Raw genomic sequence first — 144,179 nt, 5'->3', positions numbered from 1 at the left:
ACACTGCATTTTCAACACTCTCAGAAGCTGCAATTCTGTTGCTGCCTTACCAAAACACCAAGGGTCGTCTGATGCCATATAGCATGGTCCAAGGCTGTTTACCGTGTCGTACCTGTACTTAATCTTGCTGCCACATGTATCTGACCACCATTGATCACCATGTTGTGTAATTATAATGATATAATCCTGGGCATATTTACTGTATAAGACACAAGGCTCCAATCGCGCATAAGGAATTCAGTAAACACATTGTGGGTTCATTTATTAAAACCAGGCAGATGAGAACAGTTATACATCGGTATAAAGCTTAAAGACATCAGAGCTGTGTGTGTGCGCTCTGCTCAAAGCAAAAGTGAAAGTAAGGCTGGATCACATGACATATTTCCCTTCTGTTGATGTCATAGAGCTATCCCTTAAAGGCATATTACAAAGAACAAAGAAAAATACAGCACAGGAACAGGCCCTTCGGCCCTCCAAGCCTGCGCCGATCATATTGCCTGTCAAACTAAAACATTTTGCACTTCCGGGGTCCATATCCCTCTATTCCCATCCTATTCATGTATTTGTCAAGTTGCCTCTTAAACACCGCTATCGTACCTGCTTCCACCACCTCCTCTGGCAGCGAATTCCAGACACTCACTACCCTCTGCGTAAAAACCTTGCCCCGCACATCTTCTCTAAAGTTTTCTCCTCTCACCTCAAATCTATGTCCCCTAGTAATTGACTCTTCCACCCTGGGAAAAAGCTTCTGACTATCTACTCTGTCCATGCCACTCATAATTTTGTAAACTTCTATCATGTCGCCCCTCAATCTCCGTCGCTCTAGTGGGAACAATCCGAGTTTCTCCAACCTCTCTTCATAGCTAATAACCTCCAGACCAGGCAGCATCCTGGTAAACCTCCTCTGCACCCTCTCCAACGCCTCCATATCCTTCTGGTAATGTGGCGACCAGAATTGCACGCAATATTCCAAGTGTGACCTAACCAAGGTTCTATGCATTGCAATGAAATATAGACACAATAATTCGTTGGTTTCAACATTCAACCGTATTTTTTTTCAAAAAATGGAAGTTGCATTAAGGTGAGGATTCTACGGCTGAATTTCCTTGTGGGATCCTTCTGCTTAACCTATCTGCTTCTCTGCTGTAACTTTGACAGAACAGCCATGAAAATCCCCCAAAACATGTAAAAGCTATAGTTACAGCAAACAAGGAGGAATACCACCTCCATCACACCTTGTCTCCATAGCGTTCAGAAGTTACTGATCATGGATCTTTAGGAGTGGCCTGGCAGGCTATTCCTACTGGCTATGTATAAACAGACAATAATGAAACAGAGGGGGAGAGATACAGATGCAGGATCAGTTGGGTCTATAATTTGGAAGTTAGAGGGCAAGCTTTGGCAAGGCACATAAGGATAATGTAGATAACTGTTAATTCGTTTTAATCAAGTAAGTTGTGATATGGGAATGCATAGAGTGATGAATATTTGTGTATTAGTATGCAAAGACAGGTTATAATGTTTTAATTGAGTCTGATTATAATTGTTGGATTGTATGTTGACTTGATAGTTTGTAAAGCACCTTTAAAACTCTTATCTGGTTTTGTCTTATTGAACATATTCTCCGTTTGCCCTGGAGAAGACTGGATGAGCACATGGGGACAAGTTAGAACAGCACAGATATCCAATTCATTAATATACTAACACATGTCCAATTCATTAACACAGTGGTCATTATTTTCCACTGGCTCCAGCTTTGGTTATTCTACTGTATAATTATTTGGTACGTTGGGTACTAATCTTACCATAAGGCCCTCATATTGTTTACAGAAGTGACCAGCACTGTCGTACTTGAAAAAATATCAAGATACAACTTTAATCTTGTAACAAGCAACAACCTTGTACATTGCAATAATCCTTGATTGACGTTGCCATGATTAGTATAAAGGTTCAGGTCAAATTGCATTCCCAAGTCATAGCCTCCATTGGCAAAGAAAAGGAAAATATTCTTCTGCATGAACCTTTCAATATATAATAAAATATATTTACTGTCTCAGAACCTGGGCAGTGACTTCTAACAGCTTATTCACTTTGACGATACCAAAATCAATGCTGCCCATCATACAGTGTCCCTGTAACATTAATCCTCTTTCTGAGGGCGTTGTATTGTCACATGTTTCCCTAACACCTCCTAACAACTCTGTGAAAATAAACTTAGAGCATCTCAACCATTTATCATAATTTAATATTTTCAATAAATAAAATGTAGCTCCCAAAGAATAGCAGATTTTCAGGAGTGAGTTACAGGCTGGAATTTAATCAAGGTATTTGGGGGGTTTAATATATGCTTATATGGAAATAACAGAAACCCAGGAGTGAGTAACGGTCTGTTAATGGGTTAATACTTTCACTGAAATGGCGAACAAAGAACAAGCGCATTCAACATTAGATTCCGGCTTATGAGTCATTCCTGGCAGTAGTGCCAGTTGTGGCTCAATTGATGGCCCTTTTGCCTCCGAATGAGGAGGTTTTGGGTTCAAGTCTCACACTAAAGACTTCAATTCAACAATTTAGGTTGACACTCATATGCAATACAGAGGGAGTGCTGCACTGTCAGAGGTGCCAACTTTCAGATGAGACATTATACTGGACTCCCACCTTTTCTGTGACATAGAAGACCCATGGAACTATTCAAGGAAGAGCTGAGGACTTCTCCCCTCTGTCCGGGCCAATATTTATCCCTCAATCATTGTCACAAAAGCACTTATCTGATCATTATCATATTGCCTGCTTGTTGGAGATTGGTGTGTGCAAATTGGCTGCAGTGTTGCCTAATTCAGTGATCTGCAAACTTTTTTTAGTTGAGGGAGCCTGTTCCAAATTGATAAGTAATTATGGACCCTCATCTAATTAATAATACAATATAATACTCATAATATGAAAGTGTTTCATGTAAAGGGTGTTTTAATAATGCTATTTAAGAAAACAAGTATTTACTTATAGATATCAGTGAGATGGCTGTTCCTGCTACTCACTGAAGAGTCTGTCTATCCTTAACATTGGCCCAGGGTGAACAGGAGCCCACACATCGAGAGCAGAACATGAAGAAAGTATTAGCAGAGCAGGGGGAGAGTAGGAGCAATGGGGAAGCAAACTATAATAAAAGAAGAAGCCCGGAGAGCGCATGTACCGGGAGAGAGCAGGAACTCAGAGAGAGCAGCAGCATGGAGAGAGCAGGAGCACAGGGAGTACAGGAGCATGGGAATAGTAGGGGCATAGAGGGAGAAGGAGCACAGAGGGAGCAGGAACATGAGGAGAGTAGGGGCACAGGAAGAACAGGAGCATGGAGAGAGCTGGAGCACAGAGAGAGAAGGAGCACAGAGAGAGAGAAGGAGCATGGAGCGAGCAGGAGCTTGGAACGAGCAGGATCACAGGGCTTGCAGGAACCCAGAGAGCGCAGCAGCAAGAATAGAGCAGGAGCACCCAGAGAGCAGGAACACCAAGAAAGCAGCAGCACCGAGAGAGCAGGTGCACATAGGGAGCAATAGCAAGGGGAGAGCAGGGACCTGAGGAGAGCAGGAAATTAGGTAGAACAGCAGCGCGGAGGGAGAAGGAGCATGGAGAGAGCAAGAGCATGGATAGAGCAGGAGCAGGGAGAAAGCAGGAGCACAGAGAAAGCTGGAGCATGGGGAAGAACAGAGGCACACAGAGAGCAATAGGAAGGGGAGAGCAGGATGACAGTGGGTGCAGGGGCACGGAAAGAGCAGGGAGAGAGCAACAGCACAGAGAGAACAGGATGACAATGAGACCAGCAGCATGGAGAGGGCAGGAGCACGGAGAGACCAGGACCATGGAGAGAATAGGAGCACGGAGGGAGCAGGAGCACGCAGAGAGCAGAAAGACAGAGATAGCAGGAGCATTGAGAGAACAGGTACATGGGGAAAGGCAGGAGCATGGAGAGAGCAGGAGCATGGAAAGAGCAGGAGCCATGAGGCAGCAGGGGCACAGGGGGTGCAGGAGCACGGAGAGGGAAGGAGCACAAAGAGAGCAGGAGCACAGAGAGAACAGGTGCACAGGGATTGCAGGAGCAAGGGGACAGTAGGAGCATGGAGAGAACAATAGCAAGGGAAGAGTAGGAGCACGGGTAGAGGGCAGGGGCATGAAGAGAGCTGGAGCATGGGAAGAGCAGGAGCCATGAGAGAGCAGGGCCATGGGGAGTGCAGGAACACGTGGAGAGAAGGGACACGGGGAGAGAGCAGGAGCATGGAGAGAGAACGAGCAATGAAAGAGCAAGGTCACAGAGAGAGCAGGTGTGCGGTGTGAGCAGGAGCACAGAGAGAGCGGGAGCACAGAAAAAGCAGGTGCAAGGGAGTGCAGGAGCTTGGGGACAGCAGGAGGATGGGGAGAGCAATAGCAAGGGGAGAGCAGGAGCAAGGAGAGTGCAGGAGCACGGGGAGAGAGCGGGAGCACAGAGAGAGCAGGGGCATGGGGAGAGCAGGAGTCATGAGAGAGCAGGGGCATGGGGAGTGCAGGAGCATGTAGAAAGAAGGGGCATGGGGAGAGAGCAGGAACATGGAGACAGCCCATTTTACAACCAATGATGTACTTTTGAATTACGGTCACTGACGTGATGAAGGAATTACGTGAGGAATTTCTATGGTAAAAGAGCAGGGAGAGTGTGATTAATTGGATAGCACTTTCAAAGTGCTGACACAGGCATGATGAACTGAATGGCCTCCTCTATCATATCAGTCTGTGATTCCAAGACCCATATTTGTGTCATTAACTTAGGGATGCACAAGTCTCACACATCCAGGTGCAACCCGAAACCATGATTTATGTTATCACACTAAAGCCTGAGGCTGGGATATTCTATTAAAAATGGATCATGTCAGCCCCTGACCTTACTAAACACTGACAGTTTGATTTTTAAGTTGGAAGCTGACATCAGTTGCGCAGCTGCTAGCAAAATACAAAAACAGCTTCCCACCTTGATTAGAAAACCAGCCTCTGAATATGTGACTGCCATTAATTTAGCCATCACTCATTTACATTTTCATATTTTAATTAATCCCTGTGAACCTTATATTTGTCATGGGTTTTAACTCAGCTCCCAGATCACTGCAGCTCCCTCTTATAGACAATCTCCAATTACCAAGAAGGTTGTATCAATGACATTGATCAAAGAATAATGACCCTCAAGGTAAAGAGAATGAAATGCACAGCAGGCAACTACGTTTGATGGTTACTCATACTTCTCTCTATTTAATTACATAGGAACATAGGAATAGGAGGCCATTCAGCCCCTCGAGCCTGTTCCGATATTCGATTAGATTATGGCTGATCTGTATCTTAACTCCATCTACCCATCTTGGTGCCAGAACCCTTACTACCCGTGCCAAACAAAAATCTATCACCCTCAGTTTTGAAATTTTCAACTGACCGGCAGCTTTTTGGGGAGAGGGTGCCAGGTTTTCACTACCCTTTGTGTGAAGAAGTTCTAACTTTAGGTTTGTGCCCCAACGCTCTCAACTCTCCCACAGGAGAAAATAGTTTATTTCTATCAACTCTATCATTAAGTGTAGGTAGAAAGATTTAAACGAGAGATGTTTTGTAGTTTCATGGCTGTAGACTCAATGGCAAATAATGCAGAGAAATGGGAAGAATAACATAAACAATTTCTGGTGTAGTTTACTGCCCATCCTTTCCCTCGGGTGCAGAGAGATATGTTGGTTCTGTTAACAGGATTCAAGCCTGTTGGTGAAACCGAAACCAAAATACAGAGCTTTTCTTTATTGAGAGAGTTTATTGACTTGTTCAGTCTCACAGCTCGCTTCCCACAAACCCAGTGCCCCAGTTATCCCCTATTTATATGTGCTCAAAGACAATTAATAACCATCACCTATTTCTCTTAACCTTAACAATGTAATTTACATGAAAACACCAAAATCATATAATTGGTAAAACATTAATTAATAGGATCCACAGCTGCTAGTAAACCCTTCAATACCTTAGCCAAATTGATATCCTCAAATGCAGAAACCCAGTGTGACTCAGCAAGATTGTTCAACATGGGGGGTCATCACCTTTAGGGCTGATACTGTCATCAATTGCTCATGTACAATGCAATGAAAGAAAGGGCTTTTATTTATATGGTCCCTTTCACCGCCTCAGGACATCCTCCAAGTACCTGTACAGCCAGTGAGGTACTTTTTAAAGTGTTGTCACCATTGTAATGTAGGAAATGCAGCAGGCAATTTGTGCACAGCAAGATCCCACGAAACAGCAATGTGATAAATAACCAGATTAGCTGTCTTAGGTTTTGGCTGAGGAATACATATCGACTGGAACATCAGGGAGAACACCCCTGCTTTCTTCAAATAGTGCCAAGGATCTTCTTTTACATCACTCTGAGAGGGCCTTGGTTTGAGGTCTTAACTTAAAGATAGCACCTCTAAAGATGCAGTGTTATTACATTTAATGCAATAAAGCTTAACATACCATGTGCCTTCCTAATTTCTTGCTGTACCTGGATGTTAACTTTCTTGAATAGAGGAGTCAAGGCAAGACTTTTACAATGAGAGCAAAAATGGTGATTTCCGAAAACAGACAGTGGCCAGAAAGTTATCGCTGGATTAGACACCCAACACTCCAGAGTATGGCTTGAACCTACAACCTTCTAACTCAGCAAAAAGAGGGCTAGTATTGTGCCAGAGAAGGAGGCACCCTGCTTGGCTGCATATATCTCTGGTCTAGTAAGCTGAGGCTAGTTGTACCACTGTACCACCTCCTCATCACAAATGGAACCACATGTTTGGTTTTATAGAATCATAGAATGGTTACAGTACAGAAAGAGACTATTTGGCCCATCATGTCTATGTCAGATTTCTGAAGGAGCAAGTGTCACTCCCTGCTTTCTCCTTGTAACCCTGCATGTTCTCCCTCTTCAGATAATAATCAAATTCCCTTTTGAAAGCCTCGATTGAACCCGCCTCCCCCACACTCTCAGGTAGTGCATTCCAGAACCTAACAACTTGCTGTGTAAAAATGTCTTTCCTTGTATCGCCATTACTTTTTTTTGCCAATTGCCTTAAATCTGTGTCCTCTGGTTCTCAATCCTTCCACCAATGGGAACGTTTTCTCCCTATTTACACAGTCCAGACACCTCATGATTTTGAATACCTCTGTCAAGTATCCTCTCAACCTTCTTTTCTCCAAGGAGAATAGTCCCAGCTTCTCCAATCCTTCTATGTAACTGAAGTTCCTCATTCTTAGAACCATTCTCATAAATCTTTTCTGCACCCTCTCTAATGCCTTTCCAGAACTGGACATAATACCCTAGTTGAGGCCAGAAAAGTGTTTTATACAGATTTAACATAACCTCCATGCTCTTGTGCTCTATGCCCCTATTAATAAAGTTTAGGATACTGTATGCATTATTAACCGCTCTCTCAACCTGTCCTGCCACCTTCAATAATTTATGCACAAATACACCCAGGTCCCTCTGCTCCTGTGCCCACTTTAGAATTGTACCCTCTATTTTATATGGTCTCCCTTCATTCTTCCTATCAAAATGAATTACTTCACAATTCTCTGTATTCAAATGAACCTGCCACCTGTTCGTCCATTCCACTAACCTGTCTATGTCCTTTTGAAGTTCTAGACCATTCTCCTCACGGTTCACAATATTTCCAAGTTTCATATTGTCTTCAAATTTTGAAAGTGTTCCCTGTACACCAAAAAATAGGTCATTAATATATATCAGGAAGAGCAAGGGTCCCAACATTGACCCCTGGAGAACTCCACTACAAACCTTTATCCAGTCCGAAAAACATCCTTTAACCACTACTCTCAGTTTTGTCACCTAGACAATTTCATATCCAGGTTGCTACTGTTGCTTTTATTCCATGAGCTCTAACTTTGCTCACAAGTCACTTATTAAATGCTTTTGGAAGTCCATGTACACCACATCAACAGTATTTATCCTCATCAATTGTCTCTGCTTTCTCATTAAAAAAAAAACTCAAGCAAGTTAATTGAACATGATTTTCCTATAACAAATCCATGCTGGCTTTTCTTAATAAATCCACATTTGTCCAAGTGGCTGTTAACTTTGGCCTGAATTATTAGCCAGGATTTTCCTATTGGCGAGTTGGAGGCGGGGCCTGCTCGCCGACGGGAAAATGACACGGGATGACGTCAGGAGGAACTCCTGACATCATCCCGGTCCCTTTAAATTTTCAGGAAGGCAGGGGGACAGCGAAATCAGCCACCCCAGCGGGCTCCTGACAATACATGAAACCTCATCCACTGGCGGGATGAGGTTTCATGTTCCTTTTTAAAAACTTTACTAAATGTAATGTGATATTTATTAACATGTCCCATCTCCTGTGATGTTGTGGCATAGCACTTCCTGTTGAGCAGGCCGCTAGACAGGCCTTAATTGGCCCGCCCACTCAAAATGGCGGCAGACCCCGTTTCGGCGGCGAGGGTCGGCTGTCCGCCTTCCGCCGAGCCGGTGGGGCCCACACGTCCACCAAGGGCTTTTCTCACCACCGAGGTTAAATTGATTGGCCTTTGGTTGCTGGTCTTATCTTTACACCCTTTTCTGAACAAGAGTGCAAAACCTGCAACTCTCCAGTCCTCTGGCACCATTCCTGGGTCTAAGAAAGATTGGAAAACTTGCTTCCCTTAGTATCCTGGATACATTTTATCCAGTCCTGCTGCTTTATCAACTTTAAGTACAGGTAGCCCATCCACTACCTCACCCTTTTCTATTCCAAACTCCTTAAATCTCTGAATTAGCTCCTTTTCCACCATGACCTGGGTAGCATATTCTTCCTTGGTAAAGACAGATGCAAAGTATTCATTTAAGAGTTAAGCCGTGCTCCCTGCCTCCATGAGTAAATCTCCTTTTTGATCCCTAATCAGCCCGACTCCTCTTACTACCACCCTTTTACTATTTATATGCCTATGGAAGACTTTTTGGTTCCTTTTTATGTTAGCTGGCAGTCTCTTCTCATTCTCTCTCTCTTTGCTTCCCTTATTTGCTATTTCAATTCCTCTCTCTGTTGTAATATGGTGCACAGTGATATCTCAACAATGAGAACTTGAGATTTGTATACTTAAACATGAACCATTTATTGTTAACCCTTAAATAACTACAGGTCCAAGGTATGGTTATGCATGGAGCTGTTGTCTCCATGCAGGCTGCTTCCAGAGTATTCTCTCTAGACGGTTCTCTCAGCCCATTCTCATGCAACTCCATGCGTCATACCATAGGCAGGGCTCCAATCCCACATTAACCCTTGCTGTGCTGAGCATCTCTACATTACAATGGCGTGCAGGCACATAGAACATCATACAACATCCCCCTTTCTTCTCCAAAGAAAATTTTCTCTTCCAATGGAGTTTAACTCTTTGTAATACAATCTTTGCTTGCTAATCCTGCTCCCCAGCTCAAGTCTCTGACATTATAAATTCAGATGGTCTTGAGGCTTAACAGTTCTCCCACATCTCAGTCTGTCACATTTGAAGGAATGGTAGTAGTGCTCTCTGTTTCTGGAACTGAGCTGTGTCCATTTGATTCACTTCTTGCACTCCTTCGAGTTGTGTTTCTCTTTATTAACAACTCATCTGCTTTTTTCCTGTTCCTTCTGAGGGGACTCATTCATTCCTAGAGTGGACTCAAAGTTTCTTGTTCCATGGTATCCGCCATGTTCTTGCTGAACACTGGTGTTTCACAAATGCAACCTTTATTTTCACTTGTCCTTTGTTTTTCTAGTCGCAGTAGAACTTTGTCCTCGTCTTTCATTTTGGTTTCACTGTTAGCCAGGTCAGTCTCTGGTGAAGTTTTAACTTCTTTCAGTTCTATAATCATGCTACTCAAGGCTTCATTATCCGCTCACAGCTTGGAAAGTTCTATGGGTTTTCCTTTCAATGCCTCCTCTTTTCCATTCAACTGCTTCTTTAGCTCCTCATTTGTTTCTTGTATCTAATGGTTTCCTCCTGGAACATTGAACATTGCTGAGCCTTCTTCTCTGCCAACTGGTTCTTCAGTTTGTTCAGAGTGACATTACATTAATTTCGCTGCTCTTCATAATTTTCCAGAAGAACAAACTTTGTCCTGAGGGATTCTTGTAGTGTATGAAGGTTTTTCAACAGGTTTTCTTTTCCTTTGCGAAGCTCGCTTGTTTTACCTTGAGCTTTCCTATAATTCAGTAGAGTCTCCTCGAGTTTTTACTGCTGTTCTTCCACTCTGCTGTTTAAGACAGTCTTCATTTTGTCATGTAGCTGAATGATTACGTGTTCCTTTTGCATTTGATCTTGAAGGACAATCAACTATTCTTTCAACTGTCTGTTTTCTTGTTGACCTTTTGTCAACTTACTTTGGGCTTCAGTGCATCATTTTGTTGCTACTGATAAATCTAACAAAGCTTTTTCTGAAGTAATATTCAACATCCTTTTGAGCTCCTCCTGTTTTTCCAAGGATTCTTTCAGGTTTGCAATTTCTTTGCATGTCTTTTCTACCTTCTGTTTTGCTGGGCTGTACATCTGGTTGAATTTTCACAACTCCTGCTTCGATTTGCCAGCTGTGAAATTAAGGACCATTATTTCCTCCTGGTACCTTTATGTCATCTCTGAAATTTGTTTATTCAGATCTCGAAATGCTTGGTTCATTGAAGACTTCAGTTTATTGTGCATTTTCAAAGGTATATACTCAGCTTGAATCTTGAATTTCAAATCTTCCAGCTCAGCTCTGATACAAATATTTCCCTGTAGAACAGCTTCATTTACTTTTTGCACATTTAGCTTACTTTGAGTTACCTCAGATAGCTTTCCTTCATGCATAGCCATCTGCTCACTCTGCACTGCCTCCCTCGTTCTGGGCATTTTGGCTCCCTCTCTCTGGGATTTTGCTGTCAGCCTCACTCTGGGGTCTTTTGTTGCCTTCTCTCTGGGTTCTCTTGTTGCCCTCAACAGAGTTGCCCTCTCTCTCTAGGATCTCTGGTTGCCCTCGGCAGAGTTGCACTCTCCCTGGAGTCTCTTGTTGCCCTTGATGGAGTTGCCCTCTCTCTGGGGTCTCTTCCAATTTTCTGTCCATGGCTGTTTTCTTTTCATGTAGTTACACTTTAACTTGCATTGCCTCTTTAAGAATGTGAATGCAGTAACCTTTTTTTTACACTCAGGCTGTTGCCAGCTGTTGACTTTCTTTGTTGCAAGTTTACTGCACCTTTGTGCTTTTTGCAGGCTCTCCAGCAATGGTGGCTGCTTTTGTTTTTGAACTTCTAAACTTTCAAGGTGGGAGTATTGCTTTTCTCTGTGATTCCTTCCTTTTTTTCCTCTTATTTGGAGCTATGGCAGGCTCGTGGTCTGATCAGCGCCTTTTTTTTAAAACTTAAAATAAAAGCACTTTTCTCCCCTGCACTGCCTGCCCTTTGTTTCTTCTTTCAGGTAACTTCCTTCTTTTTCAGCAGCTTCTTCTTTACTCTGCAGTGTTTCTTCTTAAACTTAGGACTCTGCCAGCTGATTTTTATTTTACTTTTTTTTACTGCAGCTGTCATTCAGTTTCTGTATGGAAATGCTGGGCTGCGGTCCTTCCACCTATTCTATAATATAAGTCAGCTTCTTTTTTATAATTTGTGCTCACCAGCTTGTGAACTAGCCAATATTCTTCACACTGCGTCACTCAGGGTCTTGAATTTTTTGTATTTTTGCTCACCTGGCTCTGTAATCTGACTAGGCTTTTTTCCCCCCTTTTTTACTCTGCGTCACTCGGGGTCTCGTAATAAACTTCTAAGTCTGTAGCGAAGCTTCTTCAACTGTTTATTCAATTTTTTTTCTTAGGTAGACTTCTCTCCAGTTCGGCTTTGGCTGTTTTTAGTGGTTCATGTCTTCAGATACTGTTTTGGGTTCATCATTTAAAATGCTGCCACCTTTCTTATAACAATGGATCACCATGTCAGATTGGGGCACTATTTCTGATGTGATATCTTGTAGAAGTGACCACTGTTGCCAACCATGTTGTACTATGCTGATATGGCTGATATCCCACTGCTGCCAACCATGTAGTAATATGGTGTGCAGTGGTATCTCAATGATGAGATCGTGAGACTTGTATATTTAAACATGAGCCTTTTATTGTTAACCCTAAACTATTTACAGATCCAAGGTATGGTCATGCGTGGAGCTATTGTCTCCATGCAGGCTGCTTCCATAGTGTTCTCTCTAGACAGTTCTCTCAGTCAATTACCATGTGACTCTATATATCATACTGTGGGTAGTGCTACTCTCCAGTCCCACATTAACCCTTGCTCTGCTGAGCACCTTTACATTACAATGGCCTGCAGGCACATTCAACATCATACAACACTCTAAACCTTCTATATTCAGCCTGGTTCTTGGTCGTATTATTCACCTGACATCTGTCTTAACCACATTTTTCCTTCTTTATCCTAAATTCTATCTCTTTTGTCATTAGAGGGCTCTGGATTCATTTGCCCTATCTCTCCTTTAAAAGTATCCCATTGTTCAGTTACAGTCTTGCCTGCCAACCTTTAATTCCAATTTATCTGGGTCAGATCCATTCTTATCCCATTGAAGTTGGCTTTCCCCCAGTTAATCATTCTTACCCTGGATTGTTCCTTCCCCTTTTTCATAGCGAACCTAAACATTGTAAAAAAAAACTTAAAATGCTTTAACTTTGATAGCTGGATGAAGCGGCAAGGAACAGATCATGATTGGATTGTCTCTTCGGATGGTGAGAAATCTAAAACAGTCAAACGAGCGCTCACCAGGCTCACATATCTCAGTCTCAGGATAGTTTGATCTTAACGATGCCAGAATTCAACAGAATGCACTGTTAATCAGCAGAACATCCATTATCAAATCAACAGTCCCAATAATCACAGTCGCCGCATCAGTATAAAAAGAGAGAGTCTTTATGGGCTTCAGTTCACCGAGAGACAGAAGTCAGTGCCTCAAAAGGTCCTAATGGAAACATTATGTGCAGCACCAGAATGCATTTGTAAACCTCAAGTTCAATCATAATTTTTTTTTGCGTGCACCAGTTACATTATTGCACTTGTCCAGGCAACCTGCCAGAGACGGTTTTAATTTACTCCTGTTTGCAGAGACAACAGTAAATAAGCTGTCATGGCAGGTTATTGATTGAAACAAATTGTGTGGGAGGAATCCATAGGACAATGAAAAAGCTGTTAGGGACTCCAATGTAGCCACTAATGAGGACTTCTGTCAATCAATTATTTATTTTCCTTTACCTCAATCATGAAGAAAAATTCAAAATACTTCGGAATGGAGAGTTATGATTTATTTATTGTGGTTTTCTTTGATTGGGTTGGAAGATTGATAATTATATTGTAGGTCACCGTCAAAGTTACCTATAAAAAGTTAAAGTAAATGAAAGAAACTTCTGGCCAAGAAGCTGAATTGAGCTGGCCATGTCTGTAGGTTTGCCCACAACTTTTTTATTCATTCACAGGTTTCACTGGCTGGGCCAGCATTTATTGCCCATCCCTAGTTGCGCTTGAGAAGGTGGTGGTGAGCTGCCTTCTTGAACCACTGCAGTCCCTCTGTTGGCAACAGCTCCAAGGGTACAGGAATACCTCTGGTAGCTCAGCCAAGTGTCTGTTCTCCATGTCTGATTCTCTGTAATGAGTGTCCCTCCACTCCCTCCCCTCTCCCCCTCACCTTCATCCCCTTCCCAGCCTTCAAAGCAGAGTCTATTTTCTACTCCTGTTTTTTATCCCCTAGTTAACCAAGGAAACTGAACTGGACCAGCCATTTAAATACTGTGACTACTAGAGCAAGTCAGAGGCTGGGAATTCTGTGGAGAGTAACTCACCTTCTGACTCCCCAAAGCTTGTCCGCCATCTATAAGGCACAAGTCAGGAGTGTGATGGAATACTCTCCAATTGCCTGGATGAATGCAGCTCCAATAACGCTCAAGAAGCTCAACGCCATCCAGGACAAAACAGCCTGTTCAAATGGCATCCCCTCCACTACCTTCAACATTCACTCCCTCCACCACCAGCACACAGTGGCAGCAGTGTGTACCATCCAGAGGATGCACTGCAGCAACTCACCAAGACACCTTTGGCAGCACCTTCCAAACCCATGACCTCTACCAACTAGAAGGACAAGGGCAACATGTGCATGGGAACACCATCACTTGCAAGTTTCCCTCTAAGCCACACATCATCCCGATTTGGAACTCTTACTGTTTCTTCACTGTCGCTGGGTCAAAATTCTGGAACTCCCTCCGCAACAGCACTGTGGGTGTATCTATACCACATGGACTGCAGCAGTTCAAGAAGGCAACTCACCACCACCTCCTCAAGGGAAATTAGGGATGGGCAATAAATGCTGGCTTAGTCAGCGAAGTCCACATCCCATGAATTAATAACTTTTGAAATCTTGGAGTTTTGTGGATCCCTGGAGGTTTTGAATGGGATCTTCTTAATGCTGTTGCCCCTTTGGTGGGTAAATCATCAATCGGCAGCCAATATGTAGCTGAATATTGAATGGAGGCAGAGATTTAAACTTTATACCTGGCCTCATGAACATGCCCATATTTGGATACAGGATTGACCACTGATTATTTATTGAAGCATGGGGGTCATCACAAGCTGGCCCAATCTTGTCCTCACCCAACATCGAAGTATGATTAGGAAGAGTCATGAAGGGGAGGTATGACAAATCTACTAGAGTCTTTAGAGGGTAGAAACAGGGGAGGCTAGTGGATGGGGCAGATATGGATTTTCAGAAGGCATTTACTCAGGTTCCATAGGGGATGTTGTTACGTAAGGTAAGGGTTCATGGGAATGGGGATTATATATTAGCCTGGATTTAAGATTGGTTAATGAAGAGAAAATAGAGTAGAAATAAATGGGTCATTTTAGGGATGACAGAGTGTAAATAGTGGAGTGTCAGAAGGGTCAGTGCCACAGCTATTTACAAACCATATGTTAAAGATGCTACATAAATATAAGTTTTTGTTAAATCAAAGATAAAGGGACCAAGTGTAATATATCCAAGTTTGCTGACATTTGCAAAGCTAGGTGGGAAAGTAAGCTGTGAGGAGCAGTTAAGTGATTGAGAAAGAAGGTGGGGATGTGTGAAATTATCCACAATAGCATGCAGAACTTTTTTTTTAAAGATGAGGGATTAGTAAGTGTTGGTACTCAGAGGGATCGAGGTGCCCTCATACATGAATCATAGAAAGCTAACATGCAAGTATATATATTTTTTTATTCATTCATAGGATGTGGTCTTCACTAGTTGTTGCTAGCATTTATTGCCCATTCCTAGTTGCCCTTGAGAAGGTGGTGGTGAGTTGCCTTCTCGAACCGCCGCAGTCCATGCGGTGTAGGGAGTTCCAGGATTTCGGCCCAGCGACAGTGAAGGAACGGTGATAAATTTCCAAGTCAGGATGGTGAGTGACTTGGAGGGGAACTTCCAGGTGGTGGTGTTCCAATCTATTGGCTGCCCTTGTCCTTCTAGATGGTAGCAGTTGTGGGTTTGGAAGGTGCTGTCAAAGGAGTCTTGGTGAATTCATGCAGTGCATTTTGTAGATGGTACACACTGCTGCTACTGTGCATCGGTGGTGGAGGGTGTGAATGTTTGTGGATGTGGTGCCAATCAAGCGGGCTGCTTTGTCCTGGATGGTGTCAAGCTTCTTGAGTGTTGTGGGAGCTGCACTCATCCAGGCAAGTGGGGAGTATTCCATCACACTCCTGACTTGTGCCTTGTAGATGATGAACAGGCTTTGGGGAGTCAGGAGGTGAGTTACTCATCGCATGATTCCTAGCCTCTGATCATCTCTTGTAGCCATAGTATTTATATGGCTAGTCCAGTTCAGCTTCTGGTCAATGGTAACACCAAGAATGTTGATAGCGGGGAATTTAGTGATGGTAATGCCATTGAACATCAGGGGCCGATGGCTGGATTCTCTCTTGTTGGAGATGGTCATTGCCTGACATTCGTGTGGTGTGAATGTTGCTTTCCACTTGTCAGCCCAAGCCTGGATATTGTCCAGGTCTTTCTACATTTGGGCATGGACTGCTTCAGTATCTGAGGAGTTGTGAATGGTGCTGAACATTGTGCAATCATCAGCGAACATCCCCACTTCTGACCTTATGGCAGAAGGAAGGTCATTGATGAAGCAGCTGAAGATGATTGGGCCAGGGACACTACCCTGAGGAACTCCTGCAGTGATGCCCTGGAGCTGAGATGATTGACCTCCAACAACTACAACCGTCTTCTTTTGTGCTAGATATGACTCCAATTAGTGGAGAGCTTTCCCTCTGATTCCCATTGACTCCAGTTTTGCTAGGGCTCCTTGATGCCACACTCGGTCAAATGCGGCCTTGATGTCAAGGGCAGTCATTCTCACCTCACCTCACCTCACCTCAGGAGTTGAGCTTTTTAGTCCATGTTTGAACTAAGGCTATAATGAGGTCAGGAGCTGAGTGGCCCTGGCGGAACCCAAACTGGGTGTCAGTGAGCAGGTTATTGCTAAGCAAGTGCCGCTTTATAGCACTGCTGATGACCCCTTCCATTACTTTACTAATGATCGAGAGTAGACTAATGGGCAGTAATTGACATCTGTCGTGGACAGATGCATCTGCGGTAGGCAGGTTGGTGAGGATGAGGTCAAGTATGTTTTTCCCTCTGGTTGATTCCCTCACCACCTGCCACAGACCTAGTCTAGCAGCTATGTCATTCAGGGCTCGGCTAGCTCGGTCAGTAATGGTGCTACCGAGCCACGCTTGGTGATGGACATTGAAGTCCCCCACCCAGACTATATTCCATGCCCTTGCCACCCTCAGTGCTTCCTCCAAGTGCTGTTCAACATGGAGGAGCATTGACTCATCAGCTGAGGGAAGGTGGTACATGGTAATCAGCAGGAGATTTCCTTGCCCATGTTTGACCTGACGCTATGAGACATCATGGGGTCCAGAATTGATGTTGAGGACTCTCAGGGCACTTCCATCCCGAATGTATACCACTGTGCTGCCACCTCTGCTGGGCCTGTCCTGCCAGTGGGAGAGGACATACCCAGTGATGGTGATGGTCATGTCTGGGACATTATCTGTAAGGTATGATTCCGTGAGGATGACTATGTCAGGCTGTTGCTTAACTAGTCTGTGAGTCAGCTCTCCTAATTTTGGCACAAGCCCCCAGATGTCAGTAAGGAGGACTTTGAAGGGTCGACAGAGCTGAGATTGCCGTTGTTTCCAGTGCCTAGGTCGATGCCGGGTGGTCCGTCCAGTTTCATTCCTTTTTTGTGACTTTGCAGCAGTTTGATACAACCGACTGGCTTGCTAGGCCATTCCAGAGGGCATTTAAGAGTCAACCACATTGCTGTGGGTCTGGAGTCACATGTAGATCAGATCAGGTAGGGATAACAGTTCCTTCCCTAAAGGACATTAGTGAATCAGGATGAGTTTTTACAACAATCGACAATGGTTTCATGGTCATCATTAGATTTTTTATTCCAGATTTTTATTGAATTCAAATTCCACTATCTGCCGTGGTAGGATTCGAATCCTGGTCCCCAGAGCATTATTCTGGGCCTCTGGAGTACTAGTCCAGCGACAATATATCTGCAAATAAAAAACTTGCACTTATATATTGCCTTTCATGATCTCAGGAAATCTCAAAGTGATTTAAAGACAATGAAGTACTCTTGAAGTTAGTCACTGTTGTAATGTAGTAAGAGCAGCAGCCAACTGGCACACAGCAAGATCCAACATACAGAAAGGTGACAATAACCATTTAACCTCTTGTTCTGTAATGTTAGTAGACAGATAAATATTCACCAGGACACCAGGACGAGCTCCCCTATCCTTATTCAAAATAATGCAGAGGAGGTCAATGTGAAGTTTAATCTTCTTCAGTTCTCTGCCCCGAAGGCAGGTCTGACCCACTGCGCCACAGCCCCAACTGCAGGTCAGGCAATGAGGCAGGTCCCAAATTCACCGCAACAGGGACCCGTGCTGTTGGTACCAATCTGATCCACACTTGCTGCCCAGCCAACTGGCCCCCCCAAGGAATCCGAGTTGCTGTGGCAACGTGTGCTTTTACCTGCATTTTGTAGCCCGGGGCTATGAATAGTGGTAGCGGAGGCTCCAGTTATCTTTCCACCACAAGGCTGACCAGGAATCTCTCCCATTCTTACTGCCTGCCTTTGGCTTGTGTTGGAAGAATTTGCAGGTCGATGGTCCAGCTGTTTGGCTGCGTTATGAATGCACCTTCTGTGTCCATCAAGCCCTGAGATGGGACCCAGGGCTTTTGGCTCAGAGGCAGGGACACTACCCACTGCACCATGAGACCTGCGCTCAAAATTTAACAGAGGTGCTCAAAATTATGGAGCATTTTGCTAGAGTGGATAGGGAGAAACTGTTTCCACTGGCAGAAGGGTCAGTAACCAGAGGTTGTAGAGTCAAGATGATGGCAAAAGAACCAGAGGGGAGAGGAGAGTCTTTTTGCTCAGAGTGTTGTTTGGATCTGGAATGGCCGATGGAAGCAGGTTCAATATGAACTTTCAAATGGAAATTAGATAAATATTTGAAAAGGTAACATTTGCATTGAAATGAGGAAAGAGCAGAGGATGGTGCGAGGAATTGGATAGCTTTTTCAAAGAGCGAGCACAGGTACGATGGGCCAAGTGGCCTCCCTTTGGCGCTGTATGATTCTCTCACCAGGTTTACTCCAGCAAAATGTGCCATCTTTCTCAGAAGGAGATTCTCACTCTTCCCTGTCAGAGATAAGTGATAGGATCAACAGCACATTCTGGCTGTAAAGAAAAGCAGGATTTTTATGTGCGATATCTTCATTTCATTCCTCAGTGCAAGTTACTCATGTGCAACAAAGGATCTCTATCCAAGGCTTTAACCTGCAATTTTTTTTAACTGAGGGTGAAGGACTGTATGGACCTTTCCAGCCAATTCTGTTTTAGTTTCAGACTTTCAGCTTCTCTCTTTCCATCCCTGAAATCATGCATATTTATCAGACTGGCTTTACTTCCCTGAAGTATCTTCTATTATTTAGCAACTGCGGTAGTTGTCATAAAATAAAATAATAAAAATTACTAGCAATCGCTCAAACCAGTTCGACTGATCCAGTGCCAAATGAATGATTGCTTAATACACTGGGTGGTGGGGGTGGGGGGGGTGGGGGGGGGGGGGTTCAATGTCTAGACTGGGAATTACAGTATACTTATTAAAAAAAGAATATCATACAGCCCCATAATAGTAACTTATTAACATTTCTTTGAACTTTATTATGACAACGTTTTTTTATTCTTTGTAATGTCCTCCTGCTAAATTGGTTAATTCCGCACATCATCCCTTATGCTGGAAGATAGAGTATTTCAATAACTTTTCTCAAGTGAAAGGTGATGCCTGGGTGTTTCAAAGGGCTGCAAAGAATGATGATGAGCATCGACTAGGGAAAAACAAGAAGAAGATTGAAATTGGAAGAATAGTCAAAGAGATAGAATTTTAGGCTGCATTTGAAGGAAGGGAAGGAGGTGACAAATTTGCCCAATCTTGAGAATTAGCAGGGAGAACAGGGCTCTATTGGCTGATAGATCAGCCTCCAACAGGAGAAGATCAGTAAATCCAGACTTGGAGGGCAGCTGACATAGCTGAAGAAAATCACTCAGACCTCCGACACTGCCTAAGGGCACCTCACAAAAACTTCATGTTCCTGTGTTTCATCAAGGCGTGAAATTGAAGTTTGTGTTTCCTTTTGTTCTTCATGACCTGCACAACGAAGTATCAATGCAATGCACAAGAATGTCTCAATGAGAAATTTACAGATAGTATGCATTGTAGAACATTCTTTTTGACTCCAGAAAAGAGGAGTGACCTGGTGGAGGTCTTTGTAAGACTATGAAATGGTTTGATAGGCTAGATGTAGAGAAAATGATTGCACTTGTGGCGAGACCAGAACTAGGGGCCCTAAATGAAAGATAGTTACTGACAGATCCAATAGGGAATTCAGGAGTAATTTCTTTACTCAGAGAGCAGTGAGGTGAAGAACTCTCTGCCACAGGGAGCAGTTGAGGTGAATAGTATAGATGCACTTTAGAGAAGAGAGAAGTTTCATTTATATAGCATCCTTTGCCTCAGGATGTCCCAAAGCACTTTACAGCTAATGAATTACTTTTGAAGTGTGGTTACTCGCACAATGTAGGAAAAGCAGCAGCCAATTTGTGCACAGTAAGTTCCCACAAACATGCTGCATAAGTTCCCACTCCCAGGGCAGATACAGCATGGGTTAGATACAGAGTTAAGCTCTCTCTACACTTTTACATTACGGATTCCCTGAGCAGGTACAGCACAGGTCAGATAGAGAGTAAATGTCACAGAGTCAGGAGGTTATAGGTTCAAGTCCCATTTCATAGCACAAAATCAAGGCTAGCACTCCAAAGCAGTTTTGGAAGAATGCTGCACTATCAGGAGTGTTGACTTTTAGATTAGATACTAAACCGAGTTTCTGTCTACTCTCTCAGGTGAATACAAAAAATCCCATGGCACAATTATGAAGAAGGAATGGGGTGTTAATGGGCAGGCCAATATTTATCCCCTCAACCAACATCACTATGGATGACCTCCACAGGGTTAAAGTTGCTCCGTGGGCACAGTCAACACATCTGACAGTGCAGCAACCTTCCAAAACTCCTCTGGAGTGCTAGCCTGGATTTTGTGCTTTCTGCCTCTTCCACTGAAGTCCTTCTACTCTATCTTATACTTTAGAGCTACTGACATTACCCTGAAAATTCTTTAATTACTCTAGTTAGACTGGTATTGATAGAGATCATATTATCAATATCTGGTTCCTAATATTCTTTAACTACTTTGAAGTAATTGCCTGCAGTTAAATCAGTCAATGATTAGGTTTGAGTGGTGTTAACAGGACAAGGCGAGGTAAAATATTCTCTCATCAAGCCCTAATGATTCTAGTTAGTGGCTCTGATTGACAGTTGGTTGGATGGAGAGGGAAACTGGGTTATTCCCCTGAATGTACCATCGGTGGATTAGCTAATAATTCTGACTCATCTTAAACTGTTGAAGAGAAAACATTATTCCCTCTAGAAGGTGCACTTGAAACAAATTAGTGACTCAGATTCATTAGAAGCTGTAAGGGAAGGACAGCAGCTTGCCAATACTTAATGTGGTTAGTAGCCCTGACAGTCCCAATGAATATTAAAGGAGCTTTGACATCTGGTGAAGGTCTCCCACAACCATTTGTAGGTTTTAAGCAAATGGTGTGTGTAATGAGGTGATAGCCTTGCGACGTGCAAAAATGTCACAAAGACAAATTTACAGATGGCGAGCGTTGCAGAACATTTTTTTATTATTATGGAAAAGAGAGGGGATGACATGATGGAGGGTCTTTTAATATTATGGAAGGGTTCGCTAGGTTAGATGTAGAGATGATAGTTCCACCTGTGCGTCAGACATGATCTAGGGGGGGTAAAGATATAAGGCAGTCACCAAAAAATTCAACAGGGGGAATTCAGCAGTGTCTTCTTTAGCATGGTGAGAATGTGGAACTTGCTACCACAGGGAGTATTGAAGTGAATAGCATAGATACATTTTAGAAAAGAGTTTGAATTTATATAGCATCCTTCGCCTTTGGATGTCCCAAAGTGCTTTACAGCCAATTAATTACTTTTGAAGTATACTGACTCTCACAATGTAGGAAAAATAGCAGCCAATTTGTGCACAGCATTTCCCACAACCAGTAATGAGGTAAATGACAGGACAATCTTTCTATTGATGTTGATTGAGAGATAAATATTGACCAGAACTCTGCTTTAAAGCAATTCTGTGGGATTTTTGTTGAAGGGGTTGTTAGAGGTACATGAGTAAAGAAGGGGCTTTACTTGGGTTCTGAATTGTACCATATCTGCCCTGTGTGTGTCCGATAGGTCAACGTAGAGGGACCTTTATTTTGTTCTAACACCAGGCTTGTCCGGGAATGTTTTACAGAATTGTGTAGAAAGAACTAATGCAGGTTCTTCCTCTGACACAATTAAAGAGGAGGAGGTTTGAAATTGCTAAATTCAATCTATAAAATGCTGGGAAACAGGAGCTGAATTAAATAAACTGATAAGGGGGACAAACCGAAGTTATGGATAACGAAGCCATCAATCCTGGCAGTGCTCAGTTAATTAGATGTTATACCCTTTGTTAGTGCACACATTGATAAACCCGAGTGAAGAGCAAGACGGCAAAGTACAGGACAAGATGGGGGAGGAGCTGGACACAAGACAGGAGCTTTGAGAACAAAATCTAGTCAGTACTGAGGGAGTGCTGCACTGCCAGGAGTGCTGTCTTTAAGATGAGACATTAAACCGAGCCTCCCAACTTCTCCCTAAGGCGTTTGTGAAAGATCCCCTGGAACTATTTCAAAGAAGAGTAGGGGGTTCTCCGCTGTGTCGTGACCAATATTTACCCCCTCGGTCAACTTCACAAATTCAGATTACCGGTCTCTACATGTCGTTTGCTGTGTTTCTTATGACAGTGAAAACACTTCAAAAGTACTTTATTATTTGTAAAATGTTTTGGGAAGCAGTGTGATTGTGAAAGGTGCTTTATAAATGCAATTCTTTCATTTTCTAAACAAAATAGAAACGTAGGGATGACACCAAACATGCTTCTGTAAGCCTATAGGCTATAACAGGAAGAAAAGGCTGAGGGAATTGACGGGTTTGTCAGTTCAGAAAACATTACAATACAGTGCAGGGAGCAGGGCTGACTTTAATCGGCTAATATGGTTCCTGGGACTAACCTGTATTGACTCATCAGCCTCCCTGTGGGTCGTGGAGGGAGACACTTGCCTGAAACCATGTGGCCTGACTGCTGATTTAACCTGCAGCCTATGTACCTCTTCCCTTCTCACCACCCGAGGCCCCTTCGAGATGAAACAGCACTTTACTTATATTTTAGTCAATTTAGTACGCTGCATTTGCCTCTGAGCCAGAAGCTGTGTTCATGTCCCACCTCAGGGCTTGATGACCAAGGAAGGTGCATTTATAACATGGTCAAACAGGTTGAGTATCAGCCTGCGAATCCCTCCAACACACACCAATGGTGAGTAGGTAAGAATATTTCTAGCATTTCTCTCTTTAGATCAGAAGTTGTGCCCTGGACTGTCCACGGAAACCTGAATGCCCTTAGCCCTCCCAACCGCTTGACCTTTCCTCTCGATTTCCCTCCTATTCCTCTGACTCCAGCCTTTATGAATTGCGTTTCACTGACCTGAGGAGTGGGGACCATCCATTCAGGTCCCTGGCTGCCCAGAATCCTGCTCCTTCCCAGCTCCCAATCCCAGTCAGGTCCAGGTGTTTGGCCACCTGTCATGGACGCTGCCTGCTCAACTCCCCCCCCCCCCCACCCCCGCAGTTAAAATCACCCCTTACAATCTTGATTTCAAATGGGTTGTTCAAAGAACTGTCACCCATTAAACATTCATTCCATTTTGTACAAAATACCGTATGCTGAAAATCAGAAATAAAAATAAATGCTGGAACTACCGAGCAGGTCAGGGAGCACCTGTGGAGAGAGAAAAGCAGAGTTAATGTTTCAGCTCAGTGACCTTTCATCAGAACTGGAAAAGTTAGAGATGCTACAGTTTTTAAGCAGATACAGAGATAAGTATATGGGGGTGTGGGGTGGGGGGGGTGGTGGGGGGGTGGGTAGTTGAAAGAACGAAAGGGGAGGAGGTCTGTGATGCGGTGGAGGGAAGGAGGGATTGAATGGCAAAAGGGAGATAGTGATGGCCATCTGCCAAAGCTGCTCAGTGTAACCTCCTCCCTCCATGACAACATGATGAGGAAGGTCAGCTCTGACAGGACAACATCAGAACGCTTTGAGACCCTCAGTGAGGTTAGACAGGGTTGTGCTTGGGCACAGGTACTCTGGCCTATTTATCTCTTTGCTGTCATCATATGTCTTCAGGTCATTTACAGAGGGTGTCCACTTACACACCAGAACTGACAGAAAGCTGTTGATCCTTGCTCCCCTGAGATCTAAGACAATGGTGCGCCAAGTCATCAAGAGAGAGCTGCTCTATGCTGACGATGCCACACTAGCATTCCAAAGAACCAAGCAACACCTTCAGTGGCAAATGGCCAGACTTCCTCTGATGGGTTGACCACAGCATCATGAGGCAAATGTCATGTTCCATAATGTTGCCACACCCCCATCTATCAGCATTGGCAATGCTAGAGGCTGTTGATACCTTCACATACCTAGGCTCCACAGTCACCAGCAATCTGTCACTTGATGCTGAAATCAACACACGCATAACAAAAGCTGCAGCTGTTATATGCAGGCTGAGCAAGAGAGTGTGGAACAACAGCAACCTAACAGACAACACCAAACTGCATGCGTCCAAGCCTGAGTTCTCAATGTAGTCCTCTACAGTGGTGAGACCTGGACAACACATGCTTGGCAGGAGAAATGGCTGAATAGCTTCTACCTTTGCTGTCTCAGACTACTGTCAGCATCTCTTGGCAGGTCAAGGTCACCAACTATGAGGTCTGGGAGCATGCCCACTCCATCAGCTACACTCATTGCTAAGCCAACAATGTCTGCACTGGCTTGGCCACATTCATCAAATGGGCGATGACCATACATTCTGTTTCGTGAACTGGCCAGTGGGTTATGACCTCCTGGGTGTCCATAGCTCCGCTACAGGGATACTTGCAAGTGAGGTATGAAAATGGCAGACATTGACACAGACAGCTGGGAGTAGGTCATCAATGGCCATGACCTCTGATGGCTGACTGTTTGGAAGGGCATCGAAAAAGGTGAGCAGAAATGCAAAGCCCAGCTGGCTGAGAAGAGGACCCAGGGAAAACAGAGGCCAGTGAATCGTGCATCTTCTTAGCCAACTGCCTTCCTCAGTGAAGTGGCAGACACGGCCATGGCAGAGTGGGGCTCCTGAGCCACACCAGGCGATGCTTAACACAGAGCGGACCACCACAGTGCAAACCATCATCTCACAAGATGGAAGGCTACCACTGCCATCAAAGAAACAAAAAATGGGTGCAGAGGAAGTTCATGGAAGCAGTCCATGTCCAAATACAGCAATTTCTGGCAATATCCAGGCATGGGCTGACAAGTTGCCAGTAACGTTCACACCACACAAATGTCAGGCAATGACCATCTCCAACAAGAGAGAATCCAACCATCGCCCCTTAACATTCAATGGCATTACTACCATCATAGAATCCCCCAATATCAACATCCTGGGAGTTACCATTGACCATAAACTGAACTGGACTAGCCATATAAATGCTGTGGCTACAAGAGCAGGTCAGCGGCTAGGAATCCTGCAAGGAGTAATTCACCTCCTTGCTCTCCAAAGCCTGACCACCTACAAGGCATAAGTCAGGAGTGTGATAGAATTCTTTCCACTTGCCTGGATGAGTGCGGCTCCCACAACACTCAAGAAGCTTGACACTGGCCAGGATAAAACAGCCCACTTGATTGGCACCATATTCACAAACATTCACTCCGTCCACCATTGATGCACAGTAACAGCAGTGTGTACCATCTACAAGATGCACAGCAGGAATTCACCAAGGCTCCTTAGACTGCACCTTCCAAACCCACGACCACTACCATCTAGAAGGGCAAGGGCAGCAGATAGATGGGAACACCACCGCCTGGAAGCTCCCCTCCAAGTCACTCATCATCCTGACTTGGAAATATATCGTTGTTCCTTCACTGTCGCTGGGTCAAAATCCTGGAATTCTCTTCCTAACAGTGCTGTGGGTGTACCCATCCCACATGGACTGCTGTGGTTCCAGGAAGTAGCTCACCACCACCTTCTCAAGGGCAACTAGGGATGGGCAATAAACGCTGGCCCAGCCAGCGACGCCCACATCCCGTGAATGAATAAAAAAAAATTTAAATGGCAATATTGAAATCATTACCAACAGGTCTAGAGTCAGAGAGTAAATAGAAGATTGGGGTGAAGAAGTTAATGTGGGGAAAGGTGAAAGGAGTAACAATAAATAAACAATTTGACTTTTTTTTATTGTTATGTCACTGCGACTGAAGTGAACAATACACCACACGCATATGTGATTTCACAGAGCCCAAATGAGCGTTATTTACATGTTAAGTGGTCAGGTCCTTTCTTTGAAGGGGGTATGACACTGATGCATGTATGGGACCCTCATTCTTTCCCTAACAGGTGTCATTTTAATCAGGTTCATCTAATCATGAGGAATCTTAATTCTTTTCCTCTAATTCATGTTCATCTATAGACGGCAGGTCCAGTTCACTCCTGGGATGAAAGAACTGTAAACATTGTACTTACTGCTTCTCCTGAAGCCACTTAATATGTGAACAGTGGAATGAACAGGCTTAGGTACCGAGAAGCAGGAGAGAGGAATGAAAGACAGCTTAGCTTTGATATCCTGGAATACAAGAGCATTTATTAATTGGACGTGCACTGCATCCATTCAGGTTGCACCTGGGATATATCCACTTTGCATCAAAATACACTGAAGGGTTTTGTTTACTTTGGTAGGAGGCATGCAATGGAAGGACACCTTCTCAAAAAATGAAAAAGCCCTTCATTTGCTCAGTGTGACTTCATGCCACTTGCTAAGATCAGGCTGTTTGTCAGACTGCTGCTCCCCATCATTCCTGTAGTCAATTTCCCTGAATACTTCTGCTCTAAGGCAGTTTATGAATTCTTTTCTTCAATGGCCCTATGCATTTTCTCTCACAGGTCTCTTCCAGCAATGTTGATTCCTGGGACATTTTACTATGTTGAAGGCACTCGATAAAAGAAAGCTACTTTTAGCTATGTCTCGCCATTTTTTCCTTCTGGTTTTGCTGATTTTCTTGTATCCTTACCTCTGCTCTGGCAGCTCAGACTAAAGCCCCACTTTTAACCTAACCAGGCCAACAGGGCCAAAGGATAGGGGGCGCATAATGTCCATGTTACACTCTGGCCCATCTTATTCTTCATTCTTCAGGCTGACGGTCAGAACGGACGAGTGAACTTCTGAGGTTTGGCCTCTGAGCTAAAAATGTATTTCTGCTTCGTGTGTAAAAGTATCTGTTTTAGTTACCATCCATTGTCACTTGTTTTTTTTTTATATCTCTAACCATCGTCATTGTGGCCAGGTAATTGCCTCTTATCAGTGAGACTTTTTACCAGAAGCTAAGAGTTTATACTTTGTGGTGTAGTTTCGCGTCTCAGATTCTGAAAAAAGGTCATCGACCCGAAACATTAACTTTTGTTTCCCTGCCCAAAGATGCTTCCAGACATTCCGAACGTCTCCAGAATTTTCTGTTTTTATATCCAGCATCCGCAGTATTGTGCAGATGTTGTACAGGGCTCTTCATTTTATACAGTGAGAGTGATTACTAGACCATCAAAACGAATAGCGTTCATTATAATGAGAGAGATTACAAAGCCATTGAAATAATGGAGTTGTTTATTTTACATAATGGGACAGTTTGCAAGCCCATCAAAATGAATAGTGTTGGTCTTATTACAGCGAGACAGATTACAAACATTGAAACAATACTTATTTCACACAGACACACAGAAGTTAAACCCAGGAAAATGAATAGTGTTGAGCTTTTCACTCAGACCAAGAAGCAGAGCAAAAAGCATAAACCCTTACCCATTTGATAAAGAGTCTCACTGGAAATAGGCAATTGCCTATTGCAATAAAGATGGTTAGAAAAGGCAGTAGGTGGAAAATGAAACAGCGAGACACGTATGTTGACTTGCATAGCTATAAAAAAAATTGCCTATTTAGTTCAGAGGCCATATCCAGAAGGTTAACTTCTCTGGGTTTCTCTCTTTCCACAGATGTTACCTCTCCCGGCTGCTGTTCCCAGCAGTATAAAAATCGCAGAATGGAAGGAAAGAGGCCATTCACCTGTGTTCGTTCCACACCCCAGCATTTTCTTCATGATGTCTGCAAATTAGTCCTTTTCAAGTACATGCTGTGGGCTCTGACTCTCTCAGCCTTTCAGCTTCCAGCTCATAACAACACTGCGTGAAAAACCTTCTCTTCAATTCCCTTCTCGCCAATTATTTTGAATCTGTGACACTTTTTTTTTTCAATTCTTTTATGGATGTGGGCATCACTGGCAAGGCCAGTGTTTGTTGCCCATCCCTCTTGAACTGAATGAGCTGCTACTCCATTTCAGAGGGCAGTTAAGAGTCAATCACCTTGCTGTGCATCTGGAGTCAAATGTAGGCCAGACCAGGTAAGGACGGCAGATTTCCTTCCCTCAAAGGCACTAATGAACCAGATAGCTTTTCACAACAATCAACGGTCACCATTACTGAGACTAGCCTTCAATTCACACCACTGGTCTTGGTGGGATTTGAACCCAAGTCCCCAGAGCATGAGCCTGGGCCCCTGAATTACTAATGCATTGACTACTATGCCCCCATCTCCCCTGGTTACTGGTTACTGACGCACTTGATATAGGAAACTGTTTCTCTCTACTTGTTCCAACAAAACCCCTCATAATTTTGAATAATTTGATCAGGCCTCTCATAAACCTTCCCTGCTCTGAGGAAAATAATTCCAGTTCTCATACCTCTCCCTTCGTATTATCCCTGTCCCTCATCCTTCATATTATCCTCATCGCCCCTCCTGTATTTTGGGCCCTAAACACCCTTTATTTTAATTTTGACATCCTTGCTTCCCGTCTGTAACTGTGAGACCCCACATAACATTAACCAATGGGAATCACTAACAGTTTTCCCCAGTGGAAAGGGGGGCAGGGTCAGAGGTCATGGCCTACCCCAATTACTTTGAGGTTGGTTAATTTTGAATGTTAGGACGCAACCAAAAGTGCCTGTTAATAAATTGCTAAACTTAACCTATAAATTCCTGATCACAATGAAGCTGCTGTTTCGAGTCTGACTTGAGTAGCAAGGCAGAATTGACTGCACCCCTGCCCCCATCCTTCAACCTCAGATCCATCTCTGATACACTCACACACCCACAACCAATAAAAACAATTCATGGTGAGTGTGAAAATTCACAGCAGTGTGATGGAATATACTCCTCTTGAATAGACGGGTCAAGCTCCTAAGATGCTAAAGGAGCCCAATGCTATCCAAGGCAAAGAAGTCCACTTGATTGCCAATTCCCCATTGACTCCCTCCACCACTAGTGCACTGTGGCAGCAACATGTACCATCTACAAGAAGCACTGCAGCAAACTACCATGGCTTTATCAGCTGCACCTTCCAAACACCTAAGCTCTGCTACCAAGAAGAACAAGGGTAGCAGATGCATGGAAACGCTACCAGCTGCAAGTATCTCTCCAAACACAGAGCATCCTGATTTAATGTCGCCATCCCTTCATGGGATCAAAATCCTGCAGCTCTCCACCTAATAGCACTGTGGGAGTACGGTACGTCAGACTGACTGCAGTGGGTCAAGAAACTGGCTCACCACCACCTTCTCAAAAGCAACGAGAGATGGGTGATAAATGTCAGCCTTGCAAGTGACGCCCACATCCCGAGAATTAAATTAAAAACTAGGAACGCAGAGACAACGTCTGGATTCACGTCAATTAAAGGAAGAGGGGAGGTGAGTGGTGTGAGTGGGGAAAACAACATTGGAAAAAAACAGAGGAAAGTTAAGCTGGGCTCAGAGTGTGACAGTGTGGCACTGGAGAAATGGGACGGTCATCAACTACCTACAGTGGACGCAGTGAAAGAATGGAATAGGGCTGCCAATCTGCTTTGCACGCCAGTTGTCAAAGCTGCACATCGAAAGCTCTTAAACCCCGCCAAGATTTAGTGGCTTAATCTAAACAATTCAGAGCCTGAGGTGCTAAATGTTATAATTTTGTGCTGCAAAGTAATCATTCTGACACTTTCTAATTCCTTTAAAACAATTTCATGCTAAACCTAGACAAGGCCAATAGCTGTTCGCCTCCCATTTACAAAGCGCCCAGAGGAATAAATTTTTATTCCATTATTATTTCCTCTCCAACTTGTCTGAAAGTAAACCCACTTTTTTTCTGCAGCTTACACATTCTGTTTCTGACAGCGTATTAAAGTCCATTTCGACTCCCACTAATTATTTAAACACTGGCACTTTGATGACTTTGGGAGCTACTTTCTGGTTGCAATCTTCCTAAAGGTTAAAGTGGCCTGCATCCACTGATTCTCCTCTGCAGGAATTTTAGTATTTTTTAACCACATTAAGGAATGTGACCCTGCACCCACCCACCCCACCCAACCCTCCCACCCCCACCCTACCACCCCCCACCCCTCACACCGCCCCCTCCCTCCCCCCCCGCCCCCTCCACCACCCAACCAACGCCACACCACTCCACCCACTCCATGGTTTACCCAGGGACTGGTGGGGGCATACAACAACCACTTGCATTTATAGTGTCTTTAATGCAGAAAAAAAATTCCCAAGGCAATTCACAACAGTGTTATTAATGAAATTTGCCAGAATGTCACATCATGAGATACAGGTCAAATATCCTTTATCTGTATATTCAAAAATGAACTTATTTTGAGCACAATGCAGTTAATTTGTATGTTAATAAAGCAATTCCACATTATATTACCGGTGTAATACGTGTTAACAGGTAAGAAGTAAGGTGTGTGAGAGTTGGCAAATGGAGAAACAACCTCATATTTGTAGCCTATAGCTAGCCTTGGCTTAGGCTATTGTAATGAAAATAGGCCTAGACCTACCATATATATGGACTGAAAGCCAAAAATACCCAAATACCGAAATGCAATTGGTCCCAAGGGTTTCGGATAAAGGATACTCAACCTGTATTAGGCCAGGTGATTAAAAGTTTGGTGAAAGAGGCAGATGTCGACAAGTCCTTTAAAAGTGGGTAGAGAGGTAGAGGCCGAGGCAGTTTTGGAGGTATCCCAGAACTTAAGGCCTAGGCAGCAGGAGGCAGGCTGCCAACTGTAGAGCAATGAAAATTAGGGATGCGCAAGAGGCCAGAATAGGAGGAGCGCAGAGAACTCAGAGGGAGGCCCGGTGAATTCAAGGCACATTAGTGACCCAGTTAGGAAGCTGGCTGAGGGGCAATAGAGAGATAATGGGCAGGATGTGGCTAGTGGTATCCACAAGGATCTGTGTTGGGGCCTCAACTACTCACCGCGCTTATTAACGATTAGATAATGGCATAGAAAGCCACATTTCCAAATCCACAGATGACGCAAAGATAGATGGCATTGAAAGCAGTGTGAATGGAAGTATAAAATTACAAAGAGATATTGATAGATGAAGCAAATGGACAAAACTGTGTAAAATCAATTTCCACGTAAGCAAATACGAGGTCATCCATTTTGAACCTAAATAGGATAGAACAGCATCCTCTCTAGATCATTAAAATACCACGAACAGGTACAGAAAATAATCAAAAAGATTAATAGAATGCTGGCCTTTACATCTAGGGGGAATACAAGGGGATAGAAGTCATACTTCAGCTACACAAAGCCCTGGTTAGGCCACAACCTGAAGTTACTGTGAGCATTTGTGTACATCACGCTTTCGGAAGGACATATTGGCCTTGGAGGGAGCTGCAGTGTAGATTTAGCAGAACGATACTTGGTTTCCAAATTACAAAGGGGGAGAACACAATCTAGGATTGTATCCCCAGATTTAGAAAGTTAAAGGGCGATTTGATTGAAGTGTTCAAGATATTAAAGGGAACCGATAGGGTAGATAGATAGAGAGAAACTGTTTCCACTGGATGGGAGTCTATTGGTCGGGGCATAGTCAAAAATCAGAGCGCGATCTTTAGGAGACCTTTAAAATTAGGAAACAGTTCAACAAATACAGTAAAGTCCCACCATTCGCGGAGGCTACGTTCCTGCAAAACCTCGCAAACAGCGAAATCACGAACAACGAACATGCTTTTCCATGGGGCTGAATTAGATAGGTACCAGTCATGTGAGGGCAGCATTGTTTGGACAGTTAATCTAAATTGTGGTGCAGTACCTAAATCCAACAGAAGGGGGAGCCTATGAACAATACATAGAGTCATAGGCCAGAAACGTACCTGTGTTGGGCGGCTGTGGACCGACAGTGCTGTTAATTAGCTAACTTACTTTACTAATGGCTTTAATGAATGAAATATCTAAATGCCGCGCAAAGACATCATCGCGCATCATTTTGCACATCGGCCTGTCAGGCCTGTCCCTGCCTGCCGACAGCAATATTCTGGCCATAGAGTTTTACACCACGGAACGAGGCCTTCGGCCTATCGTGCACATGCCGGTCATCAAGCCCCTATCTACTCTAGCGCGTGGCCCATAGCCTTGTATGCTACGGTGTTTCAAGTGTTCACCTAAATATTTCTTAAATGTTGTGAGGGTTCCTGCCTCTACCACCCCTTCAGGCAGTGGGTTCCAGATACCCCTACCCTCTGGGTGAAAAAAAGATTTCCTCAAATCCCCTCTAAACATCCTGCCCTTTACCTTAAATCTATGCCCCCTGGTTATTGACCCCTCCACTAAAGGGAAAAGGTTCTTTCTATCTATCCTATCTATGCCCCTCATAATTTTGTATACCTCTATCAGGTCCCCCCTTAGCCTTCTCTGGTATAGGGAAAACAACCCCAGCCTATCTAGTAGGTCTTCAAAGCTGAAACGCTCGAGCCCAGACAAAATCCTTGTGAACCTCCTCTGCACCCTCTCCAGCGCAATCACATCCTTCTTATAGCGTGGAGACCAGAACTGCATACAGTACTCCAGATGTGGCCTACCTAACGCCTTATCCAGCTCCATCCCTTGTATTCAATGCCTCAGTTAATAAGGGCAAGTATCCCATGCATTGGGGGAGATTTGAAAACGAATGCAGCCATTATTGCTGCGAGATTTGGACATCGCCTTTGTTCAGGCTGCACTTCAGTTGCAACCATTCTGGTCTCTGCTCCGTTATGGCTGTTGTCTTCCCTGTGAAAGAAGAGAGAGGGAGAAGAAACTGCAGATGAGCGAACATTGTTCACGTGAAACACGATTCTGTGCACAAATGCAAAGCGCGGGCAAATGAAAATGCGAGCCAGGAAGCTGCAAACAGTGGGACTTTACTGTAAAGGGTGGTAAAAGTTAGGAACTCTCTTCCACAAAAGGCAATTGATGCTCAATCGATTATTAATTTTAAATCTGAGATTGATAGTGTTGCAAATGTCCTGATTTCATAATTGATATGCTTTAGACATATAACTTTTAGTTTTAGGGATTGAATTTAAATGTAGATAAATTGAAACTCTTGGTTGAGGAAACTGTAAACAGCCTATGTTTATTCAGGAAGGTTAGAGTTAGAAATGAAAAAATGTAAACTATGGATTAGGCATCTTTGAGCTTTTGGTAGGGACAATTATTTTGATAAGGGATTTGGATTGCTCATGGAGTTCTCAGATCAGAGAAGCTAAAAGCACCTTGGTAAACAAGGGGGTTGCTTCGTGACAATCTGTAGGGAGGGTCGTTAACTCCATTAGAAATATAAATTATTCATATGGATCAAAGGGTTGTTTTGAAGGTAAAAGATAATCTATTCATATTCCTGTTTAGGAACATCCCGAGTGCATGTCATGTTGTCATGGAGGTGTGCTGTGGGGGTTCAAGAGGTTCCTTTGTTTTAATTTATCTATGTGTGTTTGCTGACAGAAGCAAGCAGTTCAGTTTGAAAACAGAGAGAGACAGATGCAGCTCACTGAGAGCCGAGGGAGCAGAATAAATGAACATTAGCCAGGCCTGCAACTTAAGCAGAGAAAACGCTAACATTGCCACTCACCACACGGAATTCGCCCTCCGTATAGAGACAGAGTTCTCGAGGGAAACAGAGGCTGGACGGTTTATTAGGTTGGAGCTAGAGGGAGAAATCTGCAATAACCTTCATAGTGATCAGCAGTCAAGATGGCTTTGGAGTTAGAACTGGAAACAACCAAGTTGGTGTTTGTAAACCCTGGGTTCAGAAGGCAGAGGAAAAGAATTTGCCAAGAGCTATGGAACAGCTGTGGACCAGGAGGATTAGAAGAAGCTATTAGAAACCAGGAGTGCTTCTACTTTTCTATCAGTCACTGCGCGGGAATTGTGAGTAAAGCTCAGGTTTGAGCTGAAAGGTCTCAGACCTTACAAGGCAACTGTGGAAAAGTTTGGAGTTGGTCCTAAGAAAGAGGATGACCTTCAGGAACCTGATAAACAGCCAAAGGTTTTCTGGGGATGAGGCTTAGTGGAAAAGGGAAAGTTGAGTTGATGATTTTAGTCTAAAGTACCTGTGGTTGTGTTTCATTGTGATTTTCGATGCAAAGTATTAGTAATTACCTAAGGCAACGTCTGGAGCAGAGTCATATGGACTCGAAGCGTTAACTCTGTTTCTCTCTCCCACAGATGCTGTCAGACCTGCTGAGGTTTTGCAGCTTTCTCTGGTTTTTTGTTTCAGATTTCCAGCATCTGCAATATTTTGCTTTTATATTAAATTAATAGCACTTGATTTGTTTTTTAAATATACAGTAAAAATTTGTTTTTATTTAAAAACGTGAAATCTTGAGGTGCAATTACTTTCAGTCGATCCCTGGTTGTTTGAAATTCTCTTTAAATGTTAACGGTCTCCATGGAGATTGTAGTACTTTGATGATCCACGGGTATTAACAGATGTGGGGCAAAGGTGGGTATGTGGACTTAGATTGCAGTTCAGCCATGATCTCACTGAATGTGAAACAGGCTTTCGGACTAAATGGCCTCCTCCTGTTCCTACATCATTCCACTGCTCCTGTACCCAAGGAATCACTGTTAAACATCTATTTAAAGAGGGAGATTCGCCCTTAGATACTTCTCAAAAGAGGGATTAAAGAGTTGGAGTATTTTATTTAAAGAGACGATCATTCTATTTGCTGGTGGGGGTGGGAGCACCACACCCTTGATGACACACACACCGCTGTCATCACTGGAAAGCAACAACAACTTGTATTTATATAGTGACTTTCACAACATGTGACTTACAGCCAACGAATAACTTTTAAAGTGGTCTTACATAACTGTTGTAATGTACAAAACGTGGTTGTCCATTTCCACGCAGCAAGGCCCCATAACAAAGAGCAATGAGGTAAAGACCATATCATCTGCTTTAGTGATACTGGTTTGAGGGATAAGTATGGGCCAGAGCTCCCTTGCTCTTTTTCGAATAATACTGTGGGGTCTTTTACACCCACTTTGGGGGAGGCAATGGTATAGTGGTATTGTCACTGGCCTAGTAACCCAGGGACTCAGGGTAATGCTCTGGGGACAAGGGTTCAATCCCACCACAGCAGATGGTGAAATAAAAATCTGGAATTAAAAGTCTGCTGATGACCTTGAAACCATTGTTGATTGGTGTAAAGACTTACTTGGTTCACTAATTCACTTTAAGGAAGGAAATCTGCCATCCTACCTCCAGATCCACAGCAAAGTGGTTGACTCTTAACTTAACTCTGAAATAGCCTAGCAAGCCGCTCAGTTCTCAAGGTCAATTAGGGATGGACAATAAATGCTGGCCTAGCCAGTGACGTCTACATCCTATGAAGTTGTGGTGAAACCTGGGATTATGTGCTTAAGCCTTGGGCTCAGAGGCAAGAGTGCTGCATGAGCCATGACTGAGACCCTCTTGTTCTTGTGTTCCCTTCTGTCTTTTCTATTGACTTGGCTTGGTTCCATTTGCTGCTTCATCATGGTGATGTGGAAATTCCCCATGAACCAAAGCCGTATGGGGTGAGTGAAAGCAATAAGGAATCAGGAGCTGATATAAGCCATTAAAGAGACAGTAAAGCATAGTCTGACCAAGAGCTTACAAGCCAATAACAATAATTACATCAGCCTCAACAAAATATTTCAAACATTTCATTGGTTTTTGTCCAATAAAATTTAATATGCTGGAGAACTCGCCAGTTGCCTTTCGCAAGGTTCAACTCGATAAGCTATCAATTTCATTGCAACCAGCACAAAAATGCTCCAACGTTATTACTTCTCTTCAAAACTTAATCTTTCTTTTCTTAATCACATGGTTTTGAGAAAAGCACTTTGCTAAAGTTTTTCATCTTGTGCTCATTGGGACAAATGCAAGAATGCCAAATTTCAAACAATCATAATATATACTACCCAAGAAAAAAGGATGCTGATTGGTGGTTGCTGAATGGTATCCTCTTCAGCATTATTCAAGTTCTGTACTATTAAGCGACCTTTTTTTTTGAGAAATGCTTCAGGATTTTTCCATTTGACCTCCTGCGGTGCTCTTTGTCTCCACTTCACCACCCTTGAAACCCCTAATCATCACAAAGATGTGTGACTCCTTACCACCAGATATCAGCTTGGCTGAGCCATCTCACCACCACCTCAGAGTCCAAGGGCCAAGGGCCATGGGTTTCATGTCCACTTCTGACACCCTGGCCCCTTTTAATGGCTTGCTTGGCCTTCTGATGCCATGTGTAAGCAATATTTCATCACCGAGACCGAACATTTGCACAACTTGGTACCTTTCTCAGCCTTGAGAAGACTTTCAAGTTCCCAAATATGGACAATCACCATTTTTAATGGCTTTAAGCTCCTGCTGACAACCCCCCACACAGTCACTAAGGCCTATCCTCCATGCCTCATCTTGTCAAGGATTGACTTCTCCAACACACTCTACCTCTCAAATTTTACACAAGGCTGGACACTGACTATTGGCTGACTGACCAGTGGAGTGTGCAGCAGAGCAGCCTGACAGCCAAGGCAAGTCCATCTTGAAGGCCAGGCCTCATGCCCATAGCTCCCTGCAGGCCAGGAGTATAGGATGAGGAGGAGCTCGTTCAGCCCCTTGAGCCTGCTTCACTCTTCAAATCCATTAAGGCTGTTGTGTAATTCATCTCCACTTACATGCCTTTCCTCTGTAACCATTGACAAGCGTACCTACCCAAAATCTACCGCGTCCAATCTTGAAAGCTTCAACTATTCCCCAGAATTCCCTTTCTGGTGGAGAGAGATACAGATTTTTACCACCTTTTGAATGACAAAGCATTGAGCATCCCAGCTGTAAATTCCACTCATTCTAGGTTCCCCATCAGAGGTAACATTTTCTCCATGTAGTATCTACACCCTTGAATCCTTTTAAAGACTCCGATTGGGAGTAGCACTGGCCAAGACCAGCATTTGCTGTCCCTACCTAGATGGTCTTGCGAAGTTGGTGGTGGACGAGCCACCAATAAATGGCACAAAACCAAACAGGAGACAGCTTTTTAAAAACAGACTCATACCAGGCATTTGAACTCATAGTCCAGACAGGTAGTCCCGTGCAGTACTCTGGCACTGCTGCATGGTCAGAGCTGCATTCCTCTGGATGAGACACCAAATGGAGGTCCCGACTGCCTGTTCCATTGACATTGGTGGATATTAAAGGTCCCATGGGCACAATTTGAAGCTCTTCTGGGACCAAGATCACCAAACATCAGATAAATTGGTCATTCTTCTCATTCCTATTTCTGATCTTCTTGTTGTAAAGTTTTTTTTTAACTGAAGTTAAGAACATAAGAAACAGCAACCGGAGGCCATTTGGCCCTTCAAAGCTGCTCTGCTATTCAGCAAGATCATGGCTGATCTTCCAACTCAGCTCTGCCTTCCAGCACTATTTTCATAACCCTTAAGCCCCTTGGTATCAAAAATCTATCCACATCTGTCTTGAGTAAACCGACAGCTCTCTGGGGTAGGGAATTCGTAAGATTCACAACCTTTTGAATGAAGAAACTTCTCATCTCATTCCTAAATAACTGACCCCTTATTCTGAGACTCTGACTCTGTGTTCTAACTTCCCCAGCCAGGGTTGGGGGGCGGGGGGCATCTCCAATTATCCACCCTGTCAAGCCCCCAAGAGTTTCATGTGCTTCAATTAGTACTTTATTTTGTACATTAAGTTAGTGTCATGGGTTCACGGCCCATGCAAAGAGTTGACCCTGTTATGCTTTTGCTACTTGCTGCATAATTGGTTCATCAGAGTTCTAGTGTTTTAAAAGCAAAAATACTGCAGATGCTGGAAATCTGAAACAGAACAGAAAATGCTGGAAAAACTCAGCAGGTCTGACAGCATCTTTGGAGAGAAAGACAGAGTTAATGTTTCGAGTCCGTATGACTCTTCTTCAGAGCTGAAGCCAGCTGGCCTTCTATCCGACTTCACCTGCTCCACCCCCTTTAGACAGTATAAATTTAATTGCATTTTTACTTCTCTTTAGCTCTGAAGAAGTCACACGGGTTCTGAAATGTTAACTCTGTCTTTCTCTCCACAGATGCTGTCAGACCTGCTGAGCTTTTCCAGCATTTTCTGTTTTTGCTTTAATGTTTAAAGTTTGTTCTCTTTTGATGAGCAATGAGGTGGTGGTACAATGTCTTATTAGATCGGAGAGATGCTTGATGGGAGGACCTTGATGGCCAGAAGGTGGGAAGAGAAATCAAAGGAGCTTTACACGCAGCTAAAAAGGAAATTAAATGTGTAATTTATTTTGGGCCCTGTCAGATAGCCTTGTAACCGTGGAAACCTGAGTGCAGCAGCATCTGTGCTCCAGAAAGCATTAAGTGGAAACCACTGCTGTGTGCACAGCACATCATTTACCGCTGTTACAGCTCTGGTTTCATCTCATTTATGACTATAGTGTGGACCTTGACTATCTTTCAAGTTGTAAAAGGTGATTGAAACTTCAGATTATACTGCACTCTACTGGTGTTACTGTGGTAACACAGTTTAAAGTTCCTGGTCTCCATTTCCTGGACTTTGGAGGACTTCACACAATCTTTCACATTGGTGCAGAGCTTTGCTGAAATGGGACATCTTATGATTATACCCCACCGTTCCCTTCCCCCGTTCAGTTTGAAAATGTTTTGCCTTTCAAGTTGCTGGAAGTCTGAGCTGATCACAGTGTGAAGAGGACAATGGGGAATCAGGGACCTGAGTATGTGACAGTCTCCAGCTATGAGGCTTAAGGATTGATAATCAACCAGAGGAACGATCAAGAGGTGAGGTGAATTAGAATGAAATCAGGTACTGAAAGAGAAATAAAGAGAGGGAAAGAAAGATTGCATTGAGGGAGAGCGAAAGAGAGACAGAAAGGAATAGTAGCAAACTAAATTTACAATTAAGAAATTCTCAAACAACAATTTACTACCTTTAGGAATGAGAATCCACAGTTTCAACTGTTCCCTTTCTGGGCCAGAGAAATTGAGTGGCATTGCGGGAATACATACCTCCTTAAAAAATTACAAGTACTGTTTAATATTAGCCCTAACTTTCTGTAGCAAGTTTAACGGATAAAGAAAATGCAAACACAACGACTTCATGAATCTCATGGGGAGGTTGAGCATGAGCTGACATTTCTCGTGAGGTGAAAGGCAGACTGGGGCAAATCGTCCGGCAACTTGTGGCATTTCACAATGGTGGGCGGGTATCCTTCCCCCACAAACGCGATGGGCACATTAAACAAACTAATAACTAAATCATTGTTATTTTTCTGAAAATTCTGGGCCAACGTCTCCTGCAATTTTTAGGCCTTTTTTATACTGAAGGTTTAAGCAGTGGGTCATCAATGGCCATAATTGTATCTTATTTTTAATCATTTTTTAGGGCATGGCTGTCAGCAGCAAGGTGAGCATTTATTGCCCATCTTAAGTTGCCCTTGGAAGGCGGTGGTGAGCTGCTTCCTTGAACCACTGCAGTCCATGTGGTGAAGGTGCACCCACAGTGACAGTTAGGCAGGAATATCGAGGAATTTGATCCAATGATGATGAAGGAACAGCTGACGTTATGTCTGTTGGGCTGATGTTCCCATGCACCTGCTATCCTTGTCCTTCTCGGTGGTGTAGATCATGGGTTTAGAAAGTTCCATCAAAGAAGACTTGGTGAGTTTCTGCAGCACATCTTGTAGAGAGTAGACACTGCAGCCACAGTGCGCTGGAGGGATTGAATGTTTAAGCCAGTGGTTGGGGTGCCCATCAGGTAGACTGCTTTCTCCTGGACAGGATACACCATCCCCGAATCTTCTCCAGTCAACTATTAACCTTAATCCTTCGTTTCCTGGTATTCAACCAAATTTTTATTCATGTTACTACATATCCAATTACATCAGATGCCTGGAGTGGGGCACTGTAAAACCTAAAGTCAAAACATCAATAGTCCCCCCAGGGTGTATGCTGATGATGTGTATAATCCTTTCTCGCTGACGATACAACCAATAACACCGGACCTAAAGAAGTTAATTATCAAGGTTGTGTTGCATAAACCGGTCTTGTAGACCCTTGAGTATGGGACGCTGAGGGGTGATCTGACCAAGTTGTTTAAAATATTAATCGGATTCATTAGGATATATACGGAGAAACCATTCCCTTTGATGAGTCAATTGAGAATGACGGGGGCATGATCTTAAAATTGGAACTTGGAGGGAAATCAGGAAGTACTTTTCCACGCACAGAGACGTGGAAATCTCTCTCCCAATAGGATGTGAATTCTGGGGGGCAATTGGGGCCTTCAAGACTTAGATAGATAGGATTTTTCTGGATGAGGGTATCAAGGAACAGGATAAAAGGTACGTGATAATAATAATAATCCCACCCACCTCGCCACAACCAACCTTGGTCCTAAGCTCTGGAATTCCTCCCCTAAACCTCTCCACCTCTCTCCTTTAATATGCTCACTAAAACCTAAATCTCTAACCAAGTGTTATGTGGTTTGGTGTAAATCTTTGCTTGATAAGTGGTGGCAGGCACTGGGATGTTTTACAATGAAGGGTGCTTCATAAATGTTGCTGTTGCTCGAAAAAGGAGAACATGTGTACGCAAATGATTCTGACCACTTCATAGTATTCTTGAACGTGTCACCACTGTCGATGTGTTGCTGACTATAAGATTATTCTGCCAGTCATTAATTAAATGGAAATTTTATTTTTCTTCACATCATAACCTTATCTAAAATACTACACACAATATCCTGGGCTGCAGCTTTAGATACAAGAGTCTTGCAACAGAGAAAGATAAATATCTAGAAGTTTCTGCAGCCTACACAGCAACAATTATCCAATATCTCCCCAATGTTCGTCACAGATTTCAGATAACTGGAGCTGTTTTATTAAGTCAACTAGCCAGATCGTCACTAATTAAGACTAGCACTGGGTTGCATGGTAGTGTAATGGTTATATTATTAAACTAGTAATTCCAGGGGCCTGCATTAACAATCAGAAACGTTAGCTCAAATCCCACCTTCACAGCTTGAAAACTCAAATAGCCAAAAAAAAAATTATTTTAAACTGGTAATAATTGTCACGTTGTTGTTACAAATTCAACTAGTTCACCAAGGCCCTGAGGGAAGGAAAAATGGTCTGGTCCATAGATGCTTCCACCTCCCAACCACACAAACACACACAAGGGATTGACTCTGTACTGTCCTTTGAAGGGCCCTCATAAGTCACTCAGTTGAATCAAACCTCAGGACAATGAGGAATGCTAGGGCTTACCAGCAATGCCCACATCCCAAGTATGAATAATAAAATAATGCATGTTTTCCCACAGTCAATGCTTTTTTAAGGAGCTCTGCATTGACGACCTTAGCTTGGTGACTGTTAATCTAAATGAGGTTCCCTTTATTTATTTCAATGGTAATAGGGACATTGGATATTTGAGTCTCAGCAATGGGGCAGGATGGGCCTCCTGGCTGCATTATGACTTTGGGCAGCTCAGCTGTGACAGAAGGCTGCCTGGTGCATGTAAATCCCGGATGGGTAATCGTCCATGAAAATGTGAAATGCTTGCCTGCGTCCATAGTATCACAGCACACCTCCCTCCAACAATATCGATCCCCCTGGCATAACTGAGATATAGGAATCTATGAAGGGTGGGGTAAACATTTACCTACCTAAAAAAAAATCTGCTAACTCTGCTCATTTAAACCCAGGAGGTAAACGTGGTCCATGTCTGAAGTTTAACTCAAAGTCCAAGTGAATGGAAGGCATCACTACTCACTCACCAGTCCTGCTAAACTTGGAGTACATTATTCCTCCCTCTAGTCAGACTGCTTTTCTCCTCTTGGCATTGGATTAGACATTTGACGGGTTAATTTCAATTTAACTTCAACTTAACTTTTGGGCAAGTTATGGATGGCTTCAGTTCAACCACCTGTTTCTTACTATTGAAGTTAACAGCAAGTAAAATTTGACAAGGTACAAAATGTGCAGTCAAACTGAACCAGGTAGTAGTGTCACATTAAAAACTACCTGCAATAAAATTACCTCCCTGGTATCTATTTTCCAAAATTTAAGCAATTTGAATCTCAACTAAAACTGTAAATGTATGAATCCCCAGGTATCTATTATCTCCAACCCAACTTCAATGTGATGTGTGGTAGACATCCTTGTCCCTTAGAACCTAAATGTAATTTTTAATTGCTTCTTTATAAAATATTATTAGATAGAAGGCAATGATAATGGATGACAATTTGTCAGAGGCATCCCAACATGAAGCCAGATAATCCCAGGATGACAGAAATGTCTAAATAGCAGGCAATCTCTTACAAAAAGCTTTATTATACTTTGTTATTCATAGAGACGCAACCATTATAGTGATCATTGAGAAACTGTATATAGAAGCTAAACCCAGAATTGTTAAGCCACACTGTCATTTTGGTCATGAGCTCCTAAGAGATACTTAAATCAGCGTCGTGTCCACGATTTAAACCTTGTCAAACATCCAATTGCTTTAACACCCTTGAATTTGGTGACAATACTGATTGTGGTAAATAAAGTTCAATTAGCTAACGTATCTCAGTCTGATGACACTAACTAGTAGGAACTATTGACATTTTTACTGTGGTCTTGATTTAACTGGTTAACTAGCAATATAATCTGGATTAGGGCACATGGAGAGGTATATACCTGACCTTTTTTAAGAATTGAGCCTTTAGGCATCAAACCTCAATCTAGCTTTTACCGTATTTGAAAAGGGCAACTTGTCAAAACCTTTCTAACAACAGGTTACACATTGGATTTTCCAAAAATATTACTACATACTGAGAGAGTTTCAGCTTTCATCTATCTCACATTTGTACTCCAATGGCCAGGTGTCTACTGGTCCCCAGTGAAAGAGGCCATTGTTGAAACACAAGAACAGTTAAATTTACACACAAATCTTTTTATTTGCCGGATACACAAGAAATACAGTCTGACATGATCACTGCAAAACAGCTTACTTCCATGCTCCCAGTTGGGAGAAGGGACTCAGGGCAATCTTAACTACAGTCTGACAAGCTTACCTAGGCAGCTTCCATTAGAAATCTGAACATGGGAATTTATAAGAATGGAAATATAGAAGCAACAAAACAAATGATGATTCGGTTTCACCTGAAAACTTCAAAGGGTCAGCTAATGTGCAACAATATGGGAGATTGAGCGACCAGAAAGGTGTTCTTAGATTATTTGACCAAGAAAGGCGTCGCCTTTTCATTGTAAACAAGCGAGTGCAGTTTAACTTCAATGCTCAATCCTGCGCTACTGGGAATATTCTACAGCAATTGAAACATTTGTTATTCAAATCATTCCCATTAGACCAACAGTCCAACTCTTGCCACGGAAGCTATGGGAAAAGTAATGCTTCAGTTCCCTGGCTAAATCTCCCAGCACATTTTTATTATATACAAAAAACCTGGAACGTCTTCGGCGATGTAAAACAGCAGAATGTTCTAATCCGAAGGCGGAACAATCTGCATCAACTCTGAAGTTAATCACTTCATCTCGGGTGTTTTTTTGAAAAATAATTTATTCTTTCACATGAGGTGAGTATTGCTGGCTAGGCCAGCATTTATTGCCCATCCTTAATTGCCCTTGAAAAGGTGGTGGTGAGCTGCCTTCTTGAACCGCTGCAGTCCGTGTGGTGTAGGTACACCCACAGTGCTGTTAGGGAGGGAGTTCCAGGATTTTGACCCAGCGACAGTGAAGGAACAGCCGATATATTTCCAAATCAGGATGGTGAGGGGCTTGGAGGAAAACTTGCAGGTGGTGGTGTCCCCATGTGCCTGCTGCCCTTGTCCTTCTAGACGGTGCCAGCCATGTGTTTGGAGGGTGCTGTCGAAGGAGCCTTAGTGAGCTGCTGCAGTGCATCTTGTAGATTGTACACAGTGCAGCTACTGCGCGTCAGCGGTGCAGGGAGTGAATGTTTAAAGTGGTTGATGGGGTGCTTTGTCCTGGATGGTGCCAAGTCTCTTGAGTGCTGTCATCTGTCAAGTGGGGAGTATTCCATCACACTCCTATCTTGTGCCTTGTAGATAGTGGACAGGCTTTGGTGAGTCAGTGTGTGAATTACTCAATGTAGAATTCCTAGCCTCTGACCTGATCTTGTAGCCACAGTTTTTATATGGCTTAGGCCAGTTCAATTCCTAGTCAACAGTAACCCCCAGGCTGTTAATATTTGATTGCCTTCCCATCTTTTTACCATGTGAGATAATTAACTGCCATCCCATTAACACTACTAAATAAGAATTGGAGACAGATGTGGTAAACACGCAGTGATTATTATTGCATTGTAAATTCATTTGTTCAAAAAAACAAGCTACAAACCTTCAAAGCACTGGGTGCTGGACTTTATTTCTCATGGGAAATACAGTAGCTAAGGGGGATCGGAAAAATAGCAGGTACATGTAACCCCCAGTGTGGCTGCAGGAATCAGTCTAGTAAACTTTCATTCCACTCCTTCTAGGTATGCCCTTCCTTTGGTGATAGACTCTCCCATTGCTTCAACAGATGAGCGTTCAGCAAAAAAAAAATAGGACCGGTTTACAGTCTAGGTTGATGTCGTCTCATACCAAGTTAGGCCAAGTCTCGATTTACATAACCAATTGCAAATACTGCATATGAAGCCAGTGTTGGAGGGATGGATGGAGATATTGCCTTTGAGCTGTGCTCGCTTGTTCTGAAGGCACTTGAGTTTGTTCTCCTCAAATGTCGAAATCGCTTGATGACAGAGACTTCTCCATTTGGGTCTGTCCAAGGTTCCTTCCTGGGTCATGGGATCTAGCTTGCCAGCTCTGAGGTTGGCTTTCAGATTGCCTTTATGTCTAAGTTTGGGACTCCCTGTGGCGTGGGTTCCCATGCTCAGCTGGCTTTAGTATGTGGGAATCTTCCGTGTGAACCACATGGCTGACCCATGGCTCCATAGGTTAGAAAGCCAAAACTGCACACAGTATGGCAGGTGTGGTCTCCTGCCAGTTACATAAATGCCCGGATAGCTAAAGAGCCCAAATTCTGGATAATCACTAACACTTTGCTACTGCAATTGTGGGTGTGACATCTTGGTGCTATGCTCAGTGCAATGGAAAAGTATACAGCAGGTCAACTTACAGACTTTGTCCTTTTGTACTTATCTGTTTAGGGAGAGCATTTTGGTAGCTGGAGTGAAATAGGAGTGGTAGCAAAAGCACCAGAGGAAAGATAATATATTCTATAAAGCCAGTTGGTGAAGTATGATATAAAAACAGAAAATGCTGGAAAAACTCAGCAGGTCTGGCAGCATCTGTGGAGAGAGGAACAAAGTTAGCAAAGCTGTATGACCCTTCTTCAGAGATAAAGAGAGGAATTTTTTAAAATTCATTCACGGGATGTGGGCTTCGCTGACTGGACCAGCATTTATTGCACATCCCTAGTTGCCCTTGAGAAGGTGGTGGCGAGGTGCCTACTTCAACCGCTGCAGCCCATATGGTGTAGGTACACCCACAGTGCTGACAGGAAGGGAGTTCCAGGATTTTGACCCAGCGACAGTGAAGGAATGACCTATATTTCCAAGTCAGGATGGTGAGTGACTTGGAGGGGATCTTCCAGTTGGTGATACTCCCATGTGTCTGCTGCCCTTGTCCTTCTGGATGGTAGTGGTCATGGGTTTGTAAGGTGCTGTCAAAGGAGTCTTGGTGAATTCCTGCAGTGCATCTTGTAGATGGTACACACTGTTGCTACTGTGTGTCAGTGGTGGAGGGAGTGAACGTTTCTGGATGTGGTGCGAATCAAGCAGGCTGCTTTGTCCTGGATGGTGTTGAGCTTCTTGAGTGTTATTGGAGCTGCACTCATCCAGGCAAGTGGGGTGTATTCCTTCACATTCCTGACTTGCGCCTTGTAGATGGTGAATAGGCTTTGGGGAGTCAGGAGGTGAGTTACTCATCACAGGATTCCCAGCCTCTGACCTGCTGTTGTAGCCATAGTATTTATATGGCTGGTCCAGTTCAGGTTCTAGTCATTGGTAACCCCCAGGATGTTGATAATGGGAGATTCAGTGATGGTAATACCATTAAACATCAGGGGACGATGACTGGTTTCTCTCTTGTCAGAGATGGTTATTGCCTGGCACTTGTGTGGCGCAAATGTTACTTGCCACTTGTCAGCCCAAGCCTGGATATTGTCCAGGTCTTGCTGCATTTGGACATGGACTGCTTCAGTATCAGAGGTGTCATGAATGGTGAACATTGTGCAGTCATCAGTGAACATCCCCACTTCTGACCTTATGATGGAAGAAAGGTCATTGATGAAGCAGCTGAAGATGGTTGGGCCGAGGACACTACCCTGAGGAACTCCCTCAATGATGTCCTGGAGCTGAGATGACTGACCTCTAACAACCACAAACTTCTTTCTTTGTGCTAGGTATGAATCCAAGAGTTTGCCCCTGATTCCCATTGACTTCAGTTTTGCAAGGGCTCCTTGATGCCACACTCGGTCAAATGTGGCCTTGATGTCATGGGCAGTCACTCTCACCTCAGGAGTTCAACTCTTTTGTCCATGTTTGAACCAAGGCTGTAATGAGGTCAGGAGCTGAGTGGCCCTGGTGGAACCCAAACCAGGCGTCAGTTAGCAGGTTATTGCTAAGCAAGTGCTGCTTGTTAGGACTGTTGATGACCCCTTCCATTACTTTACTGATGATGGAGAGTAGGCTGATGGGGCAGGAGTTGGCCAGGTTGGATTTGTCCTGCTTTTTGAGTACAGGAAATACCTGGGCAATTTTCCACATGGAGGTTAGATGCCAGTGTTGCGTTTGTGATTGATGAAGTATAACATTGGTCTCAGTCTTTCCTCATAATTTATTTCTTTATTCTTTCATGGATGTGGGCATCATTGGCAAGCCCAGCATTTGTTGCCCATCCCTAATTTCCCTTGAACTGAGTGGCATGCTAGGTCACTTCAGAGGGCCGTTAAGAGTCAACCACATCTGGATTCACATGTAGTCCAGACCAGATAAGGGTGGCAGATTTCCTTCCCTAAAGGGCAATAGTGAACCCGATGGGTTTTTACAACAATTGATGGTAGTTGTCACGGTCACCATTACTGAGACTCGTCAATTCTAGATTTTATTAGTTAAATTTAATTGGATTTGAAGCCCAGAGGATTAGATGGGGCCTCTGGGTCACTAGTCTAGAGACAAGACCACTATGTCACCGTCGCCCCTTAAATTTACAGAGTAAAACATTATAAGCCTATGCCTCCTCACTCAATCATGGGCAGTTTCAGTTCTATGTGCCCAAGTGAAACCCCAATTAATGCCGCCCCCCACTTGCATCATAAGCACAATTAACAGGTAAGGGGAAACTTAAAGCAAGTTATTATTGAATCAGAATCACAGAATTGTTGGTGTGGGAGGAGGCCATTCGGCCCATCGTGTCGGCATTGGCTCTCTGATCTTTCTAAACTTAGTACCAATCTCCTGTCTTTTCCCTGTAACCCTGCCCATTGTTTCTATTTAAATTATCGCCCAATGCCCTCTTGAATGCCTTCATTGAACCAACCTCCGCCACACTCGTTTGGAATGTGTTGCCTGACAGGATGGTGCAAACATTCAATAGTAAATTTCAAAAAGGAATTGGATAAATGCTTGAAAAGAAAAAGAAAACTGCTATGCGGCAGAGCAGGGGGAGTGGGGCTAAATTGGATCGCTCTGTCAAAAGGGCTGGCACAGACAGAATGGGCTGAATGGCCTCCCTTCTGTACTGTCATGATTACCTGGGAGGAACCAAGAATGAACCCGATAGGTTGCTACCAGGTAACCAACTTGTTACAACTTGACTTGTATAACACTTCTCGTGATTAAAAATTCCCAAGGTGTTTCACAGGAGAGTTATCAAGCAAAGCTTGACACTAACAAGATGTTAGGACAAATGACCAACAATTTGGTCAGCGATGCGGTCATTAAGGAGTGATTTAGAGGAGGAGAGAGAGCCAGAGAGGTGGAGAGATTGAGGGAGGGGAATTCCAGAGCTTAGGGCCCAGGCAGCTGAAGACATGGTTGCCAATGGTGGAGTGATTAAAATCGAGGATGTGCAGGAGACCAGAACTGGAGGCCTGCAGAGATCTTGGAGGGTTGCAGGGCCAGAGCAGGTTACAAAGATAGAGAGGCGCGCGAGGCCATGGAAGGATTTGAAAACAAGCTTGAGAGTTTTAAATAAAGGCATTGCCAGACTGGGAGCCAATGTTGGTGATGGGAGAAACGGCACATGTTGAGAGCTGCGAATGCACCGTGAGATCAGGCGTAAAGGCAGCTGGAGAGCTTACAATCGAGGGGCAAGCATTTTGATTTCAGTGGAACTTTTCACAAAAAGAGCTCGTTGGCACCAATACGCCAAGGAACCCAGTGAAAATGCTGTGGTCAAAGGTCACATTAAGCAGAAGCGTCATTGGCGATAACTCGAATGTGGCAGTCGGTGCCTTGGGTCATCGTCGCCGAGATTTCCACATCGCCAAGGTTGACTGAAATGCCTTGCTCCTGGCCTTGCCCGAAAAGCGCCAAACGCTGGAGAACTGCAGACGGATCCCTGCTTTTGATTATGGCGTAGAATTCATCCCTCTCCCCAGGGTCCACCGTCACATACAAGCCGAGCATCTGACACAGCTCCCCGACTGCCACAGGGTTCTCAAACATCACCCCAAAGTAATAGGACCCCACCTGGTAGCTCAGGACTCCGGCACACAGAATCTCGCCTGGGTTGGTGCTGTACAAGCTCACACCCACGGCATTTGGAAGGACAGCTTCTGGCTTCGAGACGACAGAATTACCATCAAGAAACACCCTGAGAAAGGAACGGTATTTAATGAAAATAGTTAGCCCACACAAAACAAAAGTTGACACAGGAGCAGGAATAGGCCATTCGGCCCTTTGAGCCTGCTCCGTCATTCAATCAGGTCATGTTGGTCATCTGCCTCAATGTCACTTTCCCATGCTTACTCCATATCCCTTTTTATTTATTCGTTCAATATGTGCGTCGCCAGCCAGGCCGAAATTTATTGCTCATCCCTAATTGATGGCCCTTGATCGTGTGGGTCTGGAGTCACAGGTAGGCCAGACCAGGTGAGGATGGTGAAGGACATTAGTGAACCAAATGGGCTTCTATGATAATCAACAATGGTTTCATGGTCATCACTGGAGTTTAATTTCAGATATTTATTGAATTCAAATTCCACCATCTGCCGTGGTGGGATTTGAACCTGGATCCCCAGAGCATTACCCTGGGGTCTCTGGATTACCAGCCCTCTGACAAAACCACCATGTCACCGCCTCCCCTCGATGCCATTAGTCTCCAGAAATCTATCAATGTCTGTCCTGAACATGCTCAATGACTGAGCTTCCGCAGCCCTCTGGGGTAGAGAGCTCCAAGGTTTCACCACCCCCAGCAAAGAAATTTCTCCTCGTCTCAATCTTAATTGGCCTGCCCCTTATTCTGAGACTGTGTCCCCTGGTTGTAACTCGCCAGCCAGAGGAAACATCCTATCCATATCTACCCTGTCCTGCCCTGAAAGATCTTTGCAGGTTTCAATGAGATCACCTCTCCTTCTTCAAAACTCTAGAAAATACAGTTCCCATTTCCCCAATCTCAAACAACAATCCTGCCATCCCAGGGATCAGTCTGGTGAATCTCCATTGCTCTCTCCCTCTATGGCAAGTATATCCTTCCCTAGATAAGGAGATCAAAACTGTACACAATACTCCAGGTGCTGTCTCACCAAGACTCTATACAACTGCAGCAAGACATCTTTACTTTTGTACTCAAGTTCACTTGCAATGAAGGCCAACATACCATCTGCCTTCCTTATTGATTGTTGCACCTCCATGCAAAATTTGAGTGACTCATGAACAAGGACACCCAGGTCCCTTTGGACACCAACACTTCCCAACCTCTCACCATTTAAGAAATATTCTGCCTTTCTGTTGTTTTCTCCCAAAGTGGGTAAGTTCACATTTATTCACATTATATTCCATCTGCCATGTTCTAGCCCATTCACTTAGCTGGTCCAAGTCCACTTGAAGCCTCCTTGCAGCACCCCCACAACTTACGTTCCCACCTAATTTTGTGTCATCAGCAAATTTGGAAATAATACAATTGGTCCCCACATCCAAATCATTTATATAGATTGTGAACAGCTGTGGTCTTAGCTCTGATCCTTGCTGTACCACACTAGTCACAGCCTGCCATCCCAAAATGACCCGTTTATTCCTACTCTCTGCTTCCTGTCTGCTAAGCAATTCGCTATCCATGCTGGTATATTACCCCCAAACCCACTAACCTCCTACGTGGGATCTTGTCAAAAGCCTTTTGAAAATTGAAATACACTACATCTACTGGTTCTCCCTCATCTATTCTGCCAGTAACAGCCTCAAAAAATTCTAACAGGTTTGTCAAACATGATTTCCCTTTCATAAATCCATGTTGGCTCTGCCCAATTTTACCATTACTTTTTAAGTGTCCAGTTATTACAGCCTTTAAAACAAATAACATTTTCTGTACTACTGATGTCAAACTAACAGGTCTGTAGTTCTCCATTCTCTCTCTCCCTCCCTTCTTAAATAGTGGGGTTACATTTGCTACTTTCCAGTCTGCAGGAACCTTTCTGGAATCTATACGAATTTTGAAGGATAACCACCAATGTACCCACTGTCTCTCCAGCCACCTCCTTCAACACTCTGGGACAAAGTTCATCTGGTCCAGGAGATTTATCAACCTTCAATCCAGTTAACTTTTCAAGTATTACCTCTTTACTAATCCTAATTTCTTTTAGTTCCTCAGTTTCACATGTCCCTTGGTTGCCTAGTATTTCTGGGAGATTGTCTGTATTTTCTTCTGTGAAGACAGATGCAAAGTAGCTGTTTAGTTTCTCTGCCATTTCCTTGTTCCCCACTATAAATTCTCCTGCCCCCACCTGTAATGGGCCCACATTTGTCCGAGCCAATCTCTTCCTTTTCACATACCTAAAGAAGCTTTTACAGTCTGGCTTTATGTTCCTGGCTAATTTGCATTCATATTCTCTTTTCCCTTTCTTAAGTGGCTTCTTGGTCCTCCTTTGCTGGGTTCTAAAACGCTCCCAATCCTCAGGCTTACCACTTATTCTGGCAACTTTATAAGCCACTTCCTTTGATCTAATGTAATCTTTAACTTCATTTGATAGCCAGTTGATTCATCTTTCCTGTTGGGTTTTTGTGTCTTAGGGGAATGTATGTTTGCTGTAGACCGTAATACTTCTTTAACTACAAGCCACTGCCTGTATACCGTCAAAACTAAAAGATTTTCCCAATCAACCATAGCCACCTTGCCCCTCGTATCTTCACAGTTTCTCTCGTTTAGATTTAAGACCCTAGTTTCAGAAAGAGCTACATCACATTCAAACTTAATGTGAAATTCCATCACATCGTTGTCACTTACCCAAAGGCTCCTTTACAGCAAGGTTATTAATTAGCCCTTACTCATTACATAATACTAAATCTAAAATAGCTCAATTTCTAGTTGCTTCTTCAACGTACTGCTCCAGAAACCCATCTTGTATACACTCCAGGAATTCCTCCTCCGCAGCATTAGCGTTGATTAGGTTAACCCAGTCTATATGTAAATTTGAAGTCTCCCATTATTACTCTATTACCCACATTACATGCATCTCTAATTTCCTGATTTATACTGTGCCCAACATTACCACTACAGCTTGGTGGCCTATAAACAACTCGCACCCATGTTGGCTGCCCCTTGCTGTTTCTTAGCTCCACCAAAACTGATTCTACATCTTGATCCTTTGGCCTAATATCCTCTCTTACTAATGTACTGATCTTGTCATTTATTAAGAGTGCTACCCCACCTCCTTTTGCTTTTTGCCTATCCCTCCTAAATCACGAATATGTAATTTATGATTAACTTCCAAGACAGCACAGCCCATTAGGTTGTAAATGCTGAGAGGAGCTGAATCAAGCCATAGCTCACCTAATATGGGGCAGTAGTCTGTCTGTAATAGGCTTTATCATGCTGGGGTAGGGCAGAAGGCATGGGCGATTTGGGAGGGGCGGGGGCAGGTCGAGAGGGGAAAAAGGGGGTAGGGAGGGAGGGCAAGAGGGAAAAGGGCACATGGAGGAAAAGGAGGGGGCAATAAGGGGAAAAAGAGGGCAGCGAGAGAAAGAAGGGTGGTGAGAAGGGTTTGGGAGGTGCGGGGAGAAATACAATAGCTGCGGAAACATCCTCTTCAGGAGCTTCACACACCCCCCCCAATGTGTCGTTGTACAAAATGGAGATTGAAAGGGGGTCAGTGTTGGGGTGCCAGAAACCAACCGCATCCCAGGCCTTACAGGAAAAACCAATGAAACCAGTGGCTTCAGCAGGCCATTCAACCCACTGAGCCTGTTCTGCTTCAAGCCCACGCTGTGCCTACCTGGGGTCAGAGAGAGACAGGACTTTACTTTTGTTGACAGTCGTAACCTCGACAGATGCTGACTTCATCTTGGTGGAATTTTAACTGGAAAAAAGCAGACGCCCATCAATTCAGCAAGACAGGCAGCAGGGGTGGGGTGGGAAAAAAAAATCATTCTAATAGCTTTTCCAAATATGCACAAACTAATTAAACACTTTTCATTTGAGATATGGCCCAATCAGAAGAATAAAGCTCTTCAACCCTCCCATAAACCCAGAGCCCAGCAATGTCAATCACTTGGAGAAATAGAGACCAGCCTGAAACCTGTAATTAAAAATGTTCTGAGGAGTCGGTTTTCGACTCGAAATGTTAACTCTGTTTCTCCCTCCACCGATGCTGACAGACCTGAGTATTTCCAGCACTGTCGCTGGGGTCGAGATCCTGGCACTCCCTTCCTAACAGCACTGTGGGTGTACCTACACCACAGGGACCGCAGTGGTTCGAGGCAGCAGCTCACCATCCACCTCGTCAAGGGCAATTAGGGATGGGCAATAAATGAGAGCCTAAAGCGACGCACACAGGCCGTAAATGAGTAACTGTGTTTTTGTTTCAAATTTCCAGAATTCGTCAAATTTTGCTTTAAAATTACCGAAAGCTATATGGTTGAGGGCGTTAACACACTGACTGCTTTCTGAAGCCACAAACTAAAACTTACAACTCTACCTCATGCCCTAAGTGACATCCTGCCTAAATTTTACAACCTTCCGCATTTATGTAGCTTGGGTCCAAATGGTGAGCTTTAACGCAGTTTTCAAAAAATAAAAATAAAAATGGAATAAAGGGACAGGCTGAGGGAATTCCAAGCAGCAACGAGGCCAGCACCAATAGTGGGGCAATGAGGAAGAGAATCCAACCGGGGCTGAAGATGACGTGAACTTATAATTAATTCAATGTGAGTTGCAATAAGACTTTGTATGAATGCAAGCTCTTCCTTCCTAAAGATGCACACACTGGCTTTCTACACTTCTCCAGCCTCATTCTGTCCATTAAGATAAAAGCAAAAAACTGCGGCTGCTGGAAATCCAAAACAGATGCTGCCAGACCTGCTGAGTTTTTCCAGGTACTTTTGTTTTCATTCTGTCCATTCCTGTTTTTTGTACCGTAGCTTTCTGGTTTCAATGCACATGGCGCTGTGTTGAACATCTCCAGTAGAGGGCAATGATTCCCTACACTTCACTTGTGGATTTAGTGCTCGGGCATGAATTTCCACTTCTACCTTCAAACTCCCTTTTTCTAACCCACGTGCCAGTTTTAAAGGCAGCAGTCAGTGACTCACAAAAAGGCAGAGTACAGATGGCCTCCGAGCAGTTCTGCCTGTACTGCTAATGTCCATTAGGGAGAGGAGCCCAACATAAAAATAGAAAATGCTGGAAATACTCAGCAGCATCAGTGGAGAGAGAAACAGAGTTAACCATTTCAGGTCAATGACCCTTCGACAGCACTGGAAAAAGTTAGGACTTGGAACAGGTTCAAAAAAAGAGGTAAAAGCAAAAAACTGCGGATGCTGGAAATCCAAAACAAAAATAAAAACACCTGGAAAACTCAGCAGGTCTGGCAGCATCGGCGGAGAGGAACATAGTTAACCTTTTCGAGTCCGTATTCTATTCTTCCTTAGTTCTGTTGAAGAGTCATACGGACTCGAAACCTTAACTGTGTTCCTCTCCGCCGATGCTGCCAGACCTGCTGAGTTTTTCCCAGGTATTTTTATTTTTGTTTTAAAACAGGAGGTGTCGTTTCTAACTTTTTTCAATTAGGCCCTTTATGGCCTTCCAAAATCAACATTGAGTTCAACAATTTCAGATCATAACCTCTGACCCCCTCCCATGTTTTCACACAGCAGCTGTTGGTAGCGAATCTTCTCTCTAGATATCTTTGTTCCTTTACTTGTCCCATTGCCATCGCATTTTGGGTTGCAACATCGGCCCTTTCGTCATGTAATCTCTCCCGGTTTTTCTCCACCCCTCCACCCACCAATCACAGACATTCCCTTTTTTGTTTGCTTCTCCGTCCACCTTTCCAGCTTCTGTACTTGTTTAAAAATCTCTCAATATTTCTGACTTTTCCAGCTCCGATCTGAAACGTTAACTCTGTTTCTCTCTAACAGTAGCCATACAGTGCCGGAGGAGACTATTCGGCCCATCGAGTCTGCACTAGCTCTCTGAAAGAGAATGCCACCTAGTCCCACTCCCCTGTCCTGATCTCCGTAACCGTGCACATTCTCTCTTTTTCAGGGAGCAATCCAATTCCCTTTGGAATAGCTCGATCGGACCTGCCTCCACCACCCTTTCAGGGAGCTCGTTCCAGACCCCAACCACCCTCTGGGTGAAATGATTTTTCCTCACACCACATTTACTCCACAGAAGCTGCCTGACCCTGCCGGGTATTTCCAGCATTTTGTGCCTTCATTTCAGATTTCCAGCACCTGCGGGATTTTGCCTGTGTTAGAGAAGGTAAACCGGTCTGGCCAGTAGGTGACTCCCAGCCCACACCAATGGAATTGACACTCAACTGCCCTCTGAAGTGATCCAGCGAGCCACGTTGTTTCTGGGCAACTGGGGATGGGCAATAAATGATGGCCTTTCCAGCACTGCCATCATCCTGAGAATTTATCTTTAAAAAAACTACCCTATGCAGACTGAGGGGTCTTTTCGTTTTGCCATCAATCCTGGAGTTGCCTTTCCTCAGTGCTCCTGGTTTGGCACAGCTCAGTAAAGGCCCCTATTCCGACAATTGTAGCCTCTTCCCCGAAAAGGCTTTGGCAGGTTATGACATAGGGGTCACCCACCTGAGACGTTAAACTCTCCTCCTTTTTCTGCAGTCGCTGCCAGAGCTGCTGATTATTTCCAGCATTTTCCGTTTTGAGTCGACTGCTTTTAGAACTTCCACTGAAGTGGGGGAGCCAGCGTTCCTCTGTTACATCACCCAAGTGGCCGTACTTAAACGTGCAAACTTAACGGGAAGTGCCAGCATGTCACATCTCAGCTCAAGTCAACACTGGTTGACCTGGTTGACTTTTCCCTTCCCTAACCCAGAGAGTTGAAGAGTAATTTTGGCAACTGCCTGGCTGCTGAGCAGGCTGAGATGCGTTGTCTCCATCAAGGACCATCAACTGACCCTAGAAATTAGCCTGCCTGTCCTGCTTACTGCCAACTGGGCTGATCACTTGCCTGATTATTTTGGCGACTTTGCTGTACCACATCTCCGCACACCTATGTTTGGGTGCTGGTGACAGCCATGGCTCAGTGGGTAACACTCTCACCCAAGTCTGAAGGTCAAGGGCTCAAACCCGATTCCCAGAGACTCCAGCGCATAATTCTTGCTGACACTCCCAGTGCAGTACTGAGGGAGTGCTGCACCGTCAGAGGTACCATCGCACTCGGATGAAGTATTAAGCTGTCTTCCCTCTCCGGATCCATACCGCGGATGCTGGAAATCGGAAATAAAAACAGCAAACGCTTAAAAATCTCAGCAGGTCTGGCAGCATCTGTGGAGAAAGAGTTAATGTTTCAAGTCAGTATGACTCTTCTCCAGAGTTCCAAAGAGTCAGATAGACTCGAGACGTTAACTTTGTTCCTCATTCCACAGTTGCTGCCAAACCTGCTGAATTTTCCCAGCATTTCCTGTTTTCATTCGTCTTCCCTCTCAAGCGGATATGAAAGATCCCATGGCACTATTCCAGGATCAGCGGGGGAACTTGCCTCAGTGTCATGGCCAACATTTATTGCTCAACCAATGTCACCAGCTCAGCATTATTTCATAACTGTTTATGGCAGCTTGCTGTGCACAAGATGGCTGCCATGTTTCGCTACATTACAATTGCAACTACAGTCAAAATTGGCAGTAAAGCACTTTTTTTTTTTGGTGGGGGGGGGTCCTTGGGTTGTGACAGGCCCTATATAAACACAAGCCCTTTCTTTCAGGAGGTCTTGAAAGAGAATGGTTTATTTTCCTCCGATACAGAGCAGAGTGGCAGCAGAGCTTGCAAAGCAGATGGTCACAACTCAGCTTTTCCACAAACTCAGCCTGCCCACTTAAGTGGCAATACATCTTCAGCTATAAAGCAGCATGCACTGCATAAAACAGCAGCATGTTGCCTTTGGGAGCTACACACTCCCATTAATGGGGTCAATTTACAAGCACGCTGCCTTGCGGGATAAATAAGCAACACTTTGTGGGGAGGTCATGAAATCCTGTTTGCATGTTCTTATGAGTGAAGGTGACCCAATAACTAAAAGGTCACCCTAGTGAAGAGCGACATAAACAGTATCATAGGATTTCTCCCAGGAGGAATATTTTACTGCATGCATAAAAACGTCTCCTAAATTGGTCATAAATCTCTCGCGCTTCAAAGGGTCATTGGAAAGAAATGGACTCTCTCTTTACAGGGGAAGAATCTAAACAATTTGCATTTATCTAACACCTGTAACATTGTAAAACATCCCGAGGCACTTTACAGGAGCGTTAGGAAACAAAATTTGAAACCAGACCACAGGTCACCTGTTGGGACAGGTGACTGAAAGTTCGGTCAAAGAGGTAGTTTTTAAGAAGCGCCTTAAAGGAGGAGAGCGAGAGAGAGAGAGCTGTAGAGGGATAGGGAAGAAATTCTAGAACTTAAGGCCCTGGTGGGTGAAGACACGACCACCAGGCACTGAGGGACTGGGAACTGTGTAGAGCCCCTCAGGCTGTACAGCTTAAAAATGAATGTCTGCAAACGATCGTAATATTCATTATTTATATTGATGCACCTTGTGATACATGTTGTAAAAGTTGAACCTGATTGTACCTTTGTGATGGTGATTTTGAAATGGTTTGGAATGTTCTTCCAGATATTTTACGAATAAAGTATATTTTTCCAAAAAACCAGCGGTGGAACTATTAAAACGGAGGACGTGCAAGTGGACAGAATTTGAAGTAAAGGCTATCAAATAGGTGTCAGAACCAGATCTCTTAATGCTCAATTCTACCAATTATCTATTTTAAGTAAAGTAACTTTCTGCTACCTTGGCACTTGCATCCTGCCAGTCATTGCACATATGGCAGGTTGCACATCTCAGGCACTCACCATCCAGGCTTACTCCCCTTAACCAAATCCAGGCCCTGAGCAGGAGAAGGATGAGAGGGGGACAGGGGCCTTGATTAACGTTTGCTTTATAACGCTCAATAACCAATCCCGCGAGGTCATGAGGCAGTGTAGCAATTGGCAAAATGGCTTTTTTAATCTAGATTAGATTTTGGTGGGCAGCCCTTACTGGTATTTGGCAGAATATCAGAGAGTATTTTGGCGCATAGTGTATTTAAACTTTGAGGTCTGCGTTGGTAACTTGTAAAGCATCTTTAAATGTAGCACTGTGATGTATTACAATCGTAGATTATTACCTGAAGTTTCTTCAAGATCCAGTGTGTGTCCTGATTAATTCCCTTCAAATTCAGCTAGAGGGATCCAGACACATAACTGGGTTTTCTGAGTCTAACTCAAACCCCAGCTAAAGGAGTGAAATCAGCTTTAAGAGTAAGAAATTACTACCTTATTCCTGATAGCCTAACTTACAACTAGTTTTTAGCTAGATTGTAATTTTCCTGGAAATTATAAGGGCCAGGGTGAAACTCCTCAGTCAAGATTCCCCCACCATAAGGGGACAGGAGTTGGGTTCATGTTATGGTATGGTGGATGGAAATGTTGAGCTGTTCAAATCCCAGAGGGCAACTTGAAACAGCTGCCACAACTGTTTTGTAATTTGTATTTTTATTTCGAGATGCGCGCTTTGAATTCAGTAGTAATAAGTCCACCGAGCCTTAGAGGTTTTTTACACAACTAAATCAAACATTTATTAATAAAAGGAAAGATTTTAAGCACATACATTAGGTCTACAAATTACGACTATAATAACTCCTAAATCCCCTAATTAATCTGGCTCTGAGTTATACCTCCATTAAGACAATAGCAAAACAAAATAGACTTCAACAGACTCAGGCAAAGCACACAATATCCTGGACAGTGATATTCACAGAGCTTTTTCTTAGCTTCGGTTCCTATAGACAGCAACTTGATTCACAGAGGCTGGAGGCTTTTCACACTTCTTAGATCTTAGAATTCCTTCTCCCTTACACATAACCTCATCTCCTTTTTACCTGTTTCTCCCTTTTAATGCAAATTCCAATGTTCCCATATGTTTTTGCAACTTTATTTTCTCATAATATAAATCTTTCATGTTACTCATTTTATCAGTAACATTTCGGAAAAATAAGCACACAGTTTGGCTTAGCTTCTTTTAGCTAGGTGTAGCATCCTACCATTTCTTTGAAATTCAAACTGCTCTAAGTTTATCTAAAAATGCAACGTTTCCTCACATCTCACATTCTCAGCCATGGTTACATATTTAGCATTTCAAACCTAGATTCCCTTTTGAAAACTCAAAAGCTCCAGACCAGCTGTCTCCAATGGAATTAATTCTCCCCCACACACGCATCCACACACAGAAACTAATCCAAATCCCACTATTAACCTATCTTTACAATAAATCTCAATATTATGAAAATTATATTTTCATGATAATTCTGGAATCTTTGATACAGAAGACTAATTGAGACAATTTATGTTTTAAGCACACAAATTTGTGATCAGAAAGCCTGAAATTTGGTGTTTATGTGAAAAGTACAAATTGCAACACTAGCTAGATAAATCCCCCAAAAAATAGCTAGTTCTTATTTCTAACACAGAATCCAAAATGTAAACTTCATATTACAAATGTAGTATTTTTGAAAGAGAAAGATATTCAAAATTTAGAGTAAAATTACCTTAAGTAACTGTGAGAGACTCGTTTGGCTTCAGATCTGTGTTGAACCTATCCAGTCTACTGAATCTGAAATTATTCGAGTTGGGTTGAGATGTTTATAATGAATTTTTGAGGTTGTACAATTAATGGCTTTGGGGGTGTTCATTTGACCAATAACAGACCGCCCCTAATTAATATCCCATATTTGGTGAAAGGGCCATTTATTATAATGAGGGTGCCCATTCAATTTCTAAGAAATGTTATTTTGAATTTATTCCCAAAAACCAGACCTTGGGTAATAATTGTGTTGATCAATTTTGCTTAGTCAAAGTACAGTGCGCAGCAAGATAACATGACTTGAGGCCTGGCATACTTTTATCTCATTGAGGTTTTAATTATCAGTGTGGCATTTTATGCTTACATGTTACTGTAATAGCAAGATCCATAGAGTACAATTTTTTAAGTTTGTGTATTTCTCATTGGTGAATTCATATGGTTGCGAAGAGAGTTAATTATGTTGTTTTGCAAGCTAATTTTGACTCCTGTTGACGTGTACATTTACTGAGTTTACCCAAAATAAATTTCAACCTATTATTCCTGTGTTAATTCCTTATTATTTAACCTTTATTCATTCACAGTACAAAATCCCAGGACTTTCATTTCTAGGCTGTTGAGTTTAAAAATCCTGGCCATCTTCACCTTTATGCCATTTGCAGCTTTCCTTTAAGATTAAACTAAAGGCATCCAATTAAATCCACCCAAGTAACCAGTGAAGCTCAACACAAACTGGAGGAACAGCACCTCATCTTCCAACTAGGCACTTTAGAGCCTTCCAGACTGTATGTGGAGTTCAATAATTTTAGATCATGTACTCTCTCCTCCATCCCCACCCCCTTTTTTCCAATAATTTATATAGATTTTTCTTTTCCCACCTATTTCCATTATTTTTAAATGTATTTCCATCCATTGTTTTATCCCTACCTTTTAGCCTATTTCGATCCCTTTGCCCCACCCCACCCCCACTAGGGCTATCTGTACCTTGCTCATCCTGCTTTCTACCCTTAATGTCACCATTATCACATTCCTTAGATAATATCACCACCTTCAACACCTTTGTCCTTTTGTCTGTGACATCTTTTGGCAATCTCCACCTATCACAGGCCCTCTATCCAGCTCTACTTGTTCCAACTCCCTTAAACCAGCTTATATTTCACCCCTTTTCTATTTTGCCTTAGTTTTGTTGAAGAGTCATACGGACTCGAAACATTAACTGTGTTCCTCTCCGCAGATGCTGCCAGACCTGCTGAGTTTTTCTAGGTATTTTTATTTTTGTTAAGTAAACAGTCAGCATGCATTGCTGCCCATTGTCTGTTGCAACACCAGTGGACAACTGGAAAACAACTACACACCCTACTGTCCGCCATTAATCTTCCAAACCCTCTAGAGTCCTAATCAAAACAAAAATAACTGGAAAAACTTCTGTTTAATCAGTGGGTACTAATTATATAGTTAAATGCTGTTCATGGAGAGGTAGCTAAGCCCGACAGTGAGAGGGGTTTGAATTAACCAATACTGTCAGTCATTCTGTGTTAATAACTACTTCTCTCCTGACATTTCAGCTTTCCAAAAGCTACTTTCAATACCTTTGAGCTAAAATTCTGATAATGTTTATTTATCTTATCAAAGTCACAAGTGACATCCAGGTGATTGTGGCAAAGATAAGTTATCTCCCTCATCCTCCTTGATCTATCTGCAGCAGCCTTTGACATGGTTGACTACACCATCCTCCTGCAACTCCTCCACCATTTTCCAGCTGTGTGCGACTGCACTTATTTGCCTGGCTCAATTTCTATCTATCTAATTGAATCACCTGAATGACTTCACTTCGCACCCTCACCCTTACCTCTGGTGTCCCTTAAGGACCTACACTGGGATCCCTCCCATTTATCCTGGCTCCTGGTCAAGCAACACTCTGGCTTCACCCCTCCCTATATTTTTAATTATAGATTTTAATTTTTTTTTCTTTTTCTTTCTGTCTACCTTATGTTTTCTCAATCCAATCTTTCTTTGTCTTATTTTTTTCTGTAACTACTTCACTGTAATTTCTTCTAGTTCCTTTTCAGTCGTCTGTTCTCTTTGTCAATAAATTAATTGGTTAAGGGGATAGACTATTGCTTCTGTCATACACCAAGCTCCTAGATGTCCCATTGACCTCGTCGTGCTGTCATTAATTTGTAACACAAAAATAATTGTAGCTGAACAGTGAAGGATATGATCCAATTCTCGTGCATGCTGCAGGGTTCCCCATTTCAGCAAATTCTGGGCCATTATGACTGACTTGTTTCTCAAAATTGTCAAGCCGAAAGCCAAAATGATCACTAGCCTGGTTTAAATCCTTTTGTCTGCATTCTCCTTGCATTAGTGGTTAATGAATGACTTTTTCAATATCCAAATCTGAAGGGGCATGGCAATAATGCATCTCATTTACGTGGCAGTTATTTGCTCATCTGGGTATCTGGTGCATGTGGAAGTGGCCATATTTGAGTCTCCAAACCAACCTGCTAATAAAGGCGCATGCCTTTGTTTGCCATTTTTTCTCTCTAGAGGCTCTAAATAGCTACAATTTCTAACTTTATTTCCTAATGAAAGGTTTTTCAGGATGAATGTTAAAATTGTGGGGAAAAATTTCGACTTCACATTAAGACTTAAGACATTTTAAGACACTCCCCAGTTTAGTGGTCCAGACTAATATATGCTAAAGCTATAAATAAACTTACTGCTCACTGGCAGGTTGCTGAATACAAAATTTACAAATGTGTGAAATCTGTGGAACTCTTTCAAGTCTTTGGTATTTTGAGAATTACATAGTCCGTCTCAGTTAAGGCACAAATAGTTGTTGAATAGCTTTTCTGAGTGAGCTTGTACATAATGTACAACACACATTTCTTTATTCATTACTCCATGATGCATAGTCTCATGCACTCCAGCATCTAGAAATGCCCACACATTGGAAGATCTCCAGACTCCAAATATGACAAAGTTGGATTTCCTCACTCCCTTCCCTGTGCCAAAAAGATCTTTCACTCTGAACAAATCTTTTTTTTTTATTTTTAAACACACTCTTCATTACATGTCTTGTAAATTTCCACACTAGTTAATTTCATCAATATATCTAAGTTCACTGGTTAATGTCATTCAGAGTGAATTATTGCTGTGTAACTTTACAACTCAGTAGAGTATTTTGTTAATATAAATTTAATGGTTGAGTCGCTATTTAATAGTTAATTTATACATTTTAATTATCTTGTTTTTAAAAATTACAACTCTAAAATGTAGTGGTATAATCTAGGTGCTGATGTGAAAAATCTTGTTATAATTCAAATCTTATGCTGAAAAGTTCTTATTTTAAGCAAATTTTGCAATATTAGGTTATTAGGATTTTGATTGAACATGCCTAATTAACTTGTCACTTTCATGAAAATTTACTTGAAGCAGAAGAAATTAAATCTGGAAAGCGATAAACTCCACATTTACAAAGAGTAGACAAAGAGCTGTTCTGTTCAGTGGGGAACAGCTGCATCAGGGTCACAAAAGATCAAATGTGGCAGGAAAGCAGAGAAAGGAACAATGATCTGAAATGAAGGGATTAAGCATGATGTTGTTTGCAAGCTGAGCTTCAGCACACTAACGCTGGAGAGTAACTTATGCGTTTACTAGTTAATTGTTGCATTTTCTAGTCCTTTTTTAAATAGATTCATTCTTAACCAGCCCACATGGGCAACATTATTTGGAGTAATAGGGCAATAAATGTCTTAAGGGGAAGTATATTTTCCTCGTTCCAGGGAATGACTTGCCTGGGAAGTGTTTTTAACAAGCAACATCACTATATTCTGAAAACTTTCTAATAATGAATACACTAAATGCACTTTCCATTACTGGAATTGTGAAGTTCACCCTCCACATAAACAGCCTAATGTTAAGGAAACTGGAAACGTCAAAGGCCAGAGTCAATGACACTGCTGTTTAGGAGATTTTTCTTGTTGCGAAATAAACAAGGGCAGCTGGTCTCCCCTGTATTTGCAGTTTATTAAACGGTTAGATTTCCACATTTATATACTGGAGCCCAGCAATATCATAGTGACTGGGACCTGATGTGAATATTTAGGACAGAGAGCAGTACAACGGATGTTGCTCTTCAAAGACGAGAGCAATTTCTGAAGTGTAAAAGTGCTGTGTTCCTTTTGAAAGCAGTCTCTGCATGCAAATGTGTGATAGCTTTTATAAGTGTTAACAGTTTGTGTAAAAGGAGTTGTTCATCTGCACTATGTACAACTCATTGATATCATTACAACCACAATATTGTACAGATTATAGAACCGCACTAATATTTCCCAAAGGAGCTCTGTGACTTGAGGTTTTAATCTTTTTATAAATAGAAATTGGATAAGTTACACTGTGGCAAAACAATAACGACCTTTTTTTATTTTCATCTCATTGCAACAGAATTGTCTCTCTCTCTCTCTCTTTGAATTTCTAGTTCAGAGCCCACAGTAGCAGCTAGACTATCCTGCCCTACTACCTGTGAGATCCTCTGTGACTACCTGCTACTCTCCACCACTGCCTTTGTGCTGTCTTCAACTGACTATTCCCCTTCCTTTCATTTTAGATACATTGGATGCCGTGTGCAGTTTATTTGTGGTTGCACTCCTATCTATCTCAGTGCAGTGATAGCATCTCCCCAAAGAGTTTCTTATCCTATGGTGACTTCTAGTGTGTCCCAAAGCTTCATCTTTAGGACCCTCCTATTCATATTGTCTACACCATAAGCTTCAGCAAGATCCTTCATAAACATGGGATTCCCTTGTGTGCCACTAATGCCCAACTTTGCTCTTTTTAGAGTTGTTGCTGCATTTATCAAGTAGCCTTTCCAATATCAAATTCCAATGAGCCAAAACTACATGACCTTACCTAACAGCACCTTGGGTGTACCAAAACCACATGGACTGAAGAGGTTCAAAAAGGTAGTTCACCACCACGATCTTGTGGGCAATTAGGAATGAGAAATAAATGTTGGTCTTTACAGTGACACCTAGATCTCTTGAAAGAATAAAAAAGAAGACACTGTCTGCATCATCCTCACGTGCTATCTATGCCTTCATCACTGCAAGTAACTCTTGCTCTTATACGTCCCCTGTTCATAATTTCAGAATAATTCACAATCCTCTGGCTTAAATCATGTCCTCCAAAAGTACCACCCACTCATGTTCCATTGGTTTCCTGTGCTCTGGTTGATCAGTTTTTCACATCGTCATTTAGAAGTCCTTCCGTGGATTTACTGTACACTAGGCAATTTCTTGCAACCATACCTCCAAACTCTCAAAACGGGTTCATCTAACTCTCTTAGTGCTTCTTACATCACAATCTTTCAAACAATATCTTCCTATCCTTTGAGGTTCTGTACCAAACTCTCTCTGTATTGCTACCTTTATCCTGATGCTCAGGTTTCCAAAACACCCATCCCTTGGTCAGTGTTCAATCTCCATTCTTCCTCCCCTGTAGCCCACTTTTCTGCTTAATGTTCACTTCTCCTTTTAAATTACTCTGATATGTGCTGCTAATCACCATGAGCTGGTTGTTGCCTCCTCAGCACTGAAGGAGGCTATGCGGGCAATGATAGTTTTCTGGTTCTTTGAGGTAATGGGACTAGATTGTGTTGGCAATCTCCAGAGTTGTGTATTTTCCTCTTTTGAATATTTATCATTAAAAATGAAGAGATCTGTGTCTTAACCACGCTGTGGATAAACATTCTATGCTCCTACATCTGTCTGTGCAAAAATGTCTGTGCAAAAACGTTTCTCTGAATATCTCCTCAGTAATAATTTTAATTCAACTCCTCATTACTGACTCCCAACTAGAGTCAAGGAAAGAACTAGAATTTTCTTTTCACTCTAGCAAAATCTTCATAATTTAAAAAATTCTCTTTATTTCAAGTCTTTTCTCACAATTATGGTTTCCCATCTCTGGCATCATCTTGATGAGTAAATGCCACATTTCCTCTGTGCCTTGAATGGCATTTCTATAACGGGGTGTCAAAACTCCATACACCACTGTGACCCAACCAGTAAGTTGATTGTACTCAATGCTCTATGAACTCAAAATGCAATCAACCAAGGTTTTCCACCCATGGTGGTTGACCCTCAACCGTGTCTGGCCAATCTCCCGCGCATCCGCCCTCACCTTCTTCTCCCTCCCAGAAACATGATAGGGTCCCCCTTGTCCTCACTTATCACCCCACCAGCCTCCACATTCAAAGGATCATCCTCCGCCATTTCCGCCAACTCCAGCAGTAGGGATCGTTCCCTCCGTGACACCCTGGTCCACTCCTCCATCACCCCCTACACCTCAACCCCCTCCCACGGCACCTTCCCATGCAACTGCAGAAGATGCAACACCTGCCCCTTTACTTCCCCTCTCCTCACTGTCCAAGGGCCCAAACACTTATTTCAAGTGAAGCAGCATTTCACTTGTACTTCCCTCAACTTAGTCTACTGCATTCGTTGCTCCCCATGCGGTTTCCTCTACATTGGAGAGACCAGACGCAGACTGGGTGACTGCTTTGCAAATCACCTTCATTCTGTCTGTAAGCATTACCCAGACTTCCCTGTTGCTTGCCATTTCAACACTCCACCCTGCTCTCATGCCCACATGTCCGTCCTTGGCTTGCTGCATTGTTCCAGTGAAGCTCAACGCAAACTGGAGGAACAGCACCTCATCTTCCGATTAGGCACTTTACAGCCTTCCAGATTTAATATTGAGTTCAACAATTTTAGATCATGAACTCTCTCCTCCATCCCCACCCCCTTTCTGATTTTCCCCCTTTTTTCCAATAATTTATATAGATTTTTCTTTTCCCATCTATTTCCATTATTTTTAAATGTATTTCCATCCATTGTTTTATCTCTACCTTTTAGCCTTTTTCGATTCCTTCACCCCACCCCCACTAGAGCTATCTGTACCTTGCTTGTCCTGCTTTCTACCCTTAATTAGCACATTCCTTAGATAATATCACTACCTTCAACACCTCTTTTTCCTTTTTATCTGTGACATCTTTTGGTTATCTCCACCTATCATTGGCCCTCTATCCAGCTCTGTTGTCCCAACCCCCCCCCCCCCCCAAAGCAGCTTATATTTCACCCCTTTTCTATTTTTCCTTAGTTCTGTTGAAGAGTCATGCGGACTCGAAACGTTAACTGCGCTCCCTTCCACAGATGCTGTCAGACCTGCTGATTTTTTTCCAGGTATTTTTGTTTTTGTATGCAATTGTCTTTTTGTTAAGGTTTTATCTACCAACTCTTGCACTTCAAAGGACTATGTACTGGGCCTCAAATCTCTCCTCATCCATATCCTTTAGTCCCTTTTGGGTGTATGTTGCTATTCATAATTTTTTTTTCCTAAAATGTATTGCCTCACAGATCTATAATATATCAACAAGAGAGAATCTAACCATTGCCTCCTTACGTTCAATGGCATTATCATCACTGAATTCTCTATTATCAACATCTGGGGATTACCATTGACCAGAAACTGAACTGGACTCGCCCTATAAATACTGTGGCTACAAGAGCAGGTCAGAGGCTGGGAATCCTGTGGTGAGTAACTCACCGCCTGACTCCCCAAAGCCTGTCCACCATCTACAAGGCACAAGTCAGGAGTGTGATAGAATACTCCTCACTTGCCTGGATGAGTGCAGCTCCCACAACACTCAAGATGCTTGACACCGTCCAGGACAAAGCAGCCCGCTTGATTGGCACCACATCCACAAACGTTCGCTCCCTCCACCACCAAAGCACAGTAGCAGCAGTGTGTACCATCTACGAAATGCACTGCAGGAATTCACCAAGGATCCTTAGACAGTACCTTCCAAACCCACGACCACAACCATCTCAAAGGACAAGGGCAGCAGACACATGGGAACACCACCACCTGGAAGCTCCCTTCCAAGTCACTCACCATCATGACTTGGAACTATATCGCAGTTCCTTCACTATCGCTGGGTCAAAATCCTGGAACTCCCTCCTTGACAGCACTATGGGTGTACTTACACCACATGGACTGTAGCAGTTCAAGAAGACAGCTCACCGCCACCTTTTCAAGGGCAATTAGGGATGGGCAATAAATGCTGGCCTTCCAGGGATGCCCTCGTCCCATGAATGAATATTTTTAAAAAAACAATTTGTCCACTGATTCACCACTAGGGACATTGCCTGTGCTGCTTAGTAACTGGCTCAAAAAAGAATGGATATGGCCGGGGTGACTTGCCTACTGGTTTCATTGATTTTCTTTTCCTTTGCTGTAAAGTATTTAGCAATTTTTCTGTCACCTTGTAAACCTTGGCACTGGAGGACATGCAGCTTCTACTTCCATGCAATTGTGTCCCAGCTGCTTTCTGACAGTAAAGCTGTCCATTAAGTTCCAATTAGTTGTTAAAGTTACAACCGTACATTAATTTGCAGGCAGAAGAAGAAGTGATAAACGAGGAAATACAGCAGATAGAGGAACTGAAAATTTGAACCTTGCAAATCAGAAATCCTACAAAAATATCAAGTTTAAATTGAATAAGAGGAAAATACATAAAGGCATTAACAACTTCTACTTATATCACACCTTTAACATAATATAGCACCCTAATGCGCTTCACAGGAACGTTATAGAACAAAAGCATGACACTAAGCCAAATAAAGAGATATTAAGTCAGATGATCAAAAGCTTGATTAAAGAGGTAGGTTTTAAACAGTGTCTTAAAGGAGGAAAGTGAGGTAGGGAAGGAATTCCAGACCTTTGTGCCTAGGCAACTGAAAATGTGATCACCAGTTGTGGAGCGATTAAAACTGGGGATGCACAAGACGCCAGGATAAGAGTAGCACAGACATCTTGGAGGACACTTAAAGGAGCAGGAATAGGCCGCTTGGCTCTTTAAGCCTGCTTCATCAATATGATCATGGCTGATCTTCTACCTCAGCTCTTTCTTCCTGCATTATCTTCATATCCCTTAATTCCCTTAGTATTCAAAACTCAATCAATCTCTTTATTAAATATTTTCAACTATTTAACGTCCTCAGCCTTTAGGGATCGGGAATTCCAAAGATCCTTTGACCTAAATGACTGATCCCTTATTCTGAGACTGTGACCCCACTACTTCTAGACTCCTCAGCCAGGCAAAACAGTCTCTCAGAATCTTCGCTACCAAACTTCTTTTGAATGAGATCACCATTTTCTTCTAATTCCAGAGAACATAGACCCAGTCTACTTAATCGCTCTTCATAGGATAATCCCCTCATCTCAGAGATCAGTCTAGTGAACATTTGCATGCTCTCCAAGTCTGGTAGTTCAATCGAGGTATAAATTACTTGTACTTGTAATAGGAAAAAGTACTATACCAGAAAATTGCTTACATCTTAATTAAATTCTACCATAGCTACAAAAGATCTGATGGTCCTGTGGATCTTTGCATGGACCTCACATTTGGGCTGGTTGTGTACAAGTCTTTCTTGAAAACTCCATCTCGGGGGAGATTTTGATTGCAATGAGTTTAATTTGGTCCTAAGCAGGATTTACAGTTGGCCAAGGCACAAATTTGGTTCTCATCTCACTGGGTACTTATAATGCCAATTCAAAATCTTCTCAATGGATTTGAAAATCTGACCTTTCTTCACTCGATCTTCTGAGATTGGGACAAACTTCTGTGTGCCTAGGGGGAGAAGTTTACAGGGCTGTAAGGGGTTGAGGGGGAGTGGGACAAACTAGGTGGTTCTTTCAAAGAGCTGGTACTGACATGATGTGCTGAATGGCCTCCTCCTGTTGTGTATTATTCCAGATTCACACAATTTATTGTCATGTGCTCCTAAACCAGTGATTGCCTATTAAATAGAGCTGTTTATGTTTTAAACATATTGATCTCATTTACTGCCTTGCTACTGCCAGTCAGACACACACAGTTCCTCACTGCTGAAGTCAGGAAATGTATCTCCAAAATAAAAGCTTCCTGGGTTATTCTTGGGGTAAGAGCCTAGTGTTAGGTCTGGACTTAAACTTAAGATTAAATTCAGAATTATATATGTTTAACTGGGACCAGAGGTTACATTTTCACATTTGTTGGTCAATGCTTCTGAAGATGAACCAAAGCTTGTATTTCTATATGCCTAATTAAAAGTTTTGCATTTAACGCTGGTCTATTTTGGTGCACTTGTAGGCCCATGAGAGCATGGGACTTGCCCTGAATGTAACAAAGACCAAAGTCCTCTGTCAACCCATATCAAATCCAACATTTTCAATCATGAAGTGTTGGAAAATGTCCCTCACTCCCCCTTATCTTGGAAGCTATCTGTCCCAAGAAGCTGACATTGGCGAAGAAATGCACCACTGAATCCAATCTACTAATTCAGCCTATGATAAATTACACACGTGAGTTTTTTTAAAATTGAGACATGAGACCCAACGTTAAACTCCAGGTGGTTCCCCCTATACTTCTCTCTGGTGCTGAAGCTTGGACAACTTTTAGAGGCTATATCAAATCCCTGGAACAACATCCACCAATGCTGTTTTAGAAGGAGCTTGCAAATCAAGTGGGAGGACCAAAGAACAAATGATCCTCCTCCAAGACACAGATATGCTAATTATAGAGACCATGATAATCTCATCAGCTGAAATGGGTCCTGTCAGAATGCCAGGCTCAAGACTGCCCAAACAGGTGCTCTATTCAGCTACACCAGGGATCCAGCTTACACAAGGGCCATTTCAAAGACAATCTCAAAGCCCCCATGAAGGTCTGCTCCATTTACACCAACACTTAGGGAACAGGTGCCAATTGTGACCAAACTGATGATTCATCATCAAAAATGGTGTCGAGCTTCTAATCAACAAGAGCACGAGAGACTGATGAGACGGAAAAAAGGGCAGCTTCTTGAGGCAGCAATCCGTCACCAACTCTACCGGCAATCAATGCCCTTATTGTGGGAGAGCCTGCAAGGCTAAGATAGTGTTCATATGCCATCTGCGAACCCACTGCCAACACTGACATTTCACTTCCACCCAGCCATCTGCAAGAAAGAAGCATTCCTGACACGAGGGATTGCCAATAGATAGTTGTGGCACACATCTGCAGGGCCAAAAAAATGTAAATGCCTCAAATAATGACCAATTGTTTAAACATGTTAATTAATAGCTATTTAATAGAATATTTGAGCCAGCTATTCTCTAGACCAGCAAGGAAAATAGAAATCAATAACTATAAAACCGACCGTTGAAATAGCTGAATTTTTTAAGGCTCCCACTAATAAATCAGCAAGTATTACAAAACCATCCAGTATACTGCTCAGAAATTTCCATGTTGTTTCTGCAAACATCCAGATATATGAAACTTGGATTTGTGCCATGATATATTTTTAAAAATTACATAATTCTGAAAAACCATTAAATTTATCCACAAAGCCACCGTGTGTTAGAAATGTTTCCAGGTAGTTTCCTCTGTAGAGGCCTGAGCTTCAATTCCCAGATGTTTGGTCCTTCAGTTAAGTTGGAGTGTTGTAACTGTTGACAAAGTCAGTGAAAGGTGAAAGGTACGCATTATTATAATCAATTTTTCACCTCCTGTAAAGAACTCTGTAGTACATTGCAGCAATCTGTGTCATATGAGCTCTAGGTGAACCTTCTACAAGTATTAATCTAGATGCAAGCAGCAGAGGAAAAGAGTCCAAAATATATTTTTAAACAGTTTAAACCATCAAATAAACTTTATGAAATTTAATCGGAAAATCTGCACCTCCAGCAATACAGCACTCCCTTAGTTCTACGCTGAGGTGTGTCAGCCCAGATAACATTACTCTTGTTTCTGGAGCGGGGCAGAAACCTATGACCATCGGGCTTGGGCAAAATTGCTACCAATGAGCCAAGGCTGGCACCTGCCCATCCAAAACCGTGCTTCAAAGTGCCAGACTACCTGTAAGAAGAACTACAGGAAATTGAGTATATTTATGTAATTAATACAAACTAGAAATTTATTGTACTTTGTTTTTCCAAGTTATGTTGAGAAGTACCTAATAAGAGCAAATACCGATACTCCCCCTTATAAGGGAAGAGGGTTAACCTGATATCTCTATAGGACTTTCCTTTGTAAACTCTTTTTCCTTGGCATGCATTTGTGATAAGTTTACAGTCGCACGAATCATCATCCAAACTCTTGTTTTTTTTTTCATCTCCCCATTCTCTTTTCTCATGGCTAAGATTGGAACATCAGTGTGAAGGATAAAGTTGCAAGTTCCTGTTCTAATATTTCATGGCATCATTCCACAGTGTTAACTCTGAAACCTAGCAATTAAACCATTTTATTCATTGTATAGGGAGGAGTTTTCATAATTTCTAATATGAGTCCAGTTTCACCAGCAGTTTGTTTGCACCACTGAATTCTGCGCTTTAGTGACAGGATTCCTGCTAATCACAGAACCAAAACTCTGTTGTACTGCAAATGAAAATCAGCTATGCAGGTACACGTTCACAGGCTTCCACCACAGTCTTGTGCAATGCATTCCAGATCGTAATCACTCATTGTATGAAAAAATTTCTCGTGTCTCCATTGCTTCTTTTGTGAATTACCTTAAACCTGTGCCCTTTCGTTGTTCTTGCACTTTAACTCAGCTGCTGAGTTTGAATAATATTTCAGTGAATGGATGTTGCAATATAGGGGAAATCTAACATTTTGATAAGTAGTAAATAGTTCTGTTTTCACAGAGCAGAGTTCATATTAATACTGGCACAAAATCTTGGGAGTCTAAGACTGCAAAATTGGGCTCTGTAGCATTTGACAAGTCCAAAGGTACTGAAAATGGCAGATAGTCCACTTCCGAAATGGTCTGTATGGCGCATCATGATTGGAAGTGGGTACTAGTGCAGGAGAAGCCATGCCTGTGCTGAAACCATGCAGAGTGGGAAGATCGTGGCATCACTTAGTGCCGAACTCAGATTTGGCACCAAACCTGCTATTTTCAACACCTCCCAGGTTCTGTTAACCATTCTCAGCCAAACATTAGTTTAGCTGCAGGATGGACCCTGGAACCCCTCCAGCAGGAGCACTATTTAAATGCATTAACATAGGACTTCAGGCTGAAGTGCTTTTGACCTTTTCTTCTGTTGGTATGAGGCTTGCATCATTGATTAATGTGAGAGGTTGAGGTGGAGCATATTGGGCATGAATCCAGGTGTGAAGGGGGTTTGGTGCACTGAGCACTGTGCAAGTTTGCTGGTGTGCTGGGATGGATAAGAGATGGCTTTTGAAGATGCATTCACTGTTCTTGACCACTTTTATGAGGTATTTAAACCTTTTCCAGCACTGCAGTCAGGTCCTTTAGGCCTCGAATTGACTTCAGTGGCCATTGCTTTTGCAATGTATGCCTTGAGGGCCTCCTATCTTCCTTTCTGCCTCCTAAGCTAAGGTCTGCACCAGTGCATCAGAGAACCTAGGAGCGCATCTCTCTCTGCTCCATTGCTACATTTTTTTCTCACTTTCCAGAAACACATTTTGGAGACCATTCCATTACCTGCTTCAGTCAGAATGCACTTCCTCTAAGAGGTGCCCACTGGTCTTTGCCCTCCCTGCTGAGTATGTAGCTGGTCAGCAGTGCACTTAGTGCTGGACTTTATGCTGCAATCAAGGAAATGAGCAAGCAACCTGAAGTTTGCAGGCTGCGTGCATCATGTCGAGTGGGCACAGAGCAATCCACACATGCAATCCCCGTGCCCAAAAACTGGCACTATCAGATTTTTGGCCCTTGAAGTTTTAAATAAAAGCAGGGGCAAAACTAACAGCAGACCTCTGTGAATCAAGTTGCTTGGATGATGGACTGCTGGAAAAGTTTGTATGTTCTTTCGTCTTTGTGATAGCCTACTGGTTTTGTTTGCCTCATAATTCGGCAGAGTAATGCAAACTGAATTGAGGAATGACCCAATCTATTAAAAAAAAAGTTCAATAAATAACTTGGTGTAAGTAGGAGTGAATATATGATTAAAAGTATAATTTGGAAAATCAGTTTACTCTATGTAAAGATCCAATGATCTTGTACAAGGATAAACTTGTTTTTCAAGTTTTTAATTGCGTTAATATGTAGAGAAGGGACATTGTCTGCTGGATTAGTGAGTTAGGTTTGGGTGTGATTTTCTTATTGTATGGTCTGGTAATAAATGGACTTTGTACATCTTTACACCCCCTAGACAGTAATATTTTGGAAGGCAATATGGTAGCTGGTTTACAAGGAAGTCTGATTCATTAGCAACGATACTTTTGAATTAAGCATGAGTTGATTTTTACTTTGGAAAAGTGGTTTCAGGCAGCCTGGAAAAGTCTGTGATTGTCAAAGGGCATCGTAATTATAAACATTAATTATTTGCATCGGATATGTGCAAAAATGTTTCACTTGCTTATTGTCTATCTCAAAGTTTGGTTATTGGGGGGATAAAAACATTAGAGTGAATAATTGACCTCCACTTTCCAAGAGTGAAATGGAATAATTCAGAACACTGTACTACTGATAACTGACATACAAACTCTCCGGGAGTAAACTTGTCCAGCATTTCATCAAAGTTATTGCTGAAAGCTCACTCTTATTACGAACCAGTGGTTAAAAGCAATGTTCAACTGTGCCTAACTATTTTTAGATGCTAGCCGAAAGAGGTGTACCTTTTTTGAGGCTGTTGAAGCACAGCAGTACTGGCTCATCCAGTACGTCCAGTTCTACCACAGCAAAGCTAACAGACATCACTTCTATTTTGTACCGATATAATGCTTCATATTTAATAAAGAACCAGGTATTGTAAATTTCAATTAAGATAATCTGTTTATATAAATTGCACCTCTGTCATGTGTACCTCTCTTTTAGTCCTTTTTATGTTTGGTATTTTGGGAAAATACTTTAATAGTGATTTTTGTACAAGTACTGTACATTTTTATGATTTTGCCTCTGCTATAGAATTGCAAAGTACCATGTGTTTATTGTACTTGATGGTTTGTGTTTCGGTAGAAGTCCATCATTTTGTCTGTCTCTCCCACTCATTTGTCTCATTTTCACAACAGTCTTAAAAGTTTACGCTGTCGTTCCTAGCTGTTGGGTTTCCATGACAGGTCAGTTGGTAAAGCAAATTTTATAATTGAACCATACAGACCAGAGAAGTTCCAGATTCAAAATTCACTTTATTCTGAGTTAGCTGATCGTAGGAACTCTAATGCCAACCCAGCTAAGATGACCCTCAGCTAAAGTGGGCAGTATCACCTAAGATTCCTCCTGATAATTATTCAGTGCTCCTGTTGGAAATTGCACAGGTGTAGACAATGCTCAAGCAACTCGGCACCATCCAGACAAAGCAGCCCCCTTGATTGTCACCCCATCTGCTACCACTAAAATCCACTCCCTCCACCTACAGTGTGCATCATCTACAAGAGACACTGCAGCAATTCACCAAGGCTTCTGTGACAGCATTTCCAAATTCTGCAATCTCTACCACCTAGAGGAAGAAGGGCAGCAGAGGTGTGGGAACACCTGCAAGCAGCCCTCCAAGTCACACATCATCCTGACTTGGAAATATATTGCTGTTCCTTCATCGCCATTGGGTCAAAATCTTAGAACTCCCTACCTCATGGCAATATTGGAGTTACTTCACATGGATTCCACCTGTTCAAGAAGACAGGTTGCCACTACATTGTTGAACAATTAGGGATAAGCAATACATTGTGGCATTGCTGGCGATGTCCGCATCCCATGAATGAATTTTTAAAAAAGACATTGGGCCAAGATTAAATAAGCTCCCAGAGCTGACTGCCTAAGCTTTACACCACTCGATGGTGCTTAAGAGCACTGACACCTATGGAGCTGTTGTACCTCCATGAGTTGACACCTTTGGGAGCTGTGCTTTTATTTTTAAAAATGACTTGTTTTCTAGGTTTTAATATTGGATTCCATTAGTTAACTTGCATCATAAAAAAATGTTAGTTAACCAGTGTTAAAACTATAGGCTGATGATTGTGAAGCTAAAGGTGGTGTCACATTTAGCATGATAGTTAAATCAGGCACTGGACTGCAAAATTTATGATCCTCAATCATTTTTTAGTGTCACAATGCTAAATCTGTTCCTTTTTTAAGCAGTTAAATGTTTGTCTTCAAATTAAAATTAGCTTTTAGAAATTCATCACAGAAATTGCACCCTGACTGTTACTGAGCTTAGGTTATTGAAGAACCAGGATTAACATTGGCCCAACGTTTACATAAGTGGCTGTTTTCCAGGAAAAACAACTGAGTGCTATTCCAAAGTCTGTTCTAGGGATCTTAAAACTGGATTGTTAACAATTTTTGAGCTGTATCAGATCTTGCTCTTTTTAGCACAAAAGACCAATCCTGTAAGTGAGCCCTTGTTCTCTATGAACCAGTTTAACCTTATACACTCAGTATCTCACAATGTCACATTGTACAAACTTACTTTGTTACTGTAATTTGCTCACTGAAGATACCATAAGTCTTGATGTGGTCTTCTGTTCTTTGAACAACAGAAGAAAAACGATTGTCAGACTGTGGCTTAAGTTAAAATTGTGATTTGAGTTTATTTAGTAATATACTAAATAGTAGCAGAAATTTATCACAGCAAACTCAGTTACTTAACTGAATCAACTACATTACAATTTAAACATTCCTGAATTAGTAAATTTCTGACATAAAACGTTGCATCTGCAAGATTGAAACTAATGACTTTCCATCAATTTATCCTCATGGAACTGACTTCAGTAGATTTGATTCCCGGCCTAAGTATTCTGGCTTTGGTGAATGTGCAACTTCCAGTCTAGGAAGCTATTTTAAAATAAAACGGAATAATATTAACCTCAAATGCTGTGAAGAAAAGAGAAATAAACCATAGACGAAAAACTCCAATTTAATTAAAGGACATTAGTTTAATTCTTGTGCAAAGGGCAGAATTGCCAGCAAACTTTTATAAGTTTTTACAAGTGGGAAGGATTTTGACGAATGAACTGCAGGGACCTTGATGGCCAAAGGAGTGCATTATGTTTGGGCAGGGAATGAAAACTAGGTCACAATCATTGGAGTAGATGATACGCACAGGGGACCTACTTGCTGAAGGGGTTTGAAGAAACAGAAGAAATTGAGGCCATGTCTGGATTTGCAGGTAAAGAGTAGTGTCTTAGTGTAGATCTTCCAAAGGGTATCAGTGCAGCTTAGTGACAACAGGACAGGTGAGGACAAAAAAACATGGCATTCTGGATGATTTGTAATTTCTATATATGGTCTAAATGGAAAGACCATAATGGAGACTATTGAACAGACTCTTGAGATGAAAGATGCGGTTTTAGAGGCAGTGTTCTGAGCTTGAAAGAAAATGGCCTTGATGAAAGAACCATCAAACTATTGGACCCACCTTCATGAGGTTTGCTCCCTACAATACTTTGTGTACTATTTGTTAAACTTAGTTTGTCAAACTAAAGGGGGGAGAAAACCTAAGCTAACTATCATAGTCAGTCAGTGAATCTTTTGTTTTTCAGAGCAAAAATGAACCTGGAAAATCTCAGCAAGCCAGAATTGCTGATGTTCTTCAGTGTGCTTGAAGGAGAACTTGAAGCAAGAGATGTAGTGATTGAAGCATTGCAAGTAAGTGGCCCAGATTTTTCTTTATTTTTCCCACATAAGGTAGGAGCCACAGATTTTATTTTACTTCTCACATAAAAATGTCAGATATTTCAGCTTGTTGCAAGGTAAATTTATTCATTTTAATTGCCATTAAATCATAAATATATGTGTACAGTCATCCCTTTCTCCAGTGTTACGTGGAGTTGTCCTTGTGATGATTTTGTGAATTGACAAAAAGTTAATGATTTTAACACGAGCCACAAACCTACTATAAATATAATTTTAAATATCTGTTACTTCCTTATCACAATATCCCAGAGCTGACAACCTAACTGATACTCACTGGTCAGAAGTATAGGTAGTTGATGTGCTAACCTAATCTACTATGAAGCCATGCAAAAACTACTTTCCATTGTCCTCTTACAGGATGGCACTGGGAGGAAGTGTCTGCTCCCAGCAGATTTCTTTGTTTAATGCAGCATTAAGGAAATGACTGAGGCAAATAGGAAATTCCATTTTTATTCTATATTATGTGGCAATCATACGCAATTTTGAGCTCATCTAATGAGGTACATATTTCTATGATAAAACTTGTTGTTGCAGAGGTTAAGTGATTGTGGGGGGAAAAAACTTTATTTCATACAACCGAGATCTACTGGCTTGATGTGGGATGCTGTTTGTTTTATAGCCATTTAGTTATGCAGAATGTGAGCTGTTTTGTAATTAATCCAGACAGTTGACATTGAAAGTAAGCCTTCAGGTTTCGGATGATTGCTAGTACCAAAACCTGCTGTGCTGAAATTAATGTGTTGCCATATAAAGTCGACAGCTCGCTCGGGACTCGCTCACCATACAAATCTTGCAATCTTTGGCTACTTGATCAAAAGTTGCGGGCAAGCCACTTGACTGTAATGCTTCATTACTGGGTGTCTGGGTTAATCACAGATGATGTCTTGTTCGTCCTTTGAGGTGAAGGTGACGACCGTGTTCATCATCTTCAATGTTTGCTAGGGTCCCAATTGGTATGTAGGTGACTGTTGAGGCCGATCTCTGCCCGAAGGTTTTGCTGCAAATAGGGCAGGATGCCACATACGATTGAGTTCTGGATGAGTTGCTGGCTTGGGATTTCCCCTCCTTGCATTTTCCCTGATTTATGTTTTCAAAGGGAGCTGCATGTTTTTATTTGGTTGTGCCACGTGCAGCAAGTCTGGGCAAGCTTTTCCCAGGATTCGAAGTCCTAATTGAAGCCTTCAGAGTGTCCTTGTAGCATTTCCTTTGACCACTGTGAGAGCGCATTCCAGACTCGAGCTTTCCATTGAAGATTCGTGTGTCTTATTCTCCAATGCATGTGACAACTTTGGCCTCACAATCAAGCACAAAGAAAACTGAAGTATCAGCCTGCTTCAAGAAAGCCCTATCTCGAGCCCAAGGTTTCACACCATGACTAGAACCCATCAGTAGTTCACTTATCTCAGCAGCATGCTCTCTCAATCTGTTTATATGGATGATGAGACGCATGCAAGAATTGCCAAAGCCAAGTGTAGCCTTCAGCATACTTCAAACATCAGTCTGGAAATGAAGAGGAATAAGTCTGCCTACCAAACTGAAAGTCTATACAGCAACAGTCCTGCCCACTCCACTCTGCACATGTGTGACTTGGACTGTGTACCACCATCATGGTGAGAAGTTCATTCTTGCTACGTGAGCAGCCCTAACCCAGTTGTGACTGTCTCAGTATGGTGTGGATGCCTGGCATGCCAGCATGGGTGAGCACCTCCAGTGTCTGGTATTTTGTCCTGCCATCTGATCTTCAGAAACTTTGAAGGCAGCTCAAGTGAAAGTAGTTGAACTTCTCACCATGATGGTGGTACACAGTCCAAGTCACACATGCGCAGAGTGGAGTGGGCAGGACTGTTGCTGTATAGACTTTCAGTTTGGTAGGCAGACTTATTCCTCTTCATTTCCAGACTGATGTTTGAAGTATGCTGAAGGCTACACTTGGCTTTGGCAATTCTTGCATGCGTCTCATCATCCATATAAACAGATTGAGAGAGCATGCTGCTGAGATAAGTGAACTACTGACGGGTTCTAGTCATGGTGTGAAACCTTGGGCTCGAGATAGGGCTTTCCTGAAGCAGGCTGATACTTCAGTTTTCTTTGTGCTTGATTGTGAGGCCAAAGTTGTCACATGCATTGGAGAATAAATCCGTGATACATTGCATGTCCAGCTCTTAGCCAGCAGCCAGTGCAAAGTCATCGGCAAACAGGAAATCGCAAAATATGTCCTTGGAGACCTTCGTCTTTGCCTTCAGTGATGATATATCATGTTCTCTTCAGAGTTGTCCAATTAAGTCTTGGAGTTATGCTTGCAGAGCTACAACTATAAGATCAGCATCTAGCAAAATCATCGGTCTGCTAGTAAAATTTATATCTAATGTCTTAATAGAAGCAAATTACATGCTAATTTATTTAGGTTATATGTAATTTTTAAAGGTTCAGGTTTTGTTGTGTGTAAGTATGGTGCCGTAAGCATGCTTTGGAATTTCATGTTTATTGGTTCTCAAAGTTGTTGCCCTCCTATTCTAGCTGTCTTTTTGCCAAATTCTACTGCACTGGAACACTGCTAATTTGAGGTCTGCATTAGTGAGATTTTTAAAAATTTTGCTTTCTTTGTGGTTGCCCTTTTTATTGAAGCTTGAAGAGTAGTTGTTCACATAAATTTAGATGCGCATATAGTGACAGACATTGTTCAAGATAGCATGTGGGATTGTGATTATGTAGAGGCACAAGGTGACAAGAGTATCAAGTAGGCCATATAGCTAAATAAAACCTCGATTTAGTTCACACCTACGTTCCCTGATTTCTTTCTTCCACTATATTCTTTTCAAAGCTAAAGCTGAAAATCCTGGGACAGCAGAACTCAAACCTAGGAAAAGATACTTCTCTGCTAAAGGAGCAGAAACTTATCAATTATATTCTATAGTCAGGATTTTGTTGAAGACTGGCTTTTCAAAAACTATGTGAGTAGCTTCCGACAAATCTCAGCAGGTTTTAGTGACTGTTCATTGAAATATGTTCACCCGCTTGAATCAGTTCTCCTTTTGCTTGAACTCTTGGTTATCTCAGTATAGTAGAGACTATGTTAGCTTCTAACACAAAGAAATGGTACAGTTATTAATCAAACTTTTATATTAGCTTTGTGTCAGGAACTCGTTACAAAAATGTTGAAGTCCAGAGAATCCCCATTACTTTTCATTTCAAGGTTCCATTTCATGTAGCATACACTGGGACTTGTGGTCCAAGATGTATTTTAATTGGCTAACTTACACTCATTCACATCAATACAGATCTATATGTAATTGTTTTTTTAGCTTGGTTAAATAATTTTTCCAGTTTACGGCCCAACTAGCTGGAATGTAGAAATTGTTTAAACATTAGCATGGACACAATGGGCCAAATGGCCTTCCTATGTGCCATAAACGTTTCAGTATTTCTATGTAGCATATAATACACCCAAGGTTCTGATAAGATCTGAAATGTTGGTTAAGCAGGATTTTTTGTACAGTGATGTTTCCCACCCGGCACCAAAAAAAGTCTACGCGAGCGCATCCTCAACTGCTGGCCAATCTGGTTGAATGGCAGCCCTGTAATCCCAGTAGCACCACCGAGAGCGGTGACCACTGCTGGGACCTAAGGCAGTTTTCTCCCCCCACCCCTCTTGTCCCGATGCTTACCCACTGAGCCTCCGAGTTAAGCTCCAATAGTTGTTTGGAAATAAAGACCAAAACCAAGACAGACTCCTTCAGATAGAGTTTTATTTCTGGTGCATAAAACTCTCGACATGGAGAAATTGCACTTGTTTTCCCCTGTATACATCTAAATGGATAATTAGGTTGTTAACTGATGATTAGCAATTGAACTCCTTGCGAGTTAACTTGCTTCCTTCCCCAACACTCTGGACTGTCCCTGACCTCCTTCCACCGGCCTCAAAATTGCAGCTGAGCAGGAAGCAGACCTTAAGTGACGATTTAAGGGCCTTGATTGGGACAAGGGCAGCCCTCCCCCACAAATTTTCTGACCGGTTGGGAAAGGCAGGTAGTCGACAGGAAGGCCACCCAGAGAATTTTACGGGCTCACCCACCTGCAAAATTTTGTCTGCTAACTCAATTTCTCTCCACTAATTTGGCCAGATCTGCTGAGTATGTCCAGCCTTTTATATTGGGAAAGTAGATATTCCAACTAGCAAGAGTTTAAAATTTAACAGTCAAGAGCAAAAATATTATTAATGCATGTAAATATGCATTCAGAGTTCTGCCAAATGGTTCTGCAAGTTGACACTGTAACCTTTATCAACAATGTGCCTTCATATAGTGTCTCAAGGAATGACTGAAGGATAGAAAATAGGAGTAAATGGAAGTTTTTTTGATTCATAAGTGAAACTAGTGGCATGCTCTGGTGATCTCTATTGCAATCCCTTGTAACATTTTGATAATGAGCTCAGAAGGAACAGTGCAAAATTTTCTGGAGAAAAATTTAAAAATGTGATAAACTGAGGAATGATGCAGGATAGGTGAATGGATAAAAATGTTAGCATATATAGATATGAAATAATATATTTTTCTGACAATGTACTGAGGGTGGAATTGTATACCAAACTAAAATTCTCTTGAATTAGCAGCAGACAAGAGACTTTTATATCTGAACAATTGCCTATAAAAGTCACAAATGTTTATATGAACACAGTACAAAAAGGGGTGATGATGAATCTGTAAAATATATTGATTAGCTGGATTACTTTGTACAATTTTGAACAGTCCTATGTGTTAAAGATATTGGAACCATAGAAAAGATTAAACAGATTTATCATTGTGACAACAAAGATGAGAGAGTAGAATTATAAAAATACAGGAACTCTATTCATTTGAAACAAGATAAGTTAAGGAAGGAGCTCCAAATTTCTAAAGGGCTTGCAAGGGGAAGTGATAAAATGGTTGATTTATTAAAAAGGGGACATAAATATGGAACTGTGGTCTAATAATAGTTGTCATTTTTATAAAAATTTTATCCAGTAATTCTAATTAAGCAGCATCAAATTAATAGGAGTAGACAGCAATACTAGAAGTGTGGTTTTAAATTGTGCCGAAGAAATTTTTCAGGTAAAGTGTTAATAGAATAAGGAATTTTAGAAGTAGATACTAAAGTCAAGTCAATCACAATCTTTAAGCGGGCATTAAATAAATATTCTAGAGGGAAAAGCATTAATAGTAAGCAAAGGACCAGGGAAATGTAATTTGAACAGTTTCTATGTGGACCCAGTACAATAAGTAGGACAGTGAGCCAAATAGATTCCTCTGCTGAATTTGCTGTGATCTACACCATGGTTGTTATACACATTAAAATGCCTATTCATCTTGACAGCATCATCTCCATGGTGATGATTTCAAAACTGCAGTTGGCAGCAGACCAACAGCTAACAGAAGTTAATGAAAACTACTCTTTCCTAATAAAATGCATAAGCAATGGCATAGATTTTAAGCAAAGGGTAGCACAGAAAGTTCCTATGTTTAATTCCAAACTGCAAAACACACACATGAACATCAAAATCATCCTTGATCTGTCAGTTCAGTCACATTTGTGCTTAATGCTTTTGTTTTGCTAAAGGTGGTTTTGATCAACTGAACTGATGTTGATATTGAACACACCACAGAAACAAAATATTCCTAAGTTGGAAGGGAAGAAGGCTAATAGGAGATTTGATAGAGGTATTCAAAATCACAAGGGACTTGGACAGAGTTGATCAGGAGAAACTGTTCCCAGTCATGAAAGGATCGAGAACGAGGGGGCACTGGTCTCTGCTAGTGGGATTCGCTGCCTGAGAGTGAGGAAGGAAGTAGGTTCAATCGAATCATGCAAAAGGGAATTAGACTGTTATCTGAAAAGGAAGAACGTACAGGGTTACGAGGAGGAGGGGGGAAACTGGCACTAAGGGAATTTCTCATTCGGAGAGTGGCTGCAGACATGATGGGCCTAATGGCCTCTTCCTGGGCTGTAACAATTCTGAGACTCAACTGTGAAATTTTGCATTTCTAATTTGTACATGAGTTTTAAAAAAAAAACATGTTCAGTTTCTGTTATGTTAGCAAAGCAGTAGTTTTTAACTGCGCGCAGTATCTGCTCTAACTCTCAAGGTTGTGTTCAGCAAGCTTGGCACAGGTCTTTGCTCTTTAAATTTGTAATAGTTCCTCTTGATGTGCAGTCATTTTTGTATGATGAATTATTTTTGGTTCATAGTTTCTGTTTATGAGCAAGTAGGTCTACTTCCTGTGTTATGCCATGACTACAGTAGCATTTGTAGTTCATGATTACACATTTGGCTAAAAGTGATGAAAATCACTATTTTCGTAGATTTGGGTCAAAATGAGATTCCTGCAGTAGGTTATTATAATTCTCTTTAAACATGAGCTGTTATTGGGCCCTGGGAGAGGTTTCCTGTGCAGGAAACAAAACCAGATGACCACAACCTTTTGTCACATGTGACTATCTCAATTTCTCCATTTGTATCCTGTATTTGCTCCCATATGAATTCAGACAAGATGCATTCCCTTTATACTCTACCACTCTGAGAAAAATATACTAGGGGTGTGATTGTAAAGTTACTAAAGTCCACAGTGGGTTTTGGCTGATCCATAATTTCCTTTGAGATGACTAAAGCTGCTGTCATCTTCAGCCCCGGCCACAAGGTTCATAGTCTAGCCATCAATTAAATCCTCCTCCCTGGCCAGTGCCTCAGGCTGAACCAGATTATTTGAGACTTCAATGTCCTATTCCAACCTGGCTGCCTGTTTCCACCTCCATAACTTCACTTCCTGCCGCAATATCAGATTATTTGCTGACGACGCCCTCATCCATGCCCTTGTTGACCTCTGGACTCAAATATTGTAGATGCTCTCTTGGCAAGCCTTTCATCCACCTCCATAAACATCAACTCATCCAAAATTCTGCTGCTCGTATTCTTTTCAACACCAAATCCTGCTTATCCATCATCTCTCCTTGGCTGAAAACAATTCCAAGAAGTCAGTTCCCCCCAACACCTCCAATTTTAAAATGCTCATCCCCTTGCTGAATTCCTTTCATGGCCTCACGCATCCCTTTCTCACAGCTCCTCGAATTCTGGTCTTTTGTGCATCATCACCCCTCACCTCACCATGCGAGGCTGTCCACCTCTACTTCCCTCCCCACTTTTATAATTACTTTCTCAAAATCCATCTCTTACCAAGCCTTTGGTTACCCCTCCTTTAACTCTGCATCCATTTATATCTAATTATACTTCTGTGAAGTGCCTACAAATCTTTTTCTACATTAAAGGTGTTTTGTAAATTTGTCTTGTTTCTGATGTCTTCCATTTGCAAATAATGCAACACTTCATGTTGAGTCGTCAGCTTGCAACAGTTGATTTAGTTATAAAATATCTTGTATTTTTTAAAGGCAAATGCTTACTGACATTTGAGGAATTCACCAAACTATTCATTTTAAATTCATTTATCCTCAGTGCTATGCAGAGTTTATGTTGCATTAGAAATTCACCATTAGAATTTGAGTATTGCTGAAAAAAGAGACATGTCTAAGCTTTTTGTCATGCACTCATCAGGACACCTGCAAGAATACCTGTATATGGGGAATAATTAGTATTCTTGAGTGTCCTGATGCGTGCAAGATGAAAAGCTTAGACATGTGTCTCTTTTCAGCAATTTTCAAATTCACCGTTAAGCAGTTTCCAATTTTCTGCTTGGAGAAGGAGGTTTCTTGCTAAAACTAAGCTTAATGAATCATACAATTGCTTCTGTTCTGGATGTTGGCTAATTAACAATCAATGCAGGAAGAATACACCCTTTGTTTTTAACCTGTCGTCACATTGCAAGTTTACTTTCTCATTGCTGAAAAATTGAAGATTTCTTATTGCCTTCTATTTCTTCGCTTCTTCTGCAATGAACCAACATGATAGGTAGCTGACCTGCTCTCAAGCGGGTATCAATGCCATGTTCGCAATTAACTCCTGAAGAGCGTGTGAGGGAACTGAGTCTCCAGTTTTTAGTATTGGTTTCCTGATGATCTTTGCATTCTGTGGAGTGAAACATTAGAGGTAACACATTACACTGTTATTGGTTTGGATTGACCATTGCTGTATAGTGAATTGCTGGTGTTGACCACATTACGGACAAGAGGACAGTTCTGCCCATTGAAGCACATAGAGTACCATTCAAAGAAGCCTGAGAGCAGTTTTGGCTGCCTGCTTACACTTCATTTGTTTATAGTGTATAGTAGGAGCAGGCTTCAAAGAAAAATAAAAAGACAGCAAAGTGATAACGGGTTAGTGACTTATTAGCTCTGCTTAATGTACTCAGTATGTTGATTTCAAATAGCACTATGCACAAATCCTGGTTTCTTCAAAATTCCACTGTTCGCAGCCATACATTTCACTCCTGGTGATTTTAGTAATTTTTTGCACGAAAATCAAATTATCCAATATTTTGAATAAAACCCTATAAATAGTGGAGTAGTATGACTAATTAGTGCTAAGTTTTTAAAAAATCTAATTAGCAGCTAATTTAAATTACATAATTAAAAAGAGTATATTGTACTGTCTCCCTGAAGCATCTGTACTGCTTGTGTTCTAACAACTGTGATTTAACTTGTAGGATTGCGCAGTGGAACACAGCACTTTCCTAATAGGGAAATTAGTTGGGTCCTACTGGGCTATGGTCTCGCACTTCCCCAAGGCTGGTTTCTGAATTGCAAGTAAGCACTTGGAATCTGGTCATTTGTCTAGTTTGTTTTTTTTCAAATAATAATTAACAAAAGAACCAGAGGGTGAGGTTAGAATTTATTATATGCAAAGCATTATGATGATCTAGAATGCAATGCCTGAAAAGGTGATAGGGGCAAATTTATTAGTTTCAAAAGAGAGTTGGATGTATACTTGCAAAGGAAAAATTTGCAGAACTATGGTGAAAGAGCAGGGGAATAGGACTAATTGGATAGTTCTTGCAAAAAAACTGGCACAAGTACGATGGGTTGAATGGTCTCCTGTGCTGCATAATTTTTCTGTGCATTAGTAGAACATTCCGATTAGAAGTTATGCACTCATTAAAGAAAATCTGAGGCCAAGAATAAAATACTGATAGAAGCAATCTGTGGTAGCCTAGCCTGAGATTATGTTGATCTTTGAAATACTATGGCTTTTTTGTAACTCTACAAATTTTTGCTTTTATTTGTTATAGTTTTCAAACTGAAAGGTAGCCTAAAAACAGATCAGACATCATACACGTGAATTTAGTTAACGTTTTAGATTCTGACTTCCATTATTGGTTGAAATCTGTTTTTAATACTGGTTATTAATAAAGACAATTTATCATGGGCTCTCAATATCCATCCAAGGAAGGTGGGACTTGGCAAGCCCAAGCACTTGCTTTGTGTCTCTGTTAGTACTGAGTCCTAAGTTGACTCCTGTTTGCTCTTAAATTAGACTTGTCTCCAGATGAGCGAAATGCGTGATCCAAGGATAACTTTTAACCCAAGTATAGAATTCTAAAACATTCCACAATATTGATACACAAATGCCTTTTATGTTGATTCTTATAATATAGAACTCCTGATCCAGGCAAACAATGTTTCCCATCTGTTTACTAATTCTAAACACATTAAATGTAAAAAATCCACTTCCAAAATTCGATTTGAGAGAATAGCTTGCTTTAGTTTAAACCTAGTTACTTTCTTCATAATATTTACATTGGTTACACATTAAATATATATCAATCTGGATTGACATATAATTTTAATCCATAAAAAACTTTGCTAATTCAATTCAACATGTTGGTGTTTTGTGGAGAATTAGGTCCATACTAGCTTTACTCTGGCTTTAATCTTATGTAAATAGAATTGTGATGGTACAATCCATTGTTAGTTTTAAATCTGTTTTCACTTGCTATCATATAACAGCTTATACATCAGTTGATATTTTTGCAAAGTTTCTGAAATGTAATTTTCTGCCCTATTCTCTTAAAATTTCAGTGGTAGTTAAGAGGAGCCACATAGCCCAGGAAATGATTGCAATGTTGCTTTAGTATAGGGAAAAGACGTCAATGTCTTATCCATTACATAGTTGAGGTCTTTTAATGTCATTTACATTGTTCAGGTTAAGGAAAACAGGTGATGGCTATTAATTGTCTTTGAGCACGTATAAATAGGGGATAGCTGGGACACTGTGTGGGAGGCAAACTGTGAGATGAACAAATCAATAAACTCACTGTCAATAAAGAAAAGGTTCTGTGTCTTGGTTTGTGTTTCACCAACTGGCTTGGATCCTATTAACAGAAGGTATAAGTTAGAGTGGCTATGTTTAATTTTTTTTGCTCTACCTGTAAAAATCATTAAGATTCTTCATTATAAAGGCTTTTGTTTAGGCAACATTTTTGTAGAATACAAGGATTTCCCTTTTTCTCTGAGGGATTCTACAATTTGATTTCTGGTATTTATTCCCCAATTCCACTCTGACCTTATCTGCTGTTAATAATGAGGTTATTATGCCTTTCACCAACTATAAAATCCTCAAGATATTTGATCATTGCTGTGTGCTGTGAAACAATGCTCTGAAATCTTTCAAGGACAATTGGAGATGTGCAATAAGTGTTGACCTTGCCAGCAACAATTCCATGAATGATCAAAATAATCATTTAGCTGTTTGGTTGTACAGAAGTTGAGTATTGCTGAAAAAAAGAGACATGTCTAAGCTTTTCATCTTGCACTCATCAGGACACTCACAAGAATACCTATATAACGGGGAAAACAACAATTGACACTGTACATGAAGCAAGTGTTGTTTGGTTGGCAAGTGGTGTTGCTATGGAGATGGTGACTGACAGCTGCCAACCATTGTTTAAGATTGTAGTCGGGCGCGCAATATGGCACATTTGCGCATACTGGAAGCAACATATATACATAGGGCCCTGTTTTTTGCAGACAGCAGAACATGTACATACATTGTGCCTGTTTCAGCTAAACAAAATAAGTGACAGCTGTTCGCTGACTCATTCCTCAGGACAGTTTCTTGACCAATCAGGGTCAAGCTGCCTGGTTTAAATGTTAAACGATGCTTGTCAGTTAATTATCAGTCACCAACAGTGGAACATTCTCCATGGCAATGCCACTTGCCAATCAATCAGCACTCTCTTCACATACAGTATCAATTGTTTTCCCCCTTATATTGGTATTCTTGTGAGTGCCCTGATGAGTGCAGGATGAAAAGCTTAGACATGTCTTTTTTTCAGCAAAAAACATTAATTGTGATTTCATCATGGTTCTCCTGAATGATGAGACGCCATCAAAAAGCACTCTCTGTGCTCTTCTCAATCCATTCCTGCACTTCTAACAAGTGAACATGTCATGATAACGTAGAGAAAGGAAACAAACGTTCTCCCAGTCTAGATAAAATCAGATTATCTGTTTTTAAAAAAAAAATTCTTTAGTACGTTAATGCAGTCCTACAAAGCAACTGTTGTGACACTGAATTCCAGACATCTTTTTATATTTCTCCTTTTTGATCCAATATTTTAAATTTATGAATGAAGCTTTGTGCTCTATGGGCTACATTTCCCATAAGTGGTGGCTTCTTTCACACTACCAGCAGAATAAAGTATTAGTACATTACATGGTATAGTGTTTCTGCCCTTAAAAGGCTGCTTCCTCCAACCTACTTAGAAGCACCATGGGAAACCATTTGTATTTATAAATATCTCATCAAAACATGAATACTTACTTGCAAAAGTATTTTAAGGTTCTGTCTGAATTTGGGCAAAAGCATTCACACCAACAATTGTGATGCTCCTGGGAATTCTTTGTAACTGGAATATAGTGAAACCCTGTAAATGCTCACTGCATGTGCTCCATTGCATCAAATACCTTGAAAATGTACAAACCTTATCTCTGTTTATTCCAATGCACTTGAACAACTCTTAACATATTGAAGTGCTATAGCCTTGTGGTCAGATTCATCTCTTCTGTGTCTCACCGTCTACTTGCCACTATACATGTCATGTAGCTTCTGTTTAGTGAATGATTATGTTCTAATAATGGCCACACATCTATTAAGCTGTCTAGACAGATTGCACAAAAGAGATTACAACACAGAAATCACATACGTGATGAGTTTTCTAGACTATTTTTGAAGTACATTATGACGTAATGTAGTCCACTTCTGTGGTTCAGCAACTAAATTTTTTTTTCTCTCTCTCCATTACTGGTACTTAGTCCAAAACCTGCTGCAGCTTTGTAGTTTCATTCATAAGGAGATGCCAAGCAAAAGCCACTGATGTCCCCCACAGGGAAGGAATTTGCCCCAGTTTTGCAGTTTCAAAGCTCCTGGTACGTACCTGCTTCAGAGCAGTAATGTTAGCCTGGAATATCCTGAGAAAGTGGAGCTAAAAAAAATCTCCCTTTGAAAACAAATTTTACTTGAAGAAATGAAGAATATAAAAGAAAATTACTCAACTTTTCTTTCAGCTACAATATTTTCAAGATACTTAATATAATTTCACCCTCCCAGTAAATGTTCTTTAATCTTAAAAGAAACCATGTTATATGTGAATAACTTGATAACTATTTGATTGCTGGAGTGTCATCAGGAACCTGTCATTGAATTAAGTCGGAAGCTGATCTGAATGTCAATCCTGAGTGACAGGACCATTCAACAACTGACCGTGAAACTGTGACCATTTGGAATTTCTATTTACAGATGGTTTATTTTTTCAAACTAAACTCTGGAGAAGTTATTTCACTCTTGTGCTCCCATCTATATGGGAGTTCAATTGCTAATTATCAATTAACAACCTAAGTACCCATTTTGATGTTTAAAAGGGAAACCACCCAGTGCACAGGGGACGTGGGGAGGGAAGAGGACCTCCTTGTGAACCTGCTCCTGGGCCTGGCCAAGTTGGCCATCAACAGGTGCAGGCAGCGGGCAATCATGAGGGCCATCTGGCCTGATTGTCCTGACTGTTTGCCTCTCTTCCACAGCTAATTTCATGGCCGAATGCCCTTGGAGAGGCAAGCGATTGAGGTCTTCCTCCATGCCCGATGGGCACTGTGTGGTCTGGAGTGTTTTATTGACCCTCTTAATCACATTTTAATTTGATGTTTGTAAGTTTCCTTTTAAGAGTTTTTCTCTTTGCAGTACCCCTTTTAAGGGGCTGCTTTTTAAAATCCGTCCCTTATGTTAATTTAGTTTAATTGGTTTAGTCAAAAGAGCAAGAAGGAAAACAGGTGAGGCAAGTTCTCTCTGGGGAGTTTTATGCACCAAAAAACAAAACTCTGTTTGAAGAAGCCAGTCTTGGAGCCAGATTTAGAGATGATAATACCCTAAGATCTTTAAAAAGGGTAGTGATTCCCTGGAAGATAGCTGGAGTCGATACTTCATCAGCACAGACGTAGTGTCCAGTGAAATACCATTACGGTTGAGCAGACCATTGATGGAGAAAGTGGAAATGAAGTTGGACGTGGAAAAATGACAAGGCCATTGTATTTGCATAAATTGTAAATCCACAGGTTTTCCAATCTGGACACTACTGTATTCCTTTAATGAAACCTAATCTTTCTACTAAGGAAATTAAAGAAGTGCTATTCGCATCAGGTTATAAGAATTTGCAGGACAAAAAGCCAATTGTGTTAAAATTGCATTGGTGGTTTGCCCACCTCTCTCCCAAAGATTAAAAAATTTGCTAAGGGTTGCAGGAATAAAAGATGGAGAGTACACTAAACTTATAGAGGAGATAAGTGCTAGGTGTGATATATAAAATACAGAAGGACACCATCTTGGCCGATTAGTGAGCCTGCCCGTAGCAAGGGATTTCAATTAAGTTGTGATGTTGAATTTAAAGGTGTGGGATAAAGAAAAGAACATTTTTATTTTGTAAATTTGGCAACAAGGTTTAGCCAGTCAACAATCATATTCATTAGAGAAAAGAAAATAATTGTGGATCTGGTTATGGAAAAGTGGATAGGGACCAGATTGGGACCACTGGTAAAATTTCTCACTGATAATGGTGGGGGGAAGAGGGGTGGTTTGCTAACTGAGTTTCAGGATATGTGAGAAAACATGAATATAATAGTTATGAATACAGCAGCAGAAAGCCCTTTTAGTAACAGTGTGTGTAAAAGGAATTGCGTGGTGATAGATAAAATGCTTCGTAAGATTTTAGCAGGTAGACCGAGCTGTAAATTAGCATTGGCTTTAACATGGGCTGTCAGTACCAAGAATTCACTGCAGATAGTTGGGGGCAGTAGTCCATATCGGTTGTTTTTTGTCAGAAATCCAAAAATTCCTTCAGTCCCGAGTGATCATCTCCCAGCTTGGGAGGGAATTAGCTTTACCTTTTCTGAGCATTTAAATGCACTACACATGTGTGGAAGAGCGTTCCTTAAAACCTAAGTTTCAGAGAGAATTCGGTGAGCTCTAAGATACACTGTACAACCATCGGAAACTATTTTTAATCAGGGAGACATGGTATACGATAAAAGAGAAGGACTTAACGAGTGGAAAGGCCCAGGAAAGGTTATAGGTACAGATGGTAAAACAGTCCTTTTGCAGCCTGGAAACCAGACTATTCAGGTATATTCATCAAGGTTAGTTAGCACAGATTACATATTTGCAGGTCTTGAAAGGGTTTTAGGAAGGGATGAGGAACCATGTACTTCTCATTACCATATGCTGCATGATTGTGAGGACCAGGTTGCTGAAGTTGATAGGGTATCTGACGATGGACACAGTAATTCGGATGAACAAGGTGAGGCGATTTGTCCTAGAAGACAACTGCCAAAAGCTGGCACTAAAGTTGCATACTTGCCAGAAGGGGCCAGTCAATGGCGGGATGTGACAATTGTAGATAAAGCAGGGAAGGCCACTGGAAAATATAAAAACTGGTTAAATATACAAGATAAAGGACAGGAGGTTAGACCTATGGATTGGGAACATGAAGTTCAAAAATTGATGGCACGGAAACGTAGTATCTGTTCGGACATGGAGTGGGAGTCTAGGAAGAGATCACGAACTGTTGAAAGAACATCTATAATACCTTAAATATATACCATATGTGTATGTAGTCCTCAGTCCCAGAAGGGAGGAGATCATCACCCTTAAGTGCATCAGCAAAAGGATTGAAGCTTAGCAGGTTTTGGCAAATTGACATACGATAGCGATGTTGTTCCTGCTTTAGTGAAGTGGGGTATGAGGCATGATAGAGGGTGTAGCTAACAAGGTCAAGGAATATGGCACAGACTGGTAATGCTACAAGGAGCAGAAGAACCCATGTGATCGAGAAGTCTTTGTAGCTTCAAACAAATTGGACAATAAATTAATAAAGGTTGCCAAACAGTAAGAACTACATAGTTGTAAAGAATTTGGGATATACACAGGTGCCAGTAAGGGACAACCAGCTCTATCTCATTAATGGATATGTACAGAAAAGGTGCTCTCTGATGGGACTTATAAAGCTAAAGCCAGGCTAGTGGCACGAGGGTTTGAAGAAAAATTGGATGACCAGGAGTAGATTCATCTACGGCAAGAAAAGTTATTCTGAAGATCTTATTGGCTCTGTTAGCTACAAATGCTTGGGAATGTAAGTTTATTGATATTAAAGCTGCTTTTTTTGCAGGGACATCAACTTCAAAGGGAAGTTTTTCTCCGTCCTCTGAAAGAAGCATCATACGCAGAAGGGACACTCTGGAAGTTAAATGTGTATACAGTTTAGATGATGTCTCCTGAGTTTGGTATTTCTCAGCGAGGTCAGTTTTATTAAAGTTGGGCTGTCTTCAGTTGGAAGCAGACCTGGCAATGTTTTATTGGCACCATGGAAGGAAACTTGCAGGCATCTTTATGATGCGTGTAGACGATTTTTTTGTGGAAAGATAGTAGCGAATTTGAAACAGTTGTCATTAATGGGCTCAGAACAATGTTCAAAATTGGAAGTTAGGCTTCTGGTGTATTTAACTACATTGGATTAGGAATCAGGCAGAGCGGATCATTTTACATCAGCAACCCTACTTGGAGAATGTCAATCCCATTGCAATTGGTCATGGTAGGCCCTCCCAGAAAGATACAGCGGCTTCTGAAATGGAAAAAGAGGAACTCAGGAATCTAATTGGGCAACTCAGCTGGCTAGGCAAACAAACAAGGCCGGATGTCAGTTTTGAGGTTTTGGAATTGAGCACTAAAATGAATGATCCCAAGGTTGAAGAAATCATTCAAGCCAACAAAACATTGATAAAATTTAAAATGGAGCAGTGTGTTTTGAAATTTCCATCTTTGGGTGATCTTAGAAAAATGAAACTGTGTTTATTGATGTCTTATGCAAATCCATGTGATGGATTTTTGAGTTTTTCATGAGGGAAATGGTAAATGTTGCTCATTGGCATAGGAATCTAAAAAGATACAAAGAATTGTTACAAGTACATGTCAGCTGAGGCTCTCTCCCTTGTCAAGGCAGTAGATATGGCATTATTTATATCAAAGATGCTGGCCGAAGTTTTAAATGAAAAAGGGTATCAGCAACAGCACCTATTGAATGTCTTATAGACAATAAGTCATTTTGCGAAAATGTTCACTCTTATGAAGTGCGTTAACGAAAAGAGATTATGAATTGATATTGCAAGCTTAAAACAGATGCAAGAGAATGAGATTGCCAAAATCAAATGGATTGATAGGAGCTGCCAATTATCTGACTACTTCATGAAAAGAGGAGCAAGCTCCTGGAAGTTACCTGAGATCTCTAAAGCGGATCTTTTCCTTTGAGAAGACTAAAAGGAATATTATTTTCATGTGGACATTTGTGTTTTTTAAGGGGGAATAAGATGGATTTATTAAATGGAAAAATATAATATATATTGATATTTGTGTTATGGAAGAGAAGGTCCATCTTTTTTTGTGATTATATATACTGAAGGGTTACTTTCTTCTTAAGAGGGGAATCTGTTGGGGAAGGAAACAGTTAACTCACAAGGAGTTCAGTTGTTAATTATCAGTTAAAAACTGAAGTATCCATTTGGATGTATAAAAGGAAAAACAGGTGAGGCAAGTTCTCTTTGAGGAGTTTTACACACCAAAAAATAAAACTTTGTTTGAAGAAGCCGGCCTAGGCCTTGGTCTTTATTACTAAACAGTTATTGGAACTTAACACCCTACTCCTCTTTCCTACTTCTCGCACATGCATGCACACAATAATCTTAGAAAAATATTCAGGATTGGCTGAATTTTGACAGACAATCGACCCTTGATGCAGGACTCAATAAGCCCATGGGGAAATCAGCTGCCACCTTAGGCTGATTCACAAAACATGCATGGAAGAACAAGAAGTTGACCCTTCGGACTAAGAAGCTGGTTTATGAGACTTCAGCATCTCCTGTGGCTGTGAGGCATGGACAACTTGCAGCTATCAAGAAAAGTACAACTTTCATCTTCAATGTTTGTGGCACATTCTCGGCATCTCATGGAAGGACAAAATCACGAATGTGATGGTCCTCCCGAAGGCAAATCTCCCAATATGCTAGCACAAGTAGAGGCAACTTCACTGGCTTGGGCAAAATGGAAGACAAGTTCTGTCATATTCTTCTGCATAGGGCACAGATTCAAAATAATTGACAAAAAGAGTAAAACTGATGTGAGCAAAAAAAAAATTCACCCAGAGGGTAGTTGGAGTTTGGAATGAACTTCCTGGGAAGGTGGTGGAGGCAGGTTCGATTGAGATATTCAAAAGGAAATTGGATTGCTATCTGAAAAGAGAGAAAGTGCAAGGTTATGGAGGAAGGCAGGGAGTCAATGCAGACTCAACAGGACACCCAAAGCTTTGCTTCAAGGGTGCTTGCAGATGTAACATGAAGGTCCTAAACATTTGATTTTTCACACGTGAGTAATACTAACCAATAACAGAGGGAAATGGCAATATTACCTGTGGGCTAGTGCTTGCCACCATGATGATCAGTGGCTACAACTTAATAGCAGATGACAAAACCCAAAAACAGCACCCCACAACAATGCCTGGCCACCACATTACAGCAGAACCTGCCTCTCACTGTCTCTTGAACCATCAGTAAAAATGCACCATGTGAAACAATTCCATCATCAATACATATTTTGCATGTCCATCATCTTGCATGGATGGAATGATGCTGAGGAAATGGGTGGGGTTCTGAATTCCATGTGATTACATCTGAATCTCAAAAAAATGAGACACTCCACTACAACATAACAGAATTGATAGGAATTCAGAATGACTAATTGGAGGGGAAAGGAGAGTTTTCTTGCCAAATACAAGCATGAAAGTTTCTGTCTCACTGCATCTTCATTAGGCTATTGGTCATTACTATATCTCATCTACAGAGCTACTGGACCTTGCCTTCAACTTTGTGATACAAATCCAATTAGGCAAATGAATCCATTCTGTTCAAATATTGTGCAGTCTACGTATAAAGAGACAAAGAGCAATTTGTGGTGATGGTGGAGATCCCTGGAAATTCTTCTTGGATCCCCAAAGGCAACGATGCAAACTCTAGGACTGATAACTGATATAATTAATCCCAGCTTGCTCTCATCAACCTTGTTTAACTTGAGATGTGATTTGACTAAGGAACTCAGCCAGCTGCCTTTTGAAGACCCTGGTGCATCCATGCTGCTTGTGTTTTGGAATTTATTCTGTAGGTAGATGATACTTTTGTAAAAAGAAGTGGTTCCTGGCATCTAACCTAGCTTTGCTTTCATGTTTATAAAAATGTCCCCATTCTGTCTATTCCTCCCTAGCTTAAATGACCAATCCACTCAATCAGAATCTGTTCCTTTCATTTTTTTTTTAAATCACAATCAATTCACCTCAGTATCGATTTTAAAAAAAAAATAAAGCAGCTCTTGAGGCTATCCTGATAAGCTAACAATCTTCAGAATATGCCTCATTCTGATTACCCTCTGTGGATCTTTTCCAGGACTCTAGCATTGTCCTGCCATGTGAGGAAACCAAAACTGAACATTGTACCCTAAACTTTGGTAGCACACTCATCTCTTGAGTTGTAAGATCTGGGCTCAAGTCCCACTCCAGGACTTGAGAATAACAATGAAGGCTGACAATGCAGTATCGAGGGTGTACTGTAATGTTGGAGGTGCTATCTTTTGAATGAGAAGTTAAACAAGGCACGGTCTTCCCTCTCAAGTAGACATAAAATATCCTGTGGTACTATTTCGATGAAGAACAAGGGAGGCCAATATTTATCCTTCAAACAGTTTTACTAAAACTGCTCATCCAACCATTAATACATTCCTGTTTGTGGAAGCTTGCTGCACACATTGGTTGTTGCATTTCCTGCATTGCAACAATGACTGCATTTCAGAAGTGCTTAATTGGCTGTAAAGCACTTTGTAACCTCCTGATGTCATGAAAATTGATACATAAACACAAGTCAGTCTTTTTTTCACAATGTAGTATAGGCTTGATGGACCAACTGGTCCTTTCTTGTCCATCATTTCTATGTTTACATGTTGCTTTACTTATTGTTGTAGGACTGTTTATAAAAATGCACACCTGCAAAAGGTTTGGCTCGCTTAGAACGAAGAAATATGGAATGCAGGTCTCATCTAATGTACTGTAAAGGCACCATCTACTGCTACTTTCTGGAAAGCATCCTTTACTACAATAGTAGTGGGAGTAGCTATAAGTTTAGAAATTCAATTATCCACAAAAATACCAACTCCTGTTATCCCATTTTTGGACTGATGCCAGATCTCAGCCCATGTATTACTTCTGATCAAGTGTATTTTGTAGTAAAGTAGATTTAAGGCACTGATCACACTAAATCTTGAGTTGGTGCCTTTCTAAAGATGCATTCTAAGAGCATGAGTAGATAATAAACATGCAATATAGTCTGGTCATAAAAACAAAAAAAACTGCGGATGCTGGAAATCCAAAAAAAACCAGAATTACCTGGAAAAACTCAGCAGGTCTGGCAGCATCGGCGGAGAAGAAAAGAGTTGACGTTTCGAGTCCTCATGACCCTTCGACAGAACTTGAGTGAATCCAAGAAAGGGGTGAAATATAAGCTGGTTTAAGGTGTGTTGGGGGGGGCGGTTTGGGTGGGGGGAGAGAGAGAAGTGGAGGGTGTTGGTGTGGTTGTAGGGACAAACAAGCAGTAATAGAAGCAGATCATCAAAAGATGTCACAAACAACAGAACAAAAGAACACATAGGTGTTAAAGTTGGTGATATTATCTAAACGAATGTGCTAATTAAGAATGGATGGTAGGGCACTCAAGGTATAGCTCTAGTGGGGGTGGGGGGAGCATAAAAGATTTAAAAATAATGGAAATAGGTTGGAAAAGAAAAATCTATATAATTTATTGGGAAAAAAAAGGAAGGGGGAAATAGAAAGGGGGTGGGGATGGGGGAGGGAGCTCAAGACCTAAAGTTGTTGAATTCAATATTCAGTCCGGAAGGCTGTAAAGTGCCTAGTCGGAAGATGAGGTGTTGTTCCTCCAGTTTGCGTTGGGCTTCACTGGAACAATGCAGCAAGCCAAGGACAGACATGTGGGCAAGAGAGCAGGGTGGAGTGTTAAAATGGCAAGCGACAGGGAGGTTTGGGTCATTCTTGCGGACAGACCGCAGGTGTTCTACAAAGCGGTCGCCCGGTTTACGTTTGGTCTCCAATGTAGAGGAGACCACACTGGGAGCAACGAATGCAGTAGACTCAGTTGGGGGAAATGCAAGTGAAATGCTGCTTCACTTGAAAGGAGTGTTTGGGCCCTTGGACGGTGAGGAGAGAGGAAGTGAAGCCACCCCTCCATCATTTTCACGTGGTGCATCTCTGACACTTCCCTTCCCTTCCTTGACCCCTCTGTCTCAATCTCCGGTGATAGACTGTCCACCAATATCCATTACAAACCTACCAACTCCCACAGCTACCTCGACTACAGCTCCTCACACCCTGCTTCTTGTAAGGACTCCATCCCATTCTCTCAGTTCCTTCGCCTCCGTCGCATCTGTTCCGATGATGCTACCTTCAAAAACAGTTCCTCTGACATATCCTCCTTCTTCCTTAACCGAGGTTTTCCACCCACGGTCGTTGACAGGGCCCTCAACCGTGTCCGGCCCATCTCCCGCACATCCGCCCTCACGCCTTCTCCTACCTCCCAGAAACATGATAGGGTCCCCCTTATCCTTACTTATCACCCCACCAGCCTCCGCATTCAAAGGATCATCCTCCGCCATTTCCGCCAACTCCAGCATGATGCCACCACCAAACACATCTTCCCTTCACCCCCCCCCGCCCCTATCGGCGTTCCGTAGGGATCGTTCCCTCCGGGACACCCTGGTCCACTCCTCCATCACCCCCTACTCCTCAACCCCCTCCTATGGCACCACCCCATGCCCACGCAAAAGATGCAACACCTGCCCCTTCACTTCCTCTCTCCTCACCGTCCAAGGGCCCAAACACTCCTTTCAAGTGAAGCAGCATTTCACTTGCATTTCCCCCAACTTAGTCTACTGCATTCGTTGCTCCCAATGTGGTTTCCTCTACATTGGACAGACCAAATGTAAACTGGGCGACCGCTTTGCAGAACACCTGCGGTCGGCAAGAATGACCCAAACCTCCCTGTCGCTTGCCATTTTAACACTCCACCCTGCTCTCTTGCCCACATGTCTGTCCTTGGCTTGCTGCATTGTTCCAGTGAAACCCAACGCAAACTGGAGGAACAACACCTCATCTTCCGACTAGGCACTTTACAGCCTTCCGGACTGAATATTGAATTCAACAACTTTAGGTCTTGAGCTCCCTCCTCCATTCCCACCCCCTTTCTGTTTCCCCCTTTTGTTTTTTTCCAATAAATTATATAGATTTTTCTTTTCCAACCTATTTTCATTATTTTTAAATATTTTTAAATCTTTTATGCTCCCCCCACCCCCACTAGAGCTATACCTTGAGTGCCCTACCATCCATTCTTAATTAGCACATTCGTTTAGATAATATCACCAACTTTAACACCTATGTGTTCTTTTGTTCTGTTGTTTGTGACAATTTTTGATGATCTGCTTCTATTACTGCTTGTTTGTCCCTACAAACACACCAACCCCCTCCACTTCTCTCTCTCTCTCTCTCTCTCTTCCCAAACCCCCCCCCCACCACCACCCAAACCCCCCCCAACCAAACACACCTTAAACCAGCTTATATTTCACCCCTTGGACTCACTCAAAGGGTCATGAGGACTCGAAACGTCAACTCTTATAGTCCGGTCACATGCTTTCAAAAACCAAAATACTTGCTACTGCTTATCTTTGCAAAACCTTCAGACTAAAGATGAAAAATTACTTCTTAAGTTTGGCAGACAACCTTATTTAAAGTATAGTAAATCAAGGTAGCTTGGTGACTGTTTTAAAGACTTGTGTTCCCTAAATAGTTTTAAAGCATCCAGTTAAATATTAAGCAATAGATGCAGTGTTTAAAGCAGTGTAATTAATTAGCATTGAGGGCTGATGTGACCAAGTGTTGATTGTCATAAATTTGCATTGATTTTTTTTTAAACTGTAGATCTAGCTGATGGTTGGGGAATAGACAATACTATAGCCAAAAGACAGCAAATTCATTGATTTAGAAACTGCCTCTCTCTTACCATCAGTAAGGGATAAAGTAAGATCCTGTCCACTACACCTTCCAATAAACATTAATGGCAGCCTAGAAGAACAGTATCCACTAACATCTCGTTCCACACATGTTCCATTCAATGTGTTTTATAGTGAACGTATCAACACACATTTTGAATTAATGGATGGGTATGGCTCTACATTGCTTTTCTGGATATGTTGACTTTGCTTAGAGCAGATCAATAACCGGTGGTGTACAGGCAAGGGAAGTGAAGTTGAGAGGAAACATTTACTGTGCATTCTTTAAAGTGATCTTCTAGGTTCCGTTATTTCCACCACTCTTTTGAGTATAGGTATAATAAAAACCATGCGAGTGTTGCTGTGATGGTGCACCCCTGTAGCAGATCCCAGTTATATCATAATACAACACTGATACAGAGATTTAAAAATATAGACAAAGGCCATGCAGAAAAACTTTACCAAACAAATGTGCCTTATACAATGCATGTTGTTGTTCTCCGCTTTTCCTGTTCCTGGCTTTTCACATGAGCGCACCTAACCAAGAGAGAGAAAAATCCCTCAAGTATTTCAATTACGCTTACAAAGGTCAGTGACTGTGGAGCCACAAAAATGGGAGCGGCTGCATATCTTGCTGCTGTGTAGACGGCATAATGAATAGGAGGAAGCCCTGGACTGAGCTTTCTTTGTTTTGTTTACTGGCACATGTGAACAATTTTTTAGGAAGTGCCAAACAGAAATGTGATGCTATAATGACAAGTTTAAAAAGAATAAAAAATAGTAAGCACTAATATATTCTGAATCTGAATATAGTGAGCTTGAGTTCCCAAGGAGAGGCACTCTGGGTACAGTTGCTCTAGGTTTACAGATTCCTCCCCCGAAAAGTTTTGATTTGTATCGCAATAGTAGAAGAGCAGAGCATTCCATGCCACACCTTCCCTGGTGAGCCTCTCAAGTTGAGCTTGGTTTTGTTCTCATCCAAACCTTTTAATCTTCCTTTCACCATGTCTGAGTGAAGGTCTTGCCACTCTGATCTATTACATTACAATTCACAGCAGCTTCCTGAAATTAGTAGTGTTCAGTTTTATTTTAAATTTGTGCTTTAATTTTTATTTGTGCAGAAAGGGAATTAAGTAGTCATAGAATGAGAGTTCAAGAAGGAAAGAGCCAAGAGAATCCAAGTGGGAATGAGAGTAAATGTGCATCTGGATCCAAGAAAAGCAAATTGGAGTATTTTCTTAATGAGAGACTATAAACTGTGAAGAAGAAGAAATAGGATTTGGGTGTCCATATGAACTGATCACTGAAATCTAGCACACGGGTACAAAACGCTAATGGAATGTTGACTTGTATCTCGAGATGGCAGTTGGATTGCAAAATTAAGAAAATTATGTTTCATTGAATAGAACCTTGATCAAACCCCCACCCCAGGGTACTGTGTTCAATTTTGGACACCAAACCTCACAAAAGACATATTAGCATCCTTGGAGGATACTCCAGGGCTTAAAGGTATAAAAGACCAGGTTGCAAAAACTTGCTTCATATTCTCTGAGTTTATATAGTTGAGGGATAATCTAATTGAGGTCCTCAAATGGTAGTGGGATTCAATAGGGTACCAACAGAGAAACTATTTCCTCTGATGTGGGAATCCAGCATAGTGTTAAAATTAGAGCTAAGCCATTTAGGAGTGAAATCAGGAAGCATGTTTTTTACCCAAAAGGGGCATAGTGGAAACCTGGAACTCCCTTTCCCTTCACACTCTTCCCCACTCTAAAACTCAATGATTGGTCAAGCAAAATTTTCAAAACTGAGATAGGTGATTTTTTGTTAGGTAAGAATATAGAGAGATTATAAGAACTAAGAGTATGCAATTCAGCCCCTCGAGCCTGCCCCGCCATTCATTGCGATCATGGCTGATCTCATTTCAGCCTTGACTCCGATTTCCTGTCCTCTCCCCATAACCTTCCAACCCATTACAAATTATAAGATATGGTTAATGGAAGCAAAATGGAGTTGAGGGAACAATTATCTAAGATGTAATTGAATGATGCATCAGCGCTGTATCACTAGGCTGAACGTTCCTATAGACTCAGATGTCTACAACACAAAAGGAGGCCATTTGGCTCATCATGTCCGCACTGGTCAACAAAGATCTGACTATACTAATCCCATTTTCCAGCGCTTGGCCCACAGCCCTGGAAGCTATAGCAATGTAAGTGAATATCTAAATACTTCTTAAATGTTATGAGAATTTCTGACTCAACCACCCTTTCAGGCAGTGAGTTCCAGACTCCCACCACCCTCTGGGTGAAACAATTTCTCCTCAACTTCCCTCTTAGCCTTCTACCTCTTACCTTAAGTCTATGCCCCCTGGTTATTGACCCCTCTACTAATGGAAAAAGTGCCTTCCTATCCACCCTATCTATGCCCCTCATAGTCTTATACACCTCTATCAAGACTCCTCTCAACCTTGGTTGCTCAAAGGAAAACAACTTCAGCCTATCCAACCTTTCCTCATAGCTTAGACCCTCCAGCCCAGGCAGCATCCTGGTAAATTTCCTCTGAACCCTCTCCAGTGCAATCACATCCTTCCTATAACGTGGTGACCAAAACTGCACGCAGTACTCCAGCCGTGACCTAACCCAGCATTTTATACGGTTACAGCATAACCTCCTTGTTCTTGTATCCTATGCATCTTCTAATAAAGGCAAGTATCCCATATGCCGCCTTAATCATCTTATCTACCTGCCCTGCTACCTTCAGGGATCTATGGATATGCACACCAAGGTCCCTCTGAGCTTCAGTATTTTCCAGGGTCCTATCTTCTTATCACAAAACAAAAACAGAATTACCTGGAAAAACTCAGCAGGTCTGGCAGCATCGGCGGAGAAGAACAAAGTTGATGTTTCGAGTCCTCATGACCCTTCAACAGAACTGAGTAAAAATAGGAGAGGGGTGAAATATAAGCTGGTTCATCCGCAGTTTTTTGTTTTTATTTTTGTTCCTATCTTCTTACGTTTTCCACCAATAGAAATTACTCGTCAAAAAGTTAGTTTGTTTCTAAGCTGGGTGTGGCACTCCAAAAACACCAATAAAAAGAAAATGATGAATTTCAGTGTAGTTGGGATAGATTTTGTGAAGACATTTTTGTTGATAAAACCCCAATTTGAAGGAAGTGACAAACTGAGTTTAATTCAATGCCATGCATATATTTTCAGCAAGGAATAATTCATACCTGCCTTTTTCTCTCTGGCTGCTGCAGATGAGTCATCTTCATTGCCAGGCAGATGTCAGTGTTTTAGCTGTACTGGAACAGTTTGGCTAGGGGTTGGGCTAATTCCAGAGCATGAGTCTTCAGTACTGTTACCAGAATGTTTTCAGGGCCCATTGCCTTTGCAGTATCCAGTGCCTTCAGCAGTTTCTTGATATCACGTGGAGTGAATCGAATTGGCTGAAGCCAGGCATCTGTGATGCTGTGGTCCTCAGGAGGAGGCCGAGATGGATCATCCACTTGGAACTTCTGGCTGAAGATGGTCGTAAATGCTTCAGTCTTGTCTTTTGCAATGACGTGCTGGGCCCCCTCGTCATTGAGGATGGGGATATCTGTGGAACCGCCTCCTCCTCCTGTTAGTTGTTTAACTGTCCACCACCATTCACGTCGCAGGACTGCAGAGCTTAGATCTGACCTGTTGATTGTGGGATCACTTAGCTCTGTTTATCGCATGCTGCTTCCACTGTTGTATCGCAGCCTATTGATTAATTTATTCAGTAACTCAATCTAAACAAAAACCTATATTGGACATCAAATTTTAAAAAAAGGAAATGCTTGGCATCAGGCTGCGTTCTTTAGTATTAAAAATCAGATAACTGTGAAATATGTTATCCTTGGATTAGCAGTTTATATTGAAGTGCGTCACTTTGAATAATAACTGAATGTAGCTGGAGAGAATAAGAAGGAATTAATGCTTTAAAATTCTGCAATGTTGGAATGAACCTGAAAATCCATTATAGAGAATGCATTCCTTGCCTAACCCAAATTCTTCTGCGCATGATCGCTTACTACCGAACATGAAAAATTAACTAATGGAAGTTAATGATTTGCAGTCTTTCTCAGTTTCATATTTCCTCTTGTCCCTTGTAGTTCTGTTAATTAGTTGGAATGAAAGCAGTGGCAGTAAAATTCATGTTTGTATGAGTCTTATTTGTAAATATAAAACAATATGCAGAATGCTCTTATCTTGTGAATGCTAAGACCCCTCTCCATACTTAATTTACTGTTTTACTATCGCAGGTATTATAGAGGACCCCTACAGACATTCAGTTCATGGTTCTATTCATAAGATCCAAAACTAAATTGGATATGTTTTGATAGCTGATAAAGGGTACTACCATATTTATAGTGTATTTTTAACTTGCTCTTTCTCTATTGCTTTTACCTTTAGAAGCTATGTGAGGGGACTTATAAAATAGTATAGATATCCTCTTGGCTATTTCTAAAATTTTTAAAACTGGACAAAGACCTTTTAAAATGGCTGAAGGTATTTCTGCTGTGACACGTGAACAAAAGGGACTACCATGGTAGTATCGCAGAAACTTGCACCTCATTGTCTCTTAAGAGACACCAATCCCTGTGGGATGCTGACCAAATTCAAAGAAAACTATACCAAGGGCAATTTGCATTTCATAAGCCAGGCTGATTAACTGGAGTCTGCTCATCACTAGGACAAAGGGCCTTACAACTTTCCTTTCAAGTCTTTAATGTTTGGAAAGTTTAACCATCCCAGGGACCTGGACAAGCGATACAATCACTTGTCAAAGACAATGTAGAGAGGTGGGAATCACGTGATGTGAATCCCTAGCTGGAGGAACCAGCCATAGTGCCTTGCTGTACTAAAAACTTAGTCTGCCTTTTTTACCATCTAACTAGCTTTATCATAGAAAAGGGGCTCTGCCCAGATGGAATACTTGGCCTCCATTGGCACAGTTTCTACTGGAACTTCTGTCCCATCACCTACAAGACTGATTGATTCATCTCTTATGTGCTTATCTCATTGTGTGAAGTCAACTTCACCGGAAAAGTGAATTATACAAAATCGGCTATTAGCCTGCCAAAGGACTACCTTATTGGACTTTGATGCTGGACTCTGGAACCCATGTGAAACACCATGTCTTTCCTCCGTGGTCTCTGAACTGTAAATCTTTTCTCTATCCCTCTTTTACTGTATGAATGCAAAGGGGGAAACGTTGCGACCCCACTCCCATGTTTGAATGTGTGCAAATAAGCTAACCCTTCGAGTTCATCCTATCTCGAGTTTGCTGTGGGGTTATTAATAGAAAATTGGATCAAAGCTGAGGGGTTGGGAAATACATCACCAGCTAATGAGGGGGAAGCAAATCAAAATACCTTTCTGTTTACAGGTGGTAAGAGGAGAAAGTGGTGTGGTTTAAATTAACCCCCCAACCCCCTCCTGCCCATAACAGAAATTGGGGGTCTGTGCAGGATCACCAATTTGAATTTGACCAGACTCCAAGCAGACACAAGCCAAATCTGAGATAAAAGAGCCAATTGGAAACTAAAAGGGAAAAACTTTGGTGGCTGGAATAAATTTTCAAACACTAACTTACCACAGCAAATTCCTTTTTCCTAACACTAAGAAAACGACAACCTTTTGATGCCCGTAAGTAGTTCCAGCAAGGAAATTTGAAGAGTGAAACTTTAGCGGTCCTTAGCACAGAGCAATTGAAAGCTGTAGCTAGGGAGGTGCAGTTAAAATTGCTTAGTAAAGTGAAGAGAAGTGAACAGTTCAGATTGTTGTTGTTAGAACATTACTGATACAGCAGTTGGACGTAGAGCCCATCCATGACTCCGAATCCCTTCCCCTAGCTATAATTGAGCTGGAAAAGCTCAGAATGCAGCTAGAATTTCAGGAGAGGGAAAGAGAAGTGCAGGAGAGGGAGAGAGCAAGGGAACAGGAGAAAGGGAAAGAGAATTCCAGCTTCAAAAATTGGAAATGGAGCTAGCAGGTGAAAGGTGGGGGGAGAGAGAGAGACCAAACAGCTGGAAGCTGTGCGGCAAAATCTCTCTGTACCCAGTAGTACCCCCCATCTCTCTGAACCAAAACCACTTTCTTGAGACCCTGCTAAACTCATTGCCAAATTTGAAGAGAGTGATGTGGAGTCTTTTTTTTCTACTGTTGAGAAAATAGCAGGACGGCTAAAATGGCCATCGAACATCTGGACATTTTTAATTCCAGGGCAACAGTCAGGGAGAGCCTAGGAAGTCTACTTCAAGCTGACTCCTGATGTGTCCTTGATTTATGAGCAGACCAAGGCTGTCATTCTAAGTGCGTAAGAGTTAGTCACTGAGGCATACCGCCAGCAATTCAAGAGCGCTCATGAGAAGCCCACACAAATCTACATCAAGTTTGAACAGCTGAAGCAAACTGCATTCCACCAATGCATAAGGTCCCAAAGAATCCCTCACACCTATGAGAGGTTGCATGAGTTGGTATTATTAGAGGAATTTAAAAATTGCTTACGCTGCAACCTGCGGACACGCTTGGAAGAGCAGAGAATCCTCAGAGCCTGGAATGCAGCTGTCACAGCAGACAGCTACAATCTCAACCAGAGGACTGGAAACTCAGGAAGACTCTTTCTAATGCCCATGCGAATGTTTTGTAAAGATATGCAGGATGATCTAGATAGGAAAGGCCCCCCACCCACTGAAGAAAACACAAATGAGCGTGTGTGAAGTCCTGTTGCGGCCACAAAGGAGAACCCCCAGAGACCAGTGTGTTGTTATTGCAATAAAATAGGCAATTCCAGATCTGAGTGTTGGAGATTGCAAGGGAAGCTCATAGGTCTAAAAGGGTTACATCTGAGCAGCTGCAATGGGTAGTGCAGCAGAGCAGACAGAGACTCTCACTATAGAAATTTAGCCTGCCTTTGGAGGACATGGCACTATGTGTGTCTGAGCGAGACAAACTCCCAGAGAGCTTCTGGAGTTTAGTCCTTTCAGGAACAGTGTCTCCCTACCCGTCCCAAAATGTGAGCAAGTCCTTTGCACTGCTCCAGGACGCAGGGGCCACTCAGTCCTTAAATGTTAGAGGGAAACCTAAACTAACCTACCCTCCCTTCACCGTCCCCCGCCCCCTGAAGGCCAAAGCTCTGATCAGTGGAGTGGGAGGAGGATCTGTGTTTGCACCCCTATACAAGGTCTACCCAAAGTGTGACCTCATTTCAGGCTGTGTCATGGCAGGAATCATCCCTGAACTACCAGTAGCAGGAATTGATTTCCTCCTTGGAAATGATTTGGCTGGCAGCAAGGTGTTGGCCGGCGAAAGAAATGAGGCCCACGTCAGCAAGCAGAAATCTGCAGGAGAGCAAAAATCTGGGGAAAGTTCAGAGGCCCAAAAGGGTTAAATAGCACCCATAAACATTGAATCTAAAATAGATTGTGTATTCCAGAAAAGTCCTAGAGCAGGGAAGGAGATAGTGAGGGAGAAAAACACTTTTTTTTCTGTTTATAGACAGGTGGTGAGAGGAGAAGTTAGTGCAGTTTAAATTAATCCCCCTCCTGTTTGTAACAGCTAGCATGTAAAACAAGAGATTTGGAAGAGTTGCCTCAAAGGTGATGTATGCGGCAGGAACACTCAATTGGACGGTAGATGACCACTCTGGCTGTAATTGCAAGTTTATTCCCCCACTGGGATCAGTATTCCAGGTGGTTATGAGCTCGAGTGAAAGCATTTGTTGCTGGCTGAAACTCACTATGAAGTGCAAATTTCTGGCTCATTAGCTTTCCTTCATAATTTACAGCCTTGTAATTGTGCCCACTGGAATTTATATGGATTTTATTTGTCCTGGAATATTTCTATGCTTTTAGTTTTTGGCTCATGCAAGAATGCATTTTTTTTTAAAATGCCATAATCTGATAAATTCAGCCAAAGCCCTGAATTATTTTCCATTATCAAATTCCAGTACCCTGCTATTTTATTTTAAAAAGCATTGCCTAAAGTTTTAGGATTTTTTCCACTTTATTTTCATCTCTCAATTATTTAGCAAGAATCCATAGTGCTGAGTCAAGGGTTCAAGCATATTCAACGTGTGTATAATGCTGGGAATTTTGGAACTGTTTGGATAAGGACATTGTGTAGAGACTAAACTGCTGTTCATTATCTTTTCAACATTAGGCATTAAACTGATATCTGTACTGAAGAGATACAGCTCTGCAGTGAAAATTACTCCATCTATATTGTGGGGCAGTTGCTATAGCACCAGGAACCACACCTAGATAACTTTGTGCATATGCTTTTCCTGTACAGAGTAAGTTTGAGTACTCAGCACACCTTGACCAAATAAGTTGGCAACAACTAACAGCAATTACTCACCTTGCCCTCTGGAGTGACGAATTTGTCAATGGGCATGATCTAACCCAGTTTCAACAAAGATTCCACCCAAAACTTCTATGTTCTCTTCTCCACAAGTTGCTGAATGTTTCCAGCGTTCTCTATTTCATGTTTAGATTTGTAGTATCTACAGTATTTTGCATTTTGTTCAATAAGTTAAAATCAATTATTTTCATGACCACCTCCAATGGGAAAGCTTATTAAACTTGCTACTGATAGTGTAGCTGCTATCAGCAGCAATAAATTATTAACCCCAAAAATTTCCAACTAATGGGAGAAGGTGAAGCAGCCAGATATAGTCATAAATAGTGAAGACAATAAACTTGTCTGTGCACATTTTTTGTTTTATGCTAATATCAAATCCACCCTACAACATAAAGGGTGCAAGTTTCAAGCAAGACTTCAGCTGGCAATGCAGATCCAGTGTTGCACAACATAAGCATATAGATGGTTATGACAGAATCCCGAGAAGATTGAAGCTATCATAATTAGCATTCTGTTGAACACCATTTTCATTTTTTTTTTTGGAGAGGAAGGGTTGGAATATGTGATACAGGTGCTTTCAGTGTTCTAGTGTTAATTCTAATCACAGCAAATAGTCAATGGGAAGCAGTGAGGAGGGTCAGCTACGAAAACTTTAGGTGATGAGGCCACATGAAGATGCAGAGATTGAAACTATTATTTCGGGGACAAATAATCAGTATGAAGCAGAATAAAACTGAAGCGTGGTGCAAGTCTGGACCCATTCAGCCCTGATTCAACTCCAATGATAATGATAAGGGTTGAGATAATATCTGCAATTATCATCATATTTTCCAACAAAATTCTTTCTTTCTTTCCATCTTTCAAATTGTCCTGCAAAATTCTTGGAAGTTATTTTATGCACATCCTCTGGAGTATTCGTGTAAAAATAAAAGCAGTTATCAATGATGCTGCTCTTTTAAAAGGAAAAACTATGTTGCCTAAAATATGATTTTTGAAGTTATTTGTGTCATACCCTACCTACCAAGCAGGCAGTGCAATGAAAAACCTTTACATTTCAGTAGCACTTTCTGGTTTGACATATTGAATATTTTATAACCAGCTGTTCTGGATACTGCTAGCTTTATTTATCTTATAACAACTATTTGTTTTTAATCTTGCCAGAAGGCACCACCTCTGCAGCAATCCTTATACATCACAAGCATCACCTTCCTAACCACTATCTGGGGCTGAACCAACTTAATGTCCTTTCATGTCCATCAGCTTCCAACTCAAAATTCACCCCATCTCTGAAGCAACTTACTTCTACCTTTAGGACATTTCCTGTCTGCACAGTATCTCAGTCTGCTTGACACCAAAATCTTTATGACATTGTCACCTCCAGAGCCAGCTGTTCCATTGTTCTCCAAACCAGTCTCCCATTCCTCTACTATCCATAATCTTCAGCTCACCCAAAATTCTAATACTCAGTCCAAGTCCTATTCACCTATCATCCTGTCTTTGGTAGTCTTCTTTGGCTCCCAGCCCCTAATACCTCACAATTATAATTCTGCTTCTTTTGTTTAAATCCTTCTTGGCCTTACCTCATCGAGCCTATACTCCTCCATCCCCCAGACTTTGTTCGGACTCCAGCTACTTGTTCATCACCATCCATTCCTCCTCTCCACTCCCCTCACTGGGAGCCATGCCTTCACCCAGCTGGGCCTCACCCTTATCAGTTTAGCCTTGGAAGGGATGTGTTGAGCAGTGGGCAGTGGTGACTGAGCATCTCTTGTGCCTTGATATATTGTGAGTAAAAGTATTAGCTCCAATTCATTATAACCTCTGTTTCTCTGCTTCAGCTACAAACTTGTTTTTCCCTTCCTCCTACTAGATGCACTAGCAAATAAGCTGGTATACACTTTGGTGGTAAACAGATGTATTTTACTCAGAACATACTCAGAAATGTTCCGACCTGCTTGTATTTCTAGCACACCCAGACAAATTATTTATTGGAAACTCAGATAAGTGATAGGAAATTTTAAAAAGTTGTGAGGAAATATTGCTGTTTAATGGTGCTCCATCGAAAACCCCAACAAACTGGTTTATAAATGGTCAAATTTACCTGAAAGCAGGAAAGTCTAGAATGTCAATGAATATTCTCTTCAAATTCCTATACTGTGTGTATCAATGCTGTACAATTATGCTTGCTTCTAAATCCTGATGTCTGATAGTGACTTTAACTGTACCTTAATTATGCTAAATATAATCTACATCTCACTTGCATACACTGAATACTTGCAGCCGAGGAACGAAACAAAAAGCAAAAATTTTTGAGAAATTCGGCAAATCTTTCACCAACCAAAGAGGCTAAAGTTTTGTTTGCATTTTTATTTTCTCTCTTGGATTCTTGATAGATAGCAAATATAAACAGTGCGCTCAAGCATAATATGACAACTGGTGCATTGTATCTCATACTGATCAATTTCTCATGAAAGGTCATCAACCTCTCTCTTCCCAGATACTGCATGACCTGCTCAGTATTTCCAACATTTTCTGCCATTATTTCATTGCAGCACACCCTTCTTCTAGAGTGGAGCAGTCAGTTCCAAATTAACTATAAAGTCACCAGCTTGGATAGATTTTGCTCTTGCTGATGGACTTAGCAGTTAAGAGTGGTGCTGTGCCAACAGGGCTACAAAGCAGGTGACAACTCATTAAGAATTATAGGGGAAAATGCTAGTGGCTGAACAAGCAGCCACCATTGCACTAGGAATAAATGGAAAGTAGTAGTCTCAGGTTAGAAGAACATGCAGCAAATTAAGGCAGGAAGAGATCATTAGAGACTGACATTTGAAAGCAATGACAAGGATTTTGAAATTGTGTACTGGGACTTAAGGAGTTTCAGGGGTACAGGATTAAAGAAACATGAGGTTCAATGCAGCTAAATCTAAAGATTAGAACCAAAGCAAGTAGAAGTTTGGGGGCAGTAGAAGTTTGGAACTCTCATCTGCAAACAGCATATGATGCTAGATCAATTGTAAATTTTAAATCTGAAATTGTTAGGCCTTTGTCATCCAAAGGTATTGAAGGATATGAGGCAAAGACAATTATTTGGAGTAGGGTCACAGATCAGTTAGGATCTCATTGGCAGAACAGGCTCAAGAGGCTAAATGGCCTACATTGTTCCTGTGTAAGATTATAGCCTGTCACGCTAAAGCAACTGAACCTTAAAAATGTGCAAAAATTTAGGTGTGGAAGTTGTGGAATGGGCTTTCTACAGGGCCAGTGGAGGCAGACAGTGTGAAAAAAATTGACACCTGGATAGATATTTATGGATTGGGATACACAGAGTTCCCCCCACTGGAAAGACTGCAGAGTCTTCTCTTGTTCCTGTGTTTTCCTATGTATTTTACTACTTTTTTCAATTAAAAAAAAAATTAATATCCTGATGGCAAATGTTCATTTTGAATAGCATTAAAGTCGGGATTAAACTAGCATTTTTTTTAAGTTCTAAATGTTCCCTGGGTTTGGTTACAGGCACAACACAGAGATCGTTTCATCCAAGAGCGCTATGGAAAATATGACATCAGTGACCCATTCCTTGCTCTACAGAGGGATTGTGAGTCGGTCAGAGATGGCAATCGTGGTGACAAGCAGCCTGTGTGCACCAACCCACTGTCAGTGCTCAAGGTAGTAATGACGCAGTGCAAGACAATGCAGGAACGAATGGTATCCCAGTTGGCTGCTGCAGAAAGCAGACACAGAAAGGTATTGTAAAATATTACATTGCATGTACCTCATGTTATGCATTAAGCTAATCTTGAGGAACTTACAGGGTTACACACAAAAAACCGGGGTGTGGGAGTCAGAGAGTCAGCACAACTAAAACCGGCTGAATAGCCTCCTTCTGTATTGTAACTTCTATGATTCTATGATTTCACATCCAATGTGAAAAACAGAAAGGCAGAGTATTATTTAAATGGTGATATATTGGGAAATGTGGATGTACAAAGGGATCTCGGTGTCCTTGTACACCAGTCAATGAAAGTAAACAGGCAGGTACAGCAAGCATTTAGGAAGGCAAATGGTATGTTGGCCTTCATCGCAAGGGGATTAGTGTTCAGAAGTGAGGATGTCTCACTACAGTTATACAGGGCCTTGGTGAGACCAGACCTGGAGTATTGCATGCAGTTTTGGTCTTCCTACCTAAGAAAGGATATACTTGCTATAGATTGCAGCGAAGGTTCATTAATCTGATGCTGGGGATGGCAGGACTGTCATATGAAGAGAGATTGGCTTGACTGGGCCTGTATTCACTAGAGTTTAGAAGAATGAGAGGGGATCTGATTGAAACGTATAAAATTCTAACAGGGCTAGACAGACTAGATGTAGGGAGGATGTTTCCCCTGGTTGGGGAGTCTAGAACCAGGGGCCACAGTCTCAAGATATGGGGCAGGCCATTTAGGACTGAGATGAGGAAAAATTTATTCACTCAGGATGGCCAACCTGTGGAATTCTCTACCACAAAAGGTTGTGGAGGCCGGGTCACTGAGTATATTCAAGAAAGAAATTGATAAATTTTTGGATATTAGGGGCATCAAGGGGTATGGAGAGAAAGCAGGAATATAGCGTTGAGATAGAGGATCAGCCATGATCATTTTGAATGGTGGAGCAGGCTTGAGGGGCCGAATGGCCTACTCTTGCTCCTAGCTTCTTTGTTTCTATGTATTGGAATTCTGTTTCTAGTACTAAACCTGACATTAGATCAAATGTAAGTGCAAATTAACAAAAGACATTTACTAATGGAACAGTACTTAAGTATTTTGCTTTAGAATTGAAAGTCTCCTCAGTTGTGATTTCCTCTCCTTATGTTGTCTTGGCCTGTTCCTCTGTCATAAGCCATGAGGCAAGCAAGTAACCTGTTCCCAGTCGTCTTATACAGGTTTACCATTACCATTAAGGATGGGAAGAAAACTAAGCAGAATATGTCACCTTTGAAATTTCTGCCAACTCTTTCTCTTCTTTCTGTCTAATGATTTTCTCATACTCAGGATGCCATTTTTGGGAAACTTAGGAAGTGAAAATTACACTCTGCACCCTTTTGTAGATTTGATTTTAATTCAGTGGCCTAGTTTTTGCACTTTTGGAGAACAGGACAGGTCACTCATTTTTCAAAAATGTCGCCAAGACATTTTTTTTATTTAATTCCAGTCACCAACTCTGAACTGGCAAATGTTAGCTGCAGTTGGCGCTCTCATCCTTACTGCAAGAAGTAGATCCATAACAATGTTGTTCTGTGATTTCTAAAGATAAAGGCTGAGCAATTTTAGCAATGTCAGTGCAGAGCTGGCACATGGACACGGGTCTGACGATACCAACTGAAAAATTGCCATTGTGGCATTTCTAAAGATTAAGCCTGTTGCAATTTTTTTTCACCCTTCCTTTGAAAGTGCCCCGTTATGATCCGTTTAGGGACTGTTAACATTTCTCCTTGGCTCCAGCTATTGTCAGAGGTGTAACTTTCATTTACCATCTCTTGAATGGATTCCTCAGAGATGCCACAGGAGTTCACCAAGGTTCCTTAGACAACACCTTCCAAACCCATGACCACTAACATCACCTAGAAGGACAAGGACAGCAGATAGATGGGAACACCACCACCTGGAAGTTCCCCTCCAAGTCACTCACCATGCTGATTTGGAAGTATATTGCCATTCCTTCACTGTCACTGGGTCAAAATCCTAGAACTCCCTCCCTAACAGCACTGTGGATGTACCTACACCACATGGACTGCAGTGGTTCAAGAAGGCAGCTCAGCACCGCCTTCTCAAGGGCAGTTAGGGATGAGAAATAACGCTGACCCAGCCAGCGAAGCCCACATCCCGTGAATGAATTTTTTAAAAAGTCCCTTGTTCTAGTTACATTTTCAGTACTTCTAAGCTAATCAGCTGGTTGCTCTCTTTGTCACAAAACATTGAGAGGTCCACAATAGATTCTTCCACTAGAATCAAACTAGACAATCTTCCAGTTCACAAAATTCAAACTGAGACTAAGCCGCACCTACATTCCACACAGTGAATGATGAAGTTAGCTTTTCCTCTGCTTACGGTGCAGGCCAAGCTAACTATCATTTACGTCGGTCATAGTGCAACCGCACCAGGTCCAACTTGCAACTACTGAGCTTGGATGGTCTGCGTTCCTTTGTATAGCCTTTCAGTCTGGCTGGAAGTTTTGGTTTCCAATCCTCAGGTTCAGTTTTTGTTTCTTCAGAAGCAGGGAGGGTCACTCCCCATTGCATGTTTCCCTTTTTTCTTTTTCCATTCCATTTTCTGTTTTCAGTTAGGTCATGCATTGTTTAAGTTCCTGCACCTGCTGGTTATAGTTCTTATGTCTTCTATTCTGACCTTTTTAAGTGTTTATATTGCCTTTACCCCATTTCCTACAGTTAAAACATTAATTTGAAAACTGCAAGTTTTATATTCTAAAGCACATGAGCTAGAGCATGGATTTTCATCCTTGAGGCGGGTAGCAGGAGTCAGGGAAGTTCCCAGATTGGCCTGCCTGCCTTGAGAGAAAGTGTTCACAAAGGCGGGATCTTTATTGCCTAGGGCGGGTACAGGCTGGAATTGGGCCAGTTGACCCAGGGAAAAGTTTGATGCAACCACGGGCTGCCGCGTGCAAAGGCAGGCTGTTTGAAAGGCTCAAAACAAAAACAGAATTACCTTGAAAAACTCAGCAGGTCTGGCAGCATCGGCAGAGAAGAAAAGAGTTGATGTTTCGAGTCCTCATGACCCTTCAACAGAACTGAGTAATATTAGGAGAGGGGTGAAATATAAGCTGGTTTAAGGTGGGGGTGTGGGGGGAGAGAAGTGGGGGTGGGGGGGGTGGTGGGGTGTGGTTGTAGGGACAAGCAAGCAGTGATAGGAGCAGATAGCCTTGTTCATCTTCATTGCTTTCCATTTCTCTCCTGGTGTTTGACATGGTGTTTACTATAATACCACCTTCAACACCTCTTTGTTCTTTTGTCTGTGACATCTTTTGATTATCTGCTCCTATCACTGCCTGCTTGTCCCTACAACAACACACCACCGCCCCCCCCCACCCCCTCCACTTCTCTCCCCCCACCCCCCGACCTTAAACCAGCTTATATTTTACCTCTCTCCTAATACTCAGTTCTGTTGAAGGGTCATGACACGAAACGTCAACTTTTTTCTTCTCCGTCGATGCTGCCAGACCTGGTGAGTTTTTCCAGGTAATTCTGTTTTTGTTTTGGATTTCCAGCATCCGCAGTTTTTTGTTTTTAACTATATATTTGAAAGGCTCGCCTGGATGCAGTGGGACCTTGGCCCCCCAGCCCTCACCTTCCAAACACGCCATATGCCCCATCCATGTCACATCATGCCCCCACGCGCCGCTATGGCCCCTCATGCTCCCTTTTCCAAGTTCTGCCCTTCCGCACACACACCAAGCATAGATAATGAGGCATGACTGCGAGCCCAGATAGCCATTGTGCTTATTGAAACAGCTGCATCCTAGAGCTCAGGATCTCTGGTCTCTATGGTCGATTTCATAATGTTTATTTACACAAAGTTAAGTGGTTCAAGGGTTTGTGGTTTTTGTTATTGATACTTTAAAAGGTCTGGATGATTGACACTTATTGGCTGGTAGTGAAATGACTTTTTTCAACAAGGGAGAAAGTTATAAATGATTTACTTTAAAGCTTTTTTTTAAACACATCTTACTGACACTATAGGGTTCGTTGGTTCAATACAGTGTATAATGTGTCAATGGGCATGGAAGTGCCATAGCTTGGATGAGGTCATGAGAGGCCATGTCGGATGGATTGTAGGGCTGGGCTTGGCAATAGGGGCTATGGGGAGTGGGTGGGAGGGCAGAACTTTGCATGGGAGGCATGAGGAGGACCTTTTGAACTTACCTTTGAAAAGCCTCATGCTCTGAGGAGCTGTGAACCACGACTCTTTATAAACCTGGCCTGACTCCACGAAAATTGCAAAGGAGTAGGATATATCTATCTCTGCAATGGAGCCGGCCGGGTCAGGAGAGCCAGATACAGGCTTTTGACAGGAACCAGCCCGCGCTCTTTAAAGGCACTCCGGAAAATCAGACAGCCAGGGAATGGGGTTGGGAATCCCAGAATCAGGACCTGCCCGCCATTTTTAAAGGACTCCCAAATTGTCGTGACTGAAAATCCAGGCCTAGATATTTGTAACACCCTCTCCACAGTCCCAAATATCCATGGAAGGGCCTGGCTGCTGGGTCTATGACACTGGAGTATTAGAATCAGCAAAGTCACATGTTTGAATTCTCCATTGTACAAAAGAAACAATTAACATGTGTTGATGTCTTCCACGATCTCGGGACATCCCAAAGCAATTCACAGCAATTAAGTACTTTTGAACGGTGGTCATTGCTGTAATGTAGAGAAAGGAAACAGTGAATTTACCAGGAGCAAGGGTTTTACGAACAACAGGGAGATTTCATTTTAATTTTGTTTGTTAAGGGATAAATATTATAAGCTGGTCATTCTCACATTGGCAGGCTGTGACTAGTGGGGTACTGCAGGGGTCAGTACTTGGATTCTAGTTGTTCACAATATATATTAATGATTTGGATTTGGGGACCAAATGTAATATTTCCAAGTTCGCAGGTGACACAAAACTAGGTGAGAATGTGTGTTGTGAAGAAGATGCAAAGCGGCTTCAAGGGGATTTGGACAGATTTAGCGGGCAAGACCATGGTAGATGGAGTATTATATGGAAAATGAGAGGTTATCCACTTTGGTAGGAGGAACAGATGGGCAGAGTATTCCTTAAAATGGTAAAAGATTAGAAACTGTGGATGTACAAAAGATCCTGGTTGCCCTTTTCAATAAGTCACTGAAGGCTAACATGCATGTTCTGCAGGCCATTAGGAAGACTAATGGCATGTTGGCCTTTATCACAAGGCGGTTTGAGTACAGGAGTAGCAAAGTCTTGCTGCAGTAGTATAGAACCTTGGTTAGACCACACCTGGAATACTGTGCATTTTTGGTCCCCTTACCTTAGGAAGGATATTATTGTTATAGAGGGAGTGCAACAAAGGTTCACCAGACTTGATCCTGGGATAGCAGGACTGTCCCATAAAGAGAGATTGGGGAAACTGGGCCTGTATTCTCTAGAGTTTGAAGAATGAGAGGTGGTCGCATTGAAACCTACAAAATACTTAAAGGGATAGACAGGGTAGATGCAGGTAAGATGGTTCCCCTGGTTGGGGAGTCTAGAACCAGGGAACACAATTTTAAAATAAGGGGGAATCCACTTAGGACTGAAATGAGGAGGAACTTTTTCACTCAAGAAGGTTGTGAACCTTTGGAATCCTCGACCCCAGAGGGCTGTGGAATTTCAGTCATTGAATATGTTTAAAGTAGAAACAAAAACAGAATTACCTGGAAAAACTCAGCAGGTCTGGCAGCATCGGCGGAGAAGAAAAGAGTTGACGTTTCGAATCCTCATGACACTTCGACAGAACTTGAATTCGAGTCCAAGAAAGAGTTGAAATATAAGCTGGTTTAAGGTGTGTGGGGGGGGCGGAGAGAGAGAGAGAAGTGGAGGGGGGTGGGTGTGGTTGTAGGGACAAACAAGCAGTGATAGAAGCAGATCATCAAAAGATGTCAACAACAGTAGAACAAAAGAACACATAGGTGTTAAAGTTGGTGATATTATCTAAACGAATGTGCTAATTAAGAATGGATAGTAGGGCACTCAAGGTATAGCTCTAGTGGGGGTGGGGAGAGCATAAAAGATTTTAAGATATTTAAAAATAATGGAAATAGGTGGGAAAAGAAAAATCTATATAATTTATTGGGGAAAAAAGGAAGGGGGAAACAGAAAGTTAGTCTACTGCATTCGTTGCTCCCAATGTGGTCTCCTCTACATTGGACAGACCAAACGTAAACCGGGCGACCGGTTTGCAGAACACCTGTGGTCTGTCCGCAAGAATGACCCAAACCTCCCTGTCGCTTGCCATTTTAACACTCCACCCTGCTCTCTTGCCCACATGTCTGTCCTTGGCTTGCTGCATTGTTCCACTGAAGCCCAACGCAAACTGAAGGAACAACACCTCATCTTCCGACTAGGCACTTTACAGCCTTCCGGACTGAATATTGAATTCAACAACTTTAGGTCGTGAGCTCCCTCCCCCATCCCCACCCCCTTTCTGTTTCCCCCTTCCTTTTTTTTCCCAATAAATTATATAGATTTTTCTTTTCCCACCTATTTCCATTATTTTTAAATATCTTAAAATCTTTTATGCTCTCCCCACCCCCACTAGAGCTATACCTTGAGTGCCCTACTATCCATTCTTAATTAGCACATTCGTTTAGATAATATCACCAACTTTAACACCTATGTGTTCTTTTGTTCTATTGTTGTTGACATCTTTTGATGATCTGCTTCTATCACTGCTTGTTTGTCCCTACAACCACACCCCCCCTCCACTTCTCTCTCTCTCTCTCTCTCTCTCTCCGCCCCCCCCCCCCCCCCCCCCCCCCCCCCCCCACCCCCACGCACCTTAAACCAGCTTATATTTCAATTTTTTCTTGGACTCGAACTCAAGTTCTGTCGAAGGGTCATGAGGACTCGAAACGTCAACTCTTATCTTCTCCGCCGATGCTGCCAGACCTGCTGAGTTTCTCCAGGTAATTCTGTTTTTGTTTTGGATTTCCAGCATCCGCAGTTTTTTTGTTTTTATCTCTATGTTTAAAGTAGAGATTGACTGACAGATTTCTAAATGGCAATGGCGTAAAGGATATGGGGATAGTGTGGGGGGAAAAAGACATTGAAGTGAATGATCATATTGAATGGTGCAGCAGTCTCGATGACCTGAATGGCCGCCTCCTACTCCTGCTTCTGTGTTCCTAAAACTTCCCTGTCTTCTGTGTAATTCAGAGTCATCTGTGTACCTCGTCAAGTGTATCCATGAATTTCGTTTGACTGCATCTTGATTGCCTCAGCTATATAAATATAATTAAATCAATCTAACTTTACAGTTCCCTACATACTGGTTTTTGTAGATGGCCTCCTTGCAGTAACAGTTCATGAATTTATAGTAATTGTAAAGTTCAAGTGAAGAGACAAAATTACATGCATTGGTTGCAGTAGAAAATTCCACTACTTTTATGGCTGTTCGACCATAAATTATATAGATGATATATTCACTGTAAATAATATAAGCTAAAAGATCACATCATTTACTGCAAAATGCTGACTAAGTGAAGATCTCAATTATGGAATGTGAATTAATCCCAAAGGACTGCACTAAATGCATACTCCTACATGTTTAATCAGGCATTTAGTTATCTGAGAATCAAGCTATTGCCAATGCTAATGAGGTGAAGTATATCTCCATATAGACTTCTCACTAAAGTTTAAATACCTGCAGTCATTGTGATTCAGAATGCATCATTATGGGCGAATGGTTATCAAATGCTCTTAATTAGCCTAGTAAAGATACGTGTTCTACATTTATTACTTTTGCAGGCCATAGTCAGGATTTCCAAGACATCTGTTTAGCCTTGGGCTAAAGAAATCAAAGGATCTACAGTTGAGGCACCTACTGTTACATAAGATCTCCCCTACCTCCACAAAAAGCTTATAAACTCCAAAGTCAAACATGGGAGCATGACTGCTATTTGGTCCTCGACCCTGTTCTATCATTCAGTTAAATCACAGCCGATCTGTACCTTAACTCCACTTACCTGCATTAGTTCTGTAATCTTTAAATACCCTTGCCTAACAAAAATCTATTAGTCCCCATTTTGAAATTTTCGATTGACCTTTGCAGCCTTTTGGGGATGGTGTTTTGGGCGAGGGGTTTGGTGGGGTGGGGGGCGTTAGTTCCATATTTCTACTATCATTTGTGTGAAGAAGTGCTTCCTAAGATCAGCCCTGGACACCTAGTTTTAATTTGAAGGGTACATTCCCTTGTTCTGGAGACCCCCACCAAACACCTTAATCTTCTATATTCAAGGAATACAAGCCTATTCTAACCAACCTGTCCACATTGTTGACAGCATCTTCCAAACCTGCAATCTCTACCATCTGGCAGGGCAGCTGCTGCATAGAAACACCACCACTTGCAAGTTCCCCTTGACCGTCCTGACTTGGAAATATATCATTGTTCCTTCATTGTCATTGGGTTAAAATCCTGGAACTCACTACCTAACCACTGTGGGTGCACCTACAGCACATAGACTGCAGCAGTTTAAGAAGGCAGTTCACCATCAGCTTCTCGAGGGCAATTAGGGATGGCCTTGCCAAGATGCCAATATCCCATGAACGCAAAAACAAAGTTTTTAGCCCAGTTATCATTCTGGTGAATTTGTGCTGCATCTTTCCTGAAGGTGCGGAACTAATCACTGTACTGTAATTGGAGTCCATCTAGTGTTTTATATAACTATGACAAAACTTTCACCCTTTTGTATTCTAGCCACATTGAGAAAAAAGCCTTCATTCCATTTGCCTGTGCAGTTATTTTTTGTACCTGTCCACTAGTTTTAGTGACTTCTGTACTTGGACCCCTAAATTTCTCTGCCCCTCCACAGTTCCTAACTTCTCACCATTTACAAAATTCTGTGATCTGTCTTTCTTGGATGACCTCCCTGTCAACAACTGGCTGAGCATTAACTTATTTTTTTCACACGACTTAATTTTCACAATCCTCTTGATTCTATCCAAGTATTAACTATTCTGAAACCAAAAGAAAATCAGGCAGCCTGTTCCTAGACTGATGCCCAGACTATTGGACCATCTTTGAGGATGTTCACGGGAGGCGAGTTGTATGAATCCGGTTTTCTTGGTTTCATCCTCTCCTTTGTGGTGATGTATTTGGCTTATACTCGGATCTTCCACTGATGTATTTTAGGTTGTGTTCTCACTGTGACAGATCTTTGACAGAACCTTTTATTCTTCACCGCCCCCACCCCAACCCATATAAGAATTGTAGATGACCATTGCCGCTCATAATTGGTTTTATTATGGAAACATTTCTGAAAGCTTAAATACTAGACTTGACTTAAATTTAACCTAGTATTATCTGACATTTATCAGCTGATTGGGTGTATTCTAAGAATGTAATAAGGCACTAATGATATGTATTCTGAACTATATATTCCCCTTAAAAACTATTTGATGTCGGAATTTGCATAGAATGAACATTGAGCACAGCTCCTGAATGCTTATACAAGAGTTCATACGTACATTTTATAATGCCATAACCCAATGTGACAAATGGTTAAATTGAATATTTTGCTTACATTTTGATTGTAATTTTTATTTTTAACTTTTTGGATGAGCGGAGAGGTTGCAATCTCTAACTCAGCTGGGTAGTATAAGTCCATTGCCTAGGTCACTGCTCCACAGCTGTGGAATAGCTTGTGACCAGAATAGCCTAGCTGAAATCTGCTAGCTCCACCAACATTGAAAACAGCAGTACTAATAGGGAGAAGGAATATTACTTGAGTGGAAATTAGTATTTTTTATCTTCCATTTTTAGTTCATTGTAAACTTGTAGTACAAGCAACTGCCAACAAGAGTAGTTACAGAACTCGGCTCCTTTTGAGGGATACTTCAGGCAAAGGAGTGTAAACATGAGAAGGATGGTGCAATAAATTAGACGCTGGCTTTTCATCACTAGAACCAGGCCTTAAAACTGAGATAAATAACTGCAGGCTATAAGAAAATCTGGGCCTAGTTAGCACTCAAATGGCAAACTCATTCAGAGAAAGTAGCTATTGTGGAAATGGAAAAATGCTACATTAATGTAGCAGAGGTGTACTGACAAGCTGAGACACTTTGGGACAGAGAAAGAGGCACTGTGCCCTGCATCAAACCTTGGAAAACTAGCTTGCAGTGCTTGGTTCTGACCATTTCTCAGCACTGGAGGGAAGGTGAGAAGAAGAATTTCAAGTTATTGGAATACTAACTGTTGCTGAACATAAGTACGTGATTGGATCTGACTCCAGTCACAATTAAATTATACATGGTTGCTAACCTGAGTACATTGTCTAAATTTGAATATAAACTCAAAAGCAAAGAGCCCCATAGAACATAGGCAAGAGAAGATTGAGAGAAGATTTATGAAGGTATTCAAAATCGAGAGGTCTGGACAGAGTAGATAGGGATAAACTATTCTTGTTGATAGAATAGTTCAAAACCAAAGGACATTGATTTAAGGTAAATGGCAAAAGAAGCAAAGGTGATATGAGAAAATACTTTATGGAGCGAGTAGTTAAGATCTGGAATGCACTCCCTGAGACTGTAATGGGGGCAGATTCAATTGAGGCTTTCAAAAGGGAATTGGATAATTATCTGAGGGGAAAATATTTCAGGGCTACGGAAAATGGCAGGGAGTGGGACTGGATGAGTTGTCTTGCAGAGAGCCAGCATGGACACGATCGCCTGGATGTCGTCCTCCTCTGCTGTAAACATTCTTGTGATTCTATGTAAAATTGTGAACTCAAAACTTCTTTGAATTTGGTTTAAGATATAATAGTTAACAAGGATTGTTCAGAAAATGCAAGCAGCAAAAATAATACATCTGCAAAGTTTTCAAGAGCTCAGTGTTTTTGATGACTGAGGTAGTTGGTTTTTGCAGGTTATTCTGGACCTGGAAGAAGAAAGACGAAGACATGCCCAAGATACAGCTGAAGGGGATGATGTGACCTACATGCTGGAGAAAGAACGTGAGCGACTCACTCAGCAGGTATAATGAATCTTTGCCTGTGTGCCGTCTTCATATGAATCATGTTTGAAGAAACATCTTGTATTTTTGAGAGCGCATAGATTCTCACACTATTTTTTGCTGACAGCACAGTGACATAAGTAGTATTCAAACTTACAAAAGCAGAAACTACAGGTGCTGAAGGTCCAAAATAAAATCAGACATGTTGGAAGTACTCAGCAGGTCAGGCACCATCTTTGGGGAGAGAAACAGAGTTAACGTTTTGGATGAAAGGTCACAGACCTTTTCATCAGAACAGAACGTTAACTCTGTTCCTCTTCCAGACAGATGCTGCCTGACCTACTGAGTGCTTTCAGCATTTTATGTTTCTATTAGCATTCAAGTTTGATGGCTTCCATTTATTTGGACTGACCTGTTTACAGATCATAGGAAATGGGGACAGAGTTGGCCAGTTGAGCCTGCTCCACCAATGAAAAAGACCATGGTTGATCTGATCGTGGCCTTAACTCCACTTTGCTGGCTGTTGCCCATAACCCTTGACTCCCCTGAAGATTAAAAATCTGTCTAACTCAGCCTTGAATATATTCAATGACCCAACCTCCACTACTCTCTGTGGAAGAGAATGCCAAAGACTAAAAAGCCTCTGAAGGAAGAAATTTCTCAGCATCTCCGTCTTTAATGGAGATGAAATTTTAATTTATTTATTTTGAAACTGCCCGCTAGTTTTAGATTCCCGCATGAGGGTAAATGTCCTCCCAGCTTCTGCACTGTTAAGTCCCTTCAGAATCTCCTATGTTTCATTATGATTCATCTAAACTCTAATGAGTAAAGGCCCAACTTGCTCAACCTTTCCTCCATAAGACAATCCCTTCATCCAGGAACCAGCCTAGTGAGCCTTCCTTGAAATGCTTCCAGTGCAATTATATCCCTCCTTAAATAAGGAGATCAAAACTGTGCTCCGTCCTCCTAGGTGTGGTACAGCTTTTGCATTTATAATTACGCTTTTTTTTAGCCTTTCATATGCGGAGAGTTGTTACCTACATATAGGCTTTACTGTTTTTGAGAAAACATACCAAATTCCTTTATAAGGCTATCTTATAATCTGTACTAGCCCATTACATATAAACACACAAAAAGGTTACCAAACCCATCACACCACATTTGGACATGATATGACCATATACACTATTGACAAACCCTGTACTACAGAGCAGGGGTAAATGCGGAAAACTCAGGAAAAGTTCTGTTTAAAAATAAATTTCCCTGACTCTTGGGCAGTCAAGCAAAGCTCTGAGACCATAGTTATTTGTATTCCCTCATATTTGCAACTAAGTATCAACTTTCCCTGTAAATTGGAAATGTTTTCTTCTGGAACTCGCCAAATTTTCCTTTTTGAAGGGCTGGAGTCAATCCGTACCCCCCAGATGTTTGCCTAGTCTCTGAGAACAATGACAGCTGGGAAAAAAATACTACTTGGTGTCTAATTTTACAACCATTCTCTTAAGTTTTTTTTTATTCCTATCTATCTCAAATAACCTACCCAATAAAATTGAGTTAAATCTTGTTTAGAAAACTTCAGTCAAATCCTCACTAAGCCTGTGTTTCTCTAGATAGTTCTTACACTTGGAGCCAGACCTCTCAGTTACAAACAGGCGCAATGTTGTTCTAGTTATGCTCTTTTGCGTGATCTCCAAAGTCACAACATCCTTTACAAGGACTGTAGCTAGGCGCAGTTCGTTGTGTAGATGTACCAAAGCCTTATGTAGCCTGAATAATAGTTTTATACTTGATGGTCTTTGCGATTCAACCTAAAACTCTATTTTCTTTCCCTATAACCAACTTTCACTGCACGTGCACCTTTAACGAATGATCAACAATTAGTCTCTGGCTTTGTGAAAGTGCAGCATTCTGTGGCCTCCTGAGCATGCCCGATTTTAAATGTATCACCATTGGTGGCTGTGCCTTCAGCTGCCAAAGCCCTAAGCTCTGGAATTCCCTCTCTAAACCTCTCTGCCTTCCTTTAAGACTATTCTTAAAAACCTACCTCTTTGACCTAGTCATCTGACCTAATTTCTCCTTATTTGATTTTGTTTTGTAACACTCCTGTGAAGAGTCTTGGACTGCTTTACTACATAAAGGATCTATATAAACAAAAGTTGTTGTTGCTGCAGGGAGAAGTAATGGAAAGAGGAATTGAAGGGCAAAGTTCCCCAGGGCCACACTTTCACATCCTTCAGTAAATGATTATATAGGTGTGGAGGTGTTTAATGTGAAAAGCAGAGGGAGGACAACTGTTTTTTTCACAAAGATGAGCGACTTTGAAGTAGACATCATTGTTCAGATTTGATGGTGTTTTCTGCTTTTAAAAATAATCAAAATTGCCCCAAAATCTATCCCTGAAGAAAATCTTTGCCCCACAAAAGCATTCTTTGCCTAAATCTGCAGGAAGTTATGTGCATCTTATTGCTATGCCACGAAGCTGTGTGATGTAATTGTTTTGGATCTCAGGCTAGTTGCTATGCAACTAACAGTTCCAAGAGTCTGGGAATCTGCTGCAGGACAACTGATTATTCAGTGAGTAAGGAGAGAAACGCCTCCTCGCTGAGCCTTTTGTGAATTGGGTTGATGTTGAGCCACCTGCTGGTGTGACACAGCCGAAGGGTCTACGCAATGCTCTTTCACCCTTTTCAGTGGAATTGATGAAGTAATTTCTCCAGTCATCATTGGTGCTGAACCAGCCCATTTATAGTATGGGTCAGATTTCGTAACCATTCCAAAATGTAAACACAATTTTAATACTGTGCTGTGCAAGTGTGAATTTAGCTGTCAGAACTCTTGCAATTTCAGAGAGAAATAAAAGGCTATAGGAGGAACTTGTTTAGGTTGTTAACAATGCCTAGAATAATATGATCAGGAGCAGAGGAAAGGCCATTGTGCATCCCTGTTAATGATATGATCGTCATGCAACCATGAACTAAGCTTTCGTCAGTCTGCCACGTGCCTGATGCTTCTCATGCTGTATGTAACAGGTGCCTTGTCTGCTTGTATTGCCCTGTCCAGCTTTGAATACTGTTTTAAAGCTTGGTTAAAGATTCATTACCATTTCATTACACTTTTTCCCCTTGTAAATATTCAATTTAAAATCTAGATGTCCAGCTTTGGTTTCAAATGTCAATAAGTAGACATAACCACAAATGGTGCATCGAACATAAAACAGCAAAATGTGAAACATCTTGAGGGAGAGAGACTTTTTTCAAAAAGCTACATGTTTTTTTCATTTCAAAAACCTATACTACATTTTAATTAGTGTTGTACTAAACCTCTAACCCAGCTGTTTCTGCCCTCCTCCAGCTTAGTTTGTGGCAGCTGTCAAAGCCTCAAGCTGCCTGTGAAATGGGGTCAGCTGCAGATGAGCAGAAAGATACAGCTGTGGATATATTTTAAACAGCGGCCTTGTGATAAATAGCAGAAGGGGCTACACTGCTTTGAACTTCATTCTTGGCAGTGATGCAGATCTTTTACTAACAGTGCCAATTTAAATATGAAAGATGCATTCTTTTCATTTGGAGGAATGCAGATAAATGATTGATTGAAATGTAATATTTTTATTTTGTTCTGCTTCTGCCCCAAAATTCACCCTTTCAGCTAGAATTTGAAAAATCACAAGTGAAGAAGGTGGAAAAGGAGCAGAAGAAGCTGTCCACGCAGTTAGAGGAGGAACGAACACGACACAAACAGCTAACCACGGTTCTAATGAAAGAATGCAAAAAAGCAACCAATAAGGCAGCAGAGGAAGTACAGAAAACCACAGAGTTGAAACTAAGGCTGGAGAAAGAGATGTCCAGAAGCAGCGAATGGGAAGAGGAGTTGGCCACCGAGAAGAGGCGAGCCTTACAAAGGGAAGCCCAAATGGAGAAACAGCTCTCTGAGTTTGATACTGAGAAGGAGCAACTGCGGGCAAGGTTAAACCGGGAAGAAAATCGGGCACGGGCCCTCAGTGAGGAAGTGGAACATTTAAAACAAGTTATTGAAGAGCTTAAAAATGGAACAGAAAACTCCAGTAAAGTAGTAGCAAATGAACCAAAATCACCAGTAGCCCTTTCAGTAGAGGCTGGGTCTAATAAAAGCAAGTCGGTGTCCCCTTCATGCCAAACTGATTGCTCTCATGTGAAAGTGTCAAATGGAGGTGATGTGAAAGAGAGACACTGCACATCATCAACACCATCCATACTTGTTCCACAACTAAATGGACATTGCTCTGCATTTATGCTTGATAATGCTGATGGTCAATCTACTGACGGGAATGGAGCAGATAGTCTTTGCTCAGGCGAAAACAAACTAGCTTCCCCATGCCCAGGGCACATTGTTGAAAATGGAAGTGCTAATGTGGCCTCTTGTGCTGCACCTCATTTCACAGGTGGAACCTCACTTTCTCCATGCAACACCGTAAACTCTTCAGCTGCTTCCTCAGTAACATCTTCACCATGCTCATCACCTGTGTTGACTAAGCGACTCACTAGTTCGACAAGCCCCAGCAGCAGCTTCCAGTCATCCTACCAAGCTGGGCTGAATCAAAGGTTTCACGCTGCTCGGTTTAAATTCCAAGCTCAAGCAGAGCAAGATCAGCAGACCGGTGTCTTACAGAGTCCTCCTCCAAGGGATCTGTCACCCACTACCTCAGATAGTTCAGCTGCCAAACAGTTGGCTCGAAATACGGTGACCCAAGTCCTTTCTAGGTTCACAAACCAGCCAGGAACTCTTAAAACTGCAAATAATTCCCCCTTTGGTACTGACTATCGACAATTGGGTAGTTCACCAAAAACACCAACTGGTGATGCCAGTCATTCACCAACCTCTAGTAAAGTCTCAAGTCCACAAGGTCCATTGGCACCTGGGATAAAATCACCAACAATATCAAGGGTGGACCGAGGAAATCCTCCTCCCATTCCTCCTAAAAAGCCGGGCCTTGCACAATCACCTGCATCACCGCATCCACTGGCTAGAGCAGCTGCAGACAGCGGACCATCCCAAATTGGACCTTCTGCTAAAAATGAATCAGGCGCTTCCAATTCTGTTCAACCTCAACGTTTTTTTAACTGGCGTGAAACAGGGATTCATGAGGAAGTTGCATCTAAATCATCTTTGGAACGAGGTGCAACAATTGGCTGTGAAGACGGGACTGAGGGTACAGTTCATGTTGTACCAGTGGGGACACTATCTAATGAACCAAATCCTACAGGCCCCCTGAAGCTTTCGACAGTTTCCACAGATGTTTGTGGCACCACCGTGGACTTGCCAAACACCTGTGGCATGAACAACAGTTTGATTACGCCATCCAGTAAAGAGATTGATATACTTCTACCAACCAGTAGTTAATCTGTCTAGAAATGAAATGTGAGTTGTGCTTTTCTTTCTCCTGATTGCAGATATGAAGTTTCTTAATTGCATCACAGTTTATTATTTATTTATAGGGCATTTTGTATTTGTCCACCTTGCTATACATTATTTTCTCAAATTCAGGAATTATTTTAGATCCTTACTTGTGTTTCTGTTCATGTTAATGAGTGTTTTATATATGACCTTTTAGTACTAATGTCAAGGCCACTGGTTTATGGTTTACGTGAGAAGAATTAACAGAATGTGCTTCATGAAACATCAGTTAAAAATCCTGAAATCCCATAGAATAAAAGACTTCCTTATTCAGTCATGATTTTTAAAGAATCTCGAAATTAATCCCCAAAACGGTTAGAAATTCCAAAATGTGTATTAAAAATGGGAGTTTGATTTGTTCATGCAGCATAAACCAGTGACTATGACTATTCTATTTGTTTTCACTGCCTGTAACTTGTAGTACTTTAATTGTGTTGATATACTTGGCAAATCTGGCACAAATTGGGGAAGGAGTGGGAGGAGGTTATAATGCATGGGAAAGAAATAATTAGCAAACATGCTTAGGTGCATTTTGAAGTCCAAAACTTGCATTACAACTTGTGTGTAATGGATATTCACTGTGCTGAGAAGTCTACCTCAGCAGTAGTGTTCACCATTGGCTGCTACGACAATCTTCTGAAGACTACTTTGATGTCATAACAGCAAATTGAGGGGAGGGAGATAAAACATTAAATGTCAATAGATTTGAAGAACTTCTGCCTTGTATGTAAAGGGCACATGATTTTTTTTCTGTCACGTGACTGTATAATAGCTCAACCACTCAAAAATAATATTGCAATAATGATTTAGAAAATAATTATCCTGATAGTGGTTAAGGAATGTATTTTCTTTACATAGGACTTATGACTGCATTCCAGGCCTTTAAGATGTGTTCCTTGAAGGCTTGAATTAATTTTTCTTTTAAACTGCATTATCTATGTAGCTATCTAAGGCACTCCTGGGAGTGCTTCGAAGGAGTCAGTGGTAAACTGTTTATTTTACATCTGGGATTTAGACTGTTAGTAATTTGTGCTTTGTTGTTTGTCTTTTGATACTGCATTTTTTAAATTTGATTTCTTAATTGCCAAATGTCTGCATTGTGGTATGGGAAGGTGTGGTTAACATTTCAGGCATAGCAGCAGATGCAAATGGTTCCTTAATTTGTAAGTAACACAGTTAAACTGGTTGCACAGTGATCAAAACAATATTGTTTACACACTACTAGACAATGCATCACATTCAGTCATGTTTCTGGCTACGTCCAGTGGCAAATTTTTGGCGTACAGATTTTGAGCAATCGTATGTAGCAGTAACAGATGCAAAACTGTCAGTGGCCTGTTGAAAATAAATCATCTTCTAACCAAGCTAAACAAGGCAAGAGTATGACAATGGGGTAATGAATCAATAGTATGTGCAAGTCATATTATACATAAGAGGTAAAAAGCTGTAATGTCTGTCTTTTTTAAATTCAATTCATAAAAATGCATTTCTTTACACCATTTTTTTAAAAACTCCTTCCAGGACCCCACTAGCAAAAACATGTCTATCTTTCTGCTTGTGGTCTTTCTATGCCATTCGTTTTTCCGTTGGTCAAAAGGCTTAGCGAGCTTGTTCTGGATCTCTATTAATTCCAACACAACTGAGGTTGGAGCTCCATGATAGTGTCCCAGGATACCTTGCCTTATTGCTTTCTTTTCTCCTTGCAGGAAAGTATTTAATCTGGCAACCATAGTTTAGAATGGCACGAGTAAACAGAATTTAAATAATTTCAGAGTGTAAGATTACATAATTTTATCTTACCAAACTTGAAGTACATTATTTGTTAACTTGCATACTCAATATTTAAAGCTCCATGGTGTTGGCCATTTTAATATAAACGAGAAAATTACAGCAAATTTATTACAGTAGATTTCATTCATTTGTTTTGTAGACTCAGAATCATAGAATTGTTACAGTGTGGAAGAAAGCAACTTGACGCATTGTGTCTGCACCGGCTCTCCGAATACACTATTAACCTAGTGCCGCTCCCCCACCTTCTCCCCATAACCCTGCACATTCTTCCTTTTCAAATAACAGTCTAATTCCCTTTTGAATGCCTCATTTGACCTGCCTCCACCACACACTCAGACAGTGCATTACAGATCCAAAGCACTCGCTGCGTGAAAAGGTTTTCCTCCTGTCGCTTTTGTTTCTTTTTCCAATTACTTTACTTTAAATCTGTGTCCTCTTGTTCTTGATGCTTTGACTACTGGGAACAGTTTTTGTCCAGATCCTTCATGATTTTGAAAGCCGCTATCAAATCTCCACTCGGTCTTTTCTCCAAGGAAAATCGTCCCAACTTCTCCAATCTATCATCATAACTGAAATTCCTCATCCCTGGAACCATTCTTGTGAATCTTTTCTGCACTCTCTCTAATGCCTTCACATCTTTCCTGAAGTGGGTTGCCCAGAACTGGATGCAATACTCCAACTGAGGCCAACTGCTGAGAGTAACTCACCTCCCGAGTCCCCAAAGCCTGTCCACCATCTACAAGTCACGAGTGTAATGGAATACTCTCCAGTTGCCTGGATAAATGAAGCTCCAACAACACTCAAGAAGCTTGACACTATCTAAGAGAAAGCAGCCCACTTGATTGGCACCCCATCCACCATCTTAAGCATTCACTCCCTCAACCAGTGACACAATGACAGCAGTGTGTACCATCTTCAAGATGCAGCAACTCACCATGACATCTTCGGTAGCATCTTCCAAGCCCAAGACCTCTATCACCTAGAAGGATGAGGACAGCAGAAGCATGGAAACACCACCACCTGCAAGTTCACCTCCAAGTCACACACCACCTTCGCCACCTCCTGCACTCTGATATGGTGCCCTTCACCCTGTGCCACTGACTCCACACGTGCTACATCCCTCCGAGGTGCTGGTATCTGTGTTGGTGGATTGTGGGCTGACCAGATCTCACAGTTCATCCTCTGATATCTCTTCCTCCTCTCGATACCTGAGGGATCAACCGACCGTTGGGGGTGGGTGAATGGCGATGATATCCGTGTGAGCTCCAGTGAAGAGTTATTTTTTGTACTAGATCTGAGTCAAAATCTTTTTGCCTAGTTCCTGCCAAAGTTCAAGCTGGGGAGCCATGCGAAGGACATTATGCAATTCAGAATTAAATTATGGGTACAACTATTAAAATGGCAAGATTTGTAAATTTTATTGCATCTTACTGTGCCTTGCAGAAATGTCTCAAAGGTTTTCAGATGAATTGAGTTATCTTGAATTGCAGTGATTTTGATATTAAGCCAAATATGTCAGCCATTTTTACACAGCAATCGATGAGATGAATATTGTTTTTTTTATACAGGAGGAATACTTGTCATAGGGAGCTCCTTGCACTTCTTCAAATGCAGGGTCTTTATTCAGCTGAAGTGACAGCCAGGGGACTTTGGTTTCCTGCCTCATGCGATGGTTTGCACCCACTGGCAGTGCAGCACTCCCTCAGTACCATACAAAATTTCAGATTAGGCTAGTAATTTGAACTCTTGGTGGGGGGTCTTAAACCCACAGCCTAATTGCTAACTGAACCAAGCTGATATACTCAAACTCTAAAAGGGGTTAATATTTGGAAGTAAGAAATGAAGCATGGCTAGAAAATTACTTCTTAAAAGTCGCTTCTAGACGCAGGTAAAAAAAATCTTCCACTTTTGAAAGACCGTTAACCAGTAGAAAGGGGAGTCTAAAGAGGATTGAGCTCCTGTCAGCAAGGAACTGGTCAGTGGGTTGGAAAACACCCAACAAACTACAAATTCATCCAGTATAATGTGAAAGCATGAAAAATGGTTTAAATTACCCTATTTTGCACGCACTGTGACACAAACGCACATTTAATATTCCTAAAAATTCCCCATGTTCCCAATACTTTAATACGTTGCAAGAACAATATCCTCGCCTCACATAGCTTCACTCATGATGTATGTAACTAATTAGGTCCAAACAAGTCCACAACTCCCAGACCAATTGTGGTTTGCAGCAGTTACAAGCAAACTTCCTATTATGCACGTGACAAATGAACTCCTCAGGTTACTATTTTATTCAGTGTATTAATTAGTTAATGTCCTTATTTTACAAATGCTAGAGAAACAATTAAGCTTTTGAGCATAGTATGCACTTTTCCTCCCAAAAGGTATTTCATGAGCGTGTATTCAAAGATTTACGGGGGTTTTTGTAGCATGAGTTGCCACACTAAGCCTTGATTTTTGAAAATTTGCATGTCTAGCCATATTTAGATGAAGGTGAGAATGTTATCTTCACCAGGTCTGATCCAGTCAGTAAAATGATGATGAATTGCTTTTCGGTCTTTAGGCGGATGGAGGAGTTTTGGGGGTGTTGTTGGCCAGAGAGTTCATTTTGTCCCAATGCACCCTCTGAAGGACCGTCAGATCTCCTCTAAGGTGTGCTGACCAGAACTGCTGAGTTAAGTTGCTAGTTTCTGGGATGTGTTGATAAATTCAGATGTTGCCAAACTAAATAGAAAAAAATAACATCCTTTGCTATTGTGCCTCATTATCCTGAATTACTCGTTAAGAATCTGTCATGGTCAGTCAACAGAAAGCTTGTGACTTTACTTGCTATGATTGGTGTATACCTGGTCATTCATCTGTGTGACTGCACAACTACTACTGTACACTGAAATTACACACATCATTCACAATGGGAAATGGTCCATCATGACCATAATGTGAGTGATAATTTAGATCATAGTATAACACTTTATTGCTGATGCATGTTCTGCTTTGTGCTGTCAATTTTTTGTTCATTTATAAAAACAGTCTCCTTTTAAAAGATTTTTGAGGTATTTATTTCCTCAAAGCATAAAGGATACCTCATACTGATGGTGGGAGTGAAATTAGAAAGACAATATCACTGTAGCGTGTCTCTGGGCCCTTATAAATATGGTGAGCTACCATCGCAGCTGGATGTTCATCAGTGGCCCACATAACCATTTCTTTGGTATAGTTAGGAAAGCCTTAAGAGATTGTGGCTAGGATGGTGATCTAATTGAAGAATATGATATAGTGAATGTTCTGATGTTGGTAAATTTTAAACACTGCAAGTTAAACTGTGACAATGGACGGTGTGTAATGTAGGTGACGGGGATCGTGCCCTCTGGCTGTAGAGCTGGCAAGAGCCCCATATCTCCTCCTTTGGAGAAGGCCTGCCAAGTGGCCAGTAGCTGGCCTTGCTCCAGATTCAAGGACCTGGGGTGGAAATCCCATCCTGTGAAAGGTGTCTGCAGCGCGCCCAAGGAGAGGCCTAGGATCACCGCAGGACGCAGGCCACAGGTAAGTGAGAGAGGTATGGCTGGGGGTAGTAAGGGTGGTCAGAAGAAAGGGCAGGGGGCCTGCCCCTTTCCTGACATCAGGTCCCTCATTCAGAGGCACTGAATACATTAACGACCACCACCCACCCCACCAAAAACCCATAAGTAAACATGTCGGAGTTTGCTTTTCAAGCTTCCCACATGGTAACTGCCCCACCTGCTGCTGTTTAAATACCAGAGGCAATGGGATGAGACACTAAATGTTCATTTGATGACGGAAGACTGTCCGAGTCTTCCCACTACGGACTTAGTCAGGACAGAGGTGGGAAGACGGTGGGATCCCCAGCCCGATTTAGATACCCCACCACCTCCAAACTCACCTTGGGGGAGGGCATTAAATTCTGGCCAATGGGCAAGCAGGTTCACATTGAAGGGTGCATTTAGGACTAATCTCAGGAAGTCCTTCTTACAAAATGATGATCATGTAAATGAATTTCGAGTGAGGAACTGAAAGTAAGTATCCCATGTAAATATTGAAGAACTAACAATTCTGATATAATAGTTTCAAGTTGATGAGAATGTTAATCAGTAGCTGAATATGTGGGGAATATGACCCTTATAACAGTTAACTAAATGGCAATATTTAAAATATGCTGGCAGTGAGTTGCAGCGTAGTGATTCAGTTGAACACTTCTGATGCTGCAAACTGCTGAAGTGCAAGTTTCACTATTTAGGGAATGTTGCAGAATAGTGAATTTTAATTGCTGCTTTAAATATGCCACCAAATGTTTTATATTTTGATACATGTATAATCTATAGTTTATTTCCTTAAGAAAATGTTTTCAGTTTTGTCGCTGTTCTGTGATACTGTATTAAGATGGTGTGAGGTAGGTGGAACATGATGATGATTGTGATGTAGAATCAGAAGAAATAGGGCATCACATAACTGGTGTTATAATGCAAGAGTTTTCCCTGTTTTCTGCAACAGATTTCACCAGGAACTGTACTATACTAAGTAATCTAATTTTTTATAGTGCTTGATTGATTTTTTTCATAACAATTCAATGGATCCCACAGTTTTACAGTGCACACTGTAAAACAGCCCAAACAATGCAGTGCCTTTTTAACACTTTTCTCCAATTGAGAAAAATCTGTTTTGATACAAGAGTTAGCCAAATCTGTTTGGATCTGAAATTGGGAGCCTTGTGCAGCCATTTCTCAACTGTTTAAAGTTAGTGTTCAATCAGACAGAGTTGGTACAGTCATTTTGTGCTGTTTTTAGTTGTATTGAATGTGGATCGCAAGTTTTGCACACTTTAGAGCTTATTGCGTTCACTAATGACATCGAGTAAAGGGCTGCAAGTACTGCATCACTTACCTTCAAATTGATGATTACTCTTTGGATAAATTTATAAACCTATCATAGAGCCCAGAACTGCTGACATTTTGCAACAGTTAAGGTGAGCCCCATGAAATTGATCCAATCAATCAATCGATCAGTAACTCCTAAAATCACTTTAAATTGTTCAAAGAAGCCTGTTAAATTGTTAGATTTAGTTATTTAGCACTCAATTAGTGCTAAATAATGTCAACAGAACTAGGATTGCTTTTGCTACCTGCAAAGCCAGTGATCTTCTGACTCTTGCAAACCTAATTACTTTCCTTTATTACTTAAAAATTACAGCTTGCTTCAAGTTCATTTGTAGGAGCAACTGTAATATTAAATATGAAGTACAGCTCTTGATTTTTGATGATTGGGAAGAGCAACAACTGAGCTCCACTGATGACCTAAAACTTAATGTTAATTTTACTGTATTAGAAATCTGTGGCAGACTACTGAGAACAGAGTAAACCTGGCCTAAAAATCACAGGCTTTGCAGCTAATGCTATCAACTGCATTCTACTGAAATAATTATATGAGAAAATCTGCATAGACTTGGACAAACTTGAGATATGTGAACCTTCAAATTCTCTTCTCCCACCCCTTCTTCCTTGGCAGATAGCCACTTCTGGGTATGAGGCTGTTACTTAGATGATTGTTGCTGAGATTTACCAAGAAAATTCCTCTTTCTAGAATTAAAAAAAAAAATCCAAGTCCTCTTGTAAAATGTTTAACCAGAATGATTTCTTGTTTTAATGTGGGCTGTTTGCCCAGGTTAAAACTAAATGCTTGATATTTGGTAAAATTAACATATCAGAATGCGATAAATCACACTGCAGCTAGAATTATGCATTTTTCTACATCTAGTATATATGTTATGTAGACATTGTGCAGTAGATAAAACTATATTAACATACAAAAGATTAATAACAAGGTGAATGTTTGATGTATACTATCTTAAGGGGTATAAGTAATTCCAGAAGAGTTTTCAGAACATTTTAATCTCTGCATCCTCCCATTCTTTAATAACTTGTTTTTTCTGCGCTGTATGTGGGAGTAAGGGTAGGAGTAGGGGTGTAGAGAAATGTATACTCCTCTTTGCAGTACAAAGGACTACCAGTAATTATGTCCTCTTGAGATGCCAAGACTGGTTTAACCAGCCTCACCTACTGTACCAGATCAATCCATCAACAGCACAAATTGTCCTAATCTCAACTACAGCAAACTCAACTGATATTATATGCTGTACATAGAGGCATTAGCATTAAGACATACAACAAATCGCAGCATCGAAAATTATCTGATGTGTACCAGATGTATTTATTTATTACAGGTTGCTTTGTATCTGATGTCTGCTATAGCTACTGGGGCTTTGGGAAAGCCAGACTTAAAAGTTTTGCCAATATAGATCAAAATTATCCTCATGCTTTGAGGGGTGTGTATCCAATTTGCTGGTCTTAATTTACTAAATAAATTAAGATGTTAATGTTATGACTTTTCCCCATTCAGAAAATAAATCCTGAAGCATTTTCAGTTTTTTTGAAGCATGTGATTATTCTGATTGCAATCTTTCCATTTGTAAAAATTGCTGATACCAAGGTTTGCTTGCTGTAGCACAGCTGACTCTTGACAGCCTGAATATTTAGTGATTCTTGAACATGGGAAGCAACATTCTAAAGCTCTGCAAACTTGCAGATTCCACTATTATTTGTGAATGGTCACTAAATTAGGAATTTTTTTGACCTCTTCTGATTGTTAAAAAAGTCCTAAACAGTGTATTGCTAGAATTTTTATCTGCAAATTTCAATGAGTGTCTGTACCATATAAATGCATGTCCGATCTTTTTGAAGTCTGTTAAGTTAGCTGATTGAAATCTGGGTGCTACAGTCCCTCCGTTAGGGAGGGTTCACCAGCTGGGATTCACACTCCTGTTCACTATTCAGCAGTCCTTGATAGGTGTGTGTGTGTGTGTTTGTTTGTAACTGGTGAAGACAGAATTGGTCTGAAAATGATTGCTTAAGCAGACAATAGCTGTTCCGGTGATATAAGAGAGGGCTGATCCAACCATGAAACAATGAGAAATTCACACTTTCAAGAGGGGAGGGGAGAAAATCTTGAAGGTGGGAGTGATGTGAAGCAAGAATCTTATACGTCTGAATGGTGATAACTAATCAGTGTGTAGGCTGCACTTAATATGAATCATCACTGCTTCCTCATTGTTATTTTGAAATAACTTATGTTTAATATAGCTTCCAGTTTTATTATATTACTGACTCACAATGCAACATGGTGTGTGGTGCTCCCATCTTACAGCATAATCCATTGGACCAATTCATATTCTTGTAAAAAAAAATAAATTGTATGACAATATATTTTTAATAATTTATAATCTATAAAACTGTTTTAGTTTCATACAGTGGAGTCAGTATTTTTTCAGACATTCTGTGCACTGTACAACTAAAAATGCATGTAAATGAGTGATTCCTTTTTGTACTTCATTAACAAACTTCTAAATCCAAAGCTGCTGTCCCTATAGGATTTTGTTCATACTTCTGGGGAAACTTCAACTAATTCAAAATGCAACTTTTAAGTGCCTTTTGAATCTGCATGTTGTAAATTTTAAAAATTGTAGAAAATGCATATCTTCACTTCATATATGATGGTAATTGCCACTAATCAATAAAAAACAAAATTCTTACCAAGAAATCTTGTGTTTTATCTGTTTTAGCATCAAGTCAATAAATGAAATGTATAGAAGTAAGGAAATGAATGCTAGACCATAAGACATAGGAGCAGAAATTAGGCCATTCAGCCCATCGAGTCTGCTCCGCCATTCAATCATGGCTGATAAGTTTCTCAACCCCATTCTCCCGCCTTCTCCCCGTAACCTTTGATCTTACCAATCAAAAACCTATCTATCTCGGTCTTAAATACACTCAATGACCTGGCCTCCACAGCTTTCTGTGGCAATGAATTCCATAGATTCACCACTCTCTCTGGCTGAAGAAGTTTCTCCTCATCTCTGTTCTAAAAGGTCTTCCCTTTACTCTGAAGCTGTGCCCTCGGCTCCTATTCTCTCCTACTAATGGAAACATCTTCCCCATGCCCAATCTATCCAGGCCTTTCAGTGTTCTGTAAGTTTCAATCAGATCCCCCCTCAAACTTCTAAACTCCATTGAGTATAGACCCAGAGTCCTCAAACGTTCCTCATATGTTAAACCTTTCATTCCTGGGATCGTTCTCATGAACCTCCTCTGGACCCTTTCCAGGGCTAGCACATCCTTCCTGAGATACAGGGCCCAAAATTGCTCACAATATTCTAAATGTGGTCTGACCAGAGCCTTATAAAGCCTCAGCAGCACATCCCTGCTTTTATATTCTAGTCCTCCGAAATAAATGCCAACATTGCATTTGCCTTCCTAACTACCAACTCAACCTGCAAGTTAGCCTTAAGAGAATCCTGGACTAGGACTCCCAAGTCCCTTTGCTCTCCAGATTTCTGAATTCTCTCCCCATTTAGAAAATAGTCTATGCCTCTATTCCTCCTAGCAAAGTGCATGACCTCACACTTCCCCATGTTGTATTCCATCTGCCACTTCTTTGCCCATTCTCCTAACCTGTCCAAATCCTTCTGCAGCCTCCCCGCCTCCTCAATACCACCTGTCCCTCTACCTATCTTTGTATCATCTGCAAACTTAGCCAGGATGCCCTCAGTTCCTTCATCTAGATCATTAATGTATAAAGTGAAAAGTTGTGGTCCCAACACTGACCCCTACGGAACTACACTAGTCACCGGCCGCCATCCAGGTAAGGACCCACCCCTTATCCCCACTCTCTGCCTTCTGCCAGACAGCCAATCTTCTATCCATGCTAGTACCTTGCCTCCAACACCATGGGCTCTTATCTTACTGAGCAGCCTCCTATACGGCACCTTGTCAAAGGCCTTCTGGAAGTCGAAGTAGATAACATCCATTGGCTCTCCTTTGTCTAACCTGTTAGTTACCTCTTCAAAGAATTCTAACAAATTTGTCAGGCATGACCTCCCCTTGATGAAACCATGCTGACTTTGCCCTATTTTACCATGCAGTAACAGGTATTCTGAAATCTAATCCTTAATAATGGGCTCTAAAATCTTACCAACGACTGAGGTCAGGCTAATCGGCCTGTAATTTCCCGTCTTTTGCCTCACTCCCTCCTTAAACGGGATTACATTAGCGATTTTTCCAGTCCTCTGGGACCCTCCCTGACTCTAGTGATTCCTGAAAGATCACCACTAACACCTCCACTATCTCCTTCAGAACTCTGGAGTGTAATCCATCTGGTCCAGGTGATTTATCCACCTTCAGACCTTTCAGTTTTCCTAGCACCTTCTTGGTAATGGCCACCATACTCACCTCTGCCCCCCGACTCTCTTGAACTTTGGGGATGTTACTCGTGTCTTCCACTGTGAAGATTGATGCAAAGTACCTATTCAGTTCCTCTGTCATTTCTTTGTTCCCCACTACTATTACTCTCTAGTCCCAAGCATACTGGATATAATTGGCAAAAGCACGCCACCTCAAGCTTGAGTGTCAATTTCTCTGCTGTGATCTAAATTCAGCTGATATACTGTCAAGTTAGCATCTACACAGAATGTAGCTGTGATGGATAGAACTAGCATATGAATAAGATGTGCTATACTTTGACAAGAGTTAGGATAGGATTAGAACACAAAATGAGGATCATGACCTGAATTCTGATACTTTGCAAAATGTCTTCCATTTTTGTTCCCCATTCTCTTGTTGCCAATATACTTTTGTCCCCTCAAGGCATTAGCTTTTAACCTCTGCACCTAGCTCACACCTTTTCAGTGTTCTGGTTGGCTTTTCGTCCTGTGAGAACCTTGATTCTGAGATTTGACAAGACGTTGAACTGCAGGAGTAACACAGGTAAAGGGCAGTGTGGTCCTCAACTGGCATCCATGTGTACACACTCCTAGAAACAACCTGGCAATTGGCACAGACCTGGTTATATATATTTTCCTGACTCTTATTCCTAACATCCCACCTAAGTTCCGCTATCACACCAGCGTTGAGGTGTCAACTCGAGACCTTCCTGTCTGTACAGTTCCAATTTTTAACGGCACAAGTTGCTGAAAATTCATTATAAGACCTGGCTAATGCCACTAGGTCAGAAGGCTTAGATGTTAAGTTGTGGTGGGGGGGAGGGGGTGAGCAAGGGAATGACAATTAATTTTGAACTCTGCTCTTTAGGGGGAATTTAATGTCCTCTCCCGTGGCAACTTTGGTGGTGGGGGTGCATTTATTCAGGTTGGAAGGCTGGGACCCACCTCCATCCTGGTTAAGTCCACAGCAGGAAGACACGCAGACAGCCTTCCTGCCCTGTCGCCAATTGAGGCCCTTAAATAAGAAATGAATGCCTACTTAAGAGCCTCATTCTGCTGCTACTGGTATTCACCCAGTGGCGGGTGAGGGACTCGCCATACAGAGCGCTCAGAAAGCAAATACTACCATCTTTGTTTTCAGGCTTTCAAGGGGGGTCCCTTATTCAAAGGAATCAATACCTGATCGAGGGACCTGACATCAGGAAGGGGTGCCTGCTGAGAGCCACCCACCTGCCCTTGCTCTGAACCACCCCTCCCCCATGACCACCCTCCTGCTTTCACTCACCTGTGCCTGGGTCCATCCACAATCTTACGCCTTGGGTGGGTGTAGTACCGGCAGCAGCTCTTGGCAGGCAGGACCTCAACCCCGAATCCTTGATTCCGGGGAAGAACCATCACATGGCACTTAAGCAGCAGGCCTGAGCCAAAGAAGGTGACACCAGGCTCTCTTTGGCTGTCCAGCTAGCAGTTGGGGGGTGGGGGGGGCAGTTGCCTCCATTAAATACCACCTTAATGTCTGATTTATATTCTTTACCTACAAATTTCTGGAAGCCCATTCAGACTTCGTGTAGATGAGAGAATTGCTAGCTTTTTCAAGAGGTGCAGTGGAATAGACATTCTCTTTTGGATTTGAGCTTTAAACACATTAAGAGTCTGCTGTGAACAGTTGCAAGAAATGAGTCTGGATAACTACAGTTTATTTCCTAGCAGGTGTAAGGAAACAGCACAAAACTGTGTAAATTACACTCTAATTCAAAGGTTAGTATGGGGAAAATTCCATAATGGTGCATTAGGAGGTTAGTGTAGAGTAGAAGGACCTTTTATTGTGCGTCTGACCTATGATGCTCAATACTCGCACAGGGTGCCTAAAGTTGCTCCTCAAGGCTAACCTCTGTCGTCTTCAGGAACATAAGCTTTTTTTTGGCAGTGTACACATTGTACATCCGCATGTGTGATACAGACATGCACACAAACTGCAATACCAGCTGGGTGATATGCACATGTGACCCCAGTAAAAGTTATTAAGAGTTAACATTGAGATGTTTCTGCAGTGAATATGCTTGAACTTAGATCATTAAGAAAGACTGGTGCAACCTTTTTGCCTGTACAGACGGCAAAGATTGTTATCCTTACCTAGGACAACGGCAGCCTAGCTAGCTCCAAGAGAAAGTAACATTTCTAACCTTGGAATCCTGTCAGAATTATTCTGAATTAACTCATACCCATATACTATAATCTCTTTCTGGAAGTCTTTAGTAAATATTTTCCTTGTCCAGGTAATAAAGGTTGAAAAATTGCTTTTGCAGAAAAGATCTATAGATCCTGACTCTGCTTGAATGCAGGTTTCAATCCAAGTCTTTATTAATGTGCCCATTTTTTAATAGATATTTGTTCGCAGAATGTGGTTTTCACAAGCTAGACTACATTTACAGTATATGTATATACATTTGTGCAGGTGTTTGAGTCAGTCATCTACCTATTGGACTGAGGTGTTCACAGACAAGTCCAAATCTGGTACTAGGTGGTAGATTCCTTTCCTGGAAATGAATTGGTGAACTAGTTGGTTGTTTTACAACAATTCAACAGCTTTCATGATTTTATGTGGTCCCAACCCACAAATCATGATATTTAATTAATTAAATTTCCTAATTTGCTGCATGTTAGCAATTTTAGAATTTCCTTCCTTGTGCAACCTATTGCCTGCAAACATTTTCTGCAAAATATTTTCCTCCTGGCTTTTGATAAAACGCTTCTTTGAATGGTTTGTTCTCCTTTTCAACAATGGCCAAGAGCGACACTTGCTTCAGTTCCCTAAGCAGAGGACTTGTAAGTAAACATTAAAATCTTCCTTTTGGCCTATTGATTTTTTTCTAAATTCATGTCTAACTTTTTAATGGTTGTCATGTTCCCGTAACTAAATCTCCCAACCAGAAAGACAGATTACATTTTTCCAGCTACCTGATACCTGGGGTTTAGTTGGTACACACTTACCTCTGGTGTCAGAAGGTTGTGTTCAAGTCCCACGCTAGAGACTTGGGCACAAGTCCTAAGCTTATGCTCCCAACGTGGTACTGAAGGAGTGCTCCTTTGTCAGAAAAGCAGTCTTCCGAATTACAAGCCTGTAATTGTTTGCAAGATTGTTTACATATTAAACAAGTCTGCTGCAGTGAGCTGGCCTTCCAGCTAGCAATACCTCTTCAACAGATTTCCCAGTTTACATAAATCAAGAAACAAGTCTGGAAACTAAAAATTCAAAAGAAATGATTTTCAGAAATACAAGTGACTCAAGTCATTGCTAATAGAATAATGAAGGATTTTTTTTTACGTATTCATCCCCTACCTCCTATTAATATTTATTAACACAAAGAAACTCCATACTGAGAATTAAACACCTAGGGCAACTGTTGCAATTGAACATGCTATGAAAGAGGACTGAACAAACAAACTTTGCGCAGTAACCGCTGTGCAATTTGGAAAAAAATACACAGGGAGTAGCCCTTAACCTGCTGATTGAACATGAACTCCAAATAATCATGCAGCAATGGTCATAATACAAACCACAGACATTTGAGATTTAGTAAGCTGTGGAGACTAAAAATGGAAAGAAATATCCAGTCAAAAAAAACGTCATTGTGTCTGTGCCCAGTGGCTTTCAAACTTCAGGGAGCTTTCTGCAAGGTTGAATACACTTTCAGCATTCTGTCTTAAATTCGAAAAGATAGATTGGCTTCCCCAAAAAAAGCACTGTGATTAGTCAAATGTTTTTGTTTGTATTTAGCAACATCACTAAATCATTGATTCCATGGGGCTCCTGGATTTTCTCTGAGCAGTTGCGCTCTGGAAAGCCCAATTTAAAACATACGGCAAAAACAATACACTGCGTGTCCTTTTAATCACTCCACCGTTGATGCCTGTGCTTTCAGCTACCTAAGCTCTAGAATTTCATCCCTAAACCTCTCCACCTCTCTTTGTCTTTCTCCTTTAAGCTGTTCTTTAAAACCTACCTCTTTGACCTAGCTTTTAGTCAAGTGCCCTCATAAGAACACAAGAAATAGGAGCAGGAATAGGCCATTCGGCCCCTCAAGCCTGCTCTGCCATTCTATAAGATACTGGCTGATCTGTCCCAGGCCTCAACTCCCTGATATTTCAAAAATCTATCTACCTCCTCTTTAAATACTTTCAGTAATCTAGCCTCCACAACTGAGGCAGAGAATTCCAGACATTCGCTACCCTCTGAGAGAAGAAATTCTTTCCCATCTCAGTTTTAAATAAGTGTCCCCTTATTCTGTAACTATGTCCCTAGTTTGAGTTTCCCCCACTAGTAGAAACATCTCAGCATCTACCCTGTCAAGTCCCTCAGAATCTTGTACTTTTTAATAAGATTCTTCTAAATTCTAATGAATAAAGACCTAACCTGTTTAGCCGTTCTTGATAAGTCAACCCCTTCGTCCCAGGAATCAGCCTAGTAACTCTCTTTTGAACTGTCTCCAATGCCACGGTACACAGCACTCCAGGTGCAACAACACACCAACACCCTATACAGTTGTAACAAGACCTCCTTATTTTTAAAGTCTAACCCTCTAGCAATACAGGCCAAAATTCCATTTGCCTTCTTAATTACATGCTGCACCTACATGCTAACTTTGTGTTTCATGCACAAGACACCCAGATCCCTCCATGCTGCA

The 144,179-nt window shown here is 41.7% G+C and overlaps 1 protein-coding gene across 5 annotated transcripts; it reads left to right on the top strand.

Annotated features, from left to right (window-relative positions):
* The first annotated feature begins 66,792 nt into the window (after positions 1-66,792).
* On the top strand, positions 66,793-129,422 carry cttnbp2nlb (CTTNBP2 N-terminal like b). 5 transcript variants are annotated; one of them, XM_041196330.1, is made up of 6 exons: positions 66,793-66,821; positions 77,111-77,216; positions 89,499-89,612; positions 111,783-112,013; positions 122,898-123,005; positions 126,630-129,422. In XM_041196330.1, the coding sequence occupies exons 2-6, from the start codon at positions 77,118-77,120 to the stop codon at positions 128,358-128,360; spliced, it is 2,283 nt and encodes a 760-aa protein (XP_041052264.1). In that variant the 5' UTR covers positions 66,793-66,821; positions 77,111-77,117; the 3' UTR covers positions 128,361-129,422. The 5 variants fall into 5 exon arrangements, with proteins under 5 accessions (XP_041052264.1, XP_041052265.1, XP_041052266.1 ...); XM_041196331.1 differs by lacking the exon at positions 89,499-89,612; XM_041196332.1 differs by lacking the exons at positions 66,793-66,821; positions 89,499-89,612 and adding an exon at positions 108,066-108,198 and having other exon boundaries at positions 77,135-77,216.
* Positions 129,423-144,179: the final 14,757 nt, after the last annotated feature.

The sequence above is a fragment of the Carcharodon carcharias genome, chromosome 9 (assembly GCF_017639515.1).
Source record: "Carcharodon carcharias isolate sCarCar2 chromosome 9, sCarCar2.pri, whole genome shotgun sequence".
Classification (NCBI taxonomy): Eukaryota; Metazoa; Chordata; class Chondrichthyes; order Lamniformes; family Lamnidae; genus Carcharodon; species Carcharodon carcharias.
The sequence above is the reverse complement of the archived record's forward strand: the minus strand, read 5'-3'. Positions and strand labels throughout refer to the sequence as shown.

Coding starts and splice junctions, on each gene's coding strand:
- cttnbp2nlb (XM_041196330.1), top strand. CDS start 77,118: ATGAACCTGGAAAATCTCAGCAAGCCAGAATTGCTGATGTTCTTCAGT. Junction 77,217..89,498: donor TAGTGATTGAAGCATTGCAA/GTAAGTGGCCCA, acceptor ACTGGTACTTAG/TCCAAAACCTGCTGCAGCTT. Junction 89,613..111,782: donor TTGCAGTTTCAAAGCTCCTG/GTACGTACCTGC, acceptor GTTTGGTTACAG/GCACAACACAGAGATCGTTT.